The 144,179-nt window shown below is 42.5% G+C and overlaps 1 protein-coding gene across 1 annotated transcript; it reads right to left on the reverse strand.

Annotated features, from left to right (window-relative positions):
• Positions 1–14,076: 14,076 nt before the first annotated feature.
• On the reverse strand, positions 14,077–111,101 carry rbbp6 (retinoblastoma binding protein 6). The gene is made up of 17 exons (XM_063058562.1): positions 110,021–111,101; positions 102,008–102,107; positions 92,654–92,690; positions 75,309–75,353; positions 68,760–68,848; positions 68,565–68,661; positions 67,874–68,013; positions 65,047–65,219; positions 46,617–46,720; positions 46,001–46,386; positions 39,304–39,391; positions 38,138–38,198; positions 37,997–38,054; positions 37,010–37,369; positions 28,171–28,272; positions 16,708–18,486; positions 14,077–16,036 (listed from the first exon to the last, which is right to left on the reverse strand). Exons 1-17 carry the CDS (start codon positions 110,184–110,186, stop codon positions 14,470–14,472), a joined length of 5,352 nt encoding a protein of 1,783 aa, XP_062914632.1. The 5' UTR covers positions 110,187–111,101; the 3' UTR covers positions 14,077–14,469.
• Between the last annotated feature and the right edge of the window lie 33,078 nt (positions 111,102–144,179).

Here is a 144,179-nt window from a genome sequence, read left to right on the forward strand (position 1 = left end):
CTTCTTTTAATGTCAAAGCATTGTTTGCACTGAGAAATCAACTATTTTATCTTGAATAGCTAAGAGATATAACAGGTGTCAAGCATCTCAGAATCATATGGGAAGTTAAGTTAAGATGTTTCCATCAGGTTTGCAGTCTGTACTTTTCAGTAAAATTGAAATTTATACTTCTTTTAATTTCAATGCACTGTATGCACTGAGAAACAACTTTTTTATCTTGAAGAGCAGTGGCATGAAACAGGTTTCAAACAGCTCAGAATCATATGGGAAGTTCAGTTAAGATATATCCATCAGGTTTGCAGTCAGCACTTCTAAGTAAAATTGAAATGTATACTTCTTTGAATATGCTTGTAGTGTATGCACTGAGAACGCAACTTCTCCATCTTGAAGAGCAGAGGCATGAACCAGGTTGCAAGTGTGACAAAAGACCAAGTTATCAGAAGATTGATGCCGATAAGAGAGACAAATGGGGGAAACATTCAAAATGCTAATAAGAGAGAGACGAGAGAGATTAACGAAAAGAGACACAGTTCCGGGTATTGTCAGACCGGTTGCTTTGAACCTGAACTGTTTGCAGTTTGATGAACAGGCGATACCCCAGCAGGGGGATAAAAGGAATACGTTCATTAAGGCAAGCGGACACACCACGACACCACGAGATAACGAGACCCTGGAAGTGCGTTGTGCCCCCCCTCCACAAGTTGCTGGAAGTTTTGGAGGTTTGGTCGCGGGACCAACCATAGATGCACAGGGTGGAAAGGTACGATCGGCGGGAATCTGGTGTGTGTGTCCGCCAATGCCTGGGTGCCGGGTTCACCGCAGGAGAACGATCGTATCTGGAACGGAGGGGTCACAGTCGGTGACCTCAGAAGATATTACAAAGGGCTCGCCCGAAAGCTAACTGCAAGGAATATCAAAGGTCTGTTTGAATCCGATTTGAATATCATCATTCGTTCTCTCTCTCTCTCTCCCCAACGGCACAACAGCGATTACTGCGAACTGAACTAAACTGAACTGAACTCTGCGTCACTTGAGATTGATCATTTAATCCATAGACTGCGATAGAGCTTGATTGATCCTATTATCCTAGTTCTGTGTACATGTGTGTTTTATCATTGCTAACCTGTTGCATTTATATCCTTATGATTAAAGTACTGTGTTACTTATTTCTTTAATAAAACTTTCTTAGTTCCAGTAATCCAGACTCCAACTAAGTGGTCCATTTCTGCTGGTTTGGCAACTCAGTTACGGGGTATGTAACATAAGTGGGGTTCTCGTCTGGAATTTTGGACACTAAATTTGGGACTGGGTAAATTGATTGGGTTAAAATTCCCGAAAGAAAGAAAAGGCAAACATCAGAAATGGAGATTGAGGAATTTCTAAAGGCGCCGACCTTGGAGGCATTAGAGGATGCCAGGAAAGCAGAATTGGCAGCTGTGGCCAAACGGTTGAATCTTTTTAAGGGGAAGTTGACCCCAAGGGGAGCTGGAGGTGATATCTATTGGAAAACCTGGTGGAGACGCAGTACGGGTGCAGATTGAAAAATTGAGACTTGAGCACGAGTTCCGGGTAAGGCAGCTAGAGCACGAAGAGAAACAGTTAGAACGACAACGAGAAGAGAGAGAGGCAGTTGGAGCGAGAAGAGAGGCAGTTGGAGAAACAGAGGAAAAGGGAATTTGAGCTGGAGAGGTTAAAGATGATGGCAGCACAGGGGCCCATGCCGATCCAAGGTGGAGGGTTCAGGGTGACCCAGGAGATTTGGCTGGTTCCCCCATTTGATGAGACCGATGTTGATCGGTACTTTCTCCATTTTGAAAAAGTTGCTGCAGGTCAGGACTGGCCGAGGGATAAGTGGGCTGTTTTGCATCAGAGTGCACTTAAAGGAAAAGCCCAACAAGCTTACTCAGCTTTGTCCGCAGAAGATGCCCAGAGGTATGAGGTGGTGAAAGAGGCCATACTCAGGATTTATGAGTTGGTCCCGGAGGCATACCAGCAGAGGTTGCAGAATGCGAGGAAGCAGTGTTTAGAGTTTTATTTAGAGTATTTAGAGTTTGCCCGTGAGTTTGCCTGTGAGCGTTGGTGCGCCTCAAAAGGGGTCAATGGGGATTATGACAGACTGCTACAGCTCATCCTGATTGAGCAGTTTAAAGGTTGTGTCCCTGAAGGTATGAGACCCTACCTAGATGAGAAAGAGGCAGACACTTCAGCCGCAACTGCTAAGTTAGCGGATGAGTACGCGTTGACACATAAAACGAAGTTTGCCCCGAGTAAAGGCTACCAGAAGGGTTGGCAGGACGGCGGAGAAAGTCCGCCAGAAAAGTCAGAAAGTAAGCCGGGGACTAGTGAGAAGGATAAGGTAGACCAGGAGCAGTTTGGTAGGAAGTTTCCTGGGGTCATATGTTATAATTGTGGGAAAGTCGGACACTTTGCATCCAGGTGCTTTGCCCCAAAGAAGGAGACGAGGAAAGGAAAAACGGCAGTTCCGACTGGCTGTATTGAGCTGGTATCCGCTAGGAGAGAAGAGGTCTGGTAAAGTTCAGGAAGGGCGCAAGAGGTTTATCTCGGCCGGATTGGTGTAGGTGAAGGAGGGGTTAAACCCAGTTCCAGTACGGATCTGGAGAGACACTGGAGCTTGTCAGTCATTGATATTAAAGAATGTGTTAGACTTTAGTTCAGAGACCCAGACTGGGGAGGTCAGGGTCATAAAAGAAATTGGGAAAGGGACTGAAGCAATACCTTTGCACCAGATACACCTAAAAAGCGACTTGGTCTCCGGACCGGTCACGATCGGGGTGAGGTCCGAACTACTGATGAAAGACGTGGAGGTCTTACTCGGTAATGACCTCGCCGGCGGAGAGGTGTACCCAGCAGTAAGGTTGACAAGCCAGCCTGCCAGCATTGAGGCCCCGCCCATGGACTCACAGGTTTATCCCGTTTGCGCAGTGACTCGGCGTGTGTCCAGAAAGGCTGCCAAAGCGAATATAGATTTAGCGGAGACGTTTTTACCAGCCTTGTATCAGAAGGGATTAGAAAGTGAGGAGCAGCGTAGCGAAACGGAAATTAAGGTAGATTTATCATTAGCAAGGAAGGAATTTGTACAGGCACAGGAGCGAGACAAGGAGCTGATGGTTTTGGCGGAGACAGCTCTCTCTGAAGCAGAACTAAAAAGGGAGCCAATGGGCTATTGTGTGGAGGAGGGAGTACTAAGGGAGAAATGGAGACCAAGTACCGTGCCCACAGATGAGGAATGGGGGGTGATGCCAAAAATTTATGGGGATGAGATTCTTAACCTGGCCCACAAGATACCCCTCGGTGGACATTTTGGGGGGAGGAAAACAGTCGGTAGAATCATGAAAGAGTTTTACTGGTCACACAGGAGGAAGGATGTTATTGACTATTGTAAACGTGAGTTAACACAGTTAGAGGCTTTTGATATGCTAACAGCTTGCCGCGATAGGCGAACAAACCTAGTCGGTGTTATCACGAAAATTAATGAGGCTAGGGTGCCACCTGATAAGGGGAGGACCCATTTTGAAAAGATAAGTGTGGTGCGGACCAGATGGGAGAACTCTATTGTGTTGACCAACTTTGCTGATGAGTTCTCTCACTTAACCCCCGAACAAAGCCAGCTGCCGCCCAAGCTAATTAAACGGCACGCACACGTATGTCCGAATGTCCCGAGGTGATGCAAAGAGCCGGGACATGGGATTGTTGTCACATCAGGTCAGCCTAGTGAGCAACACCCCTATAAGATGATTAATTCAGTGACAAAAGGGCTAAAGAACGCAGAAGCGTATATTGGCAATGTAGTGGTCTGCAGTGACACGTGGGAGGAGCACATTGTGGCACTGTTTAAACAGCTGTTTGAAGCCAGCCTGACAGTGAACCTCGCAAAAGTGAATTCGGCCACGCGTAGGTCACTTATATGGGATTTGTGGTAGGACAGGGGCAGCTGGCTCCGATGCAAGCTAAGGTGCGGGCTATCTCTGAAGTCCCCACCCCAACAGACAAGAGAGCCTTGAGAAGTTTCTTGGAGATGGTGGGGTACTATTGGAAGTTTTGCAAAAAAAAATTTTGCGGATATTACCCACCCTCTTACTAAGCCCTTGCCAAAGAATGCTAAGTTGGTGTGGGACGACCCTTGTTATCTGTGCCCGGGACGAAAACCACTGAGAGGTTACACTGATCACAACTCATTAGTGTTTTTGGCCTCTATAAAGTTTGCTAAGTTGGAGCCTGGTCTTAGAGGATTATTAAAATAACACATATAAAAGGAACAGAAAATGTGATTGCTGACTGTCTGTCAAGGTGTTGACAACTTAAAGTTCTCTGTATTAGCCAAATAGCTGATGAACATGTATATTTGTGTGTATCTAATAATGTATTCATTCCTATAATTTTTACCCCGGTAAAAATCCTTTGAAGGGTAGGGGTGTGACAAAAGACCAAGTTATCAGAAGATTGATGCTGATAAGAGAGACAAATTGGGGAAACATTCAAAATGCTAATAAGAGAGAGACGAGAGAGATTAACGAAAAGAGACACAGTTCCGAATATTGTCAGACTGGTTGCTTTGAACCAAACTGTTTGAAGTTTGATGGACAGGCGATACCCCAGCAGGGGAATAAAAGGAACAGGTTCGCTAAGGCAAGTGGATACACCACGACACCACGAGATAACGAGACCCTGGAAGTGGGTTGTGCACCCCCCCCCCCCACAAGTTGGTGGAAGTTTTGGAAGTCTGGTCGTGGGACCGACCATAGATGCACAGGGTGGAAAGGTACGATCGGCAGGAACCTCGTGTGTGTGTCCGCCCTTGCCTGGATGCCGGGTTCACCGCAGGAGAACGATCGTATCCGGAACGGAGAGGTCACAGTCGGTGACCTCAGAAGACATTACAAAGAGCTCGCCCGAAAGCTAACTGTAAGGAATATCAAAGGTCTGTTTGAATCCGATTTGAATATCATCATTCGCTCTCTCTCTCTCTCTCTCCCCAACGGCACAACAGCGATTACTGCGAACTGAACTAAACTGAACTGAACTCTGCGTCACTTGAGATTGATCATTTTACCCCTAGACTGCGATAGAGCTTGATTGATCCTATTATCCTAGCTCTGTGTACATGTGTGTTTTATCATTGCTAACCTGTTGCATTTATATCCTTATGATTAGAGTACTGTGTTACTTATTTCTTTAATAAAACTTTCTTAGTTCCAGTAATCCAGACTCCAACTAAGTGGTCCATTTCTGCTGGTTTGTCAACCCAGTTACGGCATATGTTACACAAGCAACTCAGAATCATATGGGAGGTTAAGTTAAGATGTTTCCATCAGGTTTGCAGTCAGTACTTCTGAATAAAATTGAAATGCATACTTCTTTGAATGTGGATGCATTGTAAGCACAGAGAAAACAACTTTTTTATCTTGAAGAGCACAGGCATGAAACAGGTTTCGAACAACTCAGAATCATATGGGTAGTTAGGATAACATGTTTCCATCAGGTTTGCCATCATTACTTTTGAGTAAAATTGAAATGTATGCTGCTTTTAGTGTCAATGCATTGCCAGCACTGAGAAAACAGTTTTTTTTTACCTTTAAGACCACAGGCATGAAACAGTTTTCAATCAACTCAGGATCATATGGAAAGTTAGGTTAATATGTTTCCAACAGGATTGCAGGAGGGACTTCTGAGTAAAATTGAAATGTATACTTCTTTGAATGCGCATGCAATGTATGCAGTGAGAAAACAACTTCTATATCTTTAAGAGCAGAGGCATGAAACAGGTTTCAAACAACTCGGAATCATAAGGGAAGTTAATTTATGATGTATCCATCAGGTTTGCAGTCTGGGCTTTTGAGTAAAATTGAAAAGTATACTTCTTTGAATGTCAAAGCATTGTATACACAGAGAAAATAAGGTTTTTTTTAATCTTACTGAGCAGAGGCAGGAAGCAGATTTGAAACAACTCAGAATCAGATTGGAAGTTACATTCAGATGTTTCCATCAGATTTGCAGTCTGTACTTTTGTGTAAAATTGAAATGTATACTTCTTTTAATGTCAAAGCATTGTATGCACTGAGAAAACAACTTTTTTTAATCTTACTGAGCACAGGCATGAAGCAGCTTTCAAACGACTCAGAATCATATGGGAAGTTAAGTTAAGATGTTTCCATGAGCTTTGTAGTCTGTACTTCTGAGTAAAATTGAAATGTACATTTCCTTTAATGTCAAAGCATTGCATGCACTGAGAAAACAGTTTTTTTTTACCTTTAAGACCACAGGCATGAAACAGTTTTCAATCAACTCAGGATCATATGGAAAGTTAGGTTAATATGTTTCCAACAGGATTGCAGGAGGGACTTCTGAGTAAAATTGAAATGTATACTTCTTTGAATGCGCATGCAATGTATGCAGTGAGAAAACAACTTCTATATCTTTAAGAGCAGAGGCATGAAACAGGTTTCAAACAACTCGGAATCATAAGGGAAGTTAATTTATGATGTATCCATCAGGTTTGCAGTCTGGGCTTTTGAGTAAAATTGAAAAGTATACTTCTTTGAATGTCAAAGCATTGTATACACAGAGAAAATAAGGTTTTTTTTAATCTTACTGAGCAGAGGCAGGAAGCAGATTTGAAACAACTCAGAATCAGATTGGAAGTTACATTCAGATGTTTCCATCAGATTTGCAGTCTGTACTTTTGTGTAAAATTGAAATGTATACTTCTTTTAATGTCAAAGCATTGTATGCACTGAGAAAACAACTTTTTTTAATCTTACTGAGCACAGGCATGAAGCAGCTTTCAAACGACTCAGAATCATATGGGAAGTTAAGTTAAGATGTTTCCATGAGCTTTGTAGTCTGTACTTCTGAGTAAAATTGAAATGTACATTTCCTTTAATGTCAAAGCATTGCATGCACTGAGAAAACAACTCTTTTTATCTTGAAGAGTACAGGCATGAAACAGGTTTCAAGCAGCTCAGAACCATATGGACAGTTAAGTTATAATGTTTCCATCAGGTTTGCAGTGATTACTTCTGAGTAAAATTGAAATGCATACTTCTTTTAATGTCAATGCACTGTATGCACTGAGAAAACAACTTCCTTACTTTGAAGAGCACAGGCATGAAACAGGTTTCAAGCAACTCAGAATCATATCGGAACTCAAGTTAACATGTTTCCATCAGGTTTGCAGTCAGTACCTTTCAGTAAAATTGAAAAGTATACTTCTTTGAATGTGCATGCATTGTATGCATTGAGAAAACAACTTTTTTATCTTGAAGAGCAGAGGCATGAAACAGGTTTCAAACAACTCAGAATCATATGGGATGTTAAGATGTATCCATCAGGTTCGCAGTCCGTACTTTTGAGTAAAATTGAAATGTATACTTCTTTTAATGTCAAAGCATTGTATGCACTGAGAAAACAACTTTTATTATCTTATTGAGTACAGGCATGAAGCAGCTTTCAACCAACTCAGAGCATATGGGAAGTTAAGTTCAGATGTTTCCCAAAGGTTTGCAGTCTGTACTTTTGAGTAAACTTGAAATGTATACTTCCTTTAATGTCAAAGCTTTGTACGTACTAAGAAAACAACTTTTTTTATCTTACTGATGTGATCAGAATACACATAGATTAAGATGTTAGCTGTCCTGTGATGGCACTAGTGGGATCAGCAGTTGGTCTGCCACCTGTCTTCAGGAGAAAGAGAGATAAGGAAAACAATGGAGCAGCATTTGGAGATGTTAATGAAGGGACGGGAGAGTTTAACGGAAGGAGAGCTGTCAAGATCGGCTCCCCCTTTGAACCCTGAACTGTTTGAAGTGATGGACAGGTGATACCCCAGCAGGGGGATAAAAGGGACAGGTTCGCTAAGGCAAGACACACACGACACCACGAGGTAACGAGACCCTGGAAGCGGTGCGCCTCCCATAAGCCGGTGGGAAGTTTTGGAGGGCTGATCGCGGGACCAAGCCATAGACGCACAGGGTGGAAAGGCACGATCGGCGGGAACCTGGTGTGTGTGCCCTTAACTGGGTGCCAGGTTCACCGCAGAGAAACGATCGTATCTGGAAACAGAAGGGTCACGGTCGGTGACCTCAGAAGACATCACAAAGGGCTTGCCCGAAAGCTGACTGCGAAGAATATCGAAGGTCTGTGTGGAAGCCGTTTGAATATTCATTCGTTTTGCTCTCTCTCTCTCCTTCCCCCCACTATCCATCTCCCACGGCAGTGATTACTGTGAACTGAACTGAACTAAATTGAACTGAACTTTGCGTCACTTTGAAACTGGTCATTTACCCCTAGACGACGATAGAGCTTGATTGATCCTGTTATCCTAATTCTGTGTACATGTGTGTTTATCATTGCTGAACTGTTGCATTTATTATCCTTTTGATTAGAGCACTGTGTTGCTTGTTTCTTTAATAAAACTTTCTTAGTTCTAGTAATCCAGACTCCAACTGAGTGACCCATTTCTGCTGGTTTGGCAACCCAGTTACGGGGTACGTAACACTGAGCAGAGGCATAAAACAGGTTGCAAACAACTCAGAATCATATGGTAGGTTAAATTCAGATTTTTCCATCAGATTTGCAGTCTGTACTTTTGTGTAAAATTGAAATGTATACTTCTTTTAATGTCAAAGCATTGTTTGCACTGAGAAAACAACTTCTTTATCTTACTGAGCACAGGCATGAAGCAGGTTTGAAACAACTCAGAATCATATGGGAAGTTAAGATGTTTCCATCAGGTTTGCAGTCTGTACTGTTCAGTAAATTTGAAATGTATACTTTTCATATCGATGCATTGCATGCACTGAGTAAACAACTTTATCTTGAAGAGTGCATGCATGAAACATGTTTCAAACAACTCAGAACCATATGGACAGTTAAGTTATGAGGTTTGCATCAGGTTTGCAGTGATTACTTTTGAGTGAAATTGAAATGCATATTTCTTTTAATGTCAAAGCAATGTATGCACTGAGAAAACAACTTTCTTATTTTGAAGAGCACAGGCATGAAACAGATTCAAACAACTCTGAATCATATGGGAAGTTCAGTTAAGATGTATCCATCAGGTTTGCAGTCTGTGCTTTTGAGTAAAATTGAAAGGTATACTTCTTTTAATGTCAAAGCATTGTATGCACTGAGAAAACATTTTTTTTTAATCTTACTGAGCACAGGCAGGAAGTAGGTTTGAAACAACTCAGAATCATATGGGAAGTTAAGTTAAGATGTTTCCATAAGGTTTGCAGTCTGTACTTTTGAGTAAAATTGAAATGTATACTTCTTTTAATATCAAAGCATTGTATGCACTGAGAAAACAACTTTTATTATCTTACTGAGCACAGGCATGAAACAGGTTTCAAACAACTCAGAATCATATGGGAAGTTAGGTTCAGATGTGTGCATCAGGTTTGCAGTCTGTACTTTTGAGTAAAATTGAAATGTGTACTTCTTTTAATGTCAATGTATTGTAGGCACTGAGAAAATAACTTTATCTTACTGATCACTGGCATAAAACAGGATCGCAGTAGGTATTTTTGAGTAAAATTGAAATGTATACTTCTTTGAATGTGCATGCATTGTATGCACTGAGAAAACAACGTTTTTATCTTGAAGAGCAGAGGCATGAAACAGGTTTCAACCAACTCGGAATCATATGGGAAGTTAAGATGTTTCCATCAGATTTGCAGTCTGTACTTTTGTGTAAAATTGAAATGTATACTTCTTTTAATGTCAAAGCATTGTATGGAGAACATTTGAGTTACTTTCCTTCTATTTAAAATAAATTCTTCAATATATTTAATAGTACCACTGAAAAGACCATAGCCTAGATGGTGGAGGGGCGGGGGTTACTTATTAACAGATGCAACTTTTTTGAGGCAGTATTCCCATGGAAATGCTCTCTGGTGGGGAGGGCTTTTTCTGTGATAGACTGAGCTGCATCAGCTTTTTCTGTAGAGATGTCTATGTTTGAGTATTGGTGTTTGTATACCAAGTTGTAATGTAAATAATTAGGATATTTTCCATTATACATCCATAGATTAATTCCACTGCCATCATAAGCAGTTTCAGTATCAATGCACAAACTGCAATGATTGATCTGCTAGTTGAGTGGTGTCACAACAGCAACAAATTGATCGTGGACTTCAAGAAGGGGAAGTTGTGGGAACACACCCCAGTCCTCATCGAGGAATCGGCCGTGGAAAAGGTGTGCAGTTTAAAGTTCCTGCGTGTCAACATCTCTGAAGATCTATCCTGGATCCAACATATTGATGAAATTACAAAAAGGCACAACAGTGGCTGCATTTCATTATGAGTTTGAGGAGACTTGGTTATGTCACCAAAGTCACAAATATTTAAAGATATACTGTGGAGAATATTCTAACTGGTTGCATCACCAACCTTAATTAAGTTGCTAGAGTGGTTAGTTATAGCATGAATCAATTCCTGCCTCAGATGACTTGAATCCATTTCAATTTGCCTATTGCTGCAACAAGTCCAATAACAGATGCAGCTTCTCTGGTTCTTCACTCTACCCTGGACCATCTGGATAACAGGTGCTGTTTGACTACAATTTAGCATTCAACACCATCATCCCACTCAAACTTATTACTAGGCTTCAAGATCTGGGGATATGCATCTCCATCGGTAAGTGAATCCTCTACTTCGTCATTGACAGAGAGCTCAGTGAAAACCTATCACCTCATGCACTCTATCCATCAATAGATGTACAAGGCAACATGCTTAGCCCTCTGCTCTGCACATATTCTCTGTAGCTATGACTTATACAAATTTACTGACAACAGTGCTGTTACTGGAACAATCACTTAAGTGGAGATGAATTAGCCTTCAGGAGTAAGATAGGATACCAAGTTAATTGGTGCCGCAACAACCATCAGTGAAACTCAACCTCAGTGAAACTAAACTGATCAAAGACTTGAAGGGGAAGGACAAACATGCACCTGTCTACATTGGTGGACTGGCAGTAGAGAGGGTCAGCAGCTCTAAATTCCAGGACGTTAGCATATCGATAATCTATCCTAGACCCAGCACATTGATGCAAGCGCAAAGAAGGCACATTAGCATCTCTACTTTCTTAAAACATTGAGGTTCGACTTGTTACTGATCACTATCAAACTTCTGAAGATGCAAATATCCTGATTGCATCCACTAGTACAGCAATTCAAATGTGCAGGAATGCAATAAACTACAGAACAGTGAGGTCAGCTTCACACATCATTGGCAACCCCCCCCCCCCACCACCACCATCAGTGGCATGAGCACAGGGTACTGCCTCAAGGAATCCAAAGAATCCCACGATCCAGACAGGCTATGCCATCCTTTTGCAGCTACGATTGGGCAGAAGGAACAGAAGTCTGAAATCCTGTGCTGTTAGGTTCAAGAATGACTACCTGCCCTCAACCATTCAGTTCTTGATCCAATCTGCACAACCCCAGTCACTACCTCAGTATCGCAACACTATGACCACTTTGCACTACAATGGACTGCTATTTTTGTTCTAATTTGTCCTCTTGGCAAAATGGTGCATAATTATGTTTTTGGGCACCACAGTAGTGTAGTGGTTAGCACGACACTATTACAAGTCAGGGGGTTCCATAGTTTAGAGTTCAATTCCAACACCATTCTGTGAGGTCTTTGTAGGTCCTCCCTGTGGAATGAGTGGGTATTCTTTGGGTCCTCCAATTTCCTCCCACAGTCTAAAGGCATACTGCGTCAGTTAATTGGTCATTGTAAATTGTCCTGTGATTCGGTTAAGGTTAATTAGATTTGAGCTGTTGTTGGGGCTCAAAGGGACAGAAGGGCCCACTCTGCAGTATAATAAATAAATTACATTGAATGTTATGCACCTGTGATGTTACTGCAAACTTTTCATTGCATCTTTTCATACATATACTTGTGCATTTAATAATAAACCACTGGATTTTTCAAAGCCTTTTCACCACCTATAATCACAAGTTGGGAGCAGGAGCTCATACTTCTGGATTAATGCAGCCTCACAACCATGACACAATCATAACAAAATAGCCCTCTTATTCGGGGCACCAACCAACACCCACCACCCAATATTCACTCCTTACTACCACAGTGATGACGACAGTGTATAGCTGTTAGGAAATTTCAATCCCACAACTTCTATCACCTGGGACAAAGGCAGCAAGTGCATGGTTACACCATCCCCTCCAAGAATCACACCGCCCCATTTTGGGAAACGTATCACCATTCCATCGTCATGTGGAGTAGTAAAGATCCAACAGATGTTGAAGAGTGAATCAGAGCCCTGATGAAATAAATGCTCACTATATCAATCAACTGACATGACGACCAATTCACTCGTGACAGAAAAAGTGGTGCAGTGGGTAGTGAAGATTATCTGCCATTGCTACTGGATCTGGATAAATTGAAAAATGGGCCAAGGAATAACCAACTTAAACAAGTGTGATATGTTGTATTTTGCCAAGTTAAATCAGGACAGGACTTCCACAAGCATGACGTGGCCCTGAGGAGTGTTGTAGAACTAGGGATACAAGTATGTAGTTCCATGAGAGCGTCAGAGTATACAGTATGGTGAAGACAGCACTTGGCACGCTTTCCTTCATTAATGAAGGCATTAACATGTTACAACTACAGAAAAGTTTTGCAAGACCAGCAATATGTGCAGATCTGACTGCCTACAGGTAGGATGACATAACGCCAGAAAGGGTGCAAATTAAAAAAAAAATTCACAGGGATATTACCGGGATTGGAGGGTTTGAGTTATAAGGGGAAGTCTCCTGGAGGGGTAGGCTGGGAGTTTGTCTAGCGCGTGGACAGCTGAGGGTTAACATCTTAGATAAATCATGAGCAGAATCAGTCCGGTGAAAGGTCACAGTCTTTTTCCCAAGGTAGTGGAGATAAAAATTACAAGGCATAGGTTTTAAGGTGAAAGGGGAGAGATTTAAAAGGGGACCCCAGGGATAACTTTTTCCACATTCCGGGTGATAGGGATGTGGAATAAACTGCCAGAGAAAGGGGTAGAGGCGGGTACAATATTTTCAGAATGGCAGGCAGTGACTAGTGGGGTACCGCAAGGCTCAGTGCTGGGACCCCAGTTGTTTACTATATTAATGACTTAGATAAGGGAATTAAATGCAGCATCTCCAAGTTTGCAGATGACACGAAGCTGGGCGGCAGTGTTAGCTGTGAGGAGGATGCAGGGTGTCTTGGATAGGTTAGGTGAGTGGGCAAATTCATGGCAGATGCAATTTAATGTGGATAAATGTGAGGTTATCCTCTTTGGTGGCAAAAACAGGAAAACAGATTATCTGAATGGTGGCCAATTAGAAAAAGGGGAGGTGCAACGAGACCTGGGTGTCATTATACACCAGTCATTGAAAGTGGGCTTGCAGGTACAGCAGGTGGTGAAAAAGGCGAATGGTATGCTGGCATTCATAGCAAGAGGATTCGAGTACAGGAGCAGGGAGGTACTACTGCAGTTGTACAAGGCCTTAGTGAGACCACACCTGGAGTATTGTGTGCAGTTTTGGTCCCCTAATCTGAGGAAAGACATCCTTGCCATAGAGGGAGTACAAAGAAGGTTCACCAGATTGATTCCTGGGATGGCAGGACTTTCATATGATGAAAGACTGGATCGACTAGGCTTATACTCTCTGGAATTTAGAAGATTGAGGGGGGATCTTATTGAAACGTATAAAATCCTAAAGGGATTGGACAGGCTAGATGCAGGAAGATTGTCCCGATGTTGGGGAAGTCCAGAACGACGGGTCACAGTTTGAGGATAAAGGGGAAGTCTTTTAGGACCGAGATGAGGAAAAACTTCTTCAGAGAGTGGTGAATCTGTGGAATTCTTTGTCACAAGAAACAGTTTTGGTCTAAGCACACGCAAATGGGACTAGCTTAAGTAGACAACTTGTTAGAGATGGTTCAAAGGACATGTTTCTATGCTACATAACCCCATAATTTAAGACTATTAGCCCAGTACTCAAAAATCCTATTTTGACTTTAAAAGTAACTGTCTTTGGCTGTGTTATCTGGAAATGGGGAGAAAGAGTATTTGTTGCAACTGTACTGAATTCAATGAAAATTTATTCAGTCAAAAGATGACACAATGGGGCTTTGTACTGCAAATCATCAAGCAAAACATTTACATTAATTACACTGTCAGCTTGTATACACAGCTATAAAAAAGTACAGTGAGAATTTCACAGTAGTTCCCAGTGTAGTCTGACAGTTCACTTAAAAATGCTGCAGCATAATCTGACCATACTTCGGTCAAACATAATTCTGTACAAAAATTGCTAATTTATAAACCCTCAATTTTACAGAAAACAATATCTCCAGAATTGCAGTTTAGTAGACTCAGCGCAGAATAGCAATGTCTGAGTAAATATTTACAAAGCTTCCAAGTATTGTGGCAGAGTTTGACAAAACATTCTAGACATCTGTCTAATCCGTTTCTGCAGTTCGCACAATGACAGACGATCGGACCTTTTGGTCACTTTCTTTATCTTTATCCTTGTCCTTGCTTTTTTTGGACTTTTTCTTTTTGTGTTTGTGTTTCTGAGTTTTATCAGACTCTGAGTCAACCCCAAGGTGCTTCTTATGCTTTTTGTGCTTCTTATGTTTCTTGTGCTTCTTTTTCTCTTTTTTCTTCTTCTTCTTCTTGCTGTCCTGTGTATCCTCTGAGCTCGCACTACTGCTGTGACTGCGTGTCTGACTTTCACTAGGGCTGTAGCTGCGACTACAACTGGGGCTAGGGCTGCTTTGGGTGTGACTTTTAGTTCCACTGTTCCTGGAAGCTGCAGACACACCCATGACCTCCTTTGGTTCATCTGTGATCTCTTTTGTGTTATTTCCATCGTTTAGCTCAGCTTCAGTTTCGCTGTCACTTTCACTGTAATCTGGTTCAAAGGCAGCCTCGTCTGTTTCCCTGGCTACATCTAAGGAATGGCGCAATAATCGGGATGAACGACTAAGGGATCCCGGAAGTCTACAGCGGCTGTGATCTTTCTCACCTCGGCTCAAAGAAAGTTCCTGCTCGTTCTTTTCAGCTGATCCTTCAGTCTGATGAGCCACCTTATTCCCACTTACTTGACTGTCCTTATTGCTTCTGGTTTCAAAAATATGTTTCTCCTTGCCTCGGCTAAAGGAGATTGATCTTGCCTCTTCACTGCCACTTATGCACTCCGACCCACTTCTGTGGTCCGTCTGTGATTTCTTGTCTTTCTCAGCATTGTGATCGATTTTCCTGGGCTCAGTACTGCCTCTTCTGCTCTCTGTATGTTGTTCTCTTCCCTTTTGACCATATGTCAGTTCTTCACACTTACTGGGGGACACTCGCCTTCTTGCATCTCGGCTTCGTTCCTCTCTCTGCTTGTTGGTTGAGCCATGCCTGTTGTTGCCATCCATCTTACTGTCAATATTAGCAAGCAGGTCTTTGTTTAAGGCACCTCGGCTACCTGGCTCCAGTTTTTCAGCCTGGTGCTCTTTTGTAGGTGGATTCTTTCCGCTTGCTGCCTCAATCACTCTCTCAGTAACTGCTGGCTTGTCTAGCTGAATGGCTGCTTTCTTCTTCTCCAAAATCTCTCTGTCTGACATACCATGTTCCTTATCTTTAGTCCTTGCAGATTTTTCATTCAGCACATAGCTTTTACCTGGGGGTTTAGCCTCCTGCTGGGCTTCTTCCATGTTCAGCTCTTTAGTAGTTTTTGGAACTCTCTCTACAAAAACAGCATCTTTCTCAGTTTGCTTTGCTGGGTTGGCAGGCTTCACACCTTGCCCAGAACTGTTGGGTTTCCCAGCGTTTAGTGCAGCTGCTGCCTTTCCTTCATCTTCATCCGTCTCATAATCCTCCTTTTCCCACTTGGACCGAGGGACTTGGACAATGACAATCTCATCTTCAGCTGGGGGCCTGGTATCACTGTTGTACTCCTCCATGGTCTTGATCACGGTTTTCTTTGCATCCAGCTTCTCCTCAGCTCTCCTAATGGGGCTCCCTCCAGCAGAACTGGTGCTGAGACAGAAAAAATAAGAGGATGATTACACTTTTACTCTCAGCACTATATCCTTTTACTTCAATAGCTACAATTTCCACATGTAGGCTCAGCCAATTGATGCAAACACCAACAAACTGACCAACATGCTTCTCATTGGAAACCCCAATACAACAGAATACATGTCAGCGCTGTGAATTAAAATCCTAGGATGTATTGCTGTACTAAGGAACACACTTGGAATCTGAACTTGTGCAAATAGAAAAAAAAGTATAGAAACCTGGGGAACAACCGGTCTTCTCAGTCATGCTTAATGCATTTACAACATGCTCATATATCTTCAATAAAGCATCAAAAACACTGAGAATTTGGTGTACCCATCATTTTCCTGAGCAATGCCACCAAGCATTCAGTATTGTGCTTTGATTAAATTTAAGATTGATTGCAATCTTTAAGGTCAATGGCACAGCGTTACAAATGGGAAGTAGTGACAACCGAATATGCAGTTTGTGTGCAACACTGGAAGATAGAGTGCAACACTCCTACATTGAAAATTAACTTTCAGAGCAAATCCAGTATCAGCAAAGTTACATACTTAATACTAACCAGACAACCATAACCAAAAGATTTGCCCTTAGCTCCCAAGAACCTAAATCACCTGGTATCAAAAAATACAAAGAAAAGTGCTAACCTTGTATAGTCTACCAGAACTGAACCAGCTGTCTCGCTGCCCGTCACTTTCCTCCTCGCCTTGGTTTTCACTTTGTCTGATTTGGATTTTCCACCATTTAATTCCAGTAACTCGGAAACCTCCTCCTGAGCAGCTGGGGATTCCCCACTCACAATCTTTTTGCCACTTTCCCTATTTATTTTAATCTTCCTCACTGGCAAATTTGTTGGAGTGACTTTCTCATTTTCACAAGATAATTCTACAAGATTTCCTGTTGCTTTCTCGGTAGCAGATGTGGACTTCAGCTTTGTTGAAGGTTTTGCTGCCTCCTGCATTTCCACTTTTGATGATTTAGTTGGAGGTGTTCCAAGCTCTCTGTCAGTCATCTTTTCATCATTTTTCCGCTTACGCTTGTCAGCTTTTGCTTCTGCCTTACCTGGCTTATCATCTGCTTTGACTGTTTTTTTAAATTTTTCCTCCCTGTTCACAGTTTTCTCATGTTTTGTTTCCTCCCTGGGATAATCTTTCTTTTGTTTTTCCTCCTTTGTAGTTTTCATTTCTTTATATTCTCGCCCCATTTTGAGCTGCAGCTTCCTTGGCAGAAAGAACTTTTCACTTTTTGGAAGGGGTTGGATTTTCACACCTTCAACTTTGGGAGGACATTCTTCCCTATTTTTCTTAATGCTGGGCTCACTGTGAGGTGATTTCTCCCGCTCTTTTTCTAGAGGCTTCTCTTGGGGTGCTTTTGTGGTTTTCCCAGAGGATTCCTTTTTCAGCATGCTACTCTCTGCCTTCCGCTTCATCTTTTCCATTTTTGATTTTGATTTTTCTTTCCTGTCTTTGTCAGATGGAGTTTTATAAGCAACCGAATCTCCTTCCATGGGCTCATCTCTCACAGGTGTGGCATCATCTCTGCAGGGAGGCAGAAACAAGGAAGACCCTTTACTATCATCACCAGTAGTCTCTACAGCTTTTCTTCCATCTCGAGAAGACATCAGGTTACTGACTGACTCAGTTTCGTCTTTTTTCCTCTTCCTGTGTTTTTTGTGTTTTGCACTTTTTGAATCAGGGCGAAGGCTTACTGTTGTTTCCTTTTCTTTGGACCCTCTCAGTTCCTTTCCAGAGTGACTTTCTCTGTAAGAGTACTTTTCTGGATAATTGTTTGCACCTCCCAAATTACGCCCTCGTGGTAACTGTTCCGTTGCATATTCATCTCTGCGACTCCGAACGTGAGGTGAATTATCACGCCTGGTGCCAGGTAGGACAAAACGCTCAGGAGAGAAATGGTCCTTACTTGTGGGAGAACGAGGTCGTGGTTGATTACCACCATTGTACCCTTTATAATATTCATACCATGCTCTGCACCGCCTCTCCCATTCTCTGTACCGCTCCCTTTCAAAAGAGTCTCTTGGATCACGAGGTCTATCATAAAGTTCTCTGTAGTCAAATGGTGGTAACGGTTCTCTGTAACGATCATAATACTCACGATCATTTTCACTCTGAGGGATACTTCTTTTGTAAGGAGAATGGGGCTTGTAGTTTGGAGATCGGGAGCGGGAGCGATATCCTCTGTAAGATGGTGACCTGGACCTGGATCTATGAAATCCACGAGACCTGGATCTTGATCGATAGCCTCTATTCTTCCCACTGCCTCGACGATATGAAGGTGACCTCGAATACGAACGACTTGGAGATCGACTGACTGATCGAGAATATGACCGTGAGGAATGAGATCTCGACTTGGAATATGAGTAAGAGCTGCCACTGAACGACGATCCACTATATGAACGTGATCGGGACCTGAGCAGGAAGTGAATAAAAGTGAAGTTTGAGATGCTGTAGTTCAAACGAAACAAATAATAACATAGGAGACTTAAAACAATGATGTAGCCAACTTACAGAAAAAGATTCTTATCAATGAAGCATTATTAGATTTACTGAGGTGTGATATTTTAGAATTTCGGAGGTTTTCGAAAATTAAAGCTATATTTGACAATGTTACACATAGAAGAGGGGTCATCACAATTGGACATAAAACTTAAAAGATCAAGATAAAAAGGTGAAAATTTCAAATATTATGAGAATAATTTGCTGGGAGAAAAAGCGAAGATATTTAAGATGATCTAAAGGTGCATATTGAAACTTAAATCCACATAATGGCTTGTTGAAACCAGTTACTGAGGTCTAGTACCTGTTATAAAAGTTTGAAGATACTGAAACAGTTCTTATTTTGGTGAACACTATTACAGACAGCCAGGCACACCGACAGGGCTGACTGGCCTCAGAACTTCCAAGTACTTGAAGGGCCAGATTTGATTTGCTCAAATAGCAGGGAATAATAGGAATTAAGATTGTGGAACCGTACAGCACATGAACAGGGATTTCAGCACACAATATTGGTCCAGGCTAATTGAACATTAAATGCTAAATAAATAATCCCTTCAACATACAATCATTCCCGGCACATTCATGTGCCCAGGTGCCTTTTAAATGCCCTGCTTGTTTTTTCCCCAGTGATACAGTACGGAATAGGCCCTTCTGGCCCTTTAAGCCACACTGCCCGCCAGATTAACCCTACAATTTATAATGACCAATTAACCTACCCAGTACGTCTTCGTACTGTGGGAGGAAAGGAGGACCCAGAGAAAATTCACACATTCCACAGAGGACAGACAGACTGTTTACAGAACTGCACCAGAATTGAACTCTAACCTCTGGAACACACCTTTAACTGTAATAGTGTCACACAAACTGTTACACTTCCACCAACCCAGCAGTACATTCAAGGACCCACCATTCAAAAGAAATTGCCTTGTACATTTACTTCAAATTCTCCTTTGAATTTAACCCTAGCACCTTAAGATGCCAGCTTAAAGTAGGCATTTGACCCTGGGAAAAAGATGTCAATTGTCTTCTGTATCTATGCCATTCATAATATACAGTAAACTTCTATAATTACCCCAACATAACAGAAAACAACCCCTTTTTGTCCAACTTCTCCTTCTAGCACAGCACACTAATCCAGGCATTCTAGTAAATCTCTCTCTACTCCCTGCAAAGCCTTCCTATAATGCAGTAATCAGAATCAAATGTAATACCCCAGATGCAGCCCAACTAGTTTTATGCTAAATAGTGGATGAACTGAGCAAGTCAGGTAGCAGATACAGAAATGAATAATACAGTCAACATCTCAGGCCAAGATCCTTCATCAGGAGTTTTATAAAGCTGCAACTTCCTGACACCTGAACTCAATGCCTTGACTAGCATGCCAGATGCTTTCTTTATACCACCCAATCAACTTATGCAGCCACTTTCAGAGAGCTAGGCTCTTGGACTTCCCAAAATCTCTCTGTAGATCAGTGTTGTTAAGGGTCCTGCAATATACAGTGCACAATTTCATTTGATTTCCCTATTAAACTTGGCCAGATTAAACTCCATCTGTCCATAGCTAGAATTGATCTAAATCCCGTTGCATCTTTTGGCAACATTCCACAGTACCCAAAATATCATTAATACTTGTATCATCTGCAAACCCATTCACAATTTTATGCGTCATTTATATGTATCACAAACAGAGATGCCAACGTGAATCCTTGCAGAACCCAGTCGTCATGGAACTTCAGGTAGAGTAAGTGCTACCCTCTATCTTCTATGAGTAAGCCAATTCTGAATCCAAATGGCCAAGTCACTAAAGATGCCCTTCAGCTTAATCTTCTGAATGAGCCCACCAAATAGAACTTGTCAAATGGCAAAAATCAACATCCACAACTCTACCGTCAATCACCTTTGTCATCTCCTCTAAAAAACTCAAGTCAAGTTTGTAAGACACAACTTGCCCCACGAAAAGCAATGCTAACTGGGCATGGTTTCCAAATTGCTCATACCCTCAGAAAACTCTCCAGTAGCTCTCCAATCCAGGATAATCCAGATTTCCCTTCTTGAACAATAAAACAATAATGCTGAGTTTATTCTAAAGTTACGCCTGGTATTGCTTAATGCAACTTATAATACAAGTACAGGTTTCCCCCGCCATCCGAAGGTATAGAGCGTTCCTATGAAACTGTTCATAAGCCGGAATGTCGTGAAGTGAAGAAGCTATATTTATATAGGAAAAATTTGTGAGCATTCGCAGACCCAAAAAATAACCTACCAAATCATGCCCAATAACACATAAAACCTAAAATAACAGTAACATATAGTAAAAGCAGGATTGATATGATAAATACACAGGCTATATAAAGTAGAAATACTTTCCTACAATCATTGCCGCACTGTTCTCAGTAGCGAAAATCTCACGGAAGCACTCTCGGCAGAAACACTCTCTCCAGTAACCTTTAAGCTATGAAGCTGCCAAATCATACCAAATAACACATAAAATTACACAGCCTATATAAAGTAGAAATAATGTATGTAACACAGTGTAGTATCACTTACGGGAATTGGGAAGACAGCGCCGAGCACACTGATGATGGTTTGTTAGGCTGAGTTGTCGGAGGTTGGGGTGGTGCAGTGGTCCTCACCCCAAATTGATACCGATCCGCGAAAAATGCAGTGGTACAGTGGTGGCCGGAACGCACCCAGCATATCTTTAAGAAAAAAGCCGAAATAAACAAGCTAACTGATTAGGTGCCGAGTGGCACATAATTAACTAGCTTGTTTATTTCACCTTTTTTCTTAAAGGTGTTGGGTGCGTCCCGGCTACCGCTGCATTCTCCGCGACAATGTATCGGTCCACAGCCCGGGGTGTCAGGACACTGGGGTGTCATCAGGGCGAGCAGGTCATCTTCTTCTATGTCTGCCTGCCTCGATGTCGAAGGTCCAGGTACGTCGTCTGCTGTGGCTGATGTGGAAGGCTTGAAAAATGACAGTATGCTTGACTACTTAGCCTGGCGCATTTTTCTATCATACAGTTCTTTGTAAGCACTCAAACCAACTTGCAAATATGCCCTAAACTGACATACTCTTTCAAAATTAAAGTCGTACTTTTCTGCAATAATTGCAGCGAAAATCTCATGCAGTTGCTTCATGTTCAGTTCCTGGATGACTTCACTTTCGGTCCGTTTGCTACTGCATTCGGTTTTGATTGTCATCTTTTCCTCTTCCAACTGCATCAGCTCTTCATCTATCAGTTCTTGGTCATGGGATGCCAAAACCTCTTCAACATCAGCTGTGTCAGCTTCCACAAGCCAAACTCACTTTTGCCAAATTCACCATGATCGAAACGCTTAATTATGTCTAGTTTTTCGCTAAGTGTACCTTATACCTTAGAACTCATCTTGCGAACAGCTCCTCACAGGCACATGTTTAAGCAATACTGGCTAGAATGCAGTTCCGAATCCGGGGGGAGGAGCTTGGCTGTTCGGGGCGCGTGCTGCCTTTTTTCTGCGCACTGCCTATTTTCGTAACAGTGAAAACACCTTCTGTTAGCGAAAACAGGTAACTAATGTTGGTCTTTCGTAACAGCGAGGTTTTGTAAATATACATAGAACATAGAATAGTACAGCACAGTACAGGCCTTTCGGCCCACAATATTGTGCCGACACTCAAACCCTGCCTCCCACATAAGCCCCCTCCTTAAATTCCTCCATATACCTGTCTAGTAGTCTCTTAAACTTCACTAGTGTATCTGTCTCCACCACTGACTCAGGCAGTGCATTCCACGCACTAACCACTCTCTGAGTAAAAAAACCTTCCTCTAATATCCCCCTTGAACTCCCACCCCTTACCTTAAAGCCATGCCCTCTTGTATTGAGCAGTGGTGCCCTGGGGAAGAGGTGCTGGCTATCCACTCTATCTATTCCTCTTATTATCTTGTACACCTCTATCATGTCTCCTCTCATCCTCCTTCTCTCCAAAGAGTAAAGCCCTAGCTCCCTTAATCTCTGATCATAATGCATACTTTCTAAACCAGGCAGCATCCTGGTAAATCTCCTCTGTACCCTTTCCAATGCTTCCACATCCTTCCTATAGTGAGGTGACCAGAACTGGACACAGTACTCCAAGTGTGGCCTAACCAGAGTTTTATAGAGCTGCATCATTACACCACAACTCTTAAAAGTATACCTCTCAACTTATGAAAGCTAACACCCCATAAGCTTTCTTAACTACTCTAACCACCTGTGAGGCAACTTTCAGGGATCTGTGGACATATACCCCGAGATCCCTCTGCTCCTCCACACTACCAAGTATCCTGCCATTTACTTTGTACTCTGCCTTGGAGTTTGCCCTTCCAAAGTGTACCACCTCACACTTCTCCGGGTTGAACTCCATCTGCCACTTCTCAGCCCACTTCTGCATCCTATCGATGTCTCTCTGCAATCTTTGACAATCCTCTACACTATCTACAACACCACCAACCTTTGTGTCGTCTGCAAACTTGCCAACCCACCCTTCTACCCCCACATCCAGGTCGTTAATAAAAATCATAAGAAGTAGAGGTCCCAGAACAGATCCTTGTGGGACACCACTAGTCACAATCCTCCAATCAGAATGTACTCCCTCCACCACCACCCTCTGCCTTCTGCAGGCAAGCCATTTCTGAATCTACCTGGCCAAACTTCCCTGGATCTCATGCCTTCTAACTTTCTGAATAAACCTATCGTGTGGAACCTTATCAAATGCCTTAGTAAAATCCATATAGATCACATCCACTGCACTACCCTCATCTATATACCTGGTCACCTCCTCAAAGAACTTTATCAGGCTTGTTAGACATGATCTGCCCTTCACAAAGCCATGCTGACTGTCCCTGATCAGACCATGATTCTCTAAATGTCTATAGATCCTATCTCTAAGAATCTTTTCCAACAGCTTTCCCACCACAGACGTAAGGCTCACTGGTCTATAATTACCCGGACTATCCCTACTACCTTTTTTGACCAAGGGGACAACATTCACCTCCCTCCAATCCTCCGGTACCATTCCCGTGGACAACAAGGACATAAAGATCCTAGCCAGAGGCTCAGCAATCTCTTCTCTCGCCTCGTGGAGCAGCCTGGGGAATATTCCATCAGGTCCCTGGGACTTATCTGTCTTAATGTATTTTAACAACTCCAACACCTCCTCTCCCTTAATATCAACATGCTCCAGAACATAAACCTCACTCATATTGTCCTCACCATCAAGTTCTCTCTCATTGGTGAATACCGAAGAGAAGTATTCATTGAGGACCTCGCTCACTTCCACAGCCTCCAGGCACAACGTCCCACCTTTATCTCTAATCGGTCCTACCTTCACTGCTGTCATCTTTTTCTTCACATAACTGAAGAATGCCTTGGGATTTTCCTTTACCCTACTCGCCAAGGCCTTCTTGCTCTTCTCAGCCCCTTCTTAAGCTCCTTTCTTGCTTCCCTATATTCCTCAATAGACCCATCTGATCCTTGCTTCCTAAACCTCCTGTATGCTGCCTTCTTCTACCTGACTAGATTTTCCACCTCACTTGTCACCCATGGTTCCTTCACCCTACCATTCTTTATCTTCCTCACCAGGACAAACTTATCCCTTACATCCCGCAAGAGATCTCTAAACATCGACCACATGTCCATAGTACATTTCCCTGCAAACATCATCCCAATTCACACCCGCAACTTCTAGCCTTATAGCCTCATAATTTGCCTTTCCCCAATTAAAAATTTTCCTGTCCTCTCTGATTCTATCCTTTTCCATGGTAATGCTAAAGGCCAGGGAGCGGTGGTCACTGTCCCCCAGATGCTCACCCACTGAGAGATCTGTGACCTGACCCGGTTCATTACCTAGTACTAGATCTAGTATGGCATTCCCCCGATCGGCCTGTCCACATACTGTGACAGGAATCCGTCCTGGACACACTTAACAAACTCTGCCCCATCTAAACCCTGGGAACTAATCAGGTGCCAATCAATATTAGGGAAGTTAAAGTCACCATTGATAACAACCCTGTTATTTTGGCAAGCATTTAAAGGTTGCATGGATGAACTACAACAATTGTTCATCCCAGTTTGGCAAAAGAATAAATCAAGGAAGGTAGTGCACCCGTGGCTGACAAGAGAAATTAGGGATAGTATCAATTCCAAAGAAGTAGCATACAAATTAGCCAGAGAAAGTGGCTCACCTGAGGACTGGGAGAAATTCAGAGTTCAGCAGAGGAGGACAAAGGGCTTAATTAGGAAGGGGAAAAAAGATTATGAGAGAAAACTGGCGGGGAACATAAAAACGGACTGTAAAAGCTTTTATAGATATGTAAAAAGGAAAAGACTGGTAAAGACAAATGTAGGTCCCCTGCAGACAGAAACAGGTGAATTGATTATGGGGAGCAAGGACATGGCAGACCAATTGAATAATTTACTTTGGTTCTGTCTTCACTAAGGAGGACATAAATAATCTTCCAGAAATAGTAAGGGACAGAGGGTCCAGTGAGATGGAGGAACTGAGTGAAATACATGTTAGTAGGGAAGTGGTGTTAGGTAAATTGAAGGGATTGAAGGCAGATAAATCCCCAGGGCCAGATGGTCTGCATCCTAGAGTGCTTAAGGAAGTAGCCCAAGAAATAGTGGATGCATTAGTGATAATTTTTCAAAACTCGTTAGATTCTGGACTAGTTCCTGAGGATTGGAGGGTGGCTAATGTAACCCCACTTTTTAAAAAAGGAGGGAGAGAGAAACCGGGGAATTATAGACCGGTTAGCCTAACGTCGGTGGTGGGGAAACTGCTGGAGTCAGTTATCAAGGATGTGATAACAGCACATTTGGAAAGCGGTGAAATGATCGGACAAAGTCAGCATGGATTTGTGAAAGGAAAATCATGTCTGACGAATCTCATAGAATTTTTTGAGGATGTAACTAGTAGAGTGGATAGGGGAGAACCAGTGGATGTGGTATATTTGGATTTTCAAAAGGCTTTTGACAAGGTCCCACACAGGAGATTAGTGTGCAAACTTAAAGCACACGGTATTGGGGGTAAGGTATTGGTGTGGGTGGAGAATTGGTTAACAGACAGGAAGCAAAGAGTGGGAATAAACGGGACCTTTTCAGAATGGCAGGCGATGACTAGTGGGGTACCGCAAGGCTCAGTGCTGGGACCCCAGTTGTTTACAATATATATTAATGACTTGATGAGGGAATTAAATGCAGCATCTCCAAGTTTGCGGATGACACGAAGCTGGGTGGCAGTGTTAGCAGTGAGGAGGATGCTAAGAGGATGCAGGGTGACTTGGATAGGTTGGGTGAGTGGGCAAACTCATGGCAGATGCAATTTAATGTGGATAAATGTGAAGTTATCCACTTTGGCGGCAAAAATAGGAAAACAGATTATTATCTGAATGGTGGCCGATTAGGAAAAGGGGAGGTGCAACGAGACCTGGGTGTCATTATACACCAGTCATTGAAAGTGGGCATGCAGGTACAGTAGGCGGTGAAAAAAGCGAATGGTATGCTGGCATTTATAGCGAGAGGATTCGAGTACAGGAGCAGGGAGGTACTACTGCAGTTGTACAAGGCCTTGGTGAGACCACACCTGGAGTATTGTGTGCAGTTTTGGTCCCCTAATCTGAGGAAAGACATCTTTGCCATAGAGGGAGTACAAAGAAGGTTCACCAGATTGATTCCTGGGATGGCAGGACTTTCATATGAAGAAAGACTGGATGAACTGGGCTTGTACTCGTTGGAATTTAGAAGATTGAGGGGGGATCTGATTGAAACATATAAGATCCTAAAGGGATTGGACAGGCTAGATGCAGGAAGATTGTTCCCGATGTTGGGGAAGTCCAGAACGAGGGGTCACAGTTTGAGGATAGAGGGGAAGCCTTTTAGGACCGAGATTAGGAAAAACTTCTTCACACAGAGAGTGGTGAATCTGTGGAATTCTCTGCCACAGGAAACTGTTAAGGCTAGTTCATTGGCTATGTTTAAGAGGGAGTTAGATACGGCCCTTGTGGCTACAGGGGTCAGGGGGTATGGAGGGAAGGCTGGGGCGGGGTTCTGAGTTGGATGATCAGCCATGATCATAATAAATGGCAGTGCAGCCTCGAAGGGCCGAATGGCCTACTCCTGCACCTATTTTCTATGTTTCTATGTTTCTATTTTTGCACCTTTCCAAAATCTGCCTCCCAATCTGCTCCTCTGTATCCCTGCTGCTACCAGGGGGCCTATAGAATATCCCCAGTAGAGTAACTGCTCCCTTCCTGTTCCTGTCTTCTACCCATATTGACTCAAAAGAGGATCCTGCTGCATTACCCACCCTTTCTGTAGCTGTAATAATATCCCTGACCAGTAATGCCACCCCTCCACCCCTTTTTCCGCCCTCTCTATCCTTTTTAAAGCACTGAAATCCAGGGAACGTTCAAAAAGCTGGGGACACCTGTATTTCAAACTATGGCATATTGGGATCTACAGAAAGTCCCAGGAAAGAAGTTTCCCAGGAGCTTCAAGGAGGAGCAGCTTAGGAAAACCAATGGTGCCTAACGGTGACTCCTGTGCTTGCATCTTCTGAAACAGCTCTATTTCCATCTTTCTCGATTTTTCCCTTTTAGGGTTCTTTTCAAGACCCTGACCTTGAGTTACACACTGAGTACGGTTCTTTGCGGGAATGGGACCTGCTCTAGGGGTTTCACGACTGGCCGTTATTCGGCACACCAAGAGTGCAACCTAAGAGCTTTGCTCGCCTTCAGATGACCGATATTTCATGGCTCTGAAGGCAGGAGGATTGGAGGTCAGTGTGTTGTGAGAGTCGGAAGATTTAGCTAAGACTGTTTTGCCTGGACACGCCTCGGAAAAAGCGACGCAATGGAGAGAGCCAGTGGTATGTCGAATACTGGGTGAATGAGGAGTCTTTGGTATACTGTAAGTCTGTGTCTTTGCTATTGCTTTGCACATGCTTGAGTGCTCAGTGGTGGGTGCTTATTTTTTTTTGCCGGTGTGGGGAGGGGTGATCGTTGCTTGTTGCTGCTTATGCCAGGAGGGAGGGGAACTGGCGGGGACTTTGGGGTTTTAACATTTAACTGTCATTTATTGTTTTTCATGGATGGTTGCAAAGAAAAAGCATTTCACGATACATAATGTATACATTTCTCTGACATTAAATGTACCTTTGAAACCTTTGAAAAGTGATTAACTCGATATCATTGCATTCACTCAAACACCATCACAGAAATGGCAGAGGCCGAGATGCATCTCTTCTCCAGGAAGATTTCAAAATTGTTATGTAAACCAGTGTGCAATGAAATTCCTTGCTTGCATCACCCTTGTAGAGTATACAGTATATGATAGTGATAAATACACCATATGCAAAAACAACATAACGAAGCAAAAAAATGGGGGGGAAAATAGCAAATTGGTGAGGAGCTTTCATTTCCCAAGACTGCCAGTTTTCCTATGCCTGTACTTCCATGAGCTGCTCAATGAGCTTATACTTCCACTTAGAGGACAAATATCAGAGCTTCAGAATTTCTATTTTGTAACCTGCCGCAGGATGAACTCAAAACTACTCATAGACCCTATTAGAATAAATTACCTGGAGTAGGAGCGCCGCCGTTCCTTTTGGATTTTTCTGTACTCCATTAATTCTTTAGCAAAGTCATTTGTGAACTCATCAAGCTTTGACTTTTTCTTCTCTCTGAGGTACGGAGAAGATGAAAGAGAAAAAAAAATTAAATCAATAATTGAGGGACTTCAAATCTTTCACCCAGCAATCATATTTATGATCCATATCAGAAAGGAATAAGTGTAGGTATATCCCCAGGACCTGACTAAGGAAGCCAAGGTGGGGGTCACAGTTTTTTTTTTGTCTTTGTTGGCCATTGGCAAGGTACCAGAACACAGAAGCATAGCTCATGTTGTAGGGATTCAATTTATCATGATAGTGAAGAAAGTTGCTTATATGGACTTTAGTAATTAATGACAAGCTTCCGTCTGGTAGACTACTCCAGAAGGGTGAGGCACAAGGGATCTGAGTTGTGCTAGTGAAATGGATCTAAAATTGGCTGGGTGATAGGAAGCCATAGTCATACTTTATTGATCCCGGGGGAAATTGGAAATTGGAAGCAAGGGTAGTGGTGGACACGTGTTTCCTTGACATTTAGTGTGCAAGAGGTCAGTACTTAGGATCTTTGTTGCTCATATTATTTAGATAAGTTATAAAAATTATTTGAATGAGAATATAAGGGATATGATTAAGTCTGTAGATGATACAAAATTAGATTACAAAGGCAACAAGGAATTTAAAGATACAGCAGCACATAAATCACCTAGAGTTGGGTGGAGCAACAGCAGAGATAGTATCCAATTATAAAATTAGAGAGATATCGTACTTTTGGAGGCCAGATTCTGTTAGACAATGTAGATTAAGGGTTGGGACCTTAGCAGCAATGGAGAGACAGAGGTGCAAACCCATAACTCTACGAAAGTGACTTAACAGATGGGTAGTCATGAGAAAAACACTTGGAATGTTTCACTTCATGGGCCAAGGCACCGAGTATGAGAATTGGGACAGTTGTACAAAATATTGATTAAGCCACACTTGGGAGTTGTGTGTACAGTTCTGGCCGTTACACTATATACCGGATTTATTCTCACTGGAACAGACATCGAGGAGAAGTGACCTTATTTATTGAGGTTTCACAGATTCACCACCCTCTGGCTAAAGATATTCCTCCTCATCTTATGTCCTTGTATTTTGAAGCCGTGCCCTCCAGTCCTAGACTGCAGGCACTATTAGGCATATCCTCTCCACATCCAATATTTGAAAGGTTTCAAATCAAATTCCCCTCTCATTCTTGTAAACGTCAATAAGTATAAGCCCAGAGTCATCAAGCACACATCGGTTAACACTTTCATTCTTGGGATCATTTGCGTGAACCTCCTATGCACTCTCCAATGCCAGCATTTTCTTTCTTACAGAAGGGGCCCCAAATGGCCAACAATACTCCACAGTGTGGTGTGACCAATGCCTTATAACATAACATCTTAGCATTATCTCCTTGCTTTTATTTTGGCAGATGGAGTTTAATGCTGATAAATGTGAGGTGCTACATTTTGTTAGGACTAATCAAAATAGGACATAAATGGTAAATGGTAGAGCATTGAAGAATGCAGTAGAACAGATGGATCTAGGAATAATGGTGCGTAGTTCCCTGAAGGTGGAATCTTATGTGGATAGGGTGGTGTAGAAAGCTTTTGTTATGCTGGCCTTTATAAATCAGAGCATTGTGTATAGGAGTCGGGATGTAATGTTGAAATTCTACAAGGCCAAATTTGGAGTATTCTGTACAGTTCTGGTCACCGAATTACAGGAAAGATGTCAACAAAATTGAGAGAGTACAGAGAAGATTTACTAGAATGTGTCACCTCCGAAGTTACAGAGAAAGGTTGAACAAATTGGGTCTTTATTCTTTGAAGTGTAAAACGTTGAGGGGGGACTTGATAGAGGTATTTAAAATTATGAGGGGGATAGATAAGAGTTGACATGGATAGGCTTTTTCCATTGAGAGTGGGGGAGATTCAAACAAGAGGACATGAGTTGAGAGTTAAAGGGCAAAAGTTTAGGGGTAACATGAGGGGGAACTTCTTTACTCAGAGAGTGGTAGCTGTATGGAACGAGCTTCCAGCAGAAGTGGTTGTGGCAGGTTCGATGCTGTCATTTAAAGTTAAATTGGATAGCTATATGGACAGGAAAGGAATGGAGGGTTATGGGCTGAGTGCAGGTCAGTGGGACTAGGTGAGAGTAAGAGTTCGGCATGGACTGGAAGTGCCGAGATGGCCTGTTTCCGTGCTGCAATTGTTATATGGTATATTCTAGTCCTCCTGAAATGAATGCTAACATTGCATTTTTCGTCCTTACTATTGACTCAACCTGAAACTTAACTTTTAGGGAATCCAGCAGTGGGCGCCTTTCCACCTGATTTCTGATTTTGCTCCCCATTTAGAATAGTCTCTGCTTTTATTTCTTCTATCAAATGCATGACCATACACAACTCACACTGGTATTCCATCTGCTGCTTTTTTGCCCCTTCTCCTATTCTGTCCAGGGAGTTCTGCAGACTCCATGCTTCCTCAACACTACTTGCCCCTCCACCTATCTACAAACCTGGCCACAAAGCCATCAGTTCATTATTCATATCATTGTGATATAGTATAACATGTTAAGAAGCAGTCCCTCTGGAACACCACTAGTCACCAGCAGCCAACCGGAAAAGGATCCTCATGGGTGGTTCCTTGGCGAAAGCCTTCTGAAAATCCAGGTAAACAAAATCACCGACTCCCTTTAGTCTATTCTGAATTCCAACTGATTTGTCAAACAAGATATTCCCTAAGGAAACCATGTTGACTTTGATATATTTTGTCACGAGCTTGCAAGTACCCTGAAACTTCACCTTAATAATGGACTCCAATGTCAGGCGAAATGGCCTATAATTCCCTGACATTTGCCTTCCTCCCTTCTTAAACAGAGCAGTGACATTTTCTTCCACTGTCTGGATGACAGACTTGAGTGGAGCACCAAAACAGACACTGTGTACAACGACCTGAGGAGACTGAAGTCATTAGGAGTATGCAGGCCTTTCCTTCACATTCTACCAGTGTGCTGTCGCCGGTACAATCTTCTATGTGGTGGTGTGCTGGGGCAATGGCATCAACATGGGTGATGCCAACAGGCTCAATAAACAGATTAGAAAGGCTGGCTCTGTTATAGGAGTGAAACTGGACACACTGGAGGCTGTGGTAGAACAAAGTACCCTACAGGAATTTTGTCCTCTTTCGCCCACACCTCAGTGAGTTCCGCGTTTGCCATGACGCTGAACTCTTCTTCCGCCGGCTCCATCTTCAAGCCTACTTCTTCGGCAAGGACTCTCCCACCCCCACTGATGACCCCTTCTCCCATCTTCAACCCTCCTCCTCTTCATGGACACGCCGCTCTGATCTTCTGCCTGCTCTGGATCACTTTATTGCTAACTGCTGACGGGACATCAACCGTCGATTTCACCACACCTTGTTCCCATTCCAACCGCAACCCTTCCGAATGCTCCGCTCTCCACTCCCTCCACACTAATCCTAACCTTGCTATAAAATCCGCCGATGGGGGCGGGGGGGGGGTGCTGTTGCAGTCTGGCGTATTGACTTCTACCTTGCCGAGGCACAGCGACAACTCGCGGATACCTCCTCTTATTTACCCCTCGATCATGACCTCATCTCCCATCCACTGCTACCAACCTTATAGTTCCCACACCCCGTTTCTACCTCCTGCCCAAGACCCACAAACCTGCCTGTCCAGGTAGACCCATTCTCTCAACTTGCTCCTGCCCCACTGAAATCATTTCTGCATACCACGACACTGTTTTATCCCTCCCTTGTTCAACCCCTTCCCACCTATGACACTTCTTACACTCTGAATTTTTTCAATGATTTTTAAGTTCCCTGGCCCCCACCGCTTTATTTTCACCATGGATGTCCCTCCATCCCCCAACAGGAATGTCTCAAAGCTCTCCGCTTCTTTTTGGATTCCAGACCTAACCAGTTCCCCTCTACCACCACTCTCCTCCGTCTAGCGGAATTAGTCCTTACTCTTAATAATTTTTCCTTTGGCTCCTCCCACTTCCTCCACACTAAAGGTGTAGCCAAGGGCACCCGTATGGGTCCCAGCTATGCCTGCCTTTTTGTTGGCTTTGTGGAACAATCCATGTTTCAAGCCTATACTGGTATTTGTCCCCCACTTTTCCTTTGCTACATCGACGACTGCATTAGCGCTGCTTCCTGCACGCATGCTGAGCTCGTTGACTTCATTAACTTTGCCTCCAACTTTCACTCTGCCCTCAAGTTTACCCTGTCCATTTCCGACACCTCCCTCCCCTTTCTTGATCTTCCTGTCTCCATCTCTGGAGACAGCTTATCTACTGATGCCTACTATAAGCCTACGGACTCTCACAGCTACCTGGACTATTCCTCTTCCCACCTGTCTCTTGCAAAAATGCCATCCCCTTCTTACAATTCCTCCGTCTGCACAGCATCTGCTCTCAGGATGAGGCTTTTCATTCTAGGACGAAGGAGATGTCCTTTTTTAAAGAAAGGGGCTTCCCTTCCTCCACCATCAACTCTGCTCTCAAACGCATCTTTCCCATTTCATGCACATCTGCTCTCACTCCATCCTCCCTTATTCCCCTTGTCCTCACCTACCACCCCACCAGCCTCCAGGTCCAACATATAATTCTCCGTAACTTCCGCCACCTCCAACGGGATCCCACCACTAAGCATATCTTTCCCTCCCCCCTCTTTCTGCTTTCTGCAGGGATCGCTCCCTACGCAACTCCCTTGTCCATTCGTCACCCCCATCCCTTCCCACCGATCTCCCTCATGGCACTTATCCTTGTAAGCGGAACAAGTGTTACACATGCCCTTACACTTCCTCCCTCACCACCATTCAGGGCCCCACAGTCCTTCCAGGTGAGGCGACACTTCACCTGTGAGTTGGCTGGGGTGATATACTGCGTCCGGTGCTCCTGGTGAGGCCTTCTATATATTGGCAAGAGCAGACGCAGGCTGGGAAACCGTTTCGCTGAACACCTATGCTCTCCATCACAGAAAGCAGGATCTCCCAGTGGCCACACATTTTAATTCCACGTCCCATTCCCATTCTGATATGTCTATCCACGGCCTGGCTCTTCTACTGTCAAGGTGAAGCCATGCTCAGGTTGGAGGAACACCTTATATTCCATCTGGATAGCCTCCAACCTGATGGCATGAACACTGGCTTCTCTAACTTCCGTTAATGCCCCACCTCCTCTTCGTACCCCACCCCTTATTTATTTATTTTAATAATTTTTTTCTCTCTCTCTCCCTCTCACTCCTTGCCCATCCTCTGGGCTCCCCTCCCCTTTCTTTCTCCCTAGGCCTCCTGTCCCATGATCCTCTCATATCCCCTTTGCCAATCACCTGTCCAGCTCTTGGCGCCATCCCTCCCCCTCCTGTCTTCTCCTATCATTTCGGATCCTCCCCTCCCACTTTCAAATCTCTTTCCATCTCTTCTCTCAGTTTGTCCTTATGGCAAGGCTTTCAGCCCGAAACGTTGACTGTACCTCTTCCCACAGATGCTGCCTGGCCTGCTGCGTTCACTAGCACTTTTTATGTGTGTTACCCTACAGGAAATCCTTGCAATTCTGGACAATATTTCTCACCCTCTGCATGCCACCTTGGCTGAACAGAGGAGCACTTTTAGTAATAGACTAAGACAACAGTCCTGGTCCAATCAGCATTATACAAGGTCATTCTTACTCTCGGCCATTAGACTCTATAACAAGTCAACCTACAACTGGAGAACTGATGACCCGCTCCAGTTAGACTGCTTGTGGTAACTTTTTTTCCCTTTCTACTTCTCTTCCAATATTTATATCTGTGCACTTGCAATGCTATGACACTGTAATTTCCTTTGGGATCAATTCAGTATCTATTTAATGCCTCCACAATCTCTTCAGCTACCCCTTTCAGAAGCCTGCAGGGTAGACCATCTGGTCCGGATGAATCATCTACCTTCAGACTTTTCAGCTTCTCAAGCACCTTCTCCTTAGTTACAGCAACTACACTCACTTCTATCACTGATAATCTCAATTTTCTGGCATACTGATGATATCTTCCACAATGAAGACAGGGGGAAAATATGTTTGTCCACCATTTCCTTGGCTCCCATTAATACCTCTCCAGTGTTATCAGTGGTCTGATATCTTCTATCGTCTCTCTTTTACTCTTTACATATCTGAAAAAAAATTCTGCTATCCTCTTTTGCATTAGACTAGCTTACCTTCATATTTCATGTTTTCTCTCTTCATTGCCTTTTAGTTGCCTTCTGTTGGTGTTTAAAGGCTTCCCAATCCTCTAGTTTCCCACTAATTTTTGCTATAATGCATGTCCTCACTTTCGCTTGAATGCTGTCTTTGACTTCCTTTGTCAGCCACAGTTGACTCGTCCTCCTTTTAGAATGCTTTCCATTTACATTCTTATATTTTAGAATGCAATTTGCCTTTCAAATTACTCCCAGAAACTCTAACCACTGTTGCCTGCCCTTATCCCTTTAAATTAGCTGGAAGAGATGGTCATATTTTCCCCAGAACTAGATTTTGAGGTGAGGAGTGAGAAATTTAGAGGTCCGAATAATTTATCATCCACCCCCTCACAGAGTAGTGAATATTTAAAAATGAGATTTCAGAGAAGGTATTGGAGATATTAATGTTTAAAAGAAACCTGGACATGGAGATGTACCCCAGGCTACTGTGGGAGGCAAGGGAGGAGATTGCTGACCCTCTGGTGATGATCTTTGCATGATCAATGGGGACGGGAGAGGTTCTGGAGGATTGGAGGGTTGTGGATATTGTTCCCTTACTCAAGGAAGGAAGTAGAGATAGCCCAGGAAATTATAGACCAGTGAGTCTTACTTCAGTTGATGGAGAAGATCCTGAGAGGCAGGATTTATGAACATTTGGACAGGCATAAGATGATTAGGAATAGTCAGCATGGCTTTGTCAAAGGCAGGTTGTGCCTTATGAGCCTGACTGAATTTTTTGAAGATGTGACCAAACACATTGATGAAGGTAGAACCGTAGATGTAGTGTATATGGATTTCAGCAAGGCATTTGATAAGGTATCCCATGCAAGGCTTATTGAGAAAGTAAGGAAGCATGGGATCCAAGGGGACATTGCTTTGTGGATCCAGAACTGGCTTGCCCACGGAAGGCAAAAGGTGGTTGTAGACGGGTCATATTCTGCATGCAAGTCGGTGACCAATGGTACCTCAGGGATCTGTTCTGGGACCCTTACTCTTCATGATTTTTATAAATGACCTGGATGAGGAAGTGGAGGGATGGGTTGGTAAATTTGCCGATGACACAAAGGTTGGTGGTGTTGTGTATAGTGTGGAGGGCTGTCAGAGGTTACAGTGGGACATTGATAGGATGCAAAACTGGGCTGAGACATGGCAGATGTTCAACCCAGATAAGTGTGAAGTGGTTCATTTTGGTAGGTTTAACCAATTTCCCCCAGGATCAACACAGTATGACGACGACGACGGCTACTACAACAACAACAAATATGATGGCAGAATATAGTATTAGTGGTAAGGATCTTGGCAATGCGGAGGATCAGAGGGATCTTGAGGTCCGAGTGCATAGGACACTCAAAGGAGCTGCGCAGGTTGCTTCTGTGGTTAAGAAGGCATAAGGTGTATTGGCCTTCATCAATCGTGGAATTGAATTTAGGAGCCGAGAGGTAATGTTGCAGCTATATAGGACCCTGGTTACATCCCACTTGGAGTACTGTGCTCAGTTCTGGTCACCTCACTACAGGGAGGATGTCGAAACCATAGAAAAGGTGCAGGAGATTTAAGGATGTTGCCTGGATTGGGGAGCATGCCTTATGAAAACAGGTTGAGTGAACTCAGCCTTTTCTCCTTGCAGCGACGAAGGATGAGAGGTGACCTGATAGAGGTGCATAAGATGATGAGAGGCATTGATCATGTGGATAGTCAGAGGCTTTTTCCCCAGGGCTGAAATGGCTGCCACAGACGGCACATGTTTAAGGTGCTTGAGAGTAGGTACAGAGGAGATGTCAGGGGTAAGTTTTTTTTATGCAGAGAGTGGTGAGTGTGTGGTAAGGGCTGCTGGCAATGGTGGTGGAGGCAGATACAATAGGGTCTTTTAAAAGACTTTCGGATAGGTACATGGAGCTTAGAAAAATAGAGGACCATGGGTAAGCCTAGTAATTTCTAAGGTAGGGACATGTTTGGCACAACTTTGTGGGCCGAAGGGCTTGTATTGTGCTGTAGGTTTTCTATGTTTCTATGGATAGCAAAGGAGTATAGATATATGCCCAAATCTGAGCAAATAGGATAAGAATATAAATAATAGGCATGGAAGAGATGGGCTGTCAGGGCTTATTTCCATGCCATACATTTCTATGATTTTATCACTCTATAATGTGTTTGCTGATGAATTCTGCAACCTAACACGTCAAAGTGCATATCATTGCAAGTATTTGTAACTGCAGATACACCTGTAGTGGTTTAAAGCCTATGTATTCTTCAATTAATTTTGCAATACAGCTGAACTATGGTAACACTAAGAGCTTAATTACAGCTAGTATATATCCCTTAAATTTCCCTACTGCACAAGCTGTGGAGCACTAACACATAGAAAGCTAAAACTTAAACCAAGTGTTTTCTGGTGGTAATAATAATCTGCTAGAGGAACTGATTCAAGCATAATTTGAGAGAGCAAAGGAATTACTGACATTTTAGTTTAAAGTCCTGCATCAGGACCCCAGCAGGGTCTGGAAGTGACAGATACTACAGACTCTGAAACCAATGTTCATTCACTTACTCTTCCTTTAGTCGTCGTTGCTCCCGGTAGAACTCCTCCCTGGACAGTGGAGGTGCTTGCGTGACAGTAGGTATGACACTGGCGGGAGCTGATGGTGTAGCAGGAGGTATCCATGGGGCAGATATTGTAGCCTGTGCTGGAGGGAATCCAGGAGGAGGGACAGTAAATCCTGCAGGAGGGGGTTGGCCTGGAGGAAACTGTGGAGGAAACTGAGGAGGAGGTACGCCTGGAGGAAGAGGAACTGGGTGAGGTGGAGGAGGGTACAGGGTTGGAGGAGGCACATAGACAGGGGGAGGGTTTGCGATTCCCTGTGTCCGACTTCGTGGAACTCGATCACTCTGATGCCCTCTGTTGGATGGTCTAGTGAAGCAGATTTAAAAACAAATATCAAATGATGAGACAAAGAACCTGCAGATACACAAGTACCCAAAACTGATTGTCAATACTTAGTGCAGTTGCCGTAAATACAGACGTACAAGTTATTCTTAAGCATTTTCAACTAAGTACTGCCATGTTTTGGGCAGAGACCCTTCATCAGGAATGGAAAGGAAGGGAGCAGAAGCAGAGGGGAAGGATGTACAAATTACAAGGCGATAGGCAAGACCAGGTGATAGGGTTGGGGAATGAAGTAGGGAGCTGGGAGTAAATAAATGGAGGTGGTAAAGGACTAAAGCAGGATAAATCTAATAGGAGAGACCAATAGACCATGGAAGAAAGGGAAGGAGGGGAACCAGAGTGAGATGATAGGCAGGTGAAAGGGTAAACAGAATGAGAAACAGAAAAAGAGGAGAGAAAGGGGGGAAATTAGCAGAAGTTAAAGAAATTGATGTTCATACCATCATGTTGGAGACTACCTAGATGGAATATGAGCTGTTTGGCCTCATCAAAGGAATACAGCTATGGAAAGACAACAGAACTCCTAACATTTCATGGTTCTCTAGCCAGAAGATATAACTCCAGAGTGTGGATGCAGTCTTTCTTACTTACACTTCCCAACCTGATCTGTTTCCTGGTGGCCGAACACCACTTGTTCTCATTGGCTGAACTAAAAAAAAAAGTAATGAATGTTTAACCAGATTTTACAATTGGAAGTCAATCTGACAAGCATTTTCTAAGTATACACCATACCTGTTGTAGGTATGGATTGTCCATGTGAAGCAGGATGACCAAGAACGGGAACCTGATAACCCTGAAAATACAATAACAATCAAGCTTAATGGTATACATCACTGACTAGGAAATAGAAATAGACCAAAACTGGAATTAACAATTATTGGTCATCCCTGAAGTCCATTAAAGCTCTATAAAACAATGATAATCTAGTAGTTTTAACTATGAAATTGATCTTTATTTTTAGATTGCTTTAATTCCCCAAATTGCCAGAGTTGATGGAGGCGAGGTAGATACAATTTTCTTGCTTAAATGGCATTTGTACTGGCATACAGAAAGGAGAGATGTAGAGGCATATGGGCTTAATGCAAGCAAATGCATTTTGCAATCGGCATGAATGAGATAGGCCAAAGTATGTTCCTTGTACAGCCTGTTTTATGACTATGACTCTATTGCTGCGCTGAGAGTTCAGTGTAGCTCAATGCAGTACTGATTTTGAATCCCAAGTTAAAAATTTCAAACACATATAGAGCAGTGAACTATGCTCTTCCAAAAGTATTCACTTTGGAGAATTCTAGTGATTTAAATACCAACCCACACTCCAAACTCTAAGTGCACAAAATATCAAATACCTCCAGTCTCAAAATATAATTTCATACTTCACTTGAGAAGTGACCAAAAGTTACAACTTTGCAACAATCCACCAAAAGAAAATATCAACTTCTTGACAGGTAGAAGATAAATAAATTATTAGTGGGACAGACTACAAAGAAACATCACATTTAAATGTGCATACCTCCAACCAGTTTTAGATTAATATTTACAACTCATCATTATGTAGATCTAATGATGCCATTGACATTTCAAAAACTCAGGAAATTTTTGAATAAGTGAAGTAAATAAAGCTGCAGATACTGGAGAGATAAAAATGCAGGAAATCAGCAGATTAAGCAGAGCATGGAAAATAATTAAATGTATCAGGTCATAGACCCCTCATTAGAAATGGGGGAAGGGAAAACATACTTTTCAAGTGCAATAATTAACGTATCAACCAGATGGCATTATCAAAAGCTCGTCACGACAGCAACTCTGGTCTCACACTGGCAGAGATGTACACTTTCTCCTATGTAATCTTTCTTCATTCATCAGTGCCATATACTATAACAGACAAGATCTGTAAATACCTTAAGTGCTGAAGTACTGCTTGTGGACATGGATGGATTAGCAGTTGTTATCCCAGAAGTAACGGTCACAGTTGATTTGCCAATTTCACTGAAATAGAAATATCATTTGTTGCTTTCAAATACAAACAAGATTTACTAGTTACTGTGGGAAGATAAGATCTGTAACCAAGTTCAAAGTATACAAGGATTTTCCACCCCAGATCATCACAAAAGGCAATAAATCATCCATGCAACCTAACAAACAAGACCTAATTCTGCCATCGACATACATTAAAGACAACCGAAAAAAATCTGGAGGCGTCTCTTGACAGTCTCATTATAACTGAATATACAATTGGATGTTAAATTGTAATGGTATGAAGGGGGGAGAAAAGTGGAAACCAAATTACAGTTTAAAGTGACAATATGCACTGCTCAAAGTTGTAGACCTTGGTTGCAGATCAGTTTTATTGAATCTGTTTATTATTATTCTACAGATTTATTGAGCATGCCAAGAAAATAAACCTCAGGGTTATATATGGTGACATATATGCACTTTGATAATAAACTTTGAACTTTGAGGTTGTCCCTTCAATCTCTAAGGGGACCTACTCATACCCTGGTTATTCTTCCACTCACAATTTTTATAGAATTCCATGGGATTTTCCTTAATTTTCCTCCATGTAGCAGGATCCTCTTTTGAGTCAGTATGGGTGGAAGTCAGGAACAGGAAGGGAGCAGTTATTCTACTGGGGGTATTCTAAAGACCCCCTGGTAGCAGCAGAGATACAGAACAGCAGATTGGGAGGCAGATTTTGGAAAGGTGCAAAAATAACAGGGTTGTTATCATAGATGACTTCAACTTCCCTATTATTGATTGGCACCTGATTAGTTCCAAGGGTTTAGATGGGGCAGAGTTTAAGTGTGTCCAGGACGGATTCCTGTCACAGTATGTGGACAGGCCGACCGGGGGAATGCCATACTAGATCTAGTACTAGGTAATGAACCGGGTCAGGCCACAGATCTCTCAGTGGGTGAGCATCTGGGGGACAGTGACCACCGCTCCCTGGCCTTTAGCATTATCATGGAAAAGGATAGGATCAGAGAGGACAGGAAAATGTTTAATTGGGGAAGGGCAAATTATGAGGCTATAAGGCCAGAACTTGCGGGTGTGAGTTGGGATGATGTTTTTGCAGAAAAATGTACTATGTACATGTGGTCGATGTTTAGGAATCTCTTGCAGATGCTAGGGATAAATTTGTCCCAGTGAGGAAGATAAAGAATGGTAGGGTGAAGGAACCATGGGTGACAAGTGAGGTGAAAAATCTAGTCAGGTGGAAGAAGGCAGCATACAAGAAGTTTAGGAAGGATCAGATGGGTCTATTGAAGAAAAACCAGGGAAGCAAGAAAGGAGCTTAAGAAGGGGCTGAGAAGAGCAAGAAAGGGGCATGAGAAGGCCTTGGTGAGTAGGGTAAAGGAAAACCCCAAGGCATTCTTCAAACAACAGGAATTCTGCAGATGCTGGAAATTCAAGCAACACACATCAAAGTTGCTGGTGAACGCAGCGGGCCAGGCAGCATCTCTAGGAAGAGGTAGAGTTGACGTTTCAGGCCGAGACCCTTCATCAGGTCCTGACGAAGGGTCTCGGCCTGAAAGGTCGACTCTACCTCTTCCGAGAGATGCTGCCTGGCCTGCTGCGTTCACCAGCAACTTTGATGTGTGTTGCAGGCATTCTTCAATTATGTGAAGGAAAAAAGGATGACAGGAGTGAAGGTAGGACCGATTAGAGATAAAGGTGGGAAGATGTGCCTGAAGGCTGTGGAAGTGAGCAAGGTCCTCAATGAATACTTCTCTTTGGTATTCACCAATGAGAGGGAACTTGATGATGGTGAGGACAATATGAATGAGGTTGATGTTATGGAGCATGTTGATATTAAGGGAGAGGTGCTGGAGTTGTTAAAATACATTAGGACGGATAAGTCCCCGGGGCCTAACGGAATATTCCCCAGGCTGCTCCACGAGGCGAGGGAAGAGATTGCTGAGCCTCTGGCTAGGATCTTTATGTCCTCGTTGTCCATGGGAATGGTACCGGAGGATTGAAGGGAGGCGAATGTTGTCCCCTTCTTCAAAAAAGGTAGTAGGGATAGTCCAGGTAATTATAGACCAGTGACCCTTACGTCTGTGGTGGGAAAGCTGTTGAAAAAGATTCTTAAAGATAGGATCTATGGGCATTTAGAGAATCATGGTCTGATCAGGGACAGTCAGCATGGCTTTGTGAAGGGCAGATCGTGTCTAACAAGCCTGATAGAGTTCTTTGAGGAGGTGACCAGGCATATAGATGAGGGTAGTGCAGTGGATGTGATCTACATGGATTTTAGTAAGGCATTTGATAAGGTTCCACACGGTAGGCTTATTCAGAAAGTCAGAAGGTATGGGAACCAGGGAAGTTTGGCCAGGTGGATTCAGAATTGGCTTGCCTGCAGAAGGCAGAGGGTCATGGTGGAGGGAGTACATTCAGATTGGCGGATTGTGACTAGTGGTGTCCCACAAGGATCTGTTCTGGGACCTCTACTTTTTATGATTTTTATTAACGAACTGGATGTGGGGGTAGAAGGGTGGGTTGGCAAGCTTGCAGCCGACACAAAGGTTTGTGGTGTTGTAGATAGAGTAGAGGATTGTCAAAGATTGCAGAGAGACATTGATAGGATGCAGAAGTGGGCTGAGAAGTGGCAGATGGAGTTCAACCCGGAGAAGTGTGAGATGGTACACTTTGGAAGGACAAACTCCAAGGCAGAGTACAAAGTAAATGGCAGGATACTTGGTAGTGGGGAGGAGCAGAGGGATCTGGGGGTACATATCCACAGATCCCTGAAAGTTGCCTCACAAGTGGATAGGGTAGTTAAGAAAGCTTATGGGATGTTAGCTTTCATAAGTCGAGGGATAGAGTTTAACAGTCGCGATGTAATGATACAGCTCTATAAAACTCTGGTTAGGCCACACTCGGAATACTGTGTCCAGTTCTGGTCGCCTCACTATAGGAAGGATGTGGAAGCATTGGAAAGGGTATAGAGGAGATTTACCAGGATGCTGCCTGGTATAGAGAATATGCATTATGATCAGAGATTAAGGGAGCTAGGGCTTTACTCTTTGGGGAGGAGCAGGATGAAAGGAGACATGATAGAGGTGTACAACATAATAAGAGGAATAGATAGAGTGGATAGCCAGTGCCTCTTCCCCAGGGCACCACTGCTCAATACAAGAGGACATGGCTTTAAGGTAAGGGGTGGGAAGTTCAAGGGGGATAGTAGAAGAAGGTTTTTTACTCAGAGAGTGGTTGGTGTGTGGAATGCACTGCCTGAGTCAGCCGTGGAGGCAGATACACTAGTGAAATTTAAGAGACTACTAGACAGGTATATGGAGGAATTTAAGTTGGGGGCTTATATGGGAGGCAGGGTTTGAGGGTCGGCACAACACTGGGCCGAAGGACCTGTACTGTGCTGTACTATTCTATGTTCTATGTTTAACATTGTCTGCCAATGATTCTATCAGGGCCCCCTTGTGTTTTTTTCTAATTCAATTTTATGTAATTTCCTATATTGTTCATATTCCTCAATGACTCCCTTTTCCAGTTGCCTACAGCAGTAATATGCTTTACTTTATATTTTCCACAACTCTTCAAAACCTCTTGCCATTCTGACCTTCCCCTCACAGTTGGCCTTGAACTCTACCTTCCAGTCAGCCTGAACTTTTAACATTTCTCATTAACAAGGCATTTTTGCCCACTGTATGTTTTTTGTTTATCGTAACAGTCTCTAGATTTTATAGAGATTGCTATGTGTGAAAATCCCGTATCAGCAGTTTCTGAGATACTAACAGCCTTGCCTGGCACCAACAGTCATTCCATGGTCAAAGTCACTCAGATCACATTTCTTCCCCATTCTGATGTTTGTCCACAACAACTGAACCTCTTGACCACGTCCGCATGCTTTTATGCACTGACTTGCTGCCAGATGATTGGCTGATTAGTATTTGCATTAACGAGGTACACAGACATACCTAATAAAATGGCTACCAACAAAATGCACAATTAGGCAGGAGCAGAGATGGCAGCGCGCCTGCGTGTGCGCAGCTCTCCGGTGAAAAATGATGTCGTATCTGTTAAATAGGGGCCATGGACAACCCTGATTTGATGGAGAATGGACGTGAAAGCACAGAGGAACATCTGGAGAAACTTCTGAAACGCCCGTCCGCTGCTGTCGTTACTCTGTGGTCAGGAATCTTTCGGAGGGTAGGCCTCAAAATCCCCGGCCTTGCCTGCTTTTGGCGATTGAGAAGGAGATCGAATCGTTCCGACAGCGCCATGCTCAGTACTCGGTGTCGGACAGCTGATCAGAGCTCGAAGTTTTCGGACGACTCAGAGTCGGATTGTGGTCGGCATGGCAGGGAGAGTTTTTCTTCCTTCTCCCGTCTGCGTGAGATGTGGGACATTTGAGAAACTTTGAACTTTACTGTGCTCACGGACTTCTTCATCAAGTTATGGTATTGTTACACTGTTTGTAACTATATGTTATAATTATGTGGTTTTGTCAGCTTTCTCAATCTTGGTTTGTCCTGTGTTTTGTGATATCACACCAGAGAAAATAATGTATCATTTCTTAATGCATGCATTAGTAAATGACAATAAAAGAGGACTACTTGTCTTCATAATCATGATTACATTATCAAACTGTGGCATCTCAAATGCTTCTGAATGGTCTACTAGAAATCAGAATGGGCAGACTTTGGAATTGTTCAAGAGGCTTTTACAACCTAATACAAACTTCAGTGGATGGACAAGAGACCGGCAGGTTAATACTGTGATTCCTTCATGGCTTTTTACCAACTTATGAACATAGAACATAAGAGCACAGTACAAGCCTTTCTGCCCACGATGTTATGCCGACCTTATAACCTATACTATCAATCTAACCGTTCCTTCCCACATAGCATTCCATGTTTCCATCATTCACTGCATATCGAAGAACTTAATTATCCCTAATATATCTGCCTCTACCACCACCCCTGGCAGAACATTCAATGATCTTTGCACTCTGTAAAATACCTACCTCTGACATTCCGCCCCCCCCCGCCATACTCTTTTCCAATCACCTCAAAATTATGTCTCCTCATATTAACCATTTCTGTACTTGGAAAGTCCCTGGCTATCCACTCAACCTATGTGTCTTATCTTGCATTCCTCTCATCCTCTTTCTCTCCAGAGACAAAAGCCCAAAGCTCGCTCAAGCTTTCTTCACGAGACATTCTCTCTAATCCAGGCAACATCCCAGTAAATCTCCTCTGCACCCTCTCCAAAGCTTCCAAATCTTTCCTATAAGTCAACCAGAACTGAATAAAATATTTCTAGAGTGGTCTAACTAGGGTTGTAGAGTTGCAACATTATCTCATGGTTCTTGATTTCAATCCCCGACTAATGAAGGGCAACACACCATACACCTTCTTAAGAACTCCAAGTTTGTGCAGCAACTTTGAGCGATCTATGGATGTGGAAATCAAGATCCATCTATTCCTCCACACTGCTAAGAATCCTGCCATTAACTCTGAATTCTGTCTTCAAATTAGACCCTCCAAAGTGAATCAGTTTATACTTGTCTGGGTTGAACTCCTGCCACTTCTAGGCACAACACTGCATCCCTCAATGTCCTACTGTAACCCTTGACAACCTTGTACACTATCTACTTCTCCACCAACCTTCATGTCATTTGCAAACTAACTAACCTACTCTTCTTCATTCAAGTCATTTATAGACATGACAAAGCAAGGGTCCCAGAACACCACTGGTCACCATCTAGAATCATCCTCTGCCTTCTATGGGTAAACCAATTCCATATCCACAAAGCCATTTTGTCCTGGAGCTCATGCCTCTTGACTTTCTGAATGAGCTTATCATGGGACACATCATCAAATACACATACGCCACAACCACTGCTCTACCTTCAATGTGCTTCATCATAACTCAAGCAATTCAAACAGGCTCCTGATGCATGACCCAACCTTCAAAGGCCAGCTGAGTATTTCTAATCAGATTATGCTTCTCCAAATGCTTGTAAGTTTGTATGCTTAGCAATACAGCACAGTGTAGGCTCTTCCGGCCCTTAGTGCCACCCCTCCCCAGCAACTCCCCACAAACCCGATTAACCCTAACCTAATCATGAGACAATTTACAATTACCAATTATCTTACGTCTTTGGACTGTGGAAGGAAACTGGAGCACCGGGGTAAAACCCACACATTCCACAAGAAGGACGTACAGACTTCTTACAGAACAGCGCCAGAATTGAACTCCAAACTCTGCAAAGTCCTTTGCTGTAACAGCATTGTGCTAACTACTGCACTACCATGGGTACCCAATCCTGCAATTTTCTCCAATAATTTGCCCACCACAGAAGACAGTCTCATTGGTCTATAATTACTTACTCTCTTTCATTATCTAAGAATTAGCTGCACAGTTAAATCTTGTCACTCTCTATACTGAAGGAAAAGGATGATGAAATACTGATGAAAGCATTGCAAAAAACCACGTAACTGAATATGCAGAGAGACACAATGGACCGACAGCTACTCCTGCACAGAAATCCTTATTCTTACCAATGGCTTATTAAATAATTTTCATAAGATGATTTTATAATCTTTAAGATGTTCTTACAATAATGTAACTTACGGAATGTCTCCTTCCTCGTGTTTTGAAGGTAACCGATGAATATGAACAGCAGCCGTTAAAACATCTGGAGCAGGGATGCTCGCAGCAGAGGAATCTCGATTCACTTTCAAAGGCGAAGAAGCACGTACTGGGACGGAGGCTGCACTTGGAAGGGAGACTGGAATAGAAACGTGCCCAGGAACATTGGTGACTGGCACATCCAGTGACTTTGAGATGGCTGGTCTGGTTAAGGGCAAAACAGCCTGAGGGTTGATGGGAGGCAATGGTCTCAAGCTGGGCTGCTGATTTTGCAATTGATGGGAAGCTAGCCGTTGATGCTGCTGGGTCAGCTGCTGTTTACGAGTTCTTTTTGTATAGCCAGTTTCATTTTTGAAGTTGTTGACAGCCTGTAAAACAAAGGATTTTTCCTCTATAATTGTTCAGAAATTTCACCCTCCTGTTCCCTTGGTTAAGTTTATAGAATTTTGTTTTAATGGTAACAGGGATTTTGCTTACACTATAGACTAATGAATAATAAATGCTTAGGGATTAATCTCTTAACTCATTAGATTTTGGATTGATAAAATACTGGCCATTAAATTTTCAATTCAAGCAGACCATCAATTCTGAAGTATACCTGTCTTAAAAATTTGTTTGCAATTAAAGCATCAGGAGAAACATCTGTCTGGTGGCAAGTAGGGCAGGTGTGTTCATCAGACTCAAGCAGTGATGTTCTGATACCTGCAGGTAGGAGAAAAACAACCAATTCATTAGCAGTAAAACACAAAAAAAAAGGATAGTGAGATCACTGATGTAAAAAAAAACGTGCCCAGTGATTTACTGCTCACAAATTATTGGAGTAGACTCCTGAATAGTTACATGGAGCCTGGAAAAATAGAGGGCTATGGGTAACCCTAGGTAATTTCTAAGGTAAGAACATGTTTGGCACAGCTTTGTGGGCCGAAGGGCCTGTATTGTGCTGTAGGTTTTCTATGTTTCTAACCTGCAAAGACCACCTAAGGCAAACTTATTTATCAAAGTACTGAGTAAATTATCAAAGTACATACATGTCACCACATACAACCCTGAGATTCATTTTCTGTGGGCATTCACAGTAAATATAAAGAACACAATAGAATCAATAAAAGACTGCCCAACAGGATGAACGAATAACCAATGTACAAAAGACAACAAACTGCAAATACAAAAAAGAAATAATGAACATAAAATAAGTAAGCAAAAATATATAGAGAATAAAATGAAGTGTCAAAAATTTTAAGTCCATAGGCTGTAGGAACAGATCAGTGATGGGGCAAGTGAACTTGAGTGCAGTTATCCCCTCTGGCTCAAGAACCTGATGGTTGAGGGTACTATTCACCTATAAAAGTTTCTTACAGTTTTAAATGAATGCCAACCTTCCCGAACTTCTAAGTAGAGGCGCTGCTCGGCTTTCTTCGTAATTTTACTTACATGCTGGGCCCAAGACAGGTCCTCCAAAATGATAGCAGCAAGTAATTTAAACCCTCTCCACTCATGATCCACCAATGAGGACCACCTAATGGACCTCTGGTCTCTCCTCAGCCAGATTTTCAATCTCCCTCCGACTGTTGATTCATCACTAGCTTTGATTTGGCCCACAACAGTGGTATCACCAACAAACCTGAATATGGCATTGAAGCTGTGCTTAGCCAGTCAGAAGTATACAGTGAGTAGAGCAGGGGACTAAGCACATAGCCCAGTGCTGATGGAGATCATGAAGATGTTGTTGCCAATCCCAACTGATTGTGGTCTGCAAGTTAGGAAATCGAGGATCCATTTGCACAAGGAGGTATTAAGGCCTATCTAGGTCATGAAGCTTATTGATAGTTTTACTCTGTAGGAGATGATAGCATTCAAGACCTGCCATACGCACATTGAGGACACTCTGTCTGACTTTTTAAAAAATATATTTAAGTTGTGACGAGAATACACATAAAATTAAGATGTTTGCTGGCCTGGGTTAGCATCAGTGACATCAGCAAGTGGTCTGCCACCTGCCCTCAGGGGAAGGAGAGATAAGGAACAATGGAGCAGCGTCTGGAGATGTGTAATGAAAGGACGGGAGAGAGAGCTGTCTGGAGCGGCTCCCCCTTTGAACCCTGAATTGTTTGAAGTGGTGGACAGGCGATGCCCCAGCAGGGGGATAAAAAGGGACAGGTTCGCTAAGGCAGGACACACACGCCACCCGAGGTAACGAGACCCTGGAAGCGGTACGCCTCTCACGAGTCGGTGGGAAGTACCAGACAACGGCCAGGGTGGAAAGGTACGATCAGTGGGAACCCGGTGTGTGTCCGCCCTTGCCTGGGTGCCGGGTTCACTGCAGAGGATCGACCGCATCTGGAGGAGGGGTCACAGTCGGTGACCTCAGGTGACATCACCAAGGACCTGCCCAAAAGCTGCTTGTGAGCCATATCGTCGGTCTGTGAGTAAAGCTGTGTCTGAATGATCAGTTGTTCTTGTTCTCTCTCTCTCTCCCCCCACGTTGTCCATCGCCATGGCAACGATTACTGCGAACTGAACTAATAAACTGGACTGAACTTTGAGTCACTTTGAAATTCGGTCATTTACCCCTAGACAATGATAGAGCTTGATTGATGCTGTTATCTTAATTCTGTGCACATGTGTGTTTATCATCGCTGAACTGTTGCATTTATTATCCTTTCGATTACTGTGTTGCTTGTTTCTTTAATAAAACTTTCTTAGTTCTAGTACTCCAGACTCCAACTGAGTGATCCATTTCTGCTGGTTTGGCAACCCAGTTACGGGGTACGTAACATAAGTGGGGGCTCGTCCGGGATTTTGAACGCTAAATTTGGGACGGAGTAAATTGATTGGGTTAAAATTCCCGAAAGAAAGAAAAGACAAACAGCAGAAATGGAGGCTGAGGAATTTATAAAGGCACCGACCTTGGAGGCATTAGAGGATGCCAGGAAATCGGAATTGATAGCTGTGGCCAAAACGGTTGAATCTTGCTAAGGTGAAGTCGACAATGAGGAGAGAGGAGATACACAGAGCTATTGTAGAGCACTATGTATCTAAAGGTGTGTTTCCCCAAGGTGAGCTGGGGGTGGTGTCTATTGAAAAACCTGCTGGAGACGCGGTACAGGTACAGCTTGAAAAACTGAGACTCGAGCACGAGTTCCGGGTACGGCAGTTAGAACACGAAGAGAAAGAGAGGGACAGACAGATGGAGAGAGAGGAGAAACAGAGGGAAAGGGAATTTGACCTGGAGAAGTTAAAGATAAGGGCCGAGCAGGGGCTCGTGCCGAACCAAGGTGGAGGGTTCCGGGCGACCCAGGAGGTTAGGCTGGTTCCCCCATTTGACGATACCGACGTGGATCGGTACTTTCTCCACTTCGAAAAAGTGGCTATAAGTCAGGACTGGCCGAGGGATAAGTGGGCTGTGTTACTTCAGAGTGTACTGAAAGGGAAAGCCCAACAAGCTTACTCAGCTTTGTCCGCGGAAGTTGCCCAGAGGTATGAGGTGGTGAAAGAGGCCATCCTCAGGATTTATGAGTTGGTCCCGGAGGCATACCGGCAGAGGTTCCGGAATGCGAGGAAACAGTGGGACCGCACGTAATTGGAGTTTGCCAGTGAGATGCAGACATATTGTGAGCGTTGGTGCGCCTCGAAGGGGGTAGAGGGGGATTATGACAGACTGCTACAACTGATCCTGATTGAGCAGTTTAAAGGTTGTGTCCCTGAGGGTATGAGACCCTACCTCGATGAGAAAGAGGCAGCCATGTTAGCCGCAACTGCTAAGTCAGCGGATGAGTATGCGTTGACGCATAAAATGAAGTTTGCCCCGAGTAAAGGCTACCAAAAGGGTCGTCAGGACGGTGGGGAGAGTCCGCCGGAAAAGTCAGAAAGTAAGCTGGGGACTAGTGAAAAGGATAAGGTAGACCGGGAGCAGTCTGGTAGCAAGTCTCCTGGGGTCGTCTGTTATAATTGTGGGAAAGTCGGACACTTTGCGTCCAGGTGCTTTGCCCCAAGGAAACGGCAATGTTGAATGGCTGTATCGAGCTGTTAAGCGAACCGCTAGGGAAGGACAGGGCTGAAAAAGTCCAGGAAGGGCGCGAGAGGTTTAGCTCGGCCGGATTGGTGTCAGTGAAGGAGGGGTTAAAACCAGTTCCAGTGCGGATCTGGAGAGACACGGGAGCGTGTCAGTCACTAATACTGAAGAGTGTATTAGAGTTTAGCTCAGAGACCCAGACTGGGGAGGTAGAGGTCAAAGGTGTTGGGGAAGGGACAGAGTCAGTCCCTTTGCACCAGATACACTTACAAAGCAACCTGGTCTCTGGACTAGTCACGATCGGGGTGAGGTCCGAATTACCGATGAAAGACGTGGAAGTCTTGCTCGGTAATGACATCGCCGGAGGAATCGTGTTCCCAGTTGTGAGATTGACAGGTCAGCCTGCCAGCATTGAGGCCCCGCCCATGGACTCACAGGTTCATCACGGGCCCGCGATAGTGAATTTAGCTGAAACGTTTCTGCCAACCTTGTATGAGACGGGGTGTAGTGAGACAAGAGGTAGTGAGGGAGCTGGAACGGACGTAGCAGTAGCCAGGAAAGAATTTGTGCAGACGCAGGAGCGAGACGAGGGTCTGATGGTTTTGGCAGAGACAGCTCTCTCTGACACAGCTTTATCAAGGGAACTAGTAGGCTATTGTGTGGAAGAGGAAGTGCTAAGGAAAAAAGGGAAATCAAGTACAGTACCCGCAGATGAGGAATGGGGGGTGGTGCAAAAGAGTTATGGGGATGAGGTTTTTAACATGGCCCACGAGGTACCCCCCGGTGGACATTTTGCGGTGCTGGAGGAAACAGTTGGTGGAATCATGAAAGAGATTTACCGGCTGCCCAGGGGGAAGAATGTTATTGATCATGACCGACGCGAACTGAGATGGTCACCGGCTTTTGATATGCTAACAAACCTAGTCGGTGTTAGCGTGGAAATCAAAGAAGCTAGGGGCCCCCTGATAAGAGAAAAAAACCATTTTGAACAGATTAGTATGGGATCGATCAGATGGGAGAAGGCTATTGTTTTGGCCAGGTCTACTGATAAGGTCTCTCCTTTAATCCCCGAACAACGCGAATCTTTAGAAGAAGTAATTAAACGACTCGCACCCGTGTGTTTGATTGTCCCGAGGCAATGCAAAGAACTGGGATGTTCGGTGATGTCTGTTACAATAGGTGAGCCTAGTAAACAACACTCATATATAATGAGTAATTCAGTGACTAAAGGGCTGATGAACACAGAGGTGTGTATTGGCAATTTAATACGGCTGTCTGAAGCCAGCTTGACAGTGAACCTTGAAAAAAATGAATTCAGCCACACGAGGGTCACTTACCTGGGAATTGTGGTGACACAGGGGCAGCTGGCAGCGATGCAAGCTACAGTGCAGGCTATCGCTGACCTCCCAACCCCGACAGACAAGAGGGCCCTCAGAAGGCTCTTGGAGATGGTGGGGTACTGCAGGAAGTTTTGCAATAACTCTGCGGTCAATACCCGTCCCCCTCCTACTAAGCCCTTGCGAGAGAAAACTGAGTCTGAATGGGACGACCCTTGTTATTGTGGTCCGGGACAAAGCCAAATGAGAGGTTACATTGATCGCAATTCATCAGTGTTTTTGGCCACTATGAAGTTTGCTGAGTTGGAGCCTGGCCTAAGGGATTATTAATAACACGTGTAAAAGGAACAGAAAATGCGACGACTGTCTGTCAAGGTGTTGACAAGTTCAAACTCGCTGTGTTAGCCAAATAGCTGATAAAGATGTATATTTGTGTGTGTATCAAATAATGTATTCATGTTTGTAATTTTTACCTCCCAGTAAAAATCCTTAAAGGGGGGGGAAGTGTGACGAGAATACACATAAAATTAAGATGTTTGCTGGCCTGGGTTAGCATCAGTGACATCAGCAAGTGGTCTGCCACCTGCCCTCAAGGGAAGGAGAGATAAGGAACAAAGGAGCAGCGTCTGGAGATGTGTAATGAAAGGACGGGAGAGAGAGCTGTCTGGAGTGTCTCCCCCTTTGAACCCTGAACTGTTTGAAGTGGTGGACAGGCGATGCCCCAGCAGGGGGATAAACAGGGACAGGTTCGCTAAGGCAGGACACACACGCCGCCCGAGGTAACGAGACCCTGGAAGCGGTACACCTCTCACGAGTCGGTGGGAAGTACCAGACAACGGCCAGGGTGGAAAGGTACGATCAGCGGGAACCCGGTGTGTGTCCGCCCTTGCCTGGGTGCCGGGTTCACTGCAGAGGATCGACCGCATCTGGAGGAGGGGTCACAGTCGGTGACCTCAGGTGACATCACCAAGGACCTGCCCAAAAGCTGCTTGTGAGCCATATCGTCGGTCTGTCAGTGAAGCCGTGTCTGAATGATCAGATGTTCCTGTTCTCTCTCTCTCTCCCCCCACGTTGTCCATCACCATGGCAACGATTACTGCGAACTGAACTACTAAACTGGACTGAACTTTGAGTCACTTTGAAATTTGGTCATTTACCCCTAGACAACGATAGAGCTTGATTGATGCTGTTATCTTAATTTTGTGCACGTGTGTTTATCATCGCTGAACTGTTGCATTTATTATCCTTTCGATTACTGTGTTGCTTGTTTCTTTAATAAAACTTTCTTAGTTCTAGTACTCCAGACTCCAACTGAGTGATCCATTTCTGCTGGTTTGGCAACCCAGTTACGGGGTACGTAACAAAGTCTACACCAACTATGATGTATTCATTCAGATCCTCTGAAAAATCCTTGAACCCAGCCCTGTCTACCAAATCAAAGCAATCCCACAGCCACTCCTCTGCCTCCCATGACCACCTCTGTTATTCTCATCTCTGAAGCCTTGCTGTTTAGTCTCAGCGTCTATGCAGCTGGGAGGGACAGCTTTCCCAAAATGTAATCTAGGCATGGAACTGTAGACATTAGTAAGTATAGGTTGGGACCTTAGGTGTTGCAAGTCATACGTTAATAATTGGGCAGAGATTTCTTCCAACAAGCTTGACTGAAGTCCCCAACATTGATTTGAAAGGTATCAGCTAGGCTGTTTCTTGTTTGCTATTCACTGCACTTGTTCATGCAGAACATCTGCCTTTAGTGGTATACTAAACTGCAGTCAGGATCACGGAGAACTCTCTTGGTAAATACAACGGTCTCTTAATCATTAGATGTTTCAGGTCAGGGGTGGGGGTAGGGAGAAAGAACATTGCAACAGGACCGCTACACTGAAGCATTGCAAAGAGAACAAGCCTCCTCAAACTCCTAATGACATATCGGCACTGTCAAGCCTTCTTTGTAATTGCATCAATATACTGGGCCCGGGATAGATAGGATAGAAACCTAAAACTGCTCACCATTTCTACTGCTGAGCCCCGAATGAGGACTGATGCATGTTTCCTTGACTTTCCCTTCCTGAAGTCCATATCAATTCCTTGTCCTTGGGTGCAAGGTTGTTGTTGCGACACCAATCAACTTGCTGATCTATCTCGCTACATGCTGACTTTGGCCTATTTTATCATGTGCCAAGTGTCCCCAAATTTCATCCTTAATAATGGACTCCAATACCTTCCCAACCACGGAAGTCAGGCTAACCTTCTGCGTCCCTCCCTTCTTAAAGAATAGAGTGGCATTTGCAATTTTCCAGTCCTTCATAACTATTGATACTTCCACAATCTCTTCAGTTACATATTTCAGAATCCTGGGGTGTAGTCGAAGTGAGTCATCTACATTCAGACATTTCAGCTTTCCCTGAATAATATCAACTACTACTTTCACTCTCCCCCGACACTCAGATCTCCGGCAAACTACTAGTGTTTTCCACAGGAAGACTGACACAAAATACTTATTTAGTTCCTCTGCCATTTCTTTAATTCCCCATTACTACCTCCTCAGTGTCACTTTCCACCAATCCAATATCTACCCTCACTTTTTTTACTTGCATCTGAAAAACTTTTTTTTATTACTGGCTGGTATACTTTCATACTTTAACTTTTCTCTCCTTTTGGCTTTTTTAAAATTATCCTCCAATGGGTTTTTAAAAGCTTTGCACTCCCCTAACTTCCCACTAATCTTCGCTCTATTACATGCCTTCTCTTTTACTTTTGTTTCTATGACTTACCATGTCAGCTATGGTTGCCTCATCCTTCCTTTAGAATACTACTTCATCTTTGGGATCTATCTTTCCTGCACCTTCTGAGTTTCCCCCCAGAAACTAGCTCTGTCATCACAGCTAGTTTCCCCTTCCAATCAATCGCATGTTTCTAATTTTCTATACTCCACAATAATACTGATTTAAGTTTCTTCCTCTCAAACTGCTGCGTGAATTCTATCAAAGGACGTAGAACACTGGGCATTCTTCAGCTCTTAGGACAGCCAAACTGTTATTCTGTCGTTGAAGTCAAAACCGCATTCACCACTTCCCCTAGCGGCTTGTTCCACACTCTCACTACCATCTGAGTGATGATTCCCCCTAATGTGTTGTGCCGAACATGTCCCTACCTTAGAAATTACTAGGCTTACCCATAGCCCTCTATTTTTCTAAGCTCCATGTACCTATCCAAAAGACTCTATCATTTCCGCCTCGACAACCGTTGCCGGCAGCCCATTCCACGTATTTACCACTCTCGGAGTAAAAAACTTACCTCTGACATGTCCTCTGTACCTACTTCCCAGCACATTAAACCTGTGTCCTCTTGTGGCAGCCATTTCAGCCCTGGGAAAAAGCCTCTGACTATCCACACCATCAATGCCTCTCATCATCTTATACACCTCTATCAGGTCACCTCTCATCCTCCGTCGCTGCAAGGAGAAAAGGCCGAGTTCACGCAACCTGTTTTCATAAGGCATGCTCCCCAATCCAGGCAACAGCCTTCCTCTGGTGAGGCGACCAGAACTGAGCACAGTACTCCAAGTGGGGTCTGACCAGGGTCCTACATAGCTGCAACATTCTCGGCTCCTAAATTCAATTCCACAATTGATGAAGGCCAATACACCGTATGCCTTCTTAACCAGAGTCAACCTGTGCAGCTGCTTTGAGCGTCCTATGGACTCGGACCCCAAGATCCCTCTGATCCTCCATACTGCCAAGAGTCTTACCATTAATACTATATTCCGCCATCATATTTGACCTACCAAAATGAACCACTTCACACTTATCTGGGTTGAACTCCATCTGCCACTTCTCAACCCAGTTTTGCATCCTATCAATGTCCCGCTGTAACCTCTGACCGCCCTCCACATTATCCACAACACCTCTAACCTTTATGTCATCAACAAACTTATTAACCCATCCATCCACTTCCTTGTCCAGGTCATTTTTATTTCAGCTTTTTTCTTAAAGATGTGCTGGGTGCATTCCAACTACCGCTGCATTCTTCGTGGCCCAGTGGTTGGGGACCACTGCGTATCTAATTTAATTGGTCACTTTGATGCAGCACAAGCTACGCTGAAAACGCAGTTCATGGCGGGGGTGCTACACACATGCGCACTAGGCAGAAAGAACGGAACTAAAACCCCGCAACCCGGAAACAATCTCTTGTAGCTGTGTGCTACATACAGCGCTAGAATAACTACACGGAGTCGGTGAGTTGGAGTTGCGATAAAAAAGATTTATTCAAACTTCGCAGCTGGCTTTAAAGCCTTCCCATTCCCGCCCTCCCTGGGCAGGACTGCTGTGGGGAATGTATATTCCCAGACCCTTTCCACGCGCGAGATTTTCCCCCTGCTGGTGAAGATGGCCTGGCGCCCTTTTTGGAGCCGGCCTCTCTGCGCGCGCTGTCTCGTGAGCCGGTTCGTGTGTGCTAGAAAGTGGGTTGCCACATAACCCACCTGCCCCCCCCCGCCAGAACCGGCCATACCTCCCCCAATGTCCACAGTCTGGATCGGCCTCTGTTTGGGAGGTCTGCCCCTGTGCCGTGGTGCCTGAGCCTGGACCGGCTGCGCCAAGTCCACATGGGCCGGTTTGAGTCCGACCACCGTGAAAACCTCCTCCCTCCCCCCAGTGTCCAGCACGAATGTGGACGCATTGTTCCTGATCACCTTAAAGGGCCCCTCGTAGGGCTGCTGTAGCGGTGCCCGGTGTCCGCCTCGTCGTACAAAAAGAAACTTACAGTTCTGCAGGTCTTTGGGTAGGCAGGTCGGGCTGCTGTGAAGTGGGTAATGGGGGCCAGGTTACCGAGCCTCTCACGTAGTCTGTCCAGGACTGCTGTGGGTTCTTCCTCTTGCCCCCTTGGGGCTGGTATGAACTCTCCTGGGATGATCAAGGGTGCGCCGTACACCAACTCGGCCGACGAGGTGCGTAGATCTTCCTTGGGCGCCTTGTGGATTCCGAGCAGGACGCAGGGAAGTTCATCCACCCAGTCAGGACCTTCCAGGCGGCCCATGAGAGCCGACTTCAGGTGACGGTGGAAACGCTCCACTAGTCCGTTCGACTGTGGGTGGTAGGCAGTTGCGTGGCATAGCTGTGTTCCTAAAAGGCTGGCCATAGCTGACCACAGGCTGGAGGTGAACTGGGCGCCCCTGTCGGAGGTAGTGTGGGCCGGTACCCCGAAGCGGGCTACCCAGGTTGCGATCAGTGCTCGGGCGCAGGATTCGGAGGTGGTGTTGGTGAGTGGGACTGCCTCTTGCCATCTGGTGAACCGGTCTACGACAGTTAGGAGGTACCGCGCTCCTCATGACACTGGCAGGGGCCCTACGATATCCACATGAATGTGGTCGAACTGCTGCATCGGAGTCTTGGTGTGCCGCTGCACCTTGGCTGTTTGACACTGCATGCATGTTTTGGCCCATTCACTGACCTGTTTACGAAGCCCATGCCACACGAACCTGTTGGAGACCAGCCGGACGGTTGTCCTGACGGAGGGGTACGCTAAGTTGTGAATGGATTCGAAAACCCACCGGTGCCAGGCTGCTGGGATGACGGGGCGGGGTTGGCCGGTAGCGACGTTACATAGTAGGGTCCTCTCAACTGGGCCTACAGGGAGGTCTTGGAGCTGCAAACCGGAGACTGCAGTCCTGTAACTGGGGATCTCAGCGTCTGCCTGCTGTGCCTCTGCCAGCGCTGCACAGTCCACCCCCTGGGACAGGGCCTGTAGTGCGTCCGCCACGACGTTGTCCTTTCCCGAGACATGCTGGATGTCCGTCGTGTACTCAGAGATGTAGGACAGATGTCGCTGCTGGCGGGATAACCAGGGGTCAGACACCTTCGTGAACGCAAAGGTAAGCGGTTTGTGGTCTGTAAACGCGGTGAAGGGCCTACCTTCTAAGAAGTACCTGAAATGCTGGATTGCCAGGTATAGTGCCAATAATTCCCAGTCGAAAGCACTGTATTTGAGTTCGCGTGGTCGTAGGTGTTTGCTGATGAACGCCAGGGGTTGCCAGCGACCCTCGATGAGTTGTTCCAGCACTCCACCGACTGCTGTGTTGGATGCGTCCACCGTAAGGGCAGTAGGAATGTCCGTTCTGGAGTGCACTAGAATCGCGGCGTTTGCCAAGGCTTCTTTGGTTTTAACGAAAGCGGCTGCAGCCTCTTCGTTCCAGGTAATGTCCTTGCCATTACCCGACATCAGAGTGAACAGGGGGCGCATAGTTCGGGCTGCTGAGGAGAGGAAACTGTGGTAGAAATTCACCATACCCATGAATTCCTGCAGGCCTTTGATTGTGTTGGGTCAGGGGAAGTGGCGGACCGTGTCTACCTTGGCGGGCAGCGGGGTTGCCCCTTCTTTAGTAATCCTGTGGCCCAGCAAGTCGATGGTGTCGAGTCCGAACTGGCATTTGGCTGGGTTGATTGTAAGGCTGAATTCACTCAGGCGGGAGTAGAGCTGGCAGAGGTGGGACAGATGCCTTTGCCGACTACTGCTGGCTATGAGGATGTCGTCCAAATAGATGAATGCAAAGTCCAGATCGCATCCCACCATGTCCATTAGCCGCTGGAACGTCTGTGTGGCATTCTTTAGACCAAACAGCATTCAGAGGAATTTGAAAAGTCCGAACGGGGTGATGAGTACTGTTTTGGGATGTCGTCCGGATGTACCGGGATTTGATGGTATCCCCGGACGAGGTCTACCTTGGAAAAGATCCTTGCGCCGTGTAGGTTTGCTGCGAAGTCTTGAATGTGCGGCACAGGGTAGCGGTCTGGTGTTGTAGCCTCGTTCAGTCTGCGGTAGTCACCGCATGGTCTCCAGCCCCCCGTTGCCTTGGGCACCATGTGCAGGGGGGAGGCCCATGGGCTGTCGGACCGTCATATGATCCCCAATTCCTCCATCTTCTTGAACTCCTCCTTCGCCAGTCGGAGCCTGTCCGGGGGAAGCCTTCGAGCACGGGCGTGGAAGGGTGGTCCCTGGGTCGGGATGTGGTGCTGCTGCCGGGCCTGGTCTGGTCTGCCGTTGGGCACACGGCTTGGTGCTCTGTGCGACGAATGCCCTTCTCTCCTTCTTGGCATTCCACAGCACATCTGCCTGGGCCGCCACCTCCCGGGGGTCGCTGAAATCTGCGTCGGACAGCAGCAGGCATATGTCCTCAGGCAGTTGCTCTAGGAATGCCTGCTCAAACATGAGGCAGGGTTTATGTCCTTCAGCCAGGGCCAGCATTTCGTTCATTAATGCCGACGGCGGCTTGTCTCCTAAACTGTCCAGGTGCATTCAGCAGCATGCTCGTTCGCGCCGTGAGAGTCCAAAAGTCCTTATCAGCAGGGCTTTGAATGCTGTGTATTTGCCGTTCTCCGGGGGCGACTGTATAAACTCAACTTGTGCAGCAGTCTCTTGGTCGAGGGAACTCAGCACGTAGTAGTAATGAGTGGACTCTGAGGTTACCTGCCGAATGTGGAATTGTGTCTGTTCAAACCACAGACGGGGTCTCAGCGGCCAAAAGCTTGGCAGTTGTAACGAAGCTGCGTGAACAGATGCGGCGTCGGTCATCTCTGGCCCAAATATCGTTTGGGCCGTTGGGCTCACCAATTGTAGCGGTGTGCGACACACAGCACTAGAATAACCACACGCAGTCGGTGAGTTGGAATTGCGATAAAAAAGATTCAAACTTCGCGGCCGGCTTTAAAGCCTTCCCGTTCCCACCCTCCCTGGGTGGAACTGCTGTGGGGAATGCATATTCCCAGACTCTTTCCGCGCGCGGGATTTTCCCTCTGCTGAAGATGGACCGGCGCCCTTTTTGGGGCCGGCCTCTCTGCGCGCGCTGTTTCATGAGCCAGTTCGTGTGTGCTAGAAAGTGGGTCGCCACACTCTCTTTACAAACAGCTTTGTAGCAAAAGTATTGCTATATCACCATTACCCTAATTAGTATTACTTATTTTTATAATGCTCACATTACAACAATATTTGTGTATTTATTTTTGATTTTTTTCGGGATCTACTGGGGAAGTCTCAAAGATTGACCAGTCGATCGCTATTGATGTGTTGGCGACCCCTAGTGTAGAGTCTCTATGGATTGACTTAAGAAACAGCAAGGGTAAAAGGACCCTAATGGCAGTTGTATACAGGCCTCCAAACAACAGCCGGGATGTGGATTACAAATTACAGCTTAAGATAGAAAAGGCATGTCAGAAGGGTAATGTCATGGTAATAGTTGGGGATTTTAACATGAAAGTAGATTGAGAAAACCAGGCCAGTACTGGACCTCAAGAGAAAGAATTTGTAGAATGTCTAAGGGATGGCTTTTTAGAACAGCTTGTTGTTGAGCCTGCTAGGGGATCCGCTGAGCTGGATTGGGTGTGGTGTAATGATCTGGAGGTGATCAGAGAGCTTAAGGTTAACGAATCCTTAGGGAACAGTGATCACAATATGATCGGGTTCACTTTGAAATTGAGAAGAAACTAAATTCCAATGTGTCGCTATTTCAATGGAATAAAAGAACTCACAATGGGATGAGGGGGGAACTGGCCAAGGTTGACTGGAAAGGGACACTTGCAGGAAGGACAGCAGAGCAGCAATGGCTGGAGTTTCTGTGAAAAATGAGGGAAGTGCAAGACAGATACATTCCAAATAAGAAGAAATTTTTTAACGGAAGAAGGACACTACCATGACTAACAAGTGAAGTCAGAGCAAAAGAGAGGGCATACAAGGAAGCCAAAGCTAGTGGGAAGATAGAGGATTAGGAAGCTTTTAAAAACTTACAGAAGGAAACTAAGAAGGTCATTAGGAAGAAAAAGTTGGAATTACGAAAGGAAGCTGGCGACTAATATCAAAGAAGAAACTAAAAGCTTTTTTAAGTATATAAAGGGTAAAAGAGAGTTGAGGGTAGATATAGGACCAATAGAAAATAACGCTGGAAATATTGTAATGAGAGACGCAGCAATGACAGAGGAACTGAAAGCATATTTTGCAGCACTTGTCACAGTGGAAGACACCTACAGTATATCAGATATTCAAGAGTGTCAGGGAAGTGAAGTATGTGCAGTGAAAATTACGACTGAGAAGGTGCTCAGGAAGCTTAATGGTCTGAGGGTGGATAAATCTCCTGGACCTGATGGAATGCACCCTCAGGTTCTGAAGGAAGCAGCTGGAGAGATTGTCGAGACATTAACATTCTTAAAATCTTTCAAGAATTGATAGATTATGGCATTGTACCGGATGACTGGAAAAATGCAAATGTTACTCTGCTATACAAGAAGGTGGGAAGCAGCAAAAAGGAAACTATAGACCTGTTAGCCTGACACCAGTGGCTGGGAAGTTGTGGGAACTGATAGTTGCTGATGAGATTACGGAACACCTGGAGGCACGACAAGATAGGCCAAAGCCAGCATGGTTTCCTAAAAGGAAAATACTGCCTGACTAACCTACTGCAATTTTTTGAGGAAATTACAAGCAGGTTAGACAAAGGAGATGCAGTAGATGTGCTGTACTTGTGTTAGTTGGGTGGAACATTGGCCGATCGGCAGAGAACAGAGAATAGGAATAAAGGGATCCTATTCTGGCTGACTGCCGGTTACCAGTGGAGTTCCACAAGGGTCGGTGTTGGGAGCGCTGTTTTTTTTTAACAATGTATGTCAATTATTTGGACTAGGGCAGGGATCCCCAACCTTTTTTTGCACTGTGGACCGGTTTAATATTGACAATATTCTTGCGGACCGACCTACCGGGGGTGGGGTTGCCAACGGACAAGAGTAGCGGTCAAATACGTTGTTTATGCAGGTAAAGACTACAATGACCATGAAGCTTTGCACGGCACCAGTGCCCATGCGTGACCTGCGCAAGCGTGTACCTGCCAATTTTTTTTCCCTGCAAATCATTTTTGGCGATTCTGTTGGGGGGGGGGGGGTGTTAATCACGACCGGAATATCAGTGATGTGGTTAATACACTGAATTTCGCTTCTAAAAGGGTTTATCTAACGAATTTAATATTAAACACACAGTGCATATTTTCCTCGCATGAATATAGTGCTAAGTCAATTATCAGGGAAGGACAGGGGAGCTTGAAGTGTTGAACGAACTTCCAGTAGAAGTGGTAGAAGCAGGTTCGATGTTGTCGTTTAAAGTTATATTGGATAGGTATACGAACAGGAAAGGAATGGAGGGTTATGGCTGAGTGCAGGTTGGTGGGACTAGGTGAGAGTAGTATTCGGCATGGACTAGAAGGGCCGAGATGGCCTGTTTCCGTGCTGTAATTGTTATATGGTTATATAAGTAAGTCAATAGCATCATAACATTTTAAGTAACGTTTGGATATTAAACACACAGCACATATTTTCCCCGTATGAAAATATAAAATCATTGCAACACACCAGTATCCGTGAATCAGTGGGAGCCCTGGGCTTGTTTCCCTGCAACAAGATGGTCCCGTCGCGGGGTGATGGGAGACAGTGATACTCGAAGGGGATTCCTTATGTCCAGCCTATTCTGCAATTTAGTTTTCGTTGCATTCATTGCAGAAAACTCCACTTCCCAGAAAAATGTTGGAAATGGAAGCAACGTTTTCAGTGCTTTTGTGGCTATCTCAGGATATTCAGCCTTGACTTTGATTCAGAATACCGGCAGAGATGTTATGTCAAAAATACTTTTCAGCCTGCCGTCATTTGCAAGCTCGAGGAGTTGATCTCCTTCCCGCGCTGACATGGATAACGTGCGGGTAGTGACCTCGCATGCGTAATGGCTCAACAGTGGGCGTGACAGGGAATGAGGAAAGGTGCAGCTGACTCATATCGCCAAATCATATCGTTTCCTCGCGGCCCAGTAGCACATGCTTTGCAGACCGGTACTGGTCCGCGGCCCGGTGGTTGGGGACCGCTGGACTAGGGGATTAATGGACTTGAGGCTAAATTTGCCAATGATATAATGATAGATGGAGGAGCAGGTAGTGTTCAGGAAACAGAGCCTGCAGAGAGACTTAGATAGTTTAGGGGAATGGGCAAAGAAGTGGCAAATAAACACGATGTTGGAAAGTGTATGGTCATGCACTTTGGTTCAAGAAATAAACGGGCAGACTATTTAGATGCGGAGAGAATTCAAAATGCAGAGATGCAAAGGGACTTGGCAGTCCTTGTGCAAGATACCCTAAAGGTTAACCTCCAGGTGATAAAGATGGCGAATGCAATGTTGGCATTCATTTGTAGAGGTATTGAATATAAGAGCAGGGATGTGATGTTGAGGCTCTATAAGGCACTCGTGAGACCACACTTGGAGTATTATGTGCAGATCTAGGCTCCTTATTTTTAGAAAGGATATACCAACATTGGAGAGGGTTCAGGAGTGAAAGGGTTACCGCAGGACGAATATCTGGCAGCTCTTGGGCTGTATTCCCTTAAGTTCAGGAGAATGAGGGGGAATCTCATAGAAACCTTCCAAATGTTAAAAGGCCTGAACAGATTAGATATGGCAAAGTTATTTCCCATGGTAGGGGTGTCTAGGACAAGAGGGCACGACTTCAGGACTAAAGCACGCGGAATTTGTTGCCACAAGTGGTTGTTGAGGCTGTCACAGGGTGTATTTAAGGCAGAGATAGGTTAAGTTTTTGATTAGCCAGGGCCTCAAAGGGCATGGGGAGAAGGGAGAGGAGTGAGGATAGCTGGAAGAATTGGATCAGCCCATGATTGAATGGTGGAGCAGACTCGATGGGCCGAATGGCCTACCTCTGTTCCTTAACCCATGACCTCCAGTTCTAGCTTGCTTTATTTGTCTTATCTATACCCCTCAAATTTGCACACTTCTATCACTCTCCCCTCATTCACCTATGGAATCTATATACTACTAAAACACTCATGCTCTGTCTGTTTGTGACCTCAATTACTGCAAACGGTGCATTACAGCGGCACTTTTTTTTTGGTTAAATCGAATTAAAATGCACTAACTTACAGAATGCAAAGTTCAGGGTTATATATTCGTATAAAATTGCTCATTTGCCAAAATAAACAGGCTCCCTTTCAACCAGAGATCCGATCAGCCATCATGGAAATCCGGACGCGACAGCCCGACACATGCGCATGGCCAGTCTCAGCAGCGACACCGACCGGAGCAAAAGGGCAGGGCAGCTCTATTTCGTGGGGTCACATTCTACTAATCACCACCATCAGCATGTGCAGGATTGGGACAGATCTAACTACCACCCATCAATAAGAGATAATTAAATCTTATTGTAATAACGTACTTCGAGACACCCATAAAACCCTTTGCTGCAGTCAAAAGACAGCGGTGACTATATCACGTCCATTTAGGAGAGTGTCAACCACATCAAGCATAATCAGCATCCTTTGGTGTTACTGTTTCGTATCTTCTATCCAGCTTTAGGGTTGAAAAAAAAATGGTCAGCCTAATTATGCCGCGTGGAAAGGGAAGGGGAACATTATGGTCAAGAGATGACGCCAAACATCGTCAGGAAGTGGCAAGGAGAGGGAGAGAGCAAGAATCGGATGAGGCCAGGGCCACACGACTCCAGGATCAAAGAGTCAGGACAAAAAAAAGATGAGAGAAGAAGAGACAGAGGAGGAGAGGCATGCACAGCTCCAGGATCAGAGAAAAACAACAAACAGCAGAAGAGATGAAGAGACAGGGGATGAAAGTCTCCAGAATGACAACAAGAGGCACAAGGGTGGCAGATAAACCAGAAATAATGCCATCAAAAGTGTGCTTCGTTAAATGAGGGGCAGCTATATTTGCTTTGCTAGGCGTCATTCTTCTTTAATAAACTGAGGTTTTCTACTTCAGTTTTCAAAGCAAAGCGATACCAATAGCATTCAGGAACATTTAATGTTCATTCTGGTCACATCAGACTGCACTACCCTTCTCTCAAAGGGTGCCCCAATGGGTCACCCCGTTGTCTAGTATAGAATAAAGTCCTAACCTATAACTCAGGTCAAGACCCTGTAACGTCTTTGTAAGTTTACACTGCACTCTTTCAAGCTTACTGATATCTTTCCAGTGGGTACACACGTGACCAGAACTCCACACAATATACTAAATTAGGCCTCACCAACATTTTACACAAGTTCCACACTCCAAATCCTGTACTCAGTACTTTCATTTATGTGGACTAATGTGCCAAAAGTTCTCTTAATGACCCTATCTACCTGTGACATCACTTCCAAAGAATCATGGATCTGTATTCTGATCCCTGTTATACTGCACTCCATAATGCCATATCATTAACCATGCAAGTCCTCTCCTCTTTTGAAACTCATGTCCCATCTGAAACGTTTGTCTGTATGTATATTCAACTAAAGCACTAAATTTTCTTTTAACCATTCTTTTCCATGTAGACATTTGTTGCTGATGTATTATTTACGTCTTTACATCTTGTAAGTTTATTATTCATATTAATACATTGCTTTATTACTAATTCTAATTATTCAAAAGCATCCCTCTTCCTTCGTCACCCATTGACATAAGTGAACCAATCACAATCTGCATGCATCTCACTTAATACTCAGATAAATATTTATAGCTGTTTCTTGCCTGGACCCTGTTGCTCTAGAGATCCTCTACCCGCATTCCTTCTATATTATGTTCCTGCATGGACCATAACATTATGTCCCCCATGGAACTCTAAAGCACTGAATTTTGCTTGATTGCTCAGAATCACTTACAGTCATCACAGTAACTGTTTCCACAGCATGGTATGACAACAGCATCATTCATGAGGTCTTTGCAGATAAGGCACAACAGTTCATCAGGAATTGGATCTTCCTCTTCTGATGAAGATGAGGGCTCCTCTGGCAGGAATGGTGGCTTTTCTTTTTTGCCTTGTGCATATGCTTCTCTGGAATACAAGATATGAGAGTTGGGTTGGGTCTCTTCATTGAAGACAACCCACAAAAATATCAATTGAACTGTCTTTAAGAATGGCGAAGTAACTGTCAGCTGGATGACTTTAATTTTACCCTCCATTCACAATAAAAAATATAAATCAAGTAGTATAGCTTTTTAGAATCATAAATGCTCCAGTAACTGAATGAGCTGATACTTGATTAGTTGTTATAATTAATTAACCAACATTCTGGCATGTGACTGCTCAGTCACAACAGCAAAAGTAGTGATCCCTGCACTGACAAGCCTTCAGACTAAAAGGAGCCAACCTAAACTTTCCAACTCCAATGATCTTAGTTTGGCTAAATTGACCTTGACATTTTTCTTTAGATTATTGCTTCAAGAATTTTTTTTCTATGTTAGAATTTCTAAGCTGGTTGTTAGCCACTTTCTCTTTTCAACACTTACATTTGCTAGTTCCAAGTTGTCTGGGCCCTTCCTGGTACTCAAGAGAATTACAGTAAACCCTTCTTCAAGCTCCAGCCCCCCTGTTCTCATGGATGCATCCCTTCCAGAACAGGTGACTTGTTCACTTTGAGCAAAACTGTTTTTTCTAAACTCCCTTGTTCACCCCCAACACTACTTCTCCTAAAATTCTCATAGTATCGGCTTAAGAACATAATGGTCACTCAGTCCCTCAAGCCTGCCCACCATTCAATTTCACAGCAGACTCATTCCAGCTCTCATCTCTTCATCTATGCCACTTCCCATAACCTTCAATTTCCTTCCTCATTATTTGAAAATGTATCTACTTCCTTTTTAAATACCAAGTGATCCAGCCTCTACAACTCCAGGTGAGAATTCAAGAAGATTCATCATGAACTACAAGAAGATCTGATGCATCTCAGTTTTAAATACAAACGTTTGTAATTATTGCCTTACATTTTAACCATGTCTCCTCCTGATGGAAACATAATAGCAAGACTATAAATTATAAAATAAATAAATAAATACATTAAAAAATTGAGTAGTGCAAAAGAAAGCAAAGAAAAAAGTGAGTTAGTGTACATGGGTTCATTGTTTATTCAGAAATCTGATGGCAGAGAAGATGCTATTCCTAAAACTTCAAGTCTGTATCTCTTGTACAACCTCCTTGATAGCAGCAATGAAAAGTGGGCATTGTCCTGGGTGAAGGAGGTCCTTAATGATGGAAGCCACCTTTTTGAGGCATTGCTCTTTGAAGATGTCCTCGACACTGGGGAGCCTGGTGCCCATGGTGGAGCTAGCCGAGTTTGCAACTTTTTCCAATCTTATGCCCCTCCTTACCAGACAGTAAGATAACCAGTTCGAATGGTCTCCACAATACATCTGTAGAAATTGACTTGAGTCTGGTGACATATGAAGTCTCCTCAAGCTCCTAATGAAATATAGTTCATATTTCCTCTCAGGACCTTGTACGTCTCAGTAACAGGCAAGTACTGTACAAGACTTGCTCAGCTTCTTCACGATACTAAAAATACACATTAATATCCTTGGCTGCTTGTGATAATACACTCTTGATTCTAGGAATTCATTAAATGAATCTCTTTTGGACTGCCTCCATGGCACTGCACAGATACATCCTCGTTAGGTCCTTGAGCAGTTGTAACTTTTCTTTCCTATGAACTCCTTTGTCTAACAATGTATCATTTGTCTTAATTCACCACTTGTTCCAGTTGCCTGTTAACTTTGTGATTTGAGCATGAGCACCTAAATTTCCCTGTTATATGCCACCCACACATTTCTCTTACATAAGTGTGTGACGCCATGCATTCCCTTTTGTTAATGTGTACCTTGTTTGTACCAAAAAACTGCCATCCACTATTCCATTTCACTAGTAGTCATTTGGTTACTGCTCCCCAACTGTTCTTGCACACACAAGTCAATATAGGAATTGCTGTGGTCTTAATGAACTGTGGTGAATAGCCTACTCCTGTTTTTAGTTATGTTAGATTTCATTCACTTATGTCTCTTAGCCTTTCAGTTCACATATTACCTTTTTTTCCTGAATGGACTACATTCCAAGATGTTATCACCCCTCATCACAAACATGAGTATTAGTCTTAGTCTTAGAGACACACATTTTGAAGATATATTTCATTCCTGTTTTCTGAAGAGCCAGTCTATAGTTATGGAGTGGAACATAAAATATAAAATCTGGTACAACTTCCACAGGCCTGACCTCAGACTCTGTCTTCAGGCTTCCACAAGGCACAGGAATCATAAACAGGGCATGGGTTCAATCCCTTTTACAAAACCTTTATTAATGGTGCTCTGATTGAGCCAACCCCATTCTTATACATTTTACATTCCTAATTTATTGAAGAACGACACGTTCTTTGCACTAATTTCCAAGTATGTTCAAATTGGCATTCAGTTTGAATTCTGATTTCACATAATTTAGCTTTATGTTGTAAATCATTAACTCCCCTACCTTTCCTCATTCATATACCTGCTAAATTCCCACACAGCTTTTGTTTAAATATGTGCAGACTGGCAGCATAAGATTACATAGGAAATGGTTTAAGTGGAGATTTTCAGACCCAAGCAATTTAACCCTTATACCACATTAATTAAAAGCCCCTTCAATAAATAACATCAGGAATTCAGTAACATTACAGTACTTACGCATCAATTGTGGGTATAGCATATTTCCCTGTGTTGGTCAGCATTGCACCCTTCATATTTGGGTCATCAACTTCCACCATGAAACTGCGGGGAATGCCTGTACTCTTCTTAATCCTTGGCACAGCTTCAAAATTTTTGTCCTAAATATTTCACATATTTAAAAAAATTGAAAAATAAACACCGAATTTCATAAATAGACAACAATGTTAGTGATTATGTGTAACAGTAAAGACTTTAGTTTCTACTTGAGCATCTATTGTAGAGCCCCAGTCTCAACTTAGAAGCTCATTTACCATTATTAAAACGCAGTTGTGAACCCACAGTGGGGATGAGTGCATTAACATCTGTTCGATTTGAATACAAGTGACTAGAATAAGCAACTGCTTTTGAAAACAGCCTGTTATAACGTTGCTCTTCTGTTTACTTTTCTGAAATATTTCCCACCAGGCCATTTTGTCGGTTGACTTTTGCAACACTGAGCCAGAGAAGGCAGGGAGCAATCCTTCAAGAGCTACATAAAATGGAAAATATGGAAATACTCAGCAAACCAATAAAAATACTAATTTCCTCTCCGCAGATGCTGCTTGATTTGAAAGTCTCCACAATATTGTTATCCCCAAGATGTCCAGCATCATTTTTAGCTTTGCACATTACTATTACAACAGTGATAGAAGAAAATTGTTTTACCCACCCCATTAGTTGGGCAATTTTTAATGTAATGACCAGGTTTTCCACAACGAAAACAGGTATACGTTGGAGGTGGAGGACCCAGAGGTTTCTTCATGTAACTAGGAAAGGAAATTTAACAGTTAATATCAATTGCATCAGTGAATTAAAAAACAATAGTAAATATGAGCAAATTTTAAGTTACAGCTTTCCAACTCACTTGACTGGATCATATTCTTGACCCGACTGAGTCATCATTGCCTTAATTTTATCTTCCTCTGAGGCATTAGCTTCAGCCAGATTGGCCGTCTGTTTGACAGGTGTGTGTTACAAAAAAAGAGTTACCCAGAATTTATATAATCCAGTCCACATCCTGTAAAGAGCAGCATGAAGCTTTGTATTTATGACTAGTATGATATCAACAAGTTCACTTAAAAAGTAACACCTTTAATCCAGTTTGCCAAAATGCTAGGGAAAAAAAGAGGCTGGCTTGTGAGGAGGAAATGGTAGAAGAGGTAGGAAGTTAGGGTGGAAGTTTCTTAAGCCTGCTGCCTGCAGCTAATTTTAATACTTTCAAAGAAACAACATCGTGCACACATCAACTTCAGGGCCCCAATGAAATTATCAGCATCTCATTATCATGGATGCTCATGAGATTCCTTTTTTCCTCAGTTCCTGAAACATCCACAACCGAAAACTCTTCAGCCAAAAAAAGACTTTAAAAACTATTTAAAAAGTGTTGTATTTGAATAAGTTCAATGAAACTTTAAATGAGTATTGAAATTTCATTAATTTAAATACTTAACTGGATTATTTGGGGCTTCTTGGCTAGTCAAAATGAGGCCCTTGGTTCAAATGGCTAAATCAATGGCTAAAGCTGTATTACTATAACTTCAGAATCAAGGCCACAGAATGAGTTACAGTATCAAAAATAACTCTAAAAAGCAATTGCAGAGATTTTACTAAAATTAGTTAAGTGTTATGCTCACAAAGAGCTTATAATAAAAAAAAATTGATGCTTCAGATTTTGATGCTGGCTCTTTGGGTTCTATTCTGCAGATCTCACACACCCTCTCAGACACAAACAGTAAACATACACATATACAGTAAAACCATTGGTAAGATCAATTCGGCTGACATTTTATTGGAATTAAGATTTGCTTCCTTACAAACCCTACTGATAAGGACAATGCTAATTTCTAAGCATCCTTTTTTTTAAAAACAAGAGAAAATTTGAATATTCAAACCTGTGCGCCTTTTTTTATTGCAATGCCAGTGTGCACGTCGATAGCTAGGTTGAAGGCTATAACAAACTGCATTGTGGAGCGACAGACTATAAATAACATGCTATAGAGCAAATTTTTTTAAATTTCTCTAGAGTCTGGATTGCCATGGTGCCACCAAAGGAGAGAGTGTAATTTTTAGTGTTGGAAGGGAAAGGAGGAAAAAAAATGAGGAAGTAGGCCCATCAATACCTAATTGGTATTGGTAAGCCCATGAATCCTAGATAAATCTAAATGGGGTGCATGTGTTTATAAAGAAACAAAGCAGAGTAACAGAGGAGCAGTAAATGAAGTTCTCTCATTAACATTGGTTATTAGAGATTATTTTCCAGTGGGATTTTACTGCAATGAAAGCAGCACAAGACAGACAATCCTGCTCACACCAAACACTTCAAAATTATTAAAATCTTCCAAAACATTTGGAATTTGCACATTTCCACAGAACGTATCCGTCTTAAAAACAACAAATGATCAGAACTTGAGAAACAAGTCCTTAAGCCCACTGTGCCCATGCTGGACTTCTGGTTATTTTGCTTTATATACAAAGAATGCCTCTTGAACATGGTAAACTTCCAAAGCCTAATCATCAAACTGACTCCAAAAATTGAGAGTCTGTCTCACAAAAATATAAATAAGCATCATTTCTCTCTACTATATTTATCACCAGAACCAGAGCACTCTAAATCTGAACCCCAAAAATAATTTTGTTATTTAATGGATTCAAGACTATTTATCAGATGTACATCGAGTGAAATGCAGCAACTGTGATAACAACCAACACACCAGAGGGTATGCAGGGGGAAGAACACAGGTGTCACCGCACAATTTGGGGCCAACACAGCAAGTCCACTATTAATAAACTTCCACAACTAATTGCATCATCCAATTATGAAATCTAACAACCTGATAACACTAGAGGAGCCATCACCAACTGCCCCATACTTTCTATGAATGTTTTCTTCAAATCCACTTTCCATTTCTAAGTTTTAATGGAGCTCATTTTTACACCACTGTGGTCATGAGTTATTGATCACACTAGTGAATGAATAGTTATTTGTGTCTTTCTGGCTTTCATGACGTGCAAAAGGTTAGGTTGGTCACTGGCCAACACAATTTCTATCATAACTCACGTAACCTGTGCATCTTTTATGGATGCAAAAGATTTAGGTATAGTGCCTATACAAAGTATTGTCCCGTCCCCCCCGGAAGTTTTCATGTTTTATTGTTTTATAACATTGAATCATACTGGATTTAATTTGGCTTTTCTGACACCGACCAACAGAAGATACTTCTTTGTGTCAAAGTGAAAACAAATTTCTACAAATTGGTCTAAATTTATTACAATTGTTAAACACAAAATAGTCGATTACTCACCCCCTTCAAGTCAGTATTTAGTAGATGCACTATTAGCAGCAGTTACAGCCTTGAGTCTGTGTGTCCACATCAGCTTTGCACACCTCGACATTGCAATTCTTCCCCATTCTTTACAAAACTGCTCAAGCTCTGTCAAATTGTATGGGGATCGTGAGTGACCAGACTTTTTCCAAGTCCAGCCACAAATTCTCAATTGATTGAAGTCTGGACTCTGACTTGGCTACTACAGGACATTAATTTTGTTCTTTTAAAGCCATTCCTGTGTAACTTGGCTTTATATTTGGGGTCATTGTCTTGGTGGAATACAAATCTTCTCCCAAGTTGCAGTTCTCTTGCAGTCTGCATCAGGTTTTCCTCCAGGATTTCCTTGTATTTTGCTGCATTCAGTTTACCCTCTACCTTCACAGGCGTCCAGGGCCTACTGCAGTAAAGCATTCCCCACAGCATAATACAGCCATTACCATGCTTCACGGCTCCATTTAACTAATTATGTGACTTCTAAAACCAATTGGCTGCACCAGTGATGAGTTGGTGTGTCATATTAAAGGGAGTGAATACTTTTGCAATCAATTATTTTGTTTTAGATTTGTAATTAATTTAGATCACTTTGTAGAGATCTGTTTTTACTTTGACATGACAGTCTTTCTGTTGATCAGTGTCAAAAACCAAATTAAATCCACTGACTCAATGTTATAAAACAATAAAATATGAAAAACCTCCAAAGCAGATGAATACTTTTTATAGGCACTGTATATCAAGAGCTAGTTCCTACTGCAACCTAATTGAAGGCCATTCCTTTACACAATGCAGATTACTCATTACTCGTGTTGTCTTTCATGGAGTTTATAAACTGTAACTGCTTTGCATAAGTATTTCAGTAGCCAAGACTTTTAGGATATCCCGAAAGAGATAAATGATGCAAATCCAGTTGTGTGTTTTTTTTTTAAAAAGGCAGTCTCTTCAACTTGACAATTCAACACAACTCCAATGGGATTTCACAATCAAGTAAAGCCCTTGCATCCTATCTGCTTGATAATATACTTTCCAGTGAAACAAATGATAAACACAATGGTTAAACTTTATTTCATTCAGAAGTACTGACACTGCTAAACAGCATATTACTGGTTTCCTTCTGGAGTACCTTCCAAATTTCAGATTCGTGGCAAAATATTTTCCACAAAGTAAATGCAAGCAGGCTTTTTCCACTGAGGTTTGGTGGACTAAACCAGAGGTCACAGGTTTAGGGTAAAAGGTGAGAGGTTTAAGGGGAACTCAAGTGAAAACTTCACTCATAGGGTTGTGCAAGTGTGGAATGAGCTGCCAGCACAAGTGGTGCATGCAAGCTCAATTTCAGTATTTATTAGAAGTTTGGACAGGTAAATGGAAGGTAGGAGTATGGAAGGCTATGATCCCAGTGCATATTGATGGGAGGGGACTTCAATTGCTCAAGCTGTACTCCTACAATCATCTCCAGAAATCTGATTTGCATATAAAAGGATCAAAAAGCTAATACTTATAAATAACAACACCACCAGGTCATTATTAAACTCCACATTGCCATGCTGAAACTTGGTAGAAGACAATAGAGATATCACATCAGGAGAGGATCACCAAAAAAGGATATATAGATAATTTGCAGTCAGAAATATTCATATGAAAAACGAGGAACACAACTGTTTTAAAGCCATTACTAATTTCAAAGAGAAAACATTTCCTTGTTTTACAGGATACAGGTGTCATATCAATAAAGAGAAAAATATTAATTTTAGGTTTGTGTTCCACATGGCAAGACTCTTCTAGAAGTAAAGACTGAAAAGTGATTTCAAGAAAATTACAAATCAAGTCAAACGAAAACTATTTGGAATACAAACATTGTCTTCAGAAGTTTCAGCCAATATTCAAATATTGTTGTTTCTTCACATGGTGAAGAATTATTAACATATTATTAATATTAATCTTATAATATTAATAGGCAATTATTAAACAGCAAGTCTGCACAGCAGCACAGATTGTTTTTATTTCTTTGTGATACAGATTTGGAATGCATGCTTCAGAGAAGGGAGGGGTTGGGGTGTACAGAGCTAGTGGTAAGTCTCATTTCCTATTTGCCAGAAGACTAAAACCTTTCACAGTAAGAAACCAGGATATCAATGCACCACTTACCTTTATATTCTGGTGCAGATTTAATTCTTCAGTAAAAAGGGCTTAGTAGATTTTATATTTAGTTGTGAAAGATCAATTACATCTCAGTCACCCTAAATGCCGTCTCAGCATTGTCCAGTGCTAATACCGTAATAAACATGTTCTCCAATTTTCCTAAAGCACTCAAGTCATCTGGATAGAAAACATTCTTTCTTGGGTTTATGCACTTGAATGTACCACTGTTCAGTTTTGCAGATAATTTTCCTGTTATCCTCAAAATTTGACAGTATCAGGAGTACATAAGCAGAACACTGGCCATAACCAGGAAGTGACTTCTTGATGGTTGCTCAAATTTCCAAGCCAGGTCCTGGCCTTCAGAGACAACGTTAACTCAGATAAAGTGTTCATACTCATCCAGGAAGTACATGCAACCCATGAAGATAGACGATAAAATTCATGTGGCATACTCCTAAAACCGACAGGGAGGGACACTACATGTCTTTGAAATATTGTTATGTCATAATGGACCATCAGATTTGTGCTGCTGAGAATAAACACTACGCTCACGTACCACCTCTTCAGTTTGAGAAGAATTCACATTTCAATTTATTTCAGAAACTATTAACAAAAAACATCATACAAAGGTAATTCACAATTTAAGTATACAAATCTCAGTACTTGAGAGAAATTCCCACTGGAATACTTAATAACACAATGTTGAGAAATGCAACATTGAGCCCAACAGATGAGAAAACCTCACTGCTCACCCACATTCCAGATATTTTAGTTCTAGTTCTATGATGCAGCAAATGATCCTACAAAGGTTTTACTGTACTAATTATGCAAACAGATTTGCTTGAACCCAAACAGCAACTTCACTGAATGTCACTGTGACCTGCAGATACTGGTTATACTGGGCATATGGTTCAGCAGATCTATAAATGGGAATGTGCTTAATGCACACTTGGTTTCAATTCAGACTACCAGGAAAGCTAAATACCAAACAATTATGTAAACACACTAAACAGTAACTAAAATGTATACCTTTACAAACCGTATGCCACAAGTATCTGTGAACATAACACAAGCCCCTTCCTATGAATCAACTACATAAAGAGTCAGCAAATGAATTTCACATTGGTTTACAGTCTGTGTTCAAACAAATGATTACCCATATACATCCTCTCCAACATATGGTCTTAGAGAAAATAAATTTTATTTTATTTAGTGTTTTACATTTACATGATCAAATCTAAAATGGATGAGTACAACACTGGGGATTGCCATACACTTAATAAATTGATTTATTTGACTATATTGACATTCCTTTAAAAATCAGATAAAGATTACACACAGAATTTATACTTTCAATGACATCACAGAAGCTTTTTTCAATTCTTGGATACGTTGCAGTGATAACAGTCTTATTTACAGCTGTACATGAATTTGATTATGCAAAAGGTAAGAACCTTCACATCAATCACTGAATCCAGTGATTCGGGCTTTTTCATTCTTCTAACACCTTTACTGGCAAAGTATTTAAACCCAAAGGTGAATAATCAGCTTAGTAATCACATTTCAAATCAAAAAGACAACATAAGGCAAGGATTAACTTGTAGTTTCAAAACTAACCAAAATAGACGAATACTGCAGTAGCCAGATAAGTCTAACAAGGGACACCCCATCCATTACCTCTATTTCACTCACTCTTTACAGGATATTCATATTCATAATATATAATGCTCCATTATTAACATATACACACAATTACAAATTCTTTAGTGACAAAATAAATGATGCATTTGCACATATAACGTAACACAAAGTAATACAAGGCATTGAAGAAAATTTGCTGTGTAACATATCACAATACAGATTAGAAGGTTGATTAATACAATTAAATCATAATGAACTGAATTTGCAGGAAAAAAGATCACCACTAACAACAACAAAAAAAAAACATTTTCTACCTTTGTAAGCTGGGCCAGTGAGATAGAGGTTCCAGAGTCATCAATCTGTTAATGGAATTAAATACAGACATTCACATTTAAACCATGATAAGGCACATATTTTTACCCAAACAGATAGCCTGGTCACTAAAGTTCCTATTATAAACTCATCTGACATAAAATGCACATATGATATATATATGGCCCCATATCCAGAAAGGATGTGTTGAAATTGGAGTGAGTCCAGAGGAGATAAACAAGGATGATTCTGGGAATTCAGTGGTTAATACATGAGGAGCGTTTCACAGCTTTGGATCTGTACTCACTGGAATTTAAAAGGATGTGGGGCGGGGCCTCATTGAAGTCTACCAAATGTTGTAAGGATTAGATAGGGTGCATTTGGAGAGGATGCTTCCTATGGTGTGGGTATCTAGAACTAGAGGGCACAGACTCAAAATTGAGGGGTGACCTTTTAGAACAGAGGTAAGGAGTACTCTTAAATAGCCAGAGAGTAGTGAATCTGTGAAACGCTCTGCCACAGATTGTAGTGGAGGACAAGGGTCTGTGGGTGTATTTAGAGCCGAAGTTAATAAGTTTCCAGATTAGTCGAAGCACCAAAGGATATGGCAAGAAGACAGGTGTATGGGGTTGAGTGGGATCCTGGATCAGCCATAATGAAATGGTGGAGCAGGCTCAATGGGCTGAATAGCCTACTTCTGCTCCTAAATCTTATGCAGCAAGTGAATCCATACAGTTGCTTCAGCACAGAAGGATTTGAAGTGCAGCTTGCAGAAAACAAATACCAAAGGAAGCAACAATATTTACACGATATTGAATTTTCAGTTATGCAATACAATGAAAAAAGCATGCTTCGAGCAAGTTTTAAAGCTGCTTTGAATACGAAAAAATCTACGCAGAAATTAAAATAGTGATTAAGTATTACTCAACCTATTACTTAATTGATTTTAAACCTAACACAATGAGTTTTCACAGTAAAGTTTTGTACACGCAAGAGCTTTATCTTTATGTATGTCAAGCAAACACAAGGTAGGCTGAAAATGGTCAGAATGAACAATCTTGAAAAACCAAGTACTTTTATATCCAAATCCACATGACTTAATAATGGAAATTGATATGCAAGAACAGTGCCTATGAAGAATGTGTTCCAGATGCACCATGACAATGACCAGGGCATTATAAACCATGAGCCTAGTGAAAAGCGCTGCTGATGTTAACATTTGAAATAAAGACAAAAATGCTCAAGGATACTCAAGTCCAACATGATAAATAAAATTAACAGTTTTGGTTAAGAGAAACTGTGATAGAAGGAAAAGGAGAGAATGTTCTAAGGATAATTTTATTATTATTTGCAACACTGAAATACCTCTGCAGCATGGATAATCACCTGGAAGGTGACAAGACAAAATTATTTATAATGGGGAAAAACAACATTAGAATTGAATGAAATTCCTAAAACAACTTTTCCTATGTGACCTGCGTAGAAAGGCACAGGTAAATTCTGTATCTTCTCCCATAAGTCACACAAGCTAATAATTTTTAATATTTTTAAAATTTTACATAAGAAACATTAGAGGTATTTGGAAAGCAGATTAGGGTGGAACATAGAATACTTTGGAGATATGAAGGCACTGTTTCAAAACTAACTGCAAAGTGCAATCACTGCTAATGTTGAAATGGGCAATTTCTATTAATATGGACAAGAATGAGAAATTTAAAAGCTGACAGGACAATTGAAGCTATATATGCTAGTTAGCTATTTTTCTCTTCACCTTGGAGCATTCCATATGATTAAAATTTTGCATAAAAGTACATTGTAATGATTACTGTGCCACTTCTAATTCAAAGTTCTGAATATATTTAAAAACATTCATTGACAAAACAGCAATTAAATAAACAACACATTTACTTTTAATTACAGTGGTAAATATTTTGGCAGCTGGACTGAAACTACCTGTTAAACGTAAACCATAAGACCCATTTGATTATTTGTCTCCACACCTCTCCATTTATGATTTTGGTTATTTTTAAGGAAGGGCACAGCTTAAAGCTTCAGGGCCCTCCCCCGTAAAAAGTCAAAACCAAATGATAGTGGTAAAATTGTTCATTCACAATATTAAAATATCAACTGGTTACTGAGCTTCAAGTGCTCGAAGTCTAGGTTGACCACTTATTTCTGTACTATCCTAACAGGTCATCTGTCTCAGATAAAGTGCAGATAATGTTACATTCAGACCAAAGCAAGATCCTTAAACATTCCAGAGGGTAAAACTTTTTCTTCTTGCACAGACAGCAGTAAACATACTTCTGATGGAAGTATTTTTATTCAATCACACTTAAGTGTCTCAAAAATAGGTACTGCTGCATTTGCAAATTTGAAGTGACAAAACTTTAAAAAATCATTTTTCCTATGGTTGGAGCCTTGCAGATCCACTTAATATTTGTTTTGCACCTGAATAGTTAGTACGATCTTGAGAATCAGGAATTAATACATAAAGGATTGAAATAATATCGTAATAAGAAAAAGCAATAGGCAGAAGATACAGGTTAATGCAAAATTTAAATGGAGACACTACCGCTTGATATGGGAAAAGGCATTTACATTAAAAGTTAAGGAGTTAAGGGCAATGAACTCCCTATTTTCTCTGGATGCTCCAACATCCCGAGGTTTATTGGTTGGTAGGTTAATTGGCTGTTGTAGATTGCCCTGAGTGCAAATAGGTGCTGTTGTAGATTGTCCTGAATGCAAATAGGCTGGAGAGTTGATGAGACTAAACCTGGATAAGTAGAATTGCTGTTTGATGTTCCACACATTCTTCTGTGAACTGAAAGGCACATTTTTGTGCAGATTGCTAAAGGATATACAAAGTCAAGCATTATTATGAAAGTTGGAATCATCTTTCCACTTTGGATGGAAAAAAAATACAAGGAAAGATCATTAATCTTTGTTTTAGTTTTTTTTAATTCATGTAGAATGCTGTAGACAATTTGTGGCATATTACAGGAAGTGTATACAAGAGAGTAAAGACTTGCTAAGACGACAACCAATTACGGGAATAATAAATGGGATAAGGACAAAACATTTTCTGTCAAGTCAATTATAGTTCAAGGAATGAATGATTAATAAAACAATAAGAGAACCTGCTTGCAGGTATCACAGATATACCAGAAACATTTACTTACATATTAAGGACATAGAATCTAGAATTCTGCCAATCCCAAAATAGTAAAATAGCTTGTCATTTTGAAAAAATATTGTCAACAATATGGAAGTATCATGTAGTTGGAATAAAGGGCTTACAGACCTGATGCTCCAACACTGCATAATGCCTCATTTATGGCTTCAGAAAAATAGATTGTAAATACATACATGATAGGCAACACTTTGAAAGCATTGCGGATGGTCTTCAAGCACACAGCTTTCGATTTATCCTGTCACCTTCACAACGCAATCTTGAACATGTTGATGTAATTGGGCATTCAAGATTCCTTTTCTTCCTGAATTTTAATTAATTCATTCAGAACAGTAGCGAGTGCTGCATTGCTAGATCCTTTTCTGCACAGCACTTGACACTTTGATAATGACATTTCAAGACCCTTTGATGCTTTATACACAACTGATCTATTGACATTTCACAGAATGGCCAACTACGGTCTAGCAAAGATTATCTAGTAAAAGATTAACATTAAAATTTCACTGAAGCTAGGTGCTGTATTGTAATGTATGTCATGTTCCATGATATACACATAACAATTAATACAGGTTGAGTAACCCTTATCCAAAATTCCATAACCTATAAACTTTCAAAATCTGAATTTTTGAGCAGTAACATAATGTCACAAATGGAAAATTCCATAAGGTGCTGGGAAGGTTCCCAGGTGATACACAAGTCGCTGTGCACCACAGACATGTTCTGAGAAGCGATGTCACACATGCAATGAACAGAAGTTAATAAAAATGTACTGGACGAAGCAAAAACATTAAGATCTCAATAGTGTATTGAAAGAGTGGATTTGTCAGTGGAATGAACATATGCTGCTTAATGGTATGCTGATCACAAAACAAACAAAAATCAAGTTGCATTGAAAATTGAAGATAATCATGAATATTCTGATTGCAACAATTTAAGAAAAGTCACTGCATTAATTTTTTTAAAGATTTGTGGTGATAAAGCAACTGCTGATCACGAAGCAGCAGCGCAAGTCATTGATGAGTTTGACAATATCTTCACTGATGAAAATCTAACATGCTGCATCAGCACATATGCGTGATTAATAAGTGTAAGACAAAGACTGCTTACCGGTAGCACATAAATTCAGATCAGAAACAATGGCGATCCCAAACTATTCCAAAATCCAAAACTCTTTCTGCCCTAAGCATTTTGGATAAGGAGTACTCAACGATAGTTGTAACAGTAGTTGTAGGCATCTCGCTTGGTCAGGTTTGTTGTTCCTTATTCAATGCTTGCTCATTATAGGAGGGCCTGTACTTGAATAAAATTTGCTCACTCTCACCTTGAACTGATTTATCTACCTAGGCATTCCCCATTAACACTAGCCTGAAAATTATTGAAGTTCATCAATTACAGATGTAAGCAATTACAATTCTTTGTTTGCTGGCCAGTTTCCTTGTACAATGTTAGCAATAACCTGTAAATGAATGTTTTCATTGTGAAACTACGTATCTAGCAACTTTAAAAACTTATTTTCAAAGGTTAACATTTGAAAAAGCGTTATCAATCTAAAAACAATTGAACAGTGACCTAGTAGATGCTGCCGTATTAAGTGTACACTTAATTGGTAGGGCAATAACACAGCCTTCTTTTGAAGGAACAGATTATCAATGTGCTAGACAGAGACAGGATTTCTTATGGCAAAGTTGTTTTATTTAAGCTGCTTTCACACAATTCAGCATCCATGTTAGCAGCAACAGATACGGGCCCTGTCTACAGTCTGGATGTTACCATTATGAACTTTCTTGAAATAACAAGGGAAGATTTGATAGAGACCAGGTTTACTCAATTGCACCAACTTCACCCATAGAATGACACAAGCTGTATCATACCTGTTTTGGGAGTCGAGGATTACACGCCCTGTTAGCGCAGTCAATTTTAACAATGATAAAATGATAAAGAACATTCCAGTTTTGAAGTTTGTACAAATGAATATTTACAATTTTAATCAATGTTTAATAAATAGCTTTTAAAGTGGCTGTACAGGCACCAGATCCCAAAATCAAAGACAGGCAGCATAAGCTCCAAATGGACTAAGAATTTCCAGAGGAGTGGGTGACACCCCATACAAAACACCCAAATCACAACTAGAGTATATTCAGGAACAAGAGCTAACCAAACCAGAGATATTAGTCCTCCATGAAATGGCAGAGTTAATAACTTAATAATTTGGATGCAATCCAGTCATGGCCAAATGAAACCAAAATGAGCTTTACAAGTTTGCTAAAATTAGGTGTCTTACTAATAGTGGAACAGTACAATGAACGGCAAACAGATTATGATTGATGAATTGGGGAGATTAACTGAGGAATGACAACTAGATTTAAACTTGGACAAGTGTGAGGTGATGCATTTTGGACATTCAAACCAAGGGAGGCCTTGTTGACTGACTGTCAGGACACAAACGAGTGTTGTGGAAGAGTCTAAGTGCACAGTTCGCAGAAAGTGGCTGTGTAAGCAGGCAGGGTGGTGAAGAAGGTGTTATTAGCATGCTAGCCTTCATAAGTGAGGGCATCCAGTTTGGGTTAGGAAAATTATGTTGCAATCAGTGACAAGGATGCAGGAGAGATTTACGTGGATGCTATCTAAACTATAGTGAGGGTTGGCCACAGTGAATCTTTATTCCATAGGAGAATAAGGGATTATCTCAGAAGTTTATAAATCTGGTGCCTGTACACAAGGTGGATGGTCATGGTTTTTTTCTCAAGAGTTGGGAGCATCCACAAATACAAGAGATTTAAGACTTGAGAGGTAACTTGCTTACACAGAGTTAGTAAGTACCTGGACTGAACTGTCAGTCAGTGGGTAGAAATCAACATTTGGATAGATGTATGATGGGAGCAACTTAGAGGGGTTATGGGTTGAACCTGGGCAACTGAAGGATGCTAGGATTGGCATGGACCAGTTGGGCTACAGGGCTCATTTTCATGTTGTATTTTTTTTAATGACAAGTCCCAAAATAATTTCAGTTCTACTTTTGCTAACAAATAAGTTGAACACCATAATATAATGAGCATAACTGCAAAGTTATGAGGGAATTGCTGGCAAAAGAATCTGCTGTCCTTGTATTTGACTCACCACCATCTGGTTAATGCCATATACATACAAGTTCAAAGAGCAACTAGCAAAAACAATATTGGCCTTCCCCGTAGCGTTCATGTGACTTGAAACAATTAAAATTTCTTAACCCAGAAGGACAGATTTCCTTTCCTTAAAGATAATAGTAAATCACAGGTTTAGTAGTTAAAAGCTGAACAGTTACTATCACAGTTTTTCATACTAGTTTTATTCATATTTAAATTCTTCTATTGTAGGATTTAACCCAGCCCATGGATAATAGTTCAAGATGTTTCAACAATGGGGCTGATTAAAGGTAGCTTCCAATGTGGTCTAGTAGACACCAAAATGCTAAATTAAAACTTTAAACTGGGTTAGCTACTTACACCAGGCCCTAGTATAAAAAGCAATTCAGCTCAGTTAACCCACTGTGATAGCCACTCCCCATTCGCAACCTTTCCCTGCATACTTTCAGCCGACATCCAAGAATCTTGCTCTATAACCGCCATCTGATGGTAGAACAGGACATGATCATAGGTACAGGAGATAAAGTTGGTGATAAGGCGAGAAGCACCTCAATGAAGTCATCAGACCAACAGGAACCTCCATCTGATTTTAGTTTCCTGTTAAAGCATTTTAGATCAATTAGCAATTAATTCTTTAAATACCTTCTTCCGAAACAAGGTATTTTAAACCACATGATGCTACAGCAGCACACAGGCCAGAGGTTACATCCTGCTCACAGGATGGTCACCTGATCTGCATCATTAAATGACCGTGCACTGAAGAACAGCCTTTCTACATTTGATGACCTATTTCTTCCTAAACTAGCTAGTTATATTCCAAATGGCTCAGGATATCTCCATCACAGGGAAACACACAATTTCACAACCGAGTAATTCAAGTATTTAATTTTTAAACATTGCACTATCCAAAAATCAATCCATTAATAAAAATGCATTTTAAAAACAATTTCCAATGAATGAAAATCAATAAAAACCATAAACAGCTAAAATATGGAACACAAATAAAAAGCACGAGGAAAACTCAGATTAGGCAGCGGAACACTTGATATTTCTATTTGTCATAAGTTGCCCAACCTGCAAGCATTTCCACATTTTTTTTAATATAAATACCCAGGCTCAAAAATAAGGAATAATTCCTTACACCAGGTGTTCAATACCTGAGCATTCCAGAAACTAAACTGCCACAATAATTCACTGCGACAGGGGCTAACTGGAAAAGGATGAAAAATTCAGACATCCCAGGAATGCTTTCCTGGATTAAAAGCTGTCAAAAGATTTTTTTTCAAAACATCTGTGAATGCTATGACATTCATAAATTGAAGAACATGAAGCAGATTTTAAAAATAAAGCGACAATGATCGTAGAGGTGCAGCCTCACAACTCCAGCAATCCTCATCTCTAGTACTATGTGCAGATTGCTTCATATGCAGGATGCTTTGATTTCCTGCCAAATATCAATGACAAGCACATTGGTAGTTTAACTGGCTTTGTAAATTGCCCCAGCATGATTGACCGGATTGAGGAGCAAATAAATTGGGTATGTTATAGGTGTTTGATGGTCGGCCTTTCCTCTTGCTCTATGACAATCACTGGCATTTCCATTATCTACAACCAACACAACAAAGAGAGGACTCTGATCTTCCTGCACTTACTACCCTCACTGCCCATCAAAGATCAGTTTGCACCATCTGGTTTCATACAATCACCTTTGACATAATGAAAATCTTCTGCATCAGTTTTTTTTTGAACAAAAAGACACATGCTAATTAAGAGGTTTTATGCATCAGTGTCTTCACCTTTCTTGCCAGCCACATGGATGTGGATAAATTTTGTATCGTAGTACAAATCCAGCATCATAGGAAAGACAGATGAACTCAGGGCGTGGATCAACACCTAGAATTAAGACATCGTAGCCAGTAGTGAGACTTGGTTGCAGGAGGGGCAGGACTGGCAGCTCAATATTCTGGGGTTCCGTTGTTGTAGATGTGACGGGTGGGGTAAAAGGATGGGTGACGTTACTAGTCAGGGAGAAGGTCACAGCAGTGCTCCATCAGGACAGACTGGAGAACTCTGCTAATGAGTTAAGGGTAGAACTGAGAAATAAAAAAGGTATGACCACCTTAATAGGGCTATATTACAGACCACCCAACAGCCCTAGGGATTTAGAGGAACAAATTTATAAAGGGATCGCAGACTGTTGCAGGAAACATACAGTTGTTATAGTAGGTGATTTTAACTTTACACATATTGACTGGGAATCCGATACTGTAAAAGAATTGGATGGCATAGAGTTAGTCAAATGGTTCAGGAAAGTTTCCTTCACCAATACGTAGAAGTCCAAACGAGAGAGCGTGCTATACTGGATCTACTATTAGAGAAAGAGAGGGGGCAAGTGAGAGAAGTTTGACACATTTTGCATCCAGTGACCACAATGCCATTAATTTCAAAGTAAATATGCTAAGAAATAGGCCTGGTCCGGGGGGGGGGGGGTGCCCTTAACTCCCGTGTTGGAGTCGTCAGGCACCGTCATGACAAGCTTTTTTGGTATGCTCATTGTACGGTGTGTCTTGGGCATCTGAAACCTGGCGGAGCCCATCCCCATCCAGGTTTTTTTTTACAAAGTTGAGTTGTTAGCTCGACACTCAACCCAGGCACAGATGGGGAGTGCGTGCAAGGGAACCGGCCAGACTCCAGCTCGGGACCTCTCACTCCTAAATCCAGCACTGATGCCACTACGCCACCAGCCGGCGCTGGCTGATATTCTAAATTGGAGAAAGGCCAATTTCCATGGTATCAGAAATTATCTGGCAAGTGTGGACTGGGACAGGCTGGTTTCTGGCAAAGCTACTTGGAAAGTCAGGGGTCTTTTAAAAAAAACAAAATTTTGGGAGTACAAAGCTTATATGCACCAGTCAGAAAAAAAGGTAAGTGTGGGGAGCTTCGGTTTTCAAGAGATATTGAGGCCCTGATTAAGAGAGAAAAAAAGAGCCATATAGCATGTATAGGCAGGTAACTGCAAGAAATGCACGAGAACACAAGAAAAAAAAATCAAGAAGGCTGAAAGAAGGCATGAAGTTGCTCTAGCAGACAAGGTGAAGGAGAATACAAGTATGTTAAGAGCAAAAAAGATCACAAGGGACAAAATGGGGAAGATCTTAAATGCATTCTTTCCATTTGTATTTACTCAGGAGATAGATACAGACACAATCTACAGAAGTGAGGAAAATGCTGCATCAACTTCATGGATTAGAGGAGGTGTTTGCTACCTTGAGGAGTATCTGGATTGACGAGGTGTTTCCTCGGACAGTACGGGAGGCAAGTGGAAAAATTGCCAAGGCCCAGCAGACTATCCTTAGCGACAGGAGAGTTACCTTAGCGACAGGAGAGGTACCAAAGGATTGGAGGATAGGCAATATTGTTTCGCTGATCAAGAAAGGCTCTAAAAATAAATCAGAAAATTACAGGCCAATGAGTGTGACATCAGTGTTGCAAAGTTATTGGAAGGTATTCTAAGGAACCAGATATATCAGTATTTGGATAAACATGGACTGATAAAGGATAGTCAGCATGGCTTTATGCATGATAGGTCATGTCTAACTAACCTTTGAGAGTTTTTCAAGGAAGTTACCAGGAAAGTGGATGAAGGCAAGGCGGTTGTGGACATTACTAAGGCATTTGACAAAGTCCCACATGGGAGACTGGTCAAGAAGGTTCAGTCGCTCGGTATTCTGGATGAGGCAGTAAATCGAGTGCATTGGGTTAGCGGAAAAAGCCACAGCATGGTAGTAGAGGGTTGCCTTTCCAACTGGAGGCCTGTGTGTCGCAGGGATTGGTGCTGTGTCCTTTGTTGTTTGTCATTTATAATCTGATTAGAGATGGTCAGCATGGCTTTGTTAAGGGCAGGTTATGCCTTACGAACCTGATTGAATGGCGGTGCAGGCTCGAAGGGCCGAATGGCCTACTCCTGCACCTATTTTCTATGTTTCTATGTCTATGGATGCAGGAAGGCATTTGACAAGGTTCCCTTTGCAAAGCTCATTCACAAGGTAAGGAGGCATGGGCTCCAAGAAGACCTTGCTTTGTGGATCTAGAATTGGCTTGACCACAGAAGGCAAAGGGTGGTTGCGGATGGTTCGCATTCTGCATGGACGACAGTGACCAGTGATCTGTTCAGGGAGCCCTCCTCTTTGTGATTTTTTTTTAAATGACCTGGATGAGGAAGTATAAGGGTGGGTTAGTAAATTTGCTGATGACACAAAAGTGGGGGTGTCATGGATGGTCTGGAGGGTTGTCAGAGGTTACAGTGTGATGCCCATAGGATGCAGAATTGGGCTGAGAAGTGGCAAACTTAGTTCAACCCAGATCAGTGGCTCATCTTGGTAGGTCAAATTTGAAGACAGAATACAATATTAACGGTAAGATTCTTGGCAGTGTGGAGGATTAGCGAGATCTTTGGGTGGTGTCCATAGGGCATTCAAAGCTGCTGTGCAGATTGACAGTGTTGTTAAGGAGGTGTCTTTGCCGTCATCAATCGTAGGATTTAATGCAAGAGCCATGAGGTAATGTTACAACTACACAAGACCTTAGTTAGACCCCACTTGGAGTACTGTGTTCAGTTCTGGCAACCTCACTATGATGAGGATACTATAGAGAGCGCAGAGATTTACAAGGATGTTGCCTGGATTGGAGAGCATGCCTTGAGTTAACTTGGATTTTTCACCTTGGAGCAATGGAGGATGAGAGGTGACCTGACAGAGGTGTATAAGATGATGAGAGGCATCAATTGTTTGGATAGCCAGAGGCTTTTACCCGGAGCTGAAATGGCTAACACGAGGGGGCATGGTTTTAAGGTGCTTAGAAGTAGGTACGTTTTTCACACAGAGAATGGTGGTGGCATGGAATGCACTGCCAGTGAAGGTGGTAGAGGCAGATACAATAGGGGCTTTTAAGATTCTCTTAGATAGGTACATGGAGTTTAGAAAAATAGAGGGCCATGTGGTAGGGAAATTTTAGGCAGCTGCTAGAGTAGGTTACATGGTAGGCACAACATTGTGGGTTGAAGGGCCTGTAATCTGCTGTAAGTTTCTATGTTTCTGTATCAGTGATCTGGATGATAAAGTGGTTAACTGGATCAGCAAATATGTGGATGATACCAAGATTGGGGGTGTAGTGGACAGTGAGGAAGGGTATCATGACTTGAAGGAGGAATCTGCATCAGCTGTAAAAATGGGCTGAAAATGAGCTTAATACAGACAGACAACATACATCAAAGTTGCTGGTGAACGCAGCAGGCCAGGCAGCATCTATAGGAAGAGGCGCAGTCGACGTTTCAGGCCGAGTCGGCCTGAAACGTCGACTGTGCCTCTTCCTATAGATGCTGCCTGGCCTGCTGCGTTCACCAGCAACTTTGATGTATGTTGCTTGAATTTCCAGCATCTGCAGAATTCCTGTTGTTTGCGTTTAATACAGACAAGTATGAGGTTTTGCACTTCCAGTAAGACAAACAAGGGTAGAGTGAGGACTAGAATATAAAAGCAAGGCTGTAATACTGAAACTTTATAAAACACTGGTGAAGTCTCACTTGGAGTATTATGAGCAGGCTTGGACCCCTCATGTTAGAAAGGTTTTGTTGAAACTGGAGGGTGCAAGGCAGGATTGAACGGCTTGTCACATGAAGAGCATTTGATAGCTCTGTGTCTGTATTCAATAGAATTCATAAGAACGAGGGGTGACTTAATTGAAACCTATCAAATGGTGAAAGGCCTTGATAGAGTGGATGTGAAGAGGATTATATTTTTAGAACAGAGATGGAGGAATTTTTTTAGCCAGAGAGTGGTGAATCTGTGGAATTCTTAGCCACAGGCAGTTATGGAGGCAAAGTCTTTATGTATATTTAAGGCAGAGGTTGACAGATTCTTGATTGGTCAGGGCACAAAGGGAATATGGGGAGAAGGCAAGAGATTGGGGCTGAGAGGAAAACTGGATCACCCATGGGGGGAGCAGACTCAATGGGCCAAATAATTCTGATCCTATATCCTATGGTCTTATTCAGTGAACGGTAGGGCACTGAGGAGAGTGGTAGAACAAATGGTATCACAGGTAAATAGGGTTATAAAGAAAGCTTTCCACACATTGACCTTCATAAATCAATGAAGATGGGATGTTATGTTGAAGCTGTACAAGACATTGGTGAGGTCAAATTTGGAGTACTGGGTGCAGTTTTGGTCACCTACCTACAGCAAGATGTAAACAGGTTGAAAACTTGCAGAGAAAGGATGCTGCCAGGTCTGGAGATGCCCAGTTATCAGAAAAGATTGAACAGAGACTGTATTCTTTAGCACGTGGAAGATTTAAAGGAAATTTGATAGAGATACACAAAGTTATGAGGGGTATAGATAGGGTAAATGTAAGCAGGCTTTTTCCACTGAGGCTGGGTGGTAGTACAACCAGCGGTCATATTTTAAGGATAAAAAGTGAGAAGTTTAAGGGGAACATGAAGGGAAACGTCTTCATTCAGGTCAGGAGAATGTGGAATGAGCTGCCAGCACAAGTGGTCTATGCAAGCTTGATTTCAACATTTAAGAGAAGTTTGGATAGGTGCTCCACATGGATTGTAGATATGGAGGCCTATGGTCATAGTGCAGGTCGATGGGAGTAGGCAATTTAAATGTTTTCAGCATGGACTAGTCAGGCCAAAGGGCCTGTTTCTGTGTTGTACTTCTCTAGGGCTCTATGACTCTAAGTACTGAATAATGTCCTGGTGCTATAAAAGGAATACAATTTAAGCAAATGTTGGGGAAATGTAGTAGGACTAAACATTTCTTCAGTTTCCGAGCCTCATTTATAAATAACTTCTATTAAAAGCAATAATTCCAGAGATTAAAGGCTTAAACATAACAATATGTGGTTTTAGACCTGCAAGTTACTGAATCCAGAACAGCAAGTTCATCAAGGAAAGTCTTCACCTGGATGAAAGGTTTTAAGTAGACAAGAGACCATCTTACATAGGCTACAACAACTGCCCTTCCATTGAAATACAATCTACCTTCTCTGTTTTCTTCCACAGTTCACCTATTTAATGCACTCTACATTCCTCTACTCTACATCACTACTCAACACTGACCTCATTTAGTTTTCCCTGCAGTCTGGCAACTAGGTCTGACACCTCTTTCTCTTGCTTTCCCCTGCAGCTCCACTGACCAAAGGGATATATCTTGACAAAACAGAATAAAAAAAACTATGAATTTTGAAGCACTAATAAAACTATGCACAAATGGTATTTGCAAGGAAGACTATGGTACAAATATCAAACAAATTGAACATTACACATACAGGTTTCTAAAAACTTGTCAAATTTAGATTATGATGTCAAAAATATCAAACCCAGGACCTATTTAAAACACCAAAGTAAAGACAAGCACTCAAGGAAACACACTACTACTTAGAAAACACCAAAGGGCAGCACAGTGGTACAGCTAATAGAACAGCTGCCGTACAGTGCCACACCTGGATTAAATCCCAGCCTCAAGCGTCATCTGAGCAAAGTTTGCATGTTCTCCCTGTGACCAATAAATTTCCCCTAGGTTCACCGAAACTCTCCCATAACCAAAGTTATGGGATGGTAGCATTCTTGGCCATTCTGTATCACCCACAGTGTATAGATGAATGGTTGAAATTGGGGGAAGTTGATGAGAATATGGGAGAAATAATTAGTTATGATTAATATTAAATGCATGGCTAATGATCAACATAAAATTGATGTGCCAAAGGGCCAATTTCTCTGCTGTCTCTCCTTGACTAGGGACTGGTGACCGTAATGCTTTTCCATGTGTACCCATGGAATTTGGGGGCGGTAGGTATTATACATTATACCATAACCATGCACATTACAACAGTCACCTCACCACGTAGTTCAAACTAAACTCTTCCCGAGAAATACCACCATCTTTCAAATCACAATAGCTCCACAATTAAAGTCCTTCAATCAAATTTTTGTCCAAGTAAGGTACCAAAGCAGTCACAATCAAAATGACCAACGTCTTGTATGGGTATGCCCATTTTCCTCCTCTTCCAATCTTTTACAATATTTACCAAAGCCTCTCAATCATCTTCTAGCTGGCCAAGGCATCACACGTGATTCCATTCCAAGAACCATCCAAAACCTGCTACAACTTCTCTTCATACGTGGTATTCCACATTTCCAGTGTTAATCAGTCACCCGTCTACATAATTCATAACATCTCTGGGCCCCACTACCTTTCCTTGAACTGAGTCACACACACTGAAATATCACACCATTGGCGTCAAGGCTCTGCTGAACAGGAACTTCCTTCAAATCATCTTTAGCCCACTTAAGACTACTCTTTCACCAAATCACTGCCTCAGCCAACAATCATCTAGAGATGATGAACCAGATCACTTGTCATCTTAGTGCTTCAACTGACTCCAATCTTTGAACTTGTCACCTTTATGACATTGTTTGGCTCTGCTCTCACCTACTGAAGCACTAATCAATTCATTTGTCAAACCTACTTCCTCAAACTCTCCTCATTTTTCCATCTGAAAACATATCCAAAACTACGGGTATTTTATTCTAAATCACATCCCTCGATTTACCAGCTGATGGGACAATGAATTGGCTCAGTAATAGAGTGGCAATTGTGCAGCTGATAAGAGTTGCTGTCTCAGAGCAGCAGAGACTCGGGTTCAACGCTGATTTTGGACCCTATCCAAATATATTTTTCAAGATGTGGTCTTCCTTCAGGTGCTTCAGTTTCCTCCCACACCTCAAGACCTACAGATTGGTAGCCTACTTGAACATTAACAATTGATTCTAGTTTAAAGAAAGCAGGTGCAGGTTATTGAGAATGTTGGAAGAATTTATAAAAATAAAGTTATATATAAAGATACAGCTTAACTTAATGAGCCTCAAGTCAGGACAACATCCTGACCAACAATCACAGCCCAGAAATGTTGACTACTTGTTTCTACATATACTGCTTGAGCTGTTAAAAACTTTTCCATCATTTTGTAGTGTTTTTCTATACAACCAGCTAAACAAATTTTATCTTTGCATTTACATTAAAGTTTTGATCTCATCTACTTCAAGTCTTACAACTCAATTTTTGGTGCACCTATTCGATTTTCACTTAATTTCAGTCAAACTAGCTAGCCTCTTATCTCAGCATTTCTCTCCCTCAACCTTTGCCAACCCTTGAAACTGATAAGCTTTTTGTTAGGTTAGATTTTTAATAGGTTGGTGACTGATTTCATTTAACACACCACCTCTGTAGCTTCCCAGACTTGGAAATACTGTTATAATATTGCAACATGACAAGTAAGAGACTTGTTGGTCCCTTTTATCTTTGGTAAAAACTGTAAAGTGGATGCTGGAATTCAAAGCAAACCACTCCTAAAACACTTCCAGCTTTGATACAAGGCTTTGAATTTTTGAAACACCATAAGTTTTCATTACCTCAGTTAAATATCAGAATTTATCTAGTAAATGTACTATTAAACTACTCCACCATGACAATAAACGACAAGGAAATTGCTTAGAAATTTTACAGCAAAATCAGTATGGCATTCAGACATGTCAATGCCACCTTTATTGAACTCCCAATTCTTCTCCCCCAAAGATAACATCCTAAAATCATTAGCTTCAAGCGAAAAACCACAACTCTGTTGACATCCATGAAGGACTAAATATTTTTGCAATGGATTAACCTAAGCCTTGTTCATAAAGTCAGTGATACAAAAATATTAACTGATCTCATTTTCAAGTCTAATGGAAAAACTTGCTTTTCTTTTTAAACATTACTAACAAGCAATTTAACAAAGCAACAAATGTGGCACATAATTGCTTGTTAAATTGTTACGGTAACAATGCAAAATAAGCTCTCAATAAAACTATCAGGTTAGAAACTAATGCAGTCTATTGTGAGGATATAGAAAATCAAATCAAGCATTCAGTAATATATTTATTAGGAGACAATGTAATTCCATGTGTGCATGACTAGATAAGTTTAATGTGATCTCTTAAGGAATCCATATTTTATATGGCTCAAACAAAATCAACTTTACATCAAGATCACAAAATAACAAAACAGTCAGCTCTGAGCTTTAAATTGACAAGTCAGGAGATTTCTGTGGTGTGCAGCAAGAATAAGTACATAATGTATGAACCACCAGCTTGATACTAGTACATACATAAAAATACACTGATTTAAGTTAAGAGCACCACAAAAGCCTACTAACTTCCATTTTGAAACTATGACCAGGAAAAAGAAAATAATCAAAATAACAGATTTAAAAAAAAATAAAAACAGTATTCTTGATGCATGTGATATTTTAATTTTTTTAAGCTCAAAGTAAATATAAAATATGTTGTTATAAACATAAATTACAGGAGGAATTGTTGAACTGCACAAAATTCAGCAATTCATTTTTAATTGCAACAGCCTAGCTTGGTTTTCACATGCCTTATAGTGTAAAGCAACCCATTTTACCATTAAATTACACCTATAAAAGCATTAAAAACTTGGAGTGATACAATGTGAAATGGAAGATAATACACTTCAAACATTCTTTATTTGAAGGAAAATGCACAAAATACCCTATACATATAATACTAAAAAAGACAAGACATCACAGGAAACTTCCATATTCACCACAGCAAACTGTTGAACCAGACTCTAAAAATCATACACTGATCTGTACAGACTGAATCCTAATTATGTTAATTTGCAGTTTCAATATGAAATACAGTGCTTAAACCTTGCACTATCAGGACACACACACAATTAATGTGCAGATAAGGCAACTGTTACTAAATGTTATCCAACAGTGTTTTAAAATGTTCTCTAATTTGGTAGGCATTACAAAACATTACTTTGCCAGATATATCATGCCATTTGAGCATTTTGAAAATTACTCAAAACCATTAACATTATGACTTATGATTAGCATGTATTAAAGTGTAACTTAAATTTAACCAATAGAAAGGTTCAGATTGTATTTTTGTTTTACATACTGCTTTCGATGTCCCACTTGTTGGTTCAAAACGATCTCTGGAAAGCAAAAATATATTGTTATAGTCATACAATTTTCATTTAGCAATAAACAGTATCTGAAAAGATTTCCTGTCATAGTACACAACAAAGTGAATTAGGGATTTGTTGTATTGTGCAAATTCTCAATGATAGTTTTGTGACAATGAGCTTAAGGTTTGAGGATCATTGGGCGAGTATGGAAGTTTTAAAAACCAGATCATCTGTAACTGCAAAAATGAGCACAATTCACCTTCATTGAGAAAAGTGTTCCTGAATTAACACAATTGCTGAAAACTCAGTAATTTTGCTCTTTATCCTCTTGTATGAAGTTATTTAAATGACAATAGATGGATTTCAGGTAATAAATCTTCAAATAGTCAGAGGCTTTTTCCCAGGGTTGAAATGGCTAACATGAGAGGGCACAGCTTTAAGGTGCCTGGAAGTAGGTACAGAGATGTCAGGGGCAAGTTTTTTTTAAAGGAGAAGGTGGTGAGTGCATGGAATGGGCCGCCGGCAACAGTGGTGGAGGTGGATACGATAGGGTCTTTTAAGAGACTCCTAGATAGGTACATGGAGCTTAGAAAAATAGGGTGCTATGGATAACCCTAGGTAATTTCTGAAATAAGTACATGTTCGGCACAGCATCGTGGGCCGAAAGGCCTGTATTGTGCTGTAGGTTTTCTGTGTTTCTAGATATAAATCCACTTTGCCTCAGTGTCAGAGACCCAGGTTTAATCCTGATTTAGTGCTGTCTGCATGAGGTTTGCCTACATACCCCATGACCTTATGAGCTTTCTCCAAGTATTCTGGTTTCAAGTACATTTTATACATACTTTGGTTATAAAAATATGCAACTGAGATTAATTTTCCAGTTTAAAGAAAACCCTACACAAGATCACCCAATGTGTGAAAAAAAATCATGCAAATAAAAAGTAAATAAATTAACATTAACCAGAGTCACCAAAATTGAGTCCACAGCCACAGAACTGCTGAGGCAAGTAAAGCTAGTCCAAGAGCCCAATGGCTACAAGCTGCAGTCATATAATCAGTCCAGGGGCAGAAGCACCTTGACAATATGAAGAAAGACTGGATGAATTGGGCTTGTACTCGTTGGAATTTAGAAGATTGAGGGGGGATCTGATTGAAACGTATAAAATCCTAAAGGGATTGGACAGGCTAGATGCAGGAAGATTGTTCCCGATGTTGGGGAAGTCCAGAACGAGGGGTCACAGTTTGAGGATAAAGGGGAAGCCTTTTAGGACCGAGATTAGGAAAAACTTCTTCACACAGAGAGTGGTGAATCTGTGGAATTCTCTGCCACAGGAAACAGTTGAGGCCAGTTCATTGGCTATATTTAAGAGGGAGTTAGATATGGCCCTTGTGGCTACGGGGATCAGGGGGTATGGAGGGAAGGCTGGTGCAGGGTTCTGAGTTGGATGATCAGCCATGATCATAATAAATGGCGGTGCAGGCTCGAAGGGCCGAATGACCTACTCCTGAACCTATTTTCTGTTTTCTATGTTTCTATGACAAATCAACACCAAAAACACACAAAAGTAAACAAAAATCAAAAACAGTAGCCAGAATGTGGGCTACAAATGCAACACAAGACAGAAATGGAAAGTCAAATAGTCATGAGGAATTTCAATATGCAGGTAGATTGGGAAAATTAGGTTGGTGCTGGATCCCAAGCGAGAAAATCTGTAGAATGTCTACAAGATGTCTTTATAGAGCAGCTTGAGATTTAGCCCACTAGGGGATCAGCTATTCTGGATTGGGTGTTGTGTAACGAATGGAATTTGATTAGGGAGCTTGTGGTAAACCCTAAGAGGGGCTGTTCATAATATCATTGAATTCACCCTGGAATTTGAGAGGGAGAAGCTAGTCAGATATATCAGTATTACAGTGGAGTAAAGGAAATTAGAGGCATGAGAGAGGAGCTGGCCAAAATTGATTGGAAGGGGAAGCAGGAATGCCGGCAGAGCAGCAATGGCTGAAGTTTTTAAGGAGCAATTCGGAAGACATAGGATAGATGCATCCCAAAGAAGTATTCTAAAGTCCAACAGCCCGAATTAAGATAAATGGGGACCTCTCTGACTCCTTCATTTTAGAGAGAGGCACTAGACAGGGATGCCCAATTTCTCCTCTCCTTTTTGTGCTATATATTGAACCACTTGCCCAACTAATAAGACAGAGCGAAATCGTAAAAGGTATCAAGGTGGCAGGGATTGAACAGAAAGTGGCATTATTCGCAGATGATGTTTTGGTCTATCTGAGTGAACCAGAAAAATCATTTATAGGATTGTTTACACTGTTGGATGACTTTGGGAAAGTATCAGGTTATAAAATAAATGTAAAGAAAACGCAGGTTATGTCCCTAAATTATACACCATCCAAAAAATTGCAGGATACATACGATCTTAAGTGGGAAGCTACATCATTAAAATATTTAGGAATAACCCTGCCGAAGGATCTTTCAACACTGTCACAGGTAAATTATGGGCCATTAATCTCAGAGATAAAAGCAGATATGCATAGATGGAATCTTATCCCCTTTTTAAGTTTAAATTCAAGGATAAATACTATAAAAATGAATATTCTTCCTCGGTTATTATATCTTTTCCGTACTTTACCAGTGGAGGTGGATGATAATCAATTCAGGGAATGGGACAAATGGATTTCCCGCTTCATTTGGCAAGGAAGGAAACCTAGAATTCGATATAACACTTTACAGTTAGGGAAGGAAAGAGGAGGTATGGTTCTTCCTTGCCTGAGAAATTATTTTTATGCCTCACAGATAACCCCTCTGTTATATTGGTGTAATAGGGAATATAAGGCTAGATGGAAGGAAATAGAATTTGGATTAGTTGACAGTTTTCCTCTTCAAGCCTCAATAGCTGACAAAGGATTGATGGCCCAGTTGGAAAAATTTAATAATGCTTGGATAAATCTTACATTAAAAGTATGGCAGAAGGTGGTTAATTCATGTGGAATTAATAACATGCTAAAACTCTTTAGATGGTGTGCATATGATACCGAATTCCTTCCCAACAGAGGAGATAAAAGATTTGAGCTATGGATAAAGAAAGGTCTTACAACCTACCTCTCATTTATAGATAAAAGAGTATTACAAAGTTTCCAAATCCTGCAGGACAAACATGGCCTAGAACATAATGACTTTTTTAGGTACCTTCAAATACGAAACTATGTTAACCAGAGTTGTAGATATACAGACCTATCAACAGTAGAATTAGAATTTTTCAAGATTCTGAATTCGGCTTGCAGTTCAATACCTAGTAAATCAGTTTCTCGCCTATATAATGCACTCTCCCATGCTAAAAATGTAAATACACTGTATATTAAAGAGAAGTGGGAGAAAGAAGCGGGGTTGGTACTTTCAGAGGAGGCTTGGGGGAAAATCTGCAGCTTTCAATGGTCCTCGACTAATTCTTTGACTTGGAGAGAACATTGTTGGAAAAACATTATAAGATACTTCAAGACCCCATATCAGGAAAAATATAAAGATACAAATGTGATGTGTTGGAGAAGGTGCGGCTCTAAGGAGGCAAATCATTTTCATATTTTCTGGGATTGCCCTAAATTAAGTCTATTTTGGGAAGGTATTCATAGAACATTAGTTAAGGTACTTAGGTCCCAGATACCTCTGAACTTTGAGACGCTCTATTTGGGGCATGTATTGTTCCTTGAACAGAAGGAAGATATAAAGTTGCTGCAGGCCCTCTTAGCGGCAAGTAAGAAATCAATCACTAGAAAATGGCTAAATCCAATACCACCTACATTAGAAGATTGGTACGAAATTATCTTGGAAATATTTAAAATGGAAAAGTTGACCTACTCCCTGAGAACTCAAAAAGAAACATTTTATCAAATCTGGAATAAATGGATTGAATATATAACCCCAATGCGAGCAGACTTTAGATGACTCTCCTAATGATTTATATTGCTCTTCTCATCAACACAGTAATATTGCTAACGTAAGCACCCCTAGTCTAAATGTTTGTTGTTTATTTTTGGAAAATAGAGAATTAACACAAGTAAAGGGAAAGATTTGGGAAAGGGATTAAAAAAAAATGAAAAAATTAAGTAAATAAGTACATAGGGATTGGATAATTATGTCTGCGGGCAGGAACAAGCACGAACAAATTGGGATATAAACACCTAGAATGGTTGGTATATAGGCTTGTATGCAACATTTCGGACCAGTGGAAATGGTCCAGAAGGGTTGTATGGAAACTATTATTACCATTTTTCTTAACAACTAATTTCATTACTTAGCCTAATAGGTTAGATTTACCACAGTACATAATTATCTATTTAAATGTTTATTTTGCTTTTATATCATCTCAATGTGTACTTAAGAATGTATAAATAATTGTAGTTTTATACATATAAAAAAATGGAAAAGGTTATATGTGTGAAAAAAGTACATGATAATTGTGAACTCCTTATCCAAATAAAAATAAAATTTTTTAAAAAAAGTATTCTAAAGTCAGGATAACGCAACTGTAGCTAACAAGGGAAATCAAAGCCAACATAAAATCAAGAGGGGTCACATAATACAGCAAAAATTAGTGGCCAGTTAGAGGATTACAAAACTTCTAAAAACACACAGAAGGCAAGCTAGCCAACAATACCAAAAGGAAAACCAAGTTTTTTCAGCTATATAAAGAGTAAAAGGGAGGTGAGAGTACATAATGGAGTGCTCCAAAATGAAAAAGAAACATAGTAAATGCACTACAGAAATGGCCAACAAACTAAGTATTGTGTATCAGACTACACTGTGAAAGACACGAACAGTATGGTGGATCCAAGAGGTCGCCGAAGAGATTGCAGAGGTATTAGTAATGATCTTTCACAAATCAGTAAATTACGACATGGTTCCAGAGGACTGGAAAATTGCAAATGTTGCTCCAAGGCGGCAGGGAGGCAAAAGAAAGGAAATGATAGGCTAGTTAGCCTGACTTTAGTGGTTTGGAAGATGCTGGGAATCTATTGTTAAGGATGTGGTTTCGAGGCACTTGGAGGCACATGTTACAATAAGCCAAAGTCAGCATAGTTTCCTTAAGGGAAAATCCTACCTCTGACAAATCTGATAAGAATTCTTTGAGGAAATAAACAGAATAGACAAAGGAGAATCAATGTATGTTGTGTACTTGGGTTTTCAGAAGGCCTTTAAAAAAATGTCACATATGTGGCTGATTAACAAGTTAAGAGCCAATGGTATTACTGGAAAGATATTAGCATGGATCACATATTGCCCGATTAGCAGGAGGAAAAGAGTGGGAATAAAGGGAGCCTGTTCTGATTGGCTGCCGGAGACTAGCTGTGTTCCACAGGGAACAGTGTTGGGACCACATCTTTTCAAATTAGATGTCAGTGATTTGGATGACAGAATCAATGCCTTTGTGATTTAGTTTGCACATAATATATGTGGAGGGGAAGGTATTAAAGAGGAAGGAGGGAATATATGTGGACTTGGACAGATTAGGAGAATGGGCAAAGAAATGGCAAATGGAACACAGTCTCAGGAAGTATACGGTAATGCATTTTGGTAGAAGGAAAAAAAAGCATCGACTATTTTCTAAACTAGGAAAAAAGAATCCAAAAATCTGAGGTACAAAGGGACTTCAGAATCAGGTTTATTGATTCCTTAGGAGTCTTTGTGCAGGATTCCCTAAAGGTTAATTTGCAGATTGAGTCAGTGGTGAGAAAGGCAAATGCAATGTTACCTAGAATACAAAAGCAAGGATGTAATAAGCTACTGGTGAGGCCTCGCTTGAAGTATTGAGAGCAGTTTTCAGCCCCTTATTTTGATGGCTCTGGGCCCTTACTCACTGGAACTTAGAAGAATACGGGTGATATCATTGAAACCAATCGAATGTTGAAAGGCCTAGATAGAATGGATATGAAGAGGATGTTTCCCATGGTGGGCATAACCTTAGAAAGAAGGATGTTCAGTTAGAATGGAGATGAGACGAATTTCTTCAACTAGAGTGTGATGAATCTGTTGAATTTGTTGCCATAGGTGGAATTGGAGGCCAGGTTATTGAGTGTGTTTAAGGGGGAGGTTGAGAGATTCTAGTTAAGTGAGAGGTTACGTGGGGGGGCGGGGGGGAGAGAGCAGGACAAGAGAATAAGATCAAGAAGGATCAGCCATGATAAAAAGGCTGAGCAGACTCAATGGGCCTATGTTTTATGGTCTTATGATCTAAAAACCACAAGAAACATGAACTGCAGAATTCCCTATAGTGAATCTGTAGCTGCAGAGTGCCTTCAGGTGAGTGAAAAATCGACCAGTAACCCGATGGCTGCAGGGCAACAGCTACTTCCAGTGTCATGGGTTGCAAGACTCCTGCACCTTCTGTCCGCCAGAAGCAGCAAAAGGAGAACGGTCAAACACAGGCAGCCTGTTCATTTTCTGTCTCCTTTTTGATGATTTCAATCCTGCTTGATGCTTTAATCTGTGCAGAGTAATGGATCTAACCACAGGCTTGTGTACCGCCCATTAGGAATTGACACAGCACACACCCTAACTGGCCGTAACTGCACTCTCCCCTCTCACTCAAGCAGAATTCTCCAAGAGATCGCAGAAGTGCTAGGTCGTTTAGTTGGCTTAAGGTTACATCACTAAAAGGGACATTACAGGCTGCAATCGATTACAATTCAGCGGAACTGCACTTAAAAGAATATTTAGCAGCTTTGTGATCTGCCTGCAGTAGGTCACCATTGGCAGGCGGCGCCATCTTGCCAGAAGTTACGAGCTACTCTACAAACAAAAAGCAACATGCCACTAAAGCTTCTTAATTAAAATTCTATTGATGTATTTGTACACTTGATGCCAACTGGGGTGACACCTATTTCAGTGGTTCAAATAAATGTTTACAAGTTCATGATGTGCCAAGAGTAGAAAATTTTACTCTTAACCAGCAACACAATCAAACCCCAAGGAGATTGTGACAGCACTCAAGGGCACAGAGAAGGTTCACCAGAGTGAACTTAAATGGAGCATTTCATATATCAAAGATAGATAAGGCTAGGGAACATAAATTTATGTTAAGAACCAAGGATTTTATTTGGGGGGAGGAGAGGAGGGCAGGGTAACTACAAGCTGTCCTTTCCTCACGGACACCAGTGAGTACCTGGAGAGTGGTGAAAATAAACTTAAGTGTCCAGAATCACCCTGGCATAGAAGACTAAGGTCCAAGCGCAAGTTGGTATAGACTTACTGAACAAAATGTCAATTTGCATATTACTCTATGACTCTCACGACAATTAAAAATGTCACAACTGAACTTACTCAAAATCTAAATAACCAAAAACTCAACATTATCAATTCTGCCTATTTCTCTTCTTATTATCAGCATATACAGTATTCAAAAACACACGACACAAATAATGCTGATAAACACATGACCCAATTATTTCTAATCCAACCTTCCCATAAATCCATTAAAACCCATTGTACCATTGTTTTATTGCTTTTGTTTGACTGACCTAAAACTCATCAGCGTTATTTACCTCGATTTCTCCTGGTGACAGCAAAGTTCCACCTTCTCAACATTCACGAGTGAAGAAATTTCATCCCAATTTCCTACTGCCTTATTTTTATGGCACTCATGAGGCCTCCCAAATCTGTTATTTCCATCATAACAACGGGTACATGCAAATATTACCATGTGTAGACTCCTTCCCATTCACCACCCAAACCAAAAAGAGAATGATGCTCAGTTATTACTACTGGTCTAAATCTTACCCAGAATTGGAAGCACCTTCGTCAGTTTATGTTTTAGTTAAGGTTTGGGTAAGATCTAGACCATCTTCTTCAAGGAACTATTGGCCTTGCCTGCTATACATATATATCATAAATTAAGAAAAATAAACCAGTTCTGGTCCATGCAGTCTTCATCAGGTTCATCTATGATCTAAAAAAAAAACACCATCTCACACATTTACATTTTTCCTAAAACTTCAGCTTATTATTCTTTCATTCAAGTTCTCAAACCTTCCCACCAGCAACAAGCTATGTGTAATGAGAAGTATCCACATTCAAGTAACCAAGATTCCAAAGATTAACAATACTACTCTCATACTATTTATAAACAAAATATTCTGCAGATATTGCAAATCCATTGTAACACACGAAGTGCTGGAGAAACTCAGGTAAGGCAACATCTCTGGAAAAGGATAAACAGACATTTTGGGCTGAGACTCTTCATCAGGACTGGAAAGGGGAAGAAGTCAGGGCTTCTTGATGTGAGTCATCAGAGCCTGGAGATTTGTTAGTCTTTAGCCCCATTAGCTTTCCTACTATTATTTAATTCTGATTCCTTTTGGTTCCTCTCTTTCTAGACTTCAAGTTTCCCAACATATTCAGGAGGTTATTTGGTCTTTGTGAAATCAAATCCATTCTGAGCAAAATGATGTATTTATTTTCAATTAGTTTGAAAAAAAACTTACTCATTCTGCAAGCTTGTGCTTTGCTCTAAATGTACTGAATTTACTAATGACATTAAGATAATGCCAAATTTTACATAACATATTTGAAACTGAATCAGTTATATTTTTGCTTGGTTTTGAAACCATCTAAATGTCAGATTTTCCCTAACATAAATAATAAAATATCATGTTCATTTCGACAGCATACCTGGAGCACTGATGTATTTACTCACTTTAGAAAGAATGAAGTACTTTGGAAATGTAATCAGAGTAATGTGGTTAATGTAGCATCTAATTTTTCATAATGGCCACAAAATATTTTTAATGGCAAGAAGATCAGTTTATTTGTTTGATAATGATTAAAGTTTAATGATTCGCCACTATAGATCACTCAATACTGTTTCTTGAAACACCCTCTGCATTTAATTATCAATTCATCCCAAGAGCACTACCTCAGTAATTTCTATCACATTCAACATCACAGAGAAGTGGTCCCCTTCATTTCTGGTTCAAATCTTTGTGGAGGGTTTGGTTTATCATCTCAAGTTCAGACACAAACCCCAACCCTATTGGTCGAATCAAAATTGTCATCAAAATATTGCCACATTACACAAAAAAAGTAAAACCTTACACAAAGAATCAAGAAATTAAAGACTATGCAGTGTCTATTTCACAATTCTTTTTACTTTCACAAATCACAACTGAGTGGTAATATAGATATAAAATTGCACCCCTTATGAAATTTGTAAACTGTAAGTTAAATGGAAAAAATAGAATTCAACAATACATTCAACACTGAAAGAACCCTGTCAAATTTGTTTGAATTTCCCTCCCTTTTAACATGTAAAAGTTAGTTAAAATCGAAATGACAGACTTACATGACAAATGATTTGCCAGCAGATTTCACACCTCCAATTGGAATTCTTTTTATAATGACAGATGAATTCTTGGGTATTAGAGTATTATCATCTGTATATTCTGTGAACAATTAGCATACCATTATTATCCAAGTGTCAAAATAAAAGCAAGAACATTCAAACTTCACCCTTCAGTTGTATCAAGTATATCTATCACATTCACTTGTTTATCAATTCATTTACCAACTAAATGAATGTCATGTTCTCCTCCAGCAATACCTTTTGGATAAGGTGCCTTGAGACTTGATCGATGATAGGAAAATATTAAAGCAGTTGGCGTTATTGGAACAATTTGGTAGATGGTTGCAATACAACCAAGAAAAACAAAAGATTATGAGCATTAAATATGTGGGTACTTCGGTTTGTTTGATTAGAAGCCTGAGACTGGAAAAAATTTGCATACAAACCTAAAGCATACTACTATAAAGTTCATTTAATTTCAGGGTTGATTCATCTAGAGCTAGTACACAGGATTATGAACAGTTGATCAGCATAAAACATCTTGGAATACAGATTAGTAAATAGAAGCACTGCTTACAGAACAAGAGACATAGCTATATTGCCAGTGTAGGAAAACCTCACTCATGGGTTAATTTCTTGTGTCATTTTGTCTTATTATTTGGTTGTTTGTTTAAACCCCTGGGGTCAACACTCTAGTTTCTAATTCTGAAAAGAATCTATTAAGATCCAAAATAGTATTATTTTCTATATTCCAGTCATTCAATATTTCAACAAGGATACGTAAGTGCCCAGGCTTCAATTTATTTTGAAGGAATGCAAACCCAGGAAGTAAAATTCCTTGCCTCAAATTATTTTTCTTTCCCAGTTGAAGTTACTTTTTTTCTCAATAAAAGTTTTTTTAAAGTAACAAAATTTCCGAATCATCAATTTACAGCCAGAAAAGCTGACAATGGATCCAGACTGTACCAGAGATTTTGTAGATTATGCTTTTAAGTCCAAAAACCCGACCAAAAAACTAATGGAGGAAATCAGCGGGTCAAACATTTCCTCCGAGACCCTTCATCAGAACTAGAAAGGGAGAAGTTGCCAGAATAAGATGTTGGGATGAAGGAAGTAGTACAAGCTGGAGTAGATACTGATAGGTGGAGGCAGTTGAGGGGGCCAGTAGCAGCTAGAAAGTGATAGGTGGAAAAGCTATAGGGCTGAACGAGTGACCTAATATAAGAAATTGGACCATAGGAGAAAGGGAAGGAAGAGCACCAGAGGAAGGTCAAAAGCAGTTAAGAAGAAATGGGGTAAGAAGGGAGTTAGAATGGTGAGTGCAAAAAAAAGGAAAGGAAGGTGGAAGGGCAAGAAATTATCAGAAGTTAGAAAAATCAATGTTCAAGCTATCAGGTTGGCGATTTTCCAGACGAAATACTGTCATGAGAGTGGCCTCATCATAGCAAAAACAGCCATGGACCAATATGTTGGAATGGGAAGGGGCAGTGAATTTAAATGGTTGGCCACAGGAAATCCTGCTTGTTGCACAGAGCAAATGTGTTTGACAAAGCAATCCCTCTATCTATGTCAGGTCTCATTATGTAGATAGGCTGCACCTGAAACAGCACATGACCCCGACAGATTGTTGCCTTGCCTAGAAAGACTGGTTGGGGGCCCTGAATTGTGGTGGCCTGTCTTCTGCTTGCAGGGGTAAGTGATAGGAGGGAGATTAGTGGCAGGATGAATGGACTAGGGAAACACAAAGAATGATTCTTGTGTCAAGTGGGATGTGTGTTTTCGGGTGGGAGGGGGAAGACATGGGTTTGTTCATAGATTCCCATTGTAGATAGATGTTGCAGAGAATGATGCACTAGAGGCTCATGCAGTGATAAGACAATGCTCCGTCCATAACAAGCAGGATATCCTCGTTGCTGATCATTTTACTTCCACTGGCCATTCTCATTCTGACATGGTGGCCCATGGCCACCTCTATAGCCATGACAAGGCGACTCTCAGGATGGAGGAGCAACACCTCATTCCATCTGAGTAGTCTCTGACCTGACGGTATGAATATCAAATTCTGGTGATTCCTTCCTCTCTTTCCCACTCTTAGCTCTTCTCATTTGCCTAACACCCTCATCTGGTACCCCTCCTCCATCCCTTTCTCCCAAACTCAGTCTACACAATCAAGCTACTACTACTTCAACCCTTTATCATTTCCAACTATTACCTCCCAGCTTCTCATTTCATCTCCCATCCCAACCCACTCACTTCTATTGAGCATTTAATATTTCAGCAATATTGGAGTAATATTGCTTGAGTAAATATATTGCTTAAGCATTCTTTGCTTAAATAATTCTTTATGGGCTATACATAGTTAAGTAAATTGAATGTCATGATGCTACCAGGTCACACAGTTAAAGACAAATGTGAATGAGCATTTCCTAGCTCCTTATATCACTTTTAATTAGTTTTAATGCTTTAGAGTTACAGAACATATCAGTAGCGACATGAAAATTTTAATCAAACCTGAAACCACTACTTACCTGTTGGAACAGCAGCTAGGCGTTCAAGGAAAAAAAAGCAGTGCAGCCCCCCCCCACCCCTTTTGCAAAGGTAGAAAGTTGGTCAAGTTAAAAAAAGTAGAAAACAGACAAATTCACAGGCTCAGAGCACTGGGTGAAAATAATCATCAAAAGAGAAGTGATTGGGTATGGAAAAATCAACGCATTTGATTACACAACCAAAGTGGTTTTATATACGGAACAGCTTGAGCAGTGTTTTAAAGCAAAGGGAATAGCCAATGAGAAACAAGTAACAACTTTGTTGAGTGAACTGGATTTAAATGCATACAGTTCGTGTAGAATTTTAACTGCTTCAACCAAACCAGCCGAAATGAGCTTTGCTGATATCATGGAAGTAATGCTTGAATATATAGAACTGAAACCATTTTTGATTGCAGAATGCTTTAGGTTTCGTAAGTGAATTCAAAAGGAAGTTCAGTGTAATGGCTGAATTAAAGTTGTCGAAGCATTGTCAATTAGGTAATGGGCTTAATGAAGGACTGAGAGATTATCTGTGGATTCTTACAAGCAAGCATTCAAAAAAAGTCCCTAACTGAAGCACAACTTACATTTCAAATAGCCGTATCAATGGAAACAGCAGACACAATTGAGTTGCAGTCAATAAAAATGAGTGCGAATAACACTGCAACATCTAAACAGAAACCAGTCCAGCTTAACAAACTGTGTTACCGTTGTGGTAGGGGCTCATATACACCAGACCAATGCAGGTTTCAGTATGAAACTTGCAGAAAATGCAACAGAGTATGGCACATACAAGATCATGTCAGGTAGACAAAAATAAATGGAGTGCACAGGGGAGAAAAAAGGATAAAAAGTCATTGTTATCTATATCAATGATATAGATGACACACAACAGACCCAGCACCAATTCCTGCAGCACACCATCAATCGCAGGTCTGCAGTTAGAGGGGCAACAATCTCTTACAACTCTGACTATCCAGCTACATATATATTCAGTCCCTTAGAATATGTTCCAGTAATTTACCCGTAATTGGTGTCAAACTCACCAGCCTATAATTTCCCACCCTATTTTTACAGCCTTTCTTGAACAACTGAACAGTATTTATCTTCCAGTCTGCTGGCACATCAACTGTGGCTAAGGACAGTTTAAATACCCCTCCCAGTGCCCCTACAATTTCTGCACTAACCTCCTACAAGACCCAAGGAAGAACTTTATCAGTCCAAGAGACCTATCCATCTCAATTTGCCTCAAGACATCAAATTAATCCATGTGTTTTTGCCAATTCTAGACAGTCCATCTCCTAATTATGGATGCAAAAACAGCCCCAAAAAACATGCAAAAATCATAAAATAACAACCATGTCCAGTCTGCCTGCCTTTCAATCAGCAGAATGCAAAATGACAGCATATTTTTCAATCCTACACCTGTAAAACCAAGTTCAAAGAAGATGCACAATTAACCTGAACAGAATATAACACTACAGACACCTTAGAAGACCGCACATACAATAAGATGTAACAGAGCATGCATCTTGATTGACTTAACCCTGATTATTCAATTTACATTTATGGAACTATCAATGTAGTGTAGTATGCAGCAATCACAAAATGTGCAAAACATTTCACAGGAGAATACTGACAACCTGAAACAAAATTAGCTCAAGTGATATGATAGGTCAGGTTTCAAAATGTCACAGAAGTAGAAGGCTAGTGGATAGAAACCTGAGGAACATCAACACTTGGTATGGATGCCTGCATATGGTAGGAAACCAAAAAGGATGCAGCACAAAAGAATAAAGTACTTATCTGGATTGCTTATTTGAAGAAACAAAACCACAAACAGACCCAAAGTCTAAAAAGTGAGATGTTGAGGCAATCAATGTAGGCAACTAGAGATGGTGGGAAGATGAACACTGTACAAATTAGGACAAACTGCAGTGTTTATGGCAAGCTTGAGTTTAATCAGAGTAAGAAAAAAAGAGACCAACTGATCAGTTTGAGTTCAACATACATCAAGATTTTAAAAAACCTCCTACAGTGACAATATTCTTACTTGGTTGGCAATGAAGTTTTGGAAATGAATGATGTAGTTAACCAAATAATGAAGACAAATGAGAAGCAGGAATTTAATATGATCAGATTCAGAATGATAATCAATGTATACCAAATATTTTCTTGCTTCAGAAAAATAGGAGATATTTGAGGAAACTATAGTTTAGCATAAACTTGGTACTACAAACAAAAAGGACAGTAATGCACATCTGGAGCATTCACAATAGGGCTGGCTATTGAAGGAAGGGTAGGTCCATAGGAACCAATGGATCAGTCTTAACCTTGTGTCAAGACTGTTTGATCGGGTTCTCAAGATGAGGATCCTGTAGCTTTTTTCAAAAAAAAGTTTGGATTGTCCCTCTATTGGCTAAAGAAGATATGTGAATTATAACATCGATAAGACACAAAAGTATCAAGTGTCTTAAAAAGAGGATGCATAGCCATGTCCGGAAAACTTGAGATCATTGGGACTACTGTTTAAAAAGCAATGGATGAACCAAGCCAGTTGAAAACTTTTTTTTTGGTGGGGGGGCAACTTTTCGTAACCTGATGAGAAAGAATCTGATGTTTTCAGTTAGAAAGGCAGAATAATAAAATCAGTCACTTCTGGAATGCAAAGATTTTCTAAAAATCATTCAATTTTGTTTTGAATATTAAAAGATGAGTACTAATCTGTTTTGTGCAGTTTATGCAGTTTCACTGAAGTTTTTTATTACATTATGTGTGTTTATCAAAATAGCAAATGTACCTGGGATCCAAGGAAGTAGCAAACTGGCAGAGAAAAGATGTTTTTCATGGCTGACAGGCTCTTTAACAGTGGGATTCCTCAAGGCTCAAGACTCAATTTTTTTTGTTTAGATTAATGATTTAGACTTAATTATTGAGAAATTGATACAAAATTTACAGACAAAAAGTTGGTCACTTAATTGACAGGAAGAATAATGCACTTTGACTTTAGAAGGTTATACACTCAGTGACCAGTTCATTAGGAACACCTCTAACGTAAATATCTACTCAGACCATCATGTGACAGCAACTCAATTGCATAAAAGCATGCAGAAATGCTCAAGAGTTTCAGTTGTTGTGTAAACCAAACTTGAGAATGGGGAAGAAATGTGATCCAAGTGACTTTGAACATACAATCATTGTTTGTGTCTGACAGGGTGTTCTGAGTATCTCAGAATCGACTGACTTCATAGGATTTCATGCACATTTCTAGCTTACAGAAAATGATGTGAAAAACAAAACACATCTGGTGAGTGCAGTTCTGTTGGCAAAAATGCTTTGCTAATGAGAGGTCAGAGAATGACCAGAGTAGTTCAAGCTGACAGCAAGGTAACACTAATTCTAACCACCACACATTACACCAGTTAGAAACATAGAAAACTTACAGCACAATACAGGCCCTTCGGCCCACGAAGTTGTGCCAAAGATGTCCCTACCTTAGAAATTATCAGGCTTACCAATAGCCCTCTATTTTTCTAAGCTCCTTGTACCTATCCAGAAGTCTCTTAAAAGAACCTATTGTATCTGCCTCCACCACCATTGCCAGCAGCCCATTCTATGCACTCTGGGCAAAAAAACTATCCCTGACATCTCTCCAGCACCTTAAACCTGTGTCCTCTTGTGGCAGCCATTTCAGCCCTGGGAAAAAGCCTCTGACTATCCACATGATCAATGCCTCACATCATCTTATACACCTCTATCAGGTCACCTCTCATCCTCCATCGCTCCAAGGAGAAAAGACCGAGTCCACTCAACCTGTTTTCATAGGCATGCTCCCCCAATCCAGGCAACATCCTTGTAAATCTCCTCTGCACCCTTTCTATGGCCTCCACATCCTTCCTGTAGTGAGGCGATCAGAACTGAGCACAGTACTCCAAGTGGGGTCTGACTGGGGTCCTATATAGCTGCAACATACCTGTCGGCTCCGAAATTCAATGCCATGAAGGCCAATACACCGTATGCCTTCTTAACCACAGAGTCAACCTGCGCAGCTGCTTTGAGCGTTCTATGGAGTCGGACCCCAAGATCCCTCTGATCCTCCACACTGCCAAGAGTCTCATCATTAATACTATATTCTGCCATCGTATTTGACCTACCAAAATGAATCACTTCACATTTATCTGGGTTGAACTCCATCTGCCACTTCTCAGCCCAGTTTTGCATCCTATCAATGTCCCACTGTAACCTCTGACAGCCCCCTACACTATCCACAACACCTCCAACCTTTGTGTACTGAAGAGCATTTCTGAACACACATGTTGAACCGTGAAGTGGATGGGCTACTGCAAGAGAAGACTGAACAGGAGGTACCTAATAAAGCGGCTACTGAGTGTAGAATAAGATGTGGTTGCTCTAAAGATGGCATAGAGGAGACTTGTTTGTTGCTATCACTAGAATAGATGCACAGAAAAATTGGATAGACAGAGAACAGAACTTATTTGGAAGTGTCTTAGACCGAATGGAGATCTTCTAAATTAAAATGATCCCATAAAAATAAGAAAGAATAGAGGGGTCAAAAATCAGAAAATTGGAAGAATTGGGATGGCACTGAAAGATATCCCCCTCCCCATCCAGTGGTAGTTTGTAGTGTATTGCTGGAAGATGCACAAATAGTGCATTGCCAGGATATGGAGTCGAAGAATTGTGATGTAGAGCTTTGCATCTAATAAGAAATGGGCTAAGTTGAGCAACTTTATTTTAAATATTAACTGTCACAAGTCCTTATTAAATTATTGTTTTTTTACATACTGTTCTGACTCAGTCAACCTTATAACAAACTAATCTTACTAACTAGTCATTAAAAATAAAAGTCTATCAGTCTCTCTAAAATATTTGAGCACCTAAACCAGCAGCCTTTATGAATTTTGAAACCTGCATAACCTAATTACATGTAACTTGTAATGTTATCCAAAATGTACTTCCCAGTTTTCAAAACTACTTTATTCATGAGGATTCAAATCATCTTTACAACTCCAGCATGCCTCGAAGCCTTGTTTAGGCGTTTTGTAATTTCCTATCCGTCATCCTGATGAGTTATAGTTGGGCGCAGAGACTGTGACCTCCACGAAGCTCTTTCTCGGGTAAATGAAAAGCTTACTATAGTATTCTAAATAAAACCTTTCCAAGGCAGAAAGACAATCCGTGAATAAAGCATTTTCATATTTTTAAAAAACGAGTAACAATAAAAAAATAAGAACTGCTAAGTAAATCGAAAAGGAGCAAGACAAATATGTCATCCAGTATATTTTTAAAGCTTTCGGCTTCCTGTGTATTGGACTGCTGCTCTTTCAAACGTGTAAGCTAATGTCTAATGAGGCAAGTCCAGCAACACGCGCCATCTTGTCTACCACAGAACGCGGTTTGAGAAAATAAAACAAAAGGACAGAAAAAATCCTGAAATAGTATAAAGTTACGGTAGTTCAGTTACCTTCCTTCGTCTGTGCATTGGTGATTTGTAAATCGCAGTCTGCTGCCTTCAGCTTCTCTCGGGCCATTATTGTCTTCTTTAGATCACTCAAAGAAATGTGAAGCCCATCGAAAGTGACCGTGTCATAGTTCAGTTTAGAAGAAAATTTGTAATGTATACACGACATTTTTTTTGAATGGGACAAGCCTTACCCACAAAATAAATTACCCTTTTTAACACTGCAAAACACACAATTTAATTCCCAAATGTGAAACTCAAGTATTTAGACTTTGTTGTATAGTAATGTTTAAGAAAAATAATCTGTAGTAATCTTGCCCGAACTCAATAAGCAACCAGCTTCCTTTTTAACTTCACATTGCATAAAAAATTATATACTAGCTGATTTACTCACTAATAAACCAGATAGCTCAAAATTTAATGGTATAGTTTAAACGTCCAAGAAGTCCAAAAGATTTATCTCCCAAATAAATAATCCGAACAATGCAGTTTTCCTTCCGGTCTGTTTTCTGACAAAGCCGCAATGCAGCAAGTCTGGCCAGAGTTTTTGTTTAAATCTAACACAAAAAGGTCCACGTCTGCGTCTCGGCGTACCCTCCTCGGAACGGTGCTGCAGCGGCGATCTCCAGGTGCTACTTGTCGCGGACACTGGGTGGCGAGAGGAGCCCAGCTCCGGGCGAACACCGCCTCTCTCGGGAAGGTTCACGGACGGCAGCGGGCAGGCCCCGCGCTCCTAATCCTCGGCGAATCCTCATGCACCAGCCAGCTCCATGGGCAAGCGGGCAGACGGTAGCAGGGGTATGGGGGCACGTAGAGTGGGCAAGGACCCGGGACGCGAGACGACAGGGCCGCGCCCGGATCAGCTGTGGGCCAAAGGCCGGCCCTGTGCTCCCACGTACATCGTCGCAGTGCAGCGCTCACTCGCCTTAACCGCCGACCGCACTCGGAAACAGGTGAAAGGGCGCAGGCGAACAATCTCCACGAGTCCAGGAGCAGGGAGCGGAGGGCAGACAGCAAATTCCAGCACCTTCAAACCGACAACACCTCCACAACAATGGCGTCTCCAACGCAATAACGCCAGGGGTTTCCCGTAGCCCAACACAGGGGCTGTGACGTCACAATTCCCGCCAGGTCCCTGCTAGCGAAGGTGACATGCGCCTTTCTCCCCGCCCCTTCGGCCCATCGCCGGAAACATAGAAAACCTACGGCGTATAACAAGCCCTTTGGCCCACAAAGTTGTACCGAACATGTCCTTATCTTAGAAATTACCTAGGGTTACCCATAGCCCTCTATTTTTCTAGGCTCCATGTACTTATCCAGGAGTCTCTTAAAAGACTCTATGGCATCCGCCTCCGCCACCGTCGCCAGCAACCCATTCCACGCACTCACCATTCTCTGCGTATAAAAAGTTACCCCTGACTTCTCCAAGCACCTTAAAACTATGCCCTCTCGTGTTAGCCATTTCAGCCCTGGGGAAAAGCCTCTGCCTATCCACATGATCAATGCCTCTCATCATCTTATACACCTCTATCAGGTCACTTCTCGTCCTCCATTGCTCCAAGGAGAAAAGGCTGAGTTCACTCAACCTATTCTCATAAGGCATGCTCCCCAATCGAGGCAACATCCTTGTAAATCTCCCCTGCACCCTTTCTATGGTTTCCATATCCTTCCTGTAGTGAGGTGACCAGAACAGAGCACAGTACTCCAAGTGAGGTTTGACCAGGGACCTATATAACTGCAACATTACATCTTGGCTCCTAAACTCAAACCCACGATTGATCAAGGCCAATGCACTGTATGCCTTCTTAACCACACAGTCAACCTGCACATCTGCTTTGAGTGTCCTATGGACTCGGACCCCAAGATCCTTCTGATCCTCCACACTGCCAAGAGACTTACCATTAATACTATATTCGGCCATCATATTTGGCCTACCAACATGAACTACTTCACATTTATCTGGGTTAAATTCCATCTGCCACTTCTTAGCCTAGTTTTGCATCCCATCAATGTCCCACTGTAACCTCTGACAGCCCTTCACGCTATCCACAACACCACCAACCTTTGTGTCATCAGCAAATCTACTAACCCATCCCTCCACTTCCTCATCCAGGTCATTTATAAAAATCACAAAGAGAAGGGGTCCCAGAACAGATCCCTGAGGCACACCACTGGTCACCGACCTCCATGTATGACCCGTCTACAACCACTCTTTGCCTTCTGTGGGCAATCCAATTCTTGATCCGCAAAGCAATGTCCCCTTGCATCACGTACCTCCTTACTTTCTCAATAATCCTTGCATGGGGTACCTTATGAAATGCCTTGCTGAAATCCATAAACTACATCTACTGCTCTTGTGTTTGGTCACATCCTCAAAAAATTCAATCAGGCTCGTAAGGCACTACTTGCCCTTGACAAAGCCATGCTGACTATTCCTAATCATATTATACCTCTCCAAATGTTCATAAATCCTGCCTCTCAGGATCTTCTACATCAACTGAAGTAAGACTCACTGGTCGAAATTTCCAGGACTATCTCTACTTCCTTTCTTGAATAAGGGAACAACATCTGCAACCCATCCAGTCCTCCGGAACCTCTCCCATCCCCATTGATGATGCAAAGATCATTGCCAGAGGCTCAGCAATCTCCTCTCTCGCCTCCCACAGTAGCCTGGGGTATATCTCATCTAGTCCCAGTGACTTATCCAACTTGATGCTTTCCAAAAGCTCCAGCACATCCTCTTTCTTAATATCTACATGCTCAAGCTTTTCAGTCTGCTGTAAGTCATCCCTACAATCGCCAAGATCCTTTTTCGTAGTGAATACTGAAGCAAAGTATTCTTTGCTGCAGTTCCTCATGTTGTGAAGCCACATGTTGTCCAGGTTGGCTAATATTAGCCCCGCTGGAGCTGAGGTAAGGTGACCTTACGTTTCCCACCAGGGCAGGCCATGTTCCTCCTCAATGGTAACGCTGCAGCTCCCTTCATCTGCGAGAGGTATTTTGCCCGGTGGACTTTCAAGCTGCCCCACCGGGATGGGCTCATTGCTTCCCATTGCTCATTTTCTGCACCTCAACAGTATTGCAACACAGAGGCAAAATCCTCGGCCCACTGCGTCCATGCTGACCTTCTCTAATCTATACTAATACAATTTATTTGCACCAGTCTGTAGCCCACTTGGTGCTTGTCCAGATACTTTAATGTTGTGAGAGTCTCTGCCTCTACCACCACCTCATGTAATCTGTTCTGGATTCTACCTCGGGGATGGGGGGAGTTCATTCTGAGATTCCCTTCGAACACCTTTAAACCTCATTCACCATCTAGTTTTGTACACTTCTGTGAAAAAAAAACTTGTCACCTGTCCTATATTCAAAGGGAAGTGTACTATATTCAAAGGGTTTCCGCCTTGCTTTTTCTGACCAGTGGTTACGCTTTCTCTCTCTGATGCTTTTCTTCTAGCTCCCAAGTAATCAGACTGTGCTCTCCATATCTAAGTTGTCGCCTTGTCGGTGAATTGTAGTGCTTCTGTCATAGGTCACATAGCATGGAAACAGGCCACAACAGTTACATCCATTTGCACCAATCCCATTTTTACTCTCCCCTTTTCCCATCAGTTCCCCACATATTCTATTACTCACCTAGGGGCCAAAACCACTTAAACTGCCTACTCCCATCGACCTGTACTGGGACCATGGTCCTCCATACCCCTCCCATCCATGTCCCTTCAGCGTTGACATCAAGCTTGCATGCACCACTTGTGCTAGTAGCTTATTCCACACTCTCACAGCCCTCTGTGTGAAGAAGTTTCCCCTTAGGTTCCCTTTAAACTTTTTCACCTTTCCTAAGTCATCCCCACATTGCTGAGCTATATTACCCATGGGACTGAGCTCACCTACCAAACTAAAGGACACTTAGAATGTAATCCAGTCTGTCGCTATATTGTATGAATTATAAAGAAGCGAAAATACTTAACAACATATGATTGGCTCCAAGGTCACTCTCCATGACCAAAGGCCACTTTTTTTTTACAACCAGGACATGTCTTTCTCTCTACTAATTCCACCATCAATTGAGTCCTCTTGAAGGGTTTCAGCCCGAAACGTTGACTAGTTTTTTCCGTAGATGATGCCTGGCTTGTTGAGTTCCTCCAGCATTTTGTGTGTGTTGCTCGGATTTCCAGCATCTGCAGATTTTCTCTTGCTTGTAACCAATTCAATACATTCTTGTTCTTATATAATGCCTCCTTGAAGATCCTTGTTACACAGATCTACCTCAGTCTCTAGTGGAGCAGGACACTTGACTGTGGTCCTTCCCCACAGATGAGCTTCAGTGCATCCCTCAGCATGTACTGCAACCCCTGAAATGTGCCAGGCAACAACATTCCTTACATCTCCAACGGGCTTTGGGCAGACTAGGATGTGCTCTTTAAGAAGTTGATGATTTTCCTGCAGCAGTTGGTATTTGTATTCCTGTGTTATGCAGCTGCTCAGATCAACCTTGATGAGGAACATTCCATCCCTTTACACACCATGGCAAATGCAACTTCTAGTAGAAAGTGGACGATTGCCTCATCCACATCACAGCCACTTCGAGGGCAATGGATTTGAGAACTCCAATCAATGCTGGGAGGATCTAATGGGGAAATCTTGGATTTGTTGTTTTAGCAAGGACTTTTGACTTTTATATGGGAATGTCAGTGCCTCCAGCTGAACTCTGTCTTTTTGTATATTTCCCCCTAGCTGTCAGACTGTGGTTTTGTATTGCCATATGCTCTTGTTTGTTTCCATGCCCCATGTGCTCCTGTCCCCAATCCTTCTCTACTCCGGCCCCTGTATTACTGAGTACTCCGCCTCTCATCTGTTTCCCATTATTACCTGTATTACTGCCACCGGTGTCTATCATCTGCCTCTCTGTTTATTGCTCAGTGTATTTCAGTCCTGTGTTTTCACCTGTTTGTTGCCAGATTTTGCCAGTGAATTTTCCTGAGCCTTTCCAGTATTTGTGTCTGTCTGTCTGTATATCGACTCCACCTGTTTCCCAATTCTGGTTTTTGGATTTCTCTGGATGTTTTGATCTCTGCCTGAACTTTGATGCCGACCTTGTTTGCACTGGGACTGCAATTGGGTCTGCAATTGGATCCCTGCTCCAATGTCCTGATGGTACAATCTGGCCAGAATGGATTCAGCAGACCCTGATTGTCTGAGAGCTGCCCTGGAACAACAGGGAGTCACCAGAACCAGCTGGACTCCATGTTCAGGGCAGTAGAGTCGCTTTCTGCCAATGTAGCCAATCTTGTGGCCCAGACTCAGTCACTCCAGCTGTCCCAGAGCACCCATCAACATTCTGCGACTGCACCTTCCACCCTGCCCTCCGTGTCCTTGCATGCTCCTCCCATCCAAGAGCCCCGTCTGCCTCCTCCAGAAAAGTACTCAGGTACGAGTATCTGGTCATGCCATTTGGTCTCATCAATGCCCCTGTCGTCTTCCAAGCCCTGGTAAATGACGTTCTTAGGGACATGCTGAACCAATTTGTTTTCGTGTATCTGACTTTGGTGTAGTTGCTGTTCTCTTTCAGCGCTCGGCCAAAGATGAGAAGGTACACCCCTGTGCCGCCTTCTCTCACCGCCTCACTCCCATGGAGCAGAATTACGGTTAGAAACTGGGAGCTGCTGGCTGTGAAGCTAGCTCTGGAGGAGTGGAGGCATTGGCTGGAGGAGGCAAAGGTGCCATTCTTAGTCTGGACTGATCACAAGAATCTGGAATATATCTGGAAGGCAAGCTAGCCAAGAATATAAAGGAGGATAGTAAAAGCTTCTTTAGGTATGTGAAGAAGAAAAAATTAGTTAAGACCAAAGTTGGGCCCTTGAAGACAGAAACGGGTGAATTTATTATGGGGAACAAGGAAATGGCGGACGAGTTGAACAGGTACTTTGGATCTGTTTTCACTAGAGAAGACACAAACAATCTCCCAGATGTAATAGTGGCCGGAGGACCTAGGGTAAGGGAGGAACTGAAGGAGATTAACATTAGGCAGAAAATGGTGTTGGATAGACTGGTGGGACTGCAGGCTGATATATCCCCAGGGCCTGATGGTCTGCACCCCAGGGTACTTAAGGAGGTGGCTGTAGAAATCATGGACGCTTTGGTAATCATTTCCCAATGTTCTATAGAATCTGGATCAGTTCCTGAGGACTGGAGGGCAGCTAATATTATCCCACTTTTTAAGAAAGGAGGGAGAGAGAAAACAGGGAATTATAGACCAGTTAGCCCGACATCAGTGGTGGGGAAGATGCTGGAGTCAATTATAAAGGATGAAATAGCAGCACATTTGGATAGCAGTAACAGGATCGGTCCGAGTCAGCATGGATTTACGAAGGGGAAATCATGCTTGACTAATCTTCTGGAATTTTTTGAGGATGTAACTATGAAAATGGACAAGGGAGAACCAGTGGATGTAGTGTACCTGAAAGCCTTTGATAACCCCCAATAGGAGATTAGTGGGCAAAATTAGAGCACATGGTATTGGGGGTAGGGTACTGACATGGATAGGAAATTGGTTGGCAGACAGGAAACAAAGAGTAGGGATTAATGGGTCCCTTTCAGAATGGCAGGTGATGATTAGTGGGGTACCGCAAGGCTCGGTGCTGGGACCGCAGCTATTTACAATATACATTAATGATTTAGATGAAGGGATTAAAAGTAATATTAGCAAATTTGCAGATGACACAAAGCTGGGTGGCAGTGTGAAATGTGTGGAGGATGTTGCGATAATGCAGGATGACTTGGACAGGTTGGGTGAGTAGGCAGATGCATGGCAGATGCAGTTTAATGTGGATAAATGTGAGGTTATCCACTTTGATGGCAAGAACAGGAAGGCAGATTACTATTTGAATGGTGTCAAGTTAGGAAAAGGGGAAGTATAACAAGATCTAGGTGTCCTTGTTCATCAGTCACTGAAAGTAAGCATGCAGGTACAGCAGGCAATGAAGAAAGCTAATGGCAAGTTGGCCTTCATAACAAGGGGAGTTGAGTATAGGAGCAAAGAGGTCCTTCTGCAATTGTACGGGGCCCTGGTGAGACCACACCTGGAGTATTGTGTACAGTTTTGGTCTCCAAATTTGAGGAAGGACATTCTTGCTATTGAGGGAGTGCAGCGTAGATTCATGAGGTTAATTCCCAGGATGGCGGGACTGTCATATGTTGAAAGATTGGAGTGACTGGACTTGTATACACTGGAATTTAGAAGGATGAGAGGGGATCTGATTGAAACATCTAAGATTATTAAGGAATTGGACATGCTAGAGGCAGGAAACATGTTCTCGATGTTAGGGGAGTCCAGAACCAGAGGCCACAATTTGAGAATAAGGGGTAGGCCATTTAGAAAGGAGTTGAGGAAAAACTTTTTCACCCAGACAGTTGTGGATCTGTGGAATGCTCTGCCTCAGAAGGCAGTGGAGGCCAATTCTCTGGATGCTTTCAAGAAAGAGTTAGATAAAGCTCTTAATGATAGCGAAGTCAAGGGATACGGGGAGAAGGCAGGAACGGGGTACTGATTGTGGATGATCAGCCATGATCAAAGTGAATGGCTGTGCTGGCTTGAAGGGCCGAATGGCCTACTCCTGCACCTATTGTCTATTTGCAAGGCCAAGCGTCTCAACTCCCGTCAAGCTCGTTGATCCCTGTTTTTCTCAAGATTCAATTTTACCCTGTCCTTCCGCCCCAGTTCCAAGAATGAAAAACCCTCTCCCGAAGATTTCCTTCCTCTGAGACCCCGATGTCATCCTCCCTGCTCACTGTCTCGTGGGTGCAACGCAATGGGACATTGAAGCCATGATGCAAGCTGCTCAACAGAGCAAGGCAGCCCCTAGTCAATGCCCCACTAACGGTGTTTATGTTCCCAGCTCTGTCTGCTCACAGGTATTGCAGTGGGGTCATTCTTCCTGGTTATCCTGTCACCCTGGAAACAAGTGTACTCAGGCCTTTATCAGTCAGCAGTTCTGGTGGCCCTCCATGGGAGATGACATCTGCAACTTTGTCTCAGCCTGCACGGTTTGTGCTCAAGGCAAGAACTCTAACTGGTCACCTGCTGGTCTGTTACAACCCCTGTCTATTCCCAAGGGACCCTGGTACCACATTGCCTTGGATCTTGCACTAGTCTTCTCCCATCAGATAGTAATACCACCATTCTCACAGTAGTTGATTGTTTCTCCAAGTCTGTACACTTCATTCCTTTACCTAAACTCCCCTCAGCCAAAGAAACAACCAAATTACTAGCACTGCATGTTTTTTAAACTGCATGGTTTACCTGTAGATGTTGTGTCAGATAGGGGCACTCAATTCACATCCAACCTCTGGAGGGCATGCTGTAATCTTCTGGGTGCCTCCGTGAGTCTGTCTTCAGGATTCCACCCACAGACCAATGACCAGACCGAGCGGGCTAACCAACAGCTGGAGACTGTATTGTGGTGTCTGGACTCCCAGAACCCCTCCACGTGGAGTCAGCAGCTACCCTGGGCCGAGTACACCATAAACTCTCATCTGTGCTATCAACCTCCACTGTTTCCTACCCAGGAGGAGGAGGTTGGCGTTCCATCTGTCAGCAGACGTGGAGGCCCTTCTCCGTGCCTCTGCTAGGATCAAGTGTCAAGCTGACCGCCGTCGCCCCACAATTACCGCCAGGGACAGCGTGTGTGGCTTTCAACCTGAGACCTGCCCCTCAAGGTGAATTCCTGCAAGCTCGCCCCTCGCTTCATTGGCCCCTTTCCCATTGCTAAAGTCATCAGCCCTGTTGCTGTCTGTCTCAAGCTCCCCTCCACTCTCCGCTGCATTCATTCCACCTTCCATGTGTCTGGATCAAGCTTTCATGAGCCACCCCCTGTGTCCTGTCCCCAAACCATCCTCCCTCCACGGCTCATTGATGGGTCAGAGGCCTTCACGGTGCGTCGACTACTGGATGTTCGTCGCCGGGGCCGTGGCCTCCAGTACCTTGTGGACTGGAAGGGCTACAGTCCTGAGGAGAGGTGCTGGGTCCCTGCCCATAACATCCTGGACCCCTCTCTCATCAGAGACTTTCATCGCCAGCACCCAGCTCTACCTGTTGTGATGTCAGGAGGTGTCCGGGGGGAGAAGGGGTGGTGTACTGTCAGTACCTCCAGTTGAACGCAAACCTTCTCGGCCCGAAACATCAACTGTACCTCTTCCTAGAGATGCTGCCTGGCCTGCTGCGTTCACCAGCAACTTTTATGTGTGTTCCTTCAGTTGAACTGTCTTTTTGTGTGTTTTTCCCCTAGCTGTCAGTCTATGGTTTTGTATTGCAATGTGCTCCTGTCCACGCTCCTGCTCTACTCCAGCCCCTGTATTAGATGGAAGTATTCTGTCTGTCATCTGTTTCTCATTATTACCTGTATTGCTGCCACCTGTGTCACATTGTGCTCCACCTATCATCTTCCTCTCTGTTTATTGCTCAATGTATTTCAGTCCTGTGTTTTCACTTGTTTGTTGCCAGATTGTGCCAGTGAATTTTCCTGAGCCTTTCCAGCATTCGTATCTGTACTCTGTCAGTCTGAATATCGACTCTGCCTGTTTTCCAATTCTGGTTTTTTGGATTTCTCCGGATGTTTTGGTTTCTGCCTGAACTTTGACGCCGACTTTGTTTGCACCTCGGGATCTGTTACTCAATTAATATCACTCTGTGCATAGTACTGTCTGCAATTGGATCCCTGCTCCAGTGTCCTGACAGAGAACAGTCCCACAGAATTTGCTGACATCTCCCACAGAGCATAACCCTAAGGCACATGTACATCACAATACAAGTCTTTCAGCCCAACACGTCTATACCGACCACTTCCTATCCAGCTAGTCCCCGTTCCTATGTTCGGGCTATATCCCTCTAAGACCTACCCCTCTATGTACCTTTCAAAGTGCTTCTTAAATTATGCTGTGGTACCTGCCTCGGGTAACTTGTTCCATATACTTGCCAACCTTTACATGGAAAAGTTGCCTGTCAGGTACTTTCTTGTCCCTCTCACCCCAAATCTATGCCCATTAGATATGGATTCACCCACTATGATGAAAAGACTGTTACCTCATAATTTGATAAACCTCCATAAGGTACACAGTGAACAGTAGGGCACTGAGGAGAGGGTAGAACAAAGGGAGCTGGGAATACAGGTCCATAATTCATTGAAGATGTCGTCATAGGTAGGGGAGGGAACGTTGACTCAGACCATGAGAGGCCTGCGTTGGGCATTTTCATGCCTTACAAGGCGCAGATTGGAAGTCTGTGTGGGGTGCCACTCCTCACACAGACTAGAGCAATGTGTGATTAAGTGCCTTGCTCAAGGGCACAAACATGCTGCCACAGCTGAGGCTCGAACTAGCGACCTTGAGATAACTACACGAACGCCTTAACCACTTGGCCACATGCCCGACTAAACGTGTCATATGCAGATAGGTTCATAAAGAAAGCTTTTGGTACATTGACCTTCATAAATTGATGTCATGTTGAAATTGTATAAGACATTGAGGAGGAGAAGATGGAGGCTTCGGTGGTGATGTCTGTTATCTGTCAAGTAGGGGACCATGCACAATTCTGCTTTGATGGAAACGGACATGAGAGTACGGAGGAACATCTGGAAAACTTCTGAAATGCCCACTTCGCTGTCGCTGCTACTGTGTGGTAACTGGAATCTCCGGAGCAGAAGGCCCCGAAATCCTCGGCTTTGCGTGTTTCAGTGGCCGGGGCGAGGTCAACGGCGCTCAACAGAGGATGGCACGCAGGAGGCTGTATCGGGGGGGGGCTGGTCGGAAGCTCGAAGTTTTCAGACGGATGGACTCAGTGTCAGTTGTGGTCGGCTGCTTCCAAGACATCGGCAAGTTGACGGTGCCTGGAGGTTTATGGCAGGGAGTTTCTCCCTTTTGCCGCCTGCTATCGGGGACTTGGGAGTCGATCGACTCGGGGACTTTTGAGACTTTATTTACAGTGCCCATGGTTTGTTCTACATCAAATTATGGTATTGCTTTGCATTGCTGTAACTATATGTTATAATTATGTGGTTCTGTCAGTGTCAGTCTTTGGTTCGTCCTGTTTTCTGTGATATCACTCCGGAGAAATGTATCATTTCTTAATGCATGTATGCATTTCTAAATGACAATAAAAGAGGACTGAGTGTTCTCATAATCTAAACATTGGTGAGGTCTAATTTGGAGTAATGTGAGCAGTTTCGGTCACCTACCTACAGGAAAGGTTGAAAGAGTGCAGAGAAAATTTACAAGGATGATGCTGGGTCTGGAGGTTGTGAGTTATGAGGAAAGATTGAATAGGTTAGGACTGTGTTCTTTAGAATGTAGAAGATTTAGAGGATTCAGATAGAGCTATACAGAACTATGAGCAGAATAGATGGGGTTAATGCAGGCAGGCTTTTTTCCTCTCATGGTGGGTGGGACTACAACCAGAGCTCATGGCTTAAGGGTGAAAGGTGAGAAATTCAAGGGGATCATGAGGGTAAACGTCTTCAATCAGAGGTCCATGAGAGTACAGAATGAGGTGCTAGCATGTGGTGCATGCGAGCTCAATTTCAGTGTTTAAGAGAAGTTTGGATAGTAGGGGGTTGGAGGGCTATGATCCCCGTGCAGGTTAATAGGCAGAGGCAGTTTAAATTGTTTTGACATGGACTAGATGGGCTGAAGGGCCCGTTCCTGTGCTGTACTTCCTTATGACTCTAATGTACCTCCTCTTTGGGGCGCATGGGGTAGCACCTCTGGTGAAGGGGTTTGTCTTGTTCATCCGGGGCAGTTTGCTCACCTTTGGTCCCCAACAGACACTCAGCTGTCACCTGTGGCTCCAAGTAGCTGTTTGCATGTGACAGCAGCCACAGCTCAGTGCTTCAACAACTGGGTGTAGCCAGTGGTTTCATGTCCTGGTGGCATGGGGACATACCTGTCCTAGCATGCAAAGACGGCCCTGGCTTCTATATGCAATGCACTGACTGATGAAGTGTACTAATTGCTTTTTTCACCAATCTTTCTACCTGTGATCTTTTCTGAACTATACAGTTATACTCCTGAGTTCTTCTGTTCTATTACACTCCTCGCTGCCCTGTCATTATTGGTATACGTTCTATGTTAGTTTGACTTTCCAAACTGCATCACCTTACACTTATCTGTATCAAAGTCCATTTGCCACTTCTTGGCTCACTTGCCTAATTGATCAGGATCCCCTGTAATCTATGATAACCTTCTTCACTATCAACAACACCTAACTTTGTGTCATTCATAAACACACCGATCTAGCCTACATTCACATCAAAGCCATTTATGTAAATAAATAACAAGACCATAAGATATAGAAGCAGAATTAGGCCATTTGGCCCATCAAGTCTGCTCCGCCACTCAATCATGGCTGATCCTTCTTTTTAATATCTCCCCCTCAACCCCAGTTTCCGGCTTTCTCCCCGTAACCTTTGATGCTATGTCCAATCAAGAACCTATCAATCTGTCTTAAATACACCCAATGACCTGGCCTCCACAGCTGTATGTGGCAACAAATTCCACAAATTCACCACTATTTAGCTAAAGAAATTTCTCGGCATCTATGTTTTGAAAGGGCACCCTCTATCATGAGGCTGTGCCCTCTTGTCCTAAACTCTCCCACCATGGGAAACATCCTTTTCACATCTACTCTGTCTTTCAATATCTTTCAATATTTTGCAAGGTTTCAGTGAGACCCCCCCGCATCCTTTTGAATTCCAGTGAGTACAGACCCAGAGCCATCAAACTATGATAACCTCTTCATTCCTGGAATCATCCTTGTGAACCTCCTCTGGAACCTCTCCAAAGCTAGCACATCTTTTCTAAGATAAGGGGCCCAAAACTGTTCCCAATACTCAAGGTGTGGCCTCACCAGTGCCTTACATCCTTGAATATAAGAGCATCACATCCTTGCTCTTATATTCTAGACCTCTTGAAATGAATGCTAACGTAGCATTTGTCACTAGTCACCGACCCCAATTCCAAGGAACATCTTTCAACTACTATCCTCTTCCTACTTCTGAGCCAATAGCTCTCCAAGGATTCTATGCTCCGTAGTTTCTTGCTGGCCATAGTTTAGGGTTTGATATGGTTGCATTATGCACAGTGACAACAAGAGGACCTGGCAGTTGACCAGGTGCTTGAACACCATTGAGACAGAGAACTACTCCCACATTTGCAGTTTCTATTTCTGCTTGCTGTCTGCTTCAGTCAGTTCTTGCCACAGACCTAAGTTCTTGTGCTGCAGATTCCCAACATCTTCAGGTAGTCAGACCTAATGGCAAACAGAACAGAGCTTCAGATGGGCTATTTGCCAAAGAATGTGGCCTTCCTCTTGCTGTAGTTGGTTCTGACCCTCCAGGTCACAATTGCTGCACCATCTGCAAACTGACTGTGGATCTAAGTGACATTGTCCATGTTGAGAGAGGCTTTGATCTGAATGACCCCCACTGTGCGACATTATCATCTTTCTCTCTAATGCCCATGGTCTTACTGATTCAGGAAAAGGTTTGAAACAATGCACAAACAACGTGGCGAGCCTTGCATGAATCCAGCATTAAAAGGGGAACTCCCATTAGTTTGGTCTATGCTACTGATGCTCATGTAGAGCAGTTGTTGCATTTGCTGATTCCCTCATCAAAGCCTATTTTAGAGAGTTTGTCTATCATAACAATTACAGCACGGAAACAGCCCTTCTAGTTCATGCTGAACTCTTACTCTCACCTAGTCCCACCGACCTGCACTCGGCCTATAACCCTCCATTCCTTTCCTGTCCAAATATCATGTACGTATTAGATTAGATTAGATTATGAGGACACTCAGTCCTCGTTTATTGTCATTTAAAAATGCATGCATTAAGAAATGATACAATGTTCATCCAGAGTGCTATCTCAAAAAAACAGAACAAACCAAAAACTCACACTGACAAGACCACATAATTATAACATATAGTTATAGCAGTGCAAAGCAATACCGCAATTTGATAAAGAGCAGACCACGGGCACGGTAAAAAAAAAAGTCTCAAAGTTCCGATCGACTCCCAATAGTCCCCATAGCAGGCAGCAGAAGAGAGAAGCTCTCCCTGCCATAAACCTCCAGGCGTCAACAATTGCCGATGCATTGGAAGCACCCGACCACAGCCGACTCTGAGTCCGTCTGAAGTCTTCGTGCCTCCGACCAGCCCCTCCGATACAGGCTCCCGAGCACCATCCTCTGCCGAGCGCTTCAATCCCGCCCTGGCAGCTGAGCAACAAGCAAAGCCGAGGACTTGGGGCCTTCTCCTCCGGAGATTCTGGATCACACAGTAGCAGCGGCAGCGAAGAAGGCATTTCAGATGTTCCTCCGTGCTCTCACATCTGTCTCCATCAAATCAGGATTGTGCACGGCACCCTACTTGACAGATTATAGATATCATTCACCGGAGTGACCACTGCGCGTTCCGTCGCGCCACCATCTTCTCCTCCTCCTCCATGCAGGCTTCTGTCAAGGGCCTTCTATTCCATTTTGAGCAGACCTGTCTCCCCTGTCCTACATGTAGGTGATGATATCCCTGAGCTTTTCAAGAGCTCGGGATGCAGTATAGATCTGGTCTAGGTGGATCATATGTCCCAGAATAAATTTATCCTGCCTGTTAGTGACCTTGAACTGAATTTTATAATCTACATTTAACAGTGAGGGGTGTCTTGGATATCTAGTCATCACCTTCTCCCACTTCAGTGCCCTTCCACATGTATTCTGACATGTTGTCAGCTGGAATCACTGTACATATCAGCAGGTCTGGGCTCATTCAGTCCCACAGAGCCACCCCACTACAAAGATCTTTTTTTTTAAATTTCAAAACTAGACATAATTCATTCAAAATATATATAGGCATCCATTAGACTCATAAGACCATGGATTTGCGCCTTGCAAGGTTTCCAGGGCGCAGGCCTGGGCAAGGTTGTATGGTTGCCCATGCTGCAAGTATATACAAGTATAAACAAGTATATACAAAATATATACAAGTATAAAACACAGTGCATGGCTCATTGTCTAATTCCATCTATATTCACAGGGTTGTTGGTTCTTTATTGGAAAAGTGGGCCCAGGAATGATGAATAGAATTTAAACTGGACAAGTATGAAGTGTTGCAGGATCTACACAGTAAATACTACAGGGAGGGAGGGAGAAGAAAGGAAATTATAGGCCCGTTAGCCTTCATTCAGTGGTTCGGAAGATTTTGGAGTACATTGTAAAAGATGAGTTTTTGGGATACTTGGAGGAACATGGGAAAAAATAGCCCAAAAACTGTATTGTTTCCTTAAAGGGAAATCTTGCCTGACAAATCTGTTTGAATTCTTTGAAGAAATAATAAAGATAGACAAAGGCCCCAAGTCCTCGGCTTTGCTTGTTGCTCGGCTGCCGGGGCGGGATTGAAGACAAAGTTGCAATAAAAAAGTTTTAAATAAATCTGAGATGACTCCCTGTTAAAGTGCAGCAAGATGTTCAAGTTTTTTAAAAAATGCAGTGAAAATAGTCCATTAAACTAACACAGCACAGCACATTTTTTTCATCGCAAGTAGAGAAAGGCGGTCAAGTTTTAATAAGGCAGAAAATGGACAAATTCACTGATTCATAAACCGTGAGTACAATGTGATAATCATAATTTTTTTTTAAAAAAGAACAAATAGCTGGCTATAGCGGAAAGATAAATGTGTTCAATTGCAGAAGAGAAAATTGAATTTTGCATACTGAATGGATTGAGCAATATTTTAAAGCTAATGGAATAGCCAATGAGAAACAACTACCAGTTTTGTTGAGTGCATTGGGTAGAAACACATACAGTTTGCTTCGAAGTTTGCTGCAACCAAGCCAGCCTAAATGAGTTTTGCTGATATTGTGAAAGTAATGCAGGGACATTTAGAACCGAAACTATTGTTATTTTCAGGACATTTTAGGTTTCATAAGCGGAATCAATAGGAAGGGGAGTTTGTTTCAGCATATGTGACTAACTTGAAGAGATTGTCTGTTTGCTAGTGGGCTTCATGACAGATTGTATAGTTTATGGAATCTTACAAGAAAGCAATTAAAATGCTTCCTAACTGAAGAAGGACACATACAAAGAGCATGTTGGGCAACAAAAATAAATGAACTGCACAGGGAAAAGATAAAGATAAAAAGTCAAGTTGCAGTTTCAAAAAGAGGACTAATCTGCATGCTGTTGATGAAAAATCTGATAATGATGAAAATGACAGAGGACGGAGTAGCCTTAAGATTTACAATGTGAAAACTAATAATAGACAAGCAATATGGCTTACACTAGAAATGTGTGGCAAACTAATTAAAATGGAATTGGATACTGGCTCAACTGTTTCAATCATTCCACAAAATGGCATTTCAAAGATGCCTGCAGATATCCAACTAAGAATTTATACCGGAGAAAAGATGATTCCTATGGGAATGACAGTGAAATGCAACAACCAATAAGTCACATTGGGCTGGTATTTGGTAAAAACAGGAGGGCTGGAGTGGTTGAGACAACTACAACTTGATTGGCAATCCATCCACCATTTGCATGCAATATTCCCTGCAAAAGAGTCAACTGAAAGTGAACTTACAAAGGTACTGGATGATGCCACAGCAGTGTTCAAGGATGATATTGGAAAACTTTGTTCTGTGGCTGCCTGCAGGAGGATGAAATCTCAGAGATGTAGCCTGTATACATACTTTAATAATAAATGTACTTTCAACTCTGAACTTTTAACTCAAACATACCAAGGGTAAAAATAGTGCTAAATGAAAATGCCACATCCATGTTTTGCAAAAGCCCGTCCAGTCCCTTATACCATCTGTGATAAAGTAGCCATTGGGCTAGATTACATGGAAACTGGAGGAATCCTGTAAGGTTTCACTGCTAAGGCTAATGTAATGGCTTCTATGTAATGTTCCACTATTAAGGTAATGGTTTCTCTACAGCAGCAATGTTTAGAGATAACAGGACTTTGGAATTCATTGGCTATCCAATGGGAGAAATGTTCTTTCTTGTGTGTCTGGGAGCCGGGTTTTTCGCGGTCTTTTGTCAAGGACAGATGAAGAGGGAAGTCGCGTGTGGAGAGAGCTGGTAGACCACCGGACGGAGTGGACTGAGATCTGAAGAAGGTCGGCGACGTTCGGCGGAGACATATGCTGGAAGAATGACTACTGAGTGAGATCCAACGTAATTTTGACTGTGACTTAGGCCCTTTTTTTGTTTTGTTTATTTTCATTTCTAATCCTATATTCAGATTAAGATTCATAAAGTCTATCATTTAATTGCATATGGTGTACTGTCTGATATTTTGCGTTGTGGGTTTGTAACTGGGGGTATGTTACACAGCATCCACACAAACGTTTGGTGGGGCCGAAGGCTAATTTCCCCTAGACGAACATGAGCTGGGCAAGCCTGAGGGTTACAAGTGTTTACACTGAGTAATACTTTGGACTCTTATACCATTTCCATCTATATGCAGGTCTTCGGTAAGTCCACTTTGCTGAAGTGTTTTCCTCCAGAAAGGTTTGCAAAGATATCCTCTATCCTGAGCAGAAGTTATCGATCTACTTTCAGTACTGGTTTGATGGTGACTTAAAATTACCATAGAACCCATTCTTTATGGCTCTTGGGACCAATGTTGATTCCCAGTGGTTGCTCTGTCTGCTTCTGAAGTAGGCTGTTTCGGATGGCAAAACCTACTTCATGAGTCCTCAGTTGTTCAGGATCAAGTCCTTTCCAGAAAAAGGTGTATTGACCTTGCTCTTCCTTTAGTTGCCCTTCTCCAGCTCTGCAGGTCTCACTCAGAGCAACAAAGTCAAAGTTGAATTTTTCGAGTTCCCGGGCAACAGAGACAGTTCTCCTCTCTGGTCGGTCTGAGTTTGAGTTATCCATCAGAGTTCGTATATTCCAGATTCCAAATTTCATAGTTTCACTTCTCGATGTTTTTGGACCGCATGATGGTGATCCTTCTGGACGTGGCTTTCCAGACAGAATGGGGTGAAGCAGACTATTTCTAGGGCACCTTCTTTAGTCCCTTCCCAGTTCAGGGTGAGCAGAGTGGATCCTAAATAGGGCTGCTTAGATGTGAATAGTGCTGCTGAACAACTTTCCTGCTTCTGTCCAAATGTTGAGCGACTGAATCAAGTATTCACCGCTTTCAATAGACAATAGACAATAGGTGCAGGAGTAGGCCATTCGGCCCTTCAAGCCAGCACCGCCATTCACTGTGATCATGGCTGATCATCCACTATCAGTATCCAGTTCCTGCCTTATCCCCATAACCTTTGATTCCGCTATCTTTAAGAACTCTATCCATCTTTTTCTTGAAAGCATCCAGAGACTTGGCCTCCACAGCCTTCTGCGGCAGAGCATTCCATATATGCACCACCCTCTGGGTGAAAAAGTTTTTCCTCAACTCCGTTCTAAATGGCCTACCCCTAATTCTTAAACTGTGGCCTCTGGTTCTGGACTCACCCATCAGCGGGAACATGCTTCCTGCCTGCAGCGTGTCCAATCCCTTAATAATGTTATATGTTTCAATAAGATCCCCTCTCAGCCTTCTAAATTCCAGAGTATACAAGCCCGGTCACTCCAATCTTTTGACATATGACAGTCCCGCCATCCCGGGAATTAACCTTGTGAACCTACGCTGCACTCCCTCAATAGCAAGAACGTCCTTCCTCAAATTTTTGCCCGTTCTTGCATTGCCTGCTCTCGTCGCCCTCCCCCGATTGCCAAAAGACTTGAAGAAGTGGCACACAGAGTGAAGACACTTGTGCGTGTATTTGTTAAACATGTACTTGGTGTTGCACTCCAAGAAGCACATGATACTTCACAAATCAACCAACTGATTCCAATGGCATGGAAACCATGACGATTGGAGCTGATGGATTTGTTGCAGCCTTCATCCACCTTCACAGCCGTTGAGTTCAAAGTAACTTCGTCCGCCTGTCCCACAGTTGAGGTCTTGGTTGGATTGTTCTTTGTCAGGGACCTCACCCTCGACCTTACTGCTATGGATGACCCTATCAGAAGCATAGCTCCAGATGGCATCGCTCTCAGGATCTCAGGACCACACAAGCCTCTCCACCGTGACAAGGTGACAATCCACGCACCCACCACTCTGTGAAAAACATACCCCTGACATCTCCCTTGCACCTACTTCAAAGCACCTTAAAAATATGCCCCCTCGTGTTAGCCATTTCACCCTGGGAAAAAGCCTCTGACTACCTACACAATACTTAAATATCTAAAATATTTTTAAAAACAAATACTTAAATATCTACATTACAGAATAATCAAAAACAACTTCAATTGCATAATATCAAAGAGTACACATGTTCTTAAAAGCATTTACAATATTATGTTATCATTGGATACATCAGGAACCGTTATCTGGGCGGCAAGAGCAGCAAGGTTTCCCCTCGCAGGTTGGCGACACTCGTTTAAAAAGAGAGCTTTACAGGCATTTGATATCATTCCGGCAGTGCAGTAGCGGTGAGAGCAGTGCACAGTGATATGGTTTCTCACATGTTGGCAAGAGTAGCACAGAGAAGAATAAATAAAAGTGCAGAAGGGACATTGTTGGGATTGGGCTAGTGGTGAGAGTAGGAGTATCACTTTTTGGCTTAAAGGAAGCTTCAGCTCAGAAGAGTCATTGGCTCTGGGTAAGTTGTCTAGATAAGTTTCAGTTTCCTTTTTTCTTACTGTGTCAGGGGTACGGGATTGGTCCAGTCCGTGAAATTCGCGTTTCGGTTCACGGTTTGGTCCGTGGACTCCAGACTCCGGGTCTTCCAGCTGTCCCTTGTTTCAGTTGGCACCTGATACTCTTCTTGGGGCTGGGAATGTAAGTGGCCCTGGGAGCGAGTGTGGGTGCTGGTTTGTCTTGTCAGTATCCCCTTGAAGCAACCTGCTGGTGGAAGGCTAGGGCAGCCATTTGTGATCTCTAGGCCTGGTTAGAGGACCACCGCTTCAAGGAGCCTTGTTGTCTCTCATCGGAACAATCATCGTGGTATTGATTCAGCTGTTTCTGGGGCCAGCTGACTGGCCGTCTGCCACTCTGAACTGGATATGGATTCGGCTGTTTCCATAGCCAGCCAAGGTTGCTGGCTGCCCTGAGACTCGGAGCCACCCCGGATTGAGCTCCCTTCCTGTCCTTGCCTCCGTGGGGTAAGTCAGGCTGTCTTTGCCATTACTCTATCGTGGGATCTGTCCCTTTCTGTCCTTGCCTCCGTTGGGTAAACCAGGCTGTCTTTGCCATTACCTGTTCTCTTCCCTTCCCCATCTGAATCCCTGTCAGTTTCCTTGGTGGTTTACCTCTGCAGTCATCCCGGCTCGGCGTCCAAGGAAGGGGCCCGGCGCTGCAAAAGCATCCCAGCCCTGTGCTCTAAGAAGGAGTACCTCGTCCTGCCCAGGAAAGCCTCGAAGAACCCAAGCCTCGAAGAACCCTGTCCTCGCCTAGTCCTGTAGCCAAGCCTCGAGGAACCCTGTCCTCGCCTAGTTCCGGGGTCCGAGCCCAAGTCAAGATCCAGGTCCAAGCCCAGGCTCCTAGTTCCCAGTTTCTTGTCCTGGTCCTACTTTCCCAGCCAAAGTCCTAGCCCAAGTCTGTGTTCCTGTCCCAGTTCCTAGTCTGTGTCCAGTCCCATCCCTAACTCTAGTCCAGTCCAGTTCCCAGTACCTCAGTGTCTGTGTCTTGCATTTGGGTCCGTTCCTTCAGTGCCCCCGTATGACAGGTGTAGTTTAAATGGCTGCTGTGGGTTCTTCGTGCTGGATGTTGGAGTCGTGAAACCCAGAGTCTTTCAGGGAACTACATCTGCGCGAAGTGCATCCAGCTACATTTCCTTGAAGACCGTGTTAAGGATCTGGAGCTACAGCTGGATGACCTTCGGCTTGTACGGGAGAGTGAGCAGATCATCGATCAAAGTTATAGGGAAGTAGTCACCCCGAAGTTGCAGGAGGCGACTATCTGGGTGATGTCCAGGAGAAGTGGGAAGGAAAATAGGCAGTTAGCATAGAGCACCCTTGTGGCCATTCCCCTCAGTAATGAATATACTGTTTTGGATACCTTTGTGGGGGATGACCCACCAGGGGAGTGCCATGAAGACCAGGTTACTGGCACTAAGCATGGTCTGTGGTACGGAAGGGAAAGAGGAGAAGAGGGCAGCAGTGGTGATAAGGCACTCAATAGTCAGAGGTACAGACAGGAGATTCTGTGGAGGGGAATGGAATACCCAGATGGTATGTTGTCTCCCAGGTGCCAAGGTCAGGGACATCTCTGATCATGTCCACAGCATTTTGGAGAGGGAGGGAGAGCAGCCAGATATCTTGGTACGTATTGGTACCAAAGACATAGGAAGAAAAAGCAGTGAGGTCCTGAAGAGAGAATTTAGAGAGTTTGGTAGAAAGCTGAGAAGCAGGACCTCCAGGGTAGTAATTTCTGGATTGCTACCTCTGCCACGCGCCATTGAGGGTAGAAACAAGATGATACGTGACTGAGAAGCTGGTGCAGGAGGCAGGGCTTCAGGTTCTTGGATCATTGGGATCTCTTCTGGGGGAGGTATGACCTATGTAAAAGGGATGGGTTCAACCTGAACCTGAGGGGGACCAATATTCTCGCGGGCAGGTTTGTTCGAGCTGTTAGGAAAGGTTTAAACTAATTTGCCAAGGAGTGGGAATTGGAATGAAGGAACTCAGGTAGGCCAGATGGTAAAAAAACAAAGACAGCATGCAGTCAGACTGTCAGGAAGGGTAAGCAGATGATCGGACAAAATTGCAGCCAGCAGGGTAAGAATCAGTGCATTAGGGATACAGAATCAAAAAGGGTAGCAAATACAGTACTCAGTGTTCAATACATGAGTATAAGAAATAAGGCGGATGATCTTGTTGCACTTTTACAGATTGTCGGGTATGCTGTTGTGGCCATCACTGAAACATGGCTGAAGGATGGTTGTAGTTCAGAGCTGAATGCCCAAAGTTACACATTGTATCGGAGGAATAAGAAGGTAGGCAGAGGGGGTGGCGTGGGTCTGCTGGTAAAGAATGGCATCAAATCAGTGGAAAGATATGACACAGGATTGGAAGAGTCGAGTGAGGAAACTGCAAGTAAAAAGGACCCTGATGGCAGTTATATACAGGCCTCCCAACAGTAGCTGGGATGTGGACCACAGATTACAACAGGAAATAGAAAAGGCGAGTCAAAAGGGCAATGTTATGGTAGTCACGGGAGATTTTAACATGCAGGTAGATTGAGAAAATTAGGTTGCTAATGGATCTCGAGAGTGAGTTAGTTGAATGCCTAAGAGATAGCTTTTTAGAGCAGTTTGTCATTGAGCCTACTAGGGGATCAGCTATACTGGATTGAGTGTTATGTAATGGACTAGAGGTGATTGGGGAGCTGAAAGTGAAGGGACCCTTGGGAAAGGTGATCCCAAGGAGTTGTACTGGAAATTTAATAGGGAGAGAGGAAGGTCTGGCATAGCAGTATTTCAATGGAGTAAAGGAAATTACAGTGGCATGAGAGAGGAGTTGGCCAAAGTAAATTGGAAGGAGCTACTAGCAGGGATGATAGCAGAGCAGCAATGGTGTAAGTTATTGAAAAAATTGAGGAAGGTGCAGGATAGATGTATTCCAAAAATGAAGAAATACTCAAATGCCAATATAGTACACCGTGGCTGACAAGGGAAGTCAAAGCCAATGTAAAAGCAAAAGAGAGGGCATACAACAAAGCAAAAATTAGTTAGAAGACAGACAGACAAAACCTAACAGAGGGCATCTAAAAGAATCATTAGGAGGGAAAAAATGAAATACAAAAGCAAGCTAGCCAACAATATGATAGTGGATAGTAAAAGCTTTTTCAAGTATGTTTTAAAAAAAATAGAGGAGAATGGATATAGGACTGCTAGAAAATGAGGCAGGCGAAATAATAACGAGATCCAAGAAGATTTGCATCAGTCTTCACTGTGGAAGACACTAGCAGTGTGACAGGTGTTGAAGAGTGTGAGGGAAGAGAAGTGAGTGCAGTTGCTATTACAAGAGAGAAGGTGCTCAAAAAAACTGTAAGAATAAAGGTACATAAATCACCCGGTCCTGATGAACTGCACCCTAGGGTTCTGAAAGAGGTAGCGGTAGAGATTGTGGAGGTATTAGTAATGATATTTCAAGAATCATTGGACTCTGGCATGCTGCCAGAGGACTGGAAAATTGCAAATTTCACTCTACTCTTTAAGAAAGGAGGAAGACAGCAGAAAGGAAATTATAGACCAGTTAGCCTGAACTCAGAGGTTGGGAAGATGTTGGAGTCAATTGTTAAGGATGAGGTTATGGAGTACTTGGTGACACAGGACAAGATAGCACCAAGTCGGCATGGGTTCCTTAAGGGAAAATCTGTTGGAATCCTTTGAGGAGATTACAAGTAGGATAGATAAAAGGGATGTAGTGGCTGATGTATTTTTGGACTTTCAGAAGGCCTTTGACCAGGTGCCACACATGAAGCCCATCGTATTGCAGGAAAGTTACTAACATGGTTAGAGCATTGGCTGATTGGTAGAAGGCAGCGAGTTGGAATAAAATGATCCTTTTCTGGTTGGTAGCTAGTGACTAGTGGTGTTCCACAGGGGTCTGTGTTGGGTCCACTTCTTTTTATGCTGTAGGTGTTAGAATAGATAGCTTTGTTACCAGGTTTGCAGATGATACGAAGATTGGCAGAGGGGCAAGTAGTGTTGAGGAAATGGGTAGGCTGAAGAAGGACTTGGACAGATGAGGAGAATGAGCAAGAGAGTGGCAAATGAAATACAATGTCAATGATCATGCACTATGGTAGTAGAACTAAATGTGCAGACTATTTTCTAGACAGGGTGAAAATCCAAAAATCTGAGATACAGATGGACTTGGGAGTTCTTGTGCAGAACATCCTGAAGGTTAACTTGCAGGTTGAGATGGTGGTGAGGAAGGCAAATGCAATGTTAGCATTCATTTCAAGAGGTCAAGAATACAAGAGCAGGGATTGTGATGCTGAGGCTTTATAAGGCACTGAGTGAAGCTTCACTTTGAGTACTGTGAACAGTTCTGGGCTGCTTTTTTAAGAAAAGATGTGCTGGCATTGGAGAGGCTTCAGAGCAAATTCACAAGGATGATTCTGGAAATGAAAGGGTCATCATATGAGGAACATTTGATAGCTCTGGGCCAGTACTCACTGGTATTTAGAACAATGGGGGGGCGGGGAAATCTCACTGAAAACTTTCGAATATTGAAAGGCCTAGACAGAGTAGATGTGGAAAGGTTATTTTCCATGGTGGGTGTGGGGGGTTCTAGGACAAAGGGGCAGAGCCTCAGGATAGAGGTGTGTCCATTTAAAGCAGTGATATGGAGACATTTCTTTAGTGAATTTGTAGAATATGTTACTCCAGGCAGCTGTGGAGGCCAGGTATTTGGGTGTATTTAAGGTGGAGATTGATGGATTCTTGATTGGACACACCATCAAACATTACAGGGAAAAGGCCAAGGACAGGAGAAAAGGATCAATCATGATTGAATGATGGAGCAGACTCGATGGGCCAAATAGCCTAATTCTGCTCCTATGTCGTGTGGTCTTATGAGTTTGGACAATTCTAGTACTAATAGCATTTAAACAAACAAAAATATAGAATATGATTGTTGTACCTGTGTACAACTACATATTAATTAAATAAAAGCACACACATGGGAGATGGTTTTAATTGGTGTATTCACATTGCAATGTGAGAGAAAGAACACAATGTGCAAGCACAGAAATCAGATCAATACGTACTGCTAAGTGGCGGCGGGGCGGGGGTGGGTCATTGCTCTGAAAGAAATAGACCCAAACATTATAATAATAATGCATATGAATATGAATATTATGACCTGAATAAGGATTGCAAGGGACTAAATTGGTCCTCTGGAAGATCAGAATGTGATCCATTTGTGGAGCCAAAAGAGATGGGGTAGATCTTAAATATATTTTTTGCATCTGTATTTACTCAGGAGATGGACACTGAGTCTAAAGAAGTAAGGCAAAATGGTATCAACTTCATGGACCCTATACAGATTAGAGGAGGAGATGTTTACTGCTCTGTGGCAAATTAAGGTGGATAAATCCCCAGGGCCTGACAAGATGCTCCCTCGAACCCTGGGAGGCAAGTGCAGAAAATGCTGGGGCCATAGAGGAGATACTTAAATCATCCTTGGTGACAAGTGAGGTACCAGAGGATTGGAGAATAGTCAATGCTGTACTTGCATGCTTGCTTTCAGTGACTGATGTACGAGAACACCTAGATCTTCTTGTGCTTCCCCTTTTCCGAACTTCACTCCATTTAGATAATAATCTGCCTTCCCGTTCTTACCACCAAAGTGGATAACCTCACAATTATCCACATTAAACTGCATCTGCCCACTAATCCAGCCTGTCCAAGTTACACTGTATTCTCATAACATCCTCCTCACATTTCACACTGCCACCCAGCTTTGTGTCATCGGCAAATTTGCTAATGTTACTTTTAATTCCCTCATCTAAATCATTAATATGAAGGTATAAATACTCTCGTAAAGGCACTTGACTCAGTTTTTCTGAAGTAAGAAAAGGATCAAATTTGAGGCATATTCAGACTTCGATAAAATTTCCAGAGACAGTTCTGCAAATATGGTTGGTTATATGATTGATTTTGAACAGAAGTACAGTCGCATGTGTAAATACAAAATGGAACTTCCTGACGCTATAGTAGCTTTTAAATTGTTGGACACTATGTGTCTAGGCACAAGGAGTGGGAGAGCTATAGTGATAGGGGATTCGATTGTAAGGGGAATAGATAGGCGTTTCTGCGGCCGCAAACAAGACTCCAGGAGGGTATGTTGCCTCCCTGGTGCAAGGGTCAAGGATGTCTCTGAGTGGCTGCAGGACATTCTGGAGTGGGAGGGTGAACAGCCAGTGGTTGTGGTGCACATAGGTACCAACGATATAGGTAAAAAACGGGATGAGGTCCTACAAGGTGAATTTAGGGAGTTAGGAGATAAACTAAAAAGTAGGACCAGAAAGGTAATAATCTCTGGATCGCTACCAGTGCCACGTGCTAGTCAGAGTAGAAATAGTAGGATATTTCAGATGAATACATGACTTGAAAAATGGTGCAAGTGGGAGGGATTCAAATTTCTGGGGCATTGGAACCTGTTCTGGAGGAGGTGGGACCAGTACAAGCAGGACGGTCTGCACCTGGGCTGGACTGGAACCAATGTCCTAGGGGGAGCATTTGCTACTGTTGTCTAGGAGGATTTAAACTAATGTGGCAGGGGGATGGGAACAAGTGCAGAGAGACAGAGGGGTGTAAAAAGAAGGTAGAAGCAAAAAGTAGTAAGGTGAAAGGTAAAAGTGGCAGGTCGGGAAATCCAGGGCAAAAATCAAAAAGGGCCACTTTTCAACATAATTGTATAAGGGCTAAGAGTGTTGTAAAAGCAAGCCTGAAGGCTTTGTGTGTCAATGCAAGGAGCATTCGTAACAAGGTGGATGAATTGAATGTGCAGATGGTTATGAATGAATATGATATAGTTGGGATCACAGAGACATGGCTTCAGGGAGCTCAACATTCAGGGATATTCAAAATTCAGGAGGGATAGACATGAAAGAAAAGGAGATGGGGTGGTATTGCTGGTTAGAGAAGAGATTAACACAATAGAAAGGAAGGACATTAGCCGGGAGGATGTGGAATCGATATGGGTAGAGTTGTATAACACTAAGGGGCAGAAAACGCTGGTGGGAGTTGTGTACAGGCCACCTAACAGTAGTAGTGAAGTTGTGGATGGCACTAAACAGGAAATTAGAAATGTGTGCAATAAAGGAACAGCAATTATAATGAGTGACTTCAATCTACATATAGATTGGGTGAACCAAATTTGTAAGGGTGCTGAGGAAGAGGATTTCTTGGAATGTATGCAGGATGGTTTTCTGAACCAACATGTCGAGGAACCAACTAGAGAGCAGGCCATTCTAGACTGGGTATTGAGCAATGAGGAAGGGTTAGTTAGCAATCTTGTCGTGCGAGGCCCCTTGGGTAAGAGTGACTATAATATGGTGGAATTCTTCATTAAGATGGAGAGTGATATAGTTAATTCAGTAACAAAGGTTCTGAACTTAAAGAGGGGTAACCTTGAAGGTATGAGATGTGAATTAGCTAAGATAGACTGGCAAATGACACTTAAAGGGTTGATGGTGGATATGCAATGGCAAGCATTTAAAGATCGCATGGATGAACTACAACAATTGTTCATCCTGGTTTGGCAAAAGATTAAACCAAGGAAGGTAGTGCACCTGTGGCTTACAAGGGAAATTAGGGATAGTATCAATTCCAAAGAAGAAACATACAAATTAGCCAGAAAAAGCGGCACACGTGAGGACTGGGAGAAATTCAGAGTCCAGCAGAGGAGGACAAAGGGCTTAATTAGGAAAGGGAAAAAAGACTATGAGAGAAAGCTGGCAGGGAACATAAAAACTGACTGTGAAAGCTTTTATAGATATGTGAAAAGAAAAAGATTGGTTAAGACAAATGTAGGTCCCTTACGGTCAGAAACAGGTGAATTGATCATGGGGAACAAGGACATGGCAGACCAATTGAATAACTACTTTGGTTCTGTCTTCACTAAGGAGGACATAAATAATCTTCCGGAAGTAGTAGGGGAACGAGGGTCAAGTGAGATGGAGGAACTGAGGGAAATACATGTTAGTAGGGAAGTGGTGTTAGGTAAATTGAAGGGATTAAAGGCAGGTAAATCCGCAGGGCCAGATGGTCTGCATCCCAGAGTGCTTAAGGAACTGGCCCAAGAAATAGTGGATGCATTAGTGATAATTTTTCAAAACTCTTTAGATTCTGGATTAGTTCCTGAGGATTGGAGGGTGGCTAATGTAACCCCGCTTTTTAAAAAAGGAGGGAGAGAGAAACCGGGTAATTATAGACTGGTAAGCCTGACATCGGTGGTGGGGAAAATGCTGGAGTCAGTTATCAAAGATGTGATAACAGCACATTTGGAAAGTGGTGAAATCATCGGACAAAGTCAGCATGGATTTGTGAAAGGATAATCATGTCTGACTAATCTCATAGAATTTTTTAAGGATGTAACTAGTAGAGTGGATAGGGGAGAACCAGTGGATGTGGTATTTTTGGATTTTCAAAAGGCTTTTGACAAGGTCCCACACAGGAGATTAGTGTGCAAACTTAAAGCACATGGTATTGGGGGTATGGTATTGCTGTGGATAGAGAATTGGTTGGCAGACAGGAAGCAAAGAGTGAGAATAAACGGGACCTTTTCAGAATGGCAGGCAGTGACTGGTGAGGTACCGCAAGGCTCAGTGCTGGGACCCCAGTTGTTCACAATATATATTAATAACTTAGACAAGGGAATTAAATGCAGCATCTCCAAGTTTGCAGATGACACGAAGCTGGGCGGCAGTGTTAGCTGTGAGGAGGATGCTAAGAGGATGCAGAGTGACTTGGATAGGTTAGGTGAGTGGGCAAATTCATGGCAGATGCAATTTAATGTGGATAAATGTAAGGTTATCCACCTTGGTGGCAAGAACAGGAAAACAGATTATTTTCTGAATGGCGGCCGATTAGGAAAAGGGGAGGTGCAATGAGACCTGGGTGTCATTGTACACCAGTCATTGAAAGTAGGCATGCAGGTACAGCAGGTGGTGAAAAAGGCGAATGGTATGCTGGCATTCATAGCAAGAGGATTCGAGTACAGGAGCAGGGAGGTACTACTGCAGTTGTACAAGGCCTTGGTGAGACCACACCTGGAGTATTGTGTGCAGTTTTGGTCCCCTAATCTGAGGAAAGACATTCTTGCCATAGAGGGAGTACAAAGAAGGTTCACCAGATTGATTCCTGGGATGGCAGGACTTTCATATGATGAAAGACTGGATCGGCTAGGCTTGTACTCTCTGGAATTTAGAAGATTGAGGGGGGGATCTGATTGAAACGTATAAAATTCTAAAGGGATTGGCCAGGCTAGATGCAGGAAGATTGTTCCTGATGTTGGGGAAGTCCAGAACGAGGGGTCACAGTTTAAGGATAAAGGAGAAGCCTTTTAGGATCGAGATGAGGAAAAACTTCTTCACACAGAGAGTGGTGAATCTGTGGAATTCAATGCCACAGGAAACAGTTGAGGCCAGTTCACTGGCTATATTTCAGAGAAAGTTAAATATGGTCCTTGTGGCTAAAGGGATCAGCGGGTATGGAGAGAAGGCAGGTACAGGGTTCTGAGTTGGATGATCAGCCATGATCGTACTGAATGGCAGTGCAGGCTCAAAGGGCCGAATGGCCTACTCCTGCACCTATTTTCTATGTTTTTATGTTTCTATGTTAGACATAAAGGACAGGCAGCTACCCAATTTAGAAGTGCATCTATGAAATCGGCACTGAAAAGGATTTTTGAAGAAAAGGCCATGAAGACAACAATCGGAATTATATCTTAGTTAGGAAACGGAATACTTTACTGAGCAGAAATGATAGTACAGCAAGCTAGGTCCCAGAGTGACCAGACGAGGGCACCATTACCTACATAAATCCACTGAACAAGTACGTCAGGAGATCGAAATGTCAGAATCAGAATCAGGTTTATTATCACCGGCATGTGACGTGAAATTTATTAACTTAGCAGCAGCAGTTCAATGCAATACATAATCTAGCAGAGAGAAAAATAAACAAATAAATAAACAAGTCAATCAATTACATATACTGAATAGATTTGTTTTAAATGTGCAAAAACAGAAATACTGTATATTAAAAAAAATTGAGGTAGTGTCCAAAGCTTCAATGTCCATTTAGGAATCGGGTGGCAGAGGGGAAGAAACTGTTCCTGAATCGCTGAGTGTGTGCCTTCAGGATTCTGTACCTCCTACCTGATGGTAACAGTGAGAAAAGGGCATGCCCTAGGTGCTGGAGATCCTTAATAATGGATGCTGCCTTCCTGAGACACCGCTCCCTAAAGATGTCCTGGGTACTTGGTAGGCTAGTGCCCAGGATGGAGCTGACTAGATTTACAACCTTCTGCAGCTTCTTTCGGTCCTGTACAGTAGCGCCTTCATACTAGACAGTGATGCAGCCTGTCAGAACGCTCTCCACAGTACAACTATAGAAGTTTTTAAGTGTATTTGTTGACATGCCAAATCTCTTCAAACTCTGGATGAAGTATAGCCGCTGTCTTGCCTTCTTTATAACTGCATCAATATGTTGGGACCAGGTGAGGTCCTCAGAGATCTTGACACCCAGGAACTTGAAGCTGCTCACTCTCTCCACTTCTGATCCCTCTGAGGATTGGTATGTGTTCCTTTGCTTACCCTCCCGAAGTACACAATCAGCTCTTTTGTCTTACTGACGTTGAGTGCCAGGTTGTTGCTGTGGCACCACTCCACTAGTTGGCATATCTCACTCCTGTACACCCTCTTGTCACCACCTGAGATTCTACCAACAATAGTTGTATCGTCAACAAATTTATGAATGGTATTTGAGCTATGCCTAGCCACACAGTCCTGTGTATACAGAGTGTAAATCAGTGGGCTAAACACACACCCCTGAGGTGCGCCAGTGTTGATCATCAGCGAGGAGGATATGTTATCACCAATCCGCACAGAATGTGATCTTCTGGTTAGGAAGTAGAGGGTCCAATTGCAGAGGGAGGTACAGAGGCCTAGGTTCTGCAACTTCTCAATCAGGATTGTGGGAATCATGGTATTAAATGCTGAGCTATAGTCGATGAACAGTATCCTGACGTAGGTGTTTGTGTTGTCTAGGTGTTCTAAAGCCGTGTGGAGCGCCATTTGAGATTGCATCTGCCGTTGACCTATTGTGGTGATAGGCAGATTGCAACGGGTCCAGTTCCTTGCTGAGGCAGGAGTTCAGTCTAGTCATCACCAACCTCTCAAAGCATTTCATCACTGTTGATGTGAGTGCTACCGGGTGATAGTCATTAAGGCAGCCCACATTATTCTTCTTTGACACTGGTATAATTGTTGCCTTTTTGAAGCAAGTGGGAACTTCTGTCCATAGATTTTGATGATGGAATTTCCAGGATCTGCTGATCCAGCAGGTGGTGAAAACTGCCCACCAGATTATCGGCACCCAATTGCTCACCATTGAGAACATCTACCATAAATGCTGCCTGGGCAGGTTGAAAAGCATTATCATCTCACCCTAACCATGGACTTTTTACTCTCCTCCCATCCAGTAGGTGCTATAGGAGCCTCCGCTCCAGCACCAGCAGGCTCAGGAAGAGCTTCTTCCCTGAGGCTGTGACTCTGCTGAACCACACATCACAGCGCTAAGCAGTATTGCACCCATATTGGACTGTCTCAGTACTTGTATATTTGTATGCTGTAGCACTTACTTTTTATTCACAGTTCTGTTGTCAATAATACTATTCTTTTTCACTTCTGGTTAGATGCTAATTGCATTTCATTAGCTTTGTATCTGTACTCAGCACAATGACAATAAAGCTGATCTAATCTAATCTAATCTAATATTGATAGAGCATACACGTGCACAGTGTGTGAAGAAAAATAGCTTGAAAGCTCTGTAAGTGAACTAAACCAGAATGAAGTGCAGAAACTGGTGAACACAGATACACCAGTTACAAAGCATTCAAATTTGGAGATGGAAAGATTGTAAATTTTACCAATAGAGTGAAAATTCCCCAAAAAATAGGGCAGACAAAATGTTGCATTGGAACAGCAAGTGGTTACCGGTGAACATGCCATTCTTTATCTTGAGTAAAACTTCCTTCAAGAAAGCGAGGGCAATATTGGATATGGAGAATGACCAAGCTACGGTGTTTCCACAGCCAGTATCTCTTGAGCTCACTAGTTCTGGACATTACAGTGTGAATATTCTAGATAAACACATTACTGAGAATCAATGTGAGAATGAAGTACTGTCACAGAGAATGTGATCCCGGATGAGAAACGCTAAGCTTCACAAGCAGCTTAGACCCTGAGATTTCAAAAACTGCTCAGAAGTTCAGGAGTCAAAGATGCAGACTATTTCCATTCTAACGCACATAATTGACAGCTGTGAGATGTGTCAAACCCAAGCCTATGGTTAGTCTGCCACTAGCATTTGAATACAATCAAACAGTGGTAATAGATCTACATGAACTATAGTAAGGAGTGTGGTATCTCCGCATCATCAATGAGTTCATACATTTCAATGCTGGTAGCTGTTAACACAGAGACTCTCAGAGATAGCAAAATAAAACAACTTAATCCATTCCTGGATAAGTGTGCATGGCTCACCTCAGAAAGGATTCAGTGATAATGGTGGTGAATTTAATAATGATGAGCTCAGAGATATGGCAGAGAACTTTAACAGTGACATACAATCCTTGGAATAACGACTTCTGAAGTGATGCAATCAAACACATACTGAAATAATGCTGAAGGCAAAGGAAAGCAATGGCTGTGATTGGAACACAGCCCTGGACTGGGCCTTTATGGCAAAGAATACCATGCACAATGTACATGGCTATAGCCAGTATCATCTTGTTCTCAGCCAGAATCCAAATCTTCCCTCTGTACTGGTTAACAGGTCACCTGCTCTAGAGAGCACTGTGTTGGGAAATATATTTCAGTACTGCATGCATCAAGGAGGGCTTTCATTGAAGCAGGGTGTTCAGAGAGAATTTGAAGAGCACTAAGGGCACAGGCCCATCCTACAGATGAAAAATATGAGATGGGACAAAGTGTATTCTGAAAGAGCAGACTGTATAGAATGGAAAGGATGGAGTTGTGGTATTCGTGAGACATGGAGGTACACACGTGAGAGTGCATCATTCCAGATTACGTAAAGCACAATCTGAAGTCCATCAGAACTCCATGGAGAATGACACAAAGAATGAAAAGCACTTGACTGATACAGTGTCACATAGCGTAGTGCAGCTGAGGACCCAACGGATGTGCTCAAGAGTGGCACAGACAGAGTTGAAGAGTTCAGTTGGGCACTCAACAGACATGCTTGAACAAAAGTTATCACCAATGTACAAGCAACATGGAGATTTCAGTCTCAAAATGGGATGAACTGTGAGATTTGTAGACCAAGACACTTGCATCTCGTACGAAGCTTAAGTCTTAGGATGAGCAGGCAAAGCCACTGGAACAAACAAAAGTTGGTACAACTTGAAATGAGAAACTGAGAAAAGCATGAAGAAATACAGGCTGACCAAGCAACTTTTGTGTGAGCCCCTTGTGCCTCCGGGGATCAGCACTTGGAGCTATGATGTGGTGGCCATTACAGAGACTTGGATGCCTCAGGGCAGGAATGGTTATTTCAAGTGCCAGGCTTTAGATGTTTCAGAAAGGACATGGAGGGAGCCAAAAGAGATGGGGGCATGGCACTGTTGGTCAGAGATAAGGTCACGGCTGCAGAAAAGGAGGAAGTCATGGAGGATTTGTCTACAGAGTCTCTGTGGGTGGAAGTTAGGAATAGGAAGGGGTCAATAACTCTACTGGGTGTTTTTTATAGATCACCCAATAGTAACAGGGACATAGAGTGATCAGTTCAGATGGGATAGAGTTTGTTAGGTGTGTTCAGGAAGGTTTCTTGACACGATATGTAGATAAGCCTACAAGAGGAGAGGCTGTTCTTGATCTGGAATTGGGAAATGAACCTGGTCAGGTGTCAGGTCTCTCAGTGGGAGAGCATTTTGGAGACAGTGATCACAATTCTATCTCCTTTACCATAGCATTGGAGAGGGATAGGAACAGACAAGTTAGGGAAGCGTTTAATTGGAGTAAGGGCAAATATGAAGCTATCAGGCAGGAATTTGGAAGCATAAATTGGAAACAGATGTTCTCAGGGAAATGTACGGAAGAAATGTGGCAAATGTTCAGGGGTGCATGGGGTTCTGAGTAGGTATGTTCCAATGAGACATGGAATGGTTGAGAGGGTACAAGATTCGTGGTGTACAAAGGCTGTTATAAATCTAGTCAAGAAGAAAAGAAGAGCTTACGAAAGGTTCAAATAACTAGGTAATGAGAGGAATCTAGAAGATTATAAGGCTAGTAGGAAGGAGCTTAAGAATGAAATTAGGAGAGCCAGAAGGGGCCATGAGAAGGCATTAGCAGACAGGATTAAGGAA

The sequence above is a fragment of the Mobula hypostoma genome, chromosome 9 (assembly GCF_963921235.1).
Source record: "Mobula hypostoma chromosome 9, sMobHyp1.1, whole genome shotgun sequence".
In the NCBI taxonomy this organism is placed as follows: Eukaryota; Metazoa; Chordata; class Chondrichthyes; order Myliobatiformes; family Myliobatidae; genus Mobula; species Mobula hypostoma.

Excerpts from the sequence above, each read along its gene's own strand:
- rbbp6 (XM_063058562.1), bottom strand. The coding sequence starts at position 110,186 with ATGTCGTGTATACATTACAAATTTTCTTCTAAACTGAACTATGACACG. Across the intron at positions 92,691-102,007 it reads GCTGGCAAATCATTTGTCAT|AGATCGTTTTGAACCAACAA; the intron begins GTAAGTCTGTCA and ends TTTGCTTTCCAG. Across the intron at positions 68,849-75,308 it reads CACTGGCCCAGCTTACAAAG|ACGGCCAATCTGGCTGAAGC; the intron begins GTAGAAAATGTT and ends CCTGTCAAACAG.